Below are 144,179 nucleotides of genomic sequence, written 5' to 3'. Positions count from 1 at the left end.
GAGACTGTCAGCCCATTAAACTGAGCACACACCCTTTTGCCATCCCAAGGTCTGGGTTCATCCATCCCCCAGGGGGCTCTGAGTCCCCCTAACAAATAAAGGTGTGAATTGAGCGTATGTGGGGTTAGACCCATAAATACGGGTGTGTAATTTTTGGCAATAACCACTCAGAGCTTAGTCTAACCAGGCTCCAGGCAGGGGTCAGGACTGGTGAGACTGAGGAAACGCTGTCCCTGGACAGCTAGGGCCAGACCCTTTGGCCTCCACGAGGGCCTGTCCTTGGATACTAAACTGGACGAGCACAGCTCTTCCGGAGTGTCTGCAGCAGGACTGAGGTGTTCAGCTGAGTGTGGTCTCCTACAGGCTTGTTGGAGCTTGAAAGGGCCGGGGACTTGTCCTTTCCCTCAGCTGGACCTCACTGCAGGCCCTGGAGGGCTTGATGCTGTGCTGTTTTCATTCCTGGCCATTATTCCAAGACAATGGATTTCTTGTCAGCCACAGAAATTCTTGATTATTGAAAGACATGCTGCTGACAAGAATGTTTCCGTGAGAGCCTTCCTTTCTACCTCTGACCTCCCGAACAAAGGACACAGCCCACCCCTCTCATTGCACCCTCAGGGTGTATCCAGGCCTCTGTCACCATGCTGACCATATCCAAGTCCTGCTTCTGCTATTATAACCTTACCATTTTGCTTTACATGTGCTCCCTCTTTTCTTAGGTAAATTAATTTTTCCAGGAACTTTATATCAGAAATATCTGTGAGACTTAGAGAACGAACTTCTGGTTACCGGGGGTGAGGGTGTGAGGAGGGACGGCTGGGGAGTTTGGGGTTGACACGGGCACACGGCTATATTTTCAGTGGATCACCAACAGAGACCTACTGTGTAGCACAGGGAACTCTGCTCCATATTCTGTGACAACCTAATTGGGAAAAAGATTCGGAAAAGAATAGATAACATGTATACGTATAACTGAATCACTTTTGTTGTACACCTGAAACTAACACAACACGGTTAATCAACTGTACTCCAATATAAAGTAAAAAATTAAAAAAAAAGAAATATCTGTGAAATTGCAAACTTAATGAAGTGCGTTTTTCTTAATATACATTAAAATAAATACATATGTATTAAACATTTAAAAATTTTCCTGTGGAACACCTAAAACCAACCCTCTCAAATCTGCCCCAGGAAACCCCGGCAAGGTCTGTGAACTCTTCAGGAGTTCACAGGTCACCTGTGTTGTCACAGTCGACTTCCCTCCCTAAGACCTCTCGGGGACAGGTGCGGCAGGAAGGAATGGGTCTGTTCCACTTGGAGACCCCACCCTGGGAGGGGTGACTTCCATGGCTAGGTGCCCTTGTCCACTCAAACTTGGATTTCCTTCCTGTCTGGTAAAGAGAGACCCATTCTTTTCGTGATCAATGATGAAAACAGGGCGAGGATTCGAATCGGCTCTCCTCTCTGGGGAAGGATGAAGCTAGACCAGGCCCCGGGAAAGGGGGCATCAAAGGTAGGTGGAAGTTGGTGGCAGCTGTGGACGGAGGATGGCAACTATGGAGGACCGACCAACTGGAGACATTTGCCTCTTTTCACAAAGGATTTGAGGCAGAGGATGGATGTGGAAACGCAAGGTCTCTCTGGGTCCTGGCTCCATCGATTACCAGCTGTATAACCTTGGGCAAATCCCTGTACCTTCCTGCACCTCAGTTATTCCCAGTAGAATGGACTGATGATATTTAGTTATACTTGTCTTATCTGCTGTCTAGGCTGTGGTAAGAATTGAATGGAAAGTAAAGTACCGCTGCTCTGAAAACTCTAAGGCTAGATCCTCAGCTCTGGATGCACTTTGGAATAACCTGGGGGAGCTTTAAAAAACAAGAGTAAAAACCAGTGCTCTAAGACCTAGACCCAGAGATTCTGACTTAATTTGTCTGGAGTAGGTCCTGGGCATCTGTATTTTTAAGTGTGCTTCTGGTGATTCTAATGTGTAGCCAAGACTGAGAATCACTTCCTTAGGGTTGTGCTGTCCCAATACCTGTACCATTTAAACTTAAATTAATTAGAATTAAGTAAAGTTTTTAATTAAGTGAAATTCCTCAGTGACACCAGCCACGTTTCAAGTTTCAATAGCCACATGTGGCTAGTAGCTGCCATATTGGACAGTGCAGATATAGAATATTTCCATCATCACAGAGAATTCTGTTGCTCTTAAAGCATGGTCTGTGGACCAGCAGCTTCAGCATCACAGGGAGCTTGTTAGAAATGCACAATCTGGAACTCGGCTGGTGGCTCAATGGTTAAGAATCCACCTACCAATGCAGGGGACATGGATTCTTTCCCTGGTCCAGGAAGATCCCACATGCCAGGGAGCAGCTAAGCCTGTGCGTCACGACTACCGAGCCTGCCCTCTAGAGCCCGTGAGCCACAGCTATTGAGCCTGTGTGCTGCAGCTACTGAAGCCCACACACCTAGAGCCTGTGCTCTGCAACAAGAGAGGCCACTGCGATGGGAAGCCCACATACCGCAAGAAGAGTAGTCCCTGCTTGCCACAGCTAGAGAAAGCCCGCGCACAGAGACAAAGACCCAGCACAGCCAATAAATAAATAAATAAATAAATAAATAAATAAATAAATAAATAAATTTATTAAAAAAAGAAAGAAAGAAAGACATGCACAATCTCAGGCCCATGACCAACCTATAGAATCAGAATCTGGATTTTAACAAAATTGAACAAAATCTCTAGGGTTTTCATTAAAGTGTGTGAAGCACTTCTCTAAAGCATACATTATACTCATTCATTTATTCAACCAATATTTATTAAATGCCTGGCATGTGCCTGAATGTTGGAGAGTGATTAGGGATAAAAACAATGTCTGTCATTCTAGCTGGAGGAAACAGACTTTAAGCAAGAAAACAAAGAAGCAGACTCATTTCAGAGTGAGGTAATACAGGGGGATATGCTTGAAAGGCACTGTGGGGGGAGGCAGCTACTTTATATTAAAGGGGAGGGTCAGAGAGTGTCACTCTAAGGAGGGGACATTTGAGTGGAACTTGAATGACATGGAGCTGGCCAAGGGAGGATGTGCAGGTGTTATGTTCTGGACAGAAATAAAAACAAATAAAAAATGCCTTGATAGGAGGTCGCCAGAGTTAAGCATATAAAAATACAGAATGCCCACTTAAATTTAAATTTCAGTGAAACTGTGAATAATTTTTAGCGTGAGTATATCCCAAATATTCCATGGGACATACTTACTTTAAAAAAAAAATGGTGGTTTAGCTGAAATTTGAATGTAACTTGCATCCTGTATTTTATGGAGACTATCTGAAGGAGGACCAAGAGGGCAGCAGAGCCGGAGGGACACGAGGAGGTGCAGAGGAGGTGCAGTGTGACTGGGGTAGGCAGGGAGCACGGTGCCATGAGGAGGGGTAGGACGGAGAGCAGCGCCCAAGGACTGGGCTACACAAAGGCAAGTTTTAAAAAACAGAATGGTCATTAAAGGACTGTACTGACCACTGCTGTTTCTTCCCCTTGATTACGTCATTGGTTTTACCTTCCTGCAACCCTGTGGTTTCTGGGAAGGGCTTCTTGGAAGATGAACAATTGTCTGGGCTGTTACGCTTGGGTGGTGCTTGGGGAGACCTCAGATCACTGGTTGACCTGCCTGAGCATAGCGTGCGGTATATATTGTTTGGTCTGAGCTTTTAAGTGCTCTTTCCCTGTTTGTTTGTTTAATTCCTGTGCTTTTGTATGTGATCTCCTATAAATCTCCCTCTCCTTAAGGACTATGTTTGACAACTTCATTTCCGCCCAACTGGAGACATTTCCCCTGCTAAGGGTCAAAAAAGACTAATTACCCTAAACTGAGTATTGGAGACACCCTCAGGCTCACACACGACCCAGAAGTGCATGATCTCGGCCATATTAACAGAAGAATGTGATGAGAGCAGAGCTGTGCACAGAAGCAGTGACGTCCTCCAAGGCTGACTGTATTCCTGTCTGAAAATAAACTCCTGACCCCTTTAGCCACAAATGTGTGGAACCTCATGGTAAAAGAGGCCATGAGAGATTTCCTATTCAGACAGAAACCTAGGCCCTGGGAAGATCATGATTTGCCAAAGGACCCAAAATTGATGATGGACCTTGGACCAGAACTCACAGCTCCTAACTCCCTGTTCGGTGCTCCTCATACCCAAGTTGGGCTTGATGTCAGAGGATGGAGAGTGGGAGTGGGAAAATTATGGGGAGAGATGAGAAGGGCAGCAAAACATCAGCTGAGTCTCATAAAGTTCTTTAACAGTTACAAAGCACTTCCCTACATTATCCCATGTGAGGTAGGTATAATTTCCATCTTGCAAGTGAGGAAACTGGAGTTCAGAGAGATTAAGTGACTTGTCCAAGATCACACAGCTGTTATGTGGCAGAATCAGGATTCAAACCCAGATCTTCAGGCTCCTTGGTCTGTTTCCACCATAACCTGGAAAAAATAGACGAGGAGAGCGCAGCACGCTGGCCACCAGTGTTATCAGAGATGAAGGGCAAGCAGATGGGAGGGAAAAGTGGCCTGAGAAGACAGGAAGAAGGCTGCTTTCCTGGAGCCAGGTTGGGCACTTTCCATGCATAAGCTCCTTCCATCATCACATCAAATTCCTGAAAATGTATCATCACCTGCACTTTACAGATGCAAAACTGAGGTTCACAGAGGTTAGTTAAGTGCCCATCCAGCTGGTTAGTGACAGGGTTGGGACTTGAATCCAGACCTGTGTGACGTGAGAGCCTCAGCAGGTCACCCCTGGGGTTTTCTGGGTCAGTGGAAGTCTGCAGGATGAAACTGGACATGAGGGAGACGCGGGGAACATGCAAGGGAAAAGCACCAAGAAGGCTTATGGGTACAGTGAATGACCCTGGGGGTGGGAGTGTTCCCTGTGGCTCTCCCCTCTGCTCTGTAGCAAATATTTTCCCAGAAGCATTAGCCTCATCTTTTTATGGTCTGTAGGTTTGCTTGGGGGCTAAACTGGGGCTCTACTTGTATTGCTCTGCCCTTAAAATTGCAGTATTCTGGCCCCCTTGCTTCTCTGCCCACCTCTCACAGGGCCTGCTTTCCTCTGAGCTGCCCCCAGCACCCACCCCAGGACCACCAGCATTAGGCAGGAAACAGAGCTGGATTGCCTTGTTTTCATGCAGGAACTTGTCGCATCTTCTCTTGCCCCCCTCCCCCACCCCCAGCCTCCTGATTTTGTTTCCAAAATAATTTGAGGTTTTTCCCTAACTGAGGGTCCCTAATTGAATACCAGTGGGGAATTCCTACCAAGGCGCCCCTATCTTTTCTAGTCAACCATCTCATTTTTTCTGACGCAGCATCGCTGACAATGTTGTCATTTTCCCCAGTACTTAATTCAGTGCCTGACTCACAGTAGGTTCACAGTAAGTCTCTCTGCCCTGAACTGACAGTACAAGGGAGGAAGAGGTGGAATTATTCTGAGGGGCTGTCATTGCTAATGTTTCCCTTGTTTAGACATCTTTTGTAGCTAATGAATCTCTCAAGCCTGGCGTCTGGGACATTCCTCAGAAGCCTTCCCATTAGACGAGTCACTGGATGACCCTCTTGTCCTCTAGGGGAATGCTGGGAGCTGGCACATCTGTTCCAGGGGATCAGCGTTCCCATGTGGTCAATGCAGCCCGCTGCCCACCAGCCAGCTGCCATAGCGCTTCTCTCGCCTTCAGCCAGGGTCTGCAATCCCCAAGAAACTGATGAAAATTTAAGTCCAACAAGACATAGAAATATAGTCAGAAAATGTAAGCAATATTTACTCCTGGCAATAAAAGACCAACATTTGGGGTGTGTGGATGGAGGGTATATGGGGATTATTTGTACTGTTTTTGCAAATTTTCTGTTCATCTGAAGATATCTCAAAATAAAAAGTTAGATATGTAAACAAAATGTTTTGCAACCAGGTTGAGTAAGTGAGTTAGAACATGGAGCCAATAGAGGCAGGGAGAGGAGTAGTTAAGATGAGGGCTTTGTGGTCAGGGAGAGTTGGGTTTATATCTTGCTTTCTCACTTAAGAGCTTTCATTCCTTGAAGAGGTTACTTAACCTCTTTCAGTTCCAGTTTCTTCATCCGCAAAATGGGGATTGTTAGTCAACCTCCCCGGAATATCAGGAGATTAAATGAGATAATGCGTGTACCACATTTAGGATGACACCTGAGACCTAGTAAGGGGTCAGTAAGTGGTAGGAAGAAGGCAAAGAGAGACAGAAAGGACAAAGTCCTCCCCTTATCCAATCTCAGAGATTTCTCAGTCACTGCCATTTAAGATCCTGGACCCCACACCAGAGACCCACCGTGTTGTTGAAAACAGCCCCTGGCTTCAGCCTGCAGTTGCCATTTGATGAAATAGGCCAGGACTGCCTCCCATGGAGTGTTTCCTGACATCCCCAACTGGCCACTCTAAAGGGCCAGCAGGAAGATGCTTATAGATCCTTCTTAGCCTGTGACCTCAGTGCCAGTCTTTCATTCATTCATTTAACAAAATTTCATTGGGTAAGGGTAGAGGAAACCATGGCCTAGACAGTGTACTTGGTGTAGGTATATAGCAAGGAATAAAACTGACCTGGTCCTTGCCTTCCAGCTGCTCACATTCTAGGAACTAGCCTTTCCCTATGATTTTCTGTGGCTCCCCTCCCTTGGCAACACCCAGCCTTGGTCATTCCTTTGGAATGCAACCCCTCCTTTACTGCAGCCTGCAGACAACTCAGGCTTACACAGTCACAGAAGACAGGGCACAGTGAAAAAGTGCTGTGGTAGTTACTGGGCCTGACCATTCTTTAGCTGCAGTCCTTGAGTTTAATTTGGTCTTGGGAGCTTGGGAGGAACTAAGGGTAGCCAGTGGTGTAAAGCTAAACCTGCCTATCTGCAAGTATTTAAACTCCAGTTGGCCTCCCCAACCCCATTCCATGTCCATGGTATTTTTTACATTAGTCTCTGCCCTATACTCTCTCTTCCTTCTCTGTCTGCAGTCCCTATCAGTCTGAAGATCTTTTCTGAAACAGCTTTCCTTCTGTAATCAAATATGCCTTCTGCCCCCTACCACCCTATCTCACCCCCACCCTGCCTCATTCCAAATGGGGCTGTGATACCCATCCAACTCCACCAAGAGTTCACACTTCCTAGCATCTTAGATACCGGTCAGTCACAAAATTAGCATTAGCAAACTTGCCCACCCTCCCTATGTGGCAGTTTTTCCACTCATTTGTTTTATGGGAAAACCAGAGTGACAATTCCAAACACAATACAAATTAAAGGAGGGAGGATTTCACCTTTCTTGCCCTCTTTCACATTCACAACTGTCTCAGTAGACCTCTCACTTGTGAAAAGCATTTACCTTGAATGTTCTCAAAAATTAATTGCTGTTTTTCCATTTAGAATATTATTTCAATATTATTTATTGAGAACCCTGATTTTTATTTTTTTTTGTTATTATTTATTTATTTAATTTATTTATTGGCTGTGTTGGATCCTCGTTGCTGCACATGGGCTTTCTCTAGTTGCTGCGAGCGGGGGCTACTCGTCATTGTGGTGCGCAGGCTCCTCATTGTAGTGGCTTCTCTTGCTGCGGAGCATGGGCTCTAGGTGCGTGGGTTTCAATAGTTGTGGCACACAGGCTCAATAGTTCTGGTGCATGGGCTTAGTTGCTCTGTGGCATGTGGAATTTTCCCAAAGCAGGGCTCAAACCCGTGTCCCCTGCATTGGCAGGCGGATTCTTAACCACTGTACCACCTAGCAAGTCCGAGAACCCTGATTTTTATCTGGGCGTATAGATTCCCTTATAGCTAGGTGCAGCTATGTGACTAGGCCAGTGAGTTCTGAGCAGAAGCATTGCCTGTGACTTCCAGAAACTCTCCCTAAACAGAGACCCTCTTTGTTGTCCTTATGCCTGTTATTGGTCTAGACTCTAGATGTGATGGCTGGTGCCCCAACTACTATATTGGAGCATGAGGAGGAGGGCCACACTGTGGGGATGGCATTACAGAGAGCTAAAGAGTCCTTGATGAGCAGGGAGCAGCCATTCCAGCACTGGACTTCCTGAGGATTTCTTTGCATAAAATACAAATTAATTTTTCTCATATTTAAATCACTGTTTTTCAAAGTGAAGCTAATGCTAACTATACTATAATTATTACTGTCATCATTATCTTATTAGCCCTAGTCCACAGATCCCCTCTTTAGGCCATTTGAAACAGCCTAAATGTCATCAATAACACAAAGAATTTTGCCTTGGTTCTGGTCTTTGTTGCTAACCCATTCATGGCTTTAATGAGGGGGTGCCTGTGTCCTCCTGGTCCCTGATGGTGTGCATGGCATCACCACTGTTTTCTCTCCTTTAATTCCCCCTCTTTCTGCACTCCTGATGCTAGGTTTTTCCCCACTTTCCATGGCTCTTCTTGCAGAATTCTCAGCTGATTGAGTGGGACTGAACCACCCTGAAAGTGGAGAAGGATTTGGACTAGGTCAAAAGGCTGGGGAAGCATTCCAGGTGGGAGAAAACACAAGCAAAAGGGGAAAGCAGATGGAGCATAATTTGGGGATTAGAAGGGGAATGGCTGAAGATTTCTGCTGAGGGAGATCAGATTGAATTGGGAAGGGTGGTGGGACCTATGGAGGGTCTTCAAGGCCCAGTAGAGGAGTTTGGACTTGATCCTGGAGGAAACAGAGAGTTACTACAAGTTACTGAGTGGGACAGTGACACAAGGCAAGTGATGTTTCCAAAGGAATTAATCTGGCTGCAGTGTGCAAAACAGATTGAAGGCAGGAAGAGCCTGGAGACAGGGAGACCAGTATAAATCTTCCACCCAATAATCAGTTGGTCAAACATTGTCAACAGACTTTGAAATGCATCGTATGAAACAGCAAAATTAAAGTGTAGTGATTTCAGTTAAGCAGAATAAGAAGGCTTAAACAAAGTCTTTCCCCAGAACTTCCCACACAGAGAAAGTAGCCAGCTTCCAAATAGCAAAAATGGGTTCAGTCCTTCTGGAAAACAATTAGGCACTATGGATCAAGAGCCTTGAGAATGTTCACACCCTTTGACCCAGTAATTCTACTTCTGGGAATGCTAGGGAAATAATCCAAACTAGAGAAAGAGGAAAAAAATGCCTGGAGATCTTAATCACAGCACACTTGTTAATAGCAAATAATTAGAAACAATCTAAATGTTCAGCAATGGGAGGATGGTTAAGCAAACTATGGCTTTCAATTAAATGTTACCCAGCCACGAACTCCGAAGGATAAGAAGACCAGGCAGGTGATATGGAGAATGCCCGTGACATAATTTGAGGAAAGCAGGGTATAAAATACAAGTGTATATTACAAACCAGATACCCCAAGTGTAGAAAAAAATCAGACTGAAAAGTAATTTTCAAATCACTCCCAGTTGTTTCATTAAAGTGGAGGGACTATAGATTTTGTTTCTTTTCTCTTCAAAAATCTTTTTCTCCAGTATTATTTTGTGTTTACAGCTATACCTTTAATTATAGGGAATGTCAGGAGAAGTCTTACTTTTCTATTCATTCTGAATTATTTGGCTTTTATAAGAATGTGTTATATTTGTATGACTTGTATTTTTTTATTTTTTATTTTGTTTTTTTTTTAAGATTTAAAAAAATTTTTTATTGGGGTATAGTTGTTTTACAATGTTGTGTTAGTTTCTACTGTACAGTGAAGTGGAGTTCCCTGTGCTGTACAGCAGGTTCTTATTGGTTATCTATTTTATACCTATTAGTGTGTATATGTCAGTCCCAATCTCCCATTTCATCCCACCCCCACCCCACCCCAACTTGGTGTGCATATGTTTCTTCTCTACCTCTGTGTCTCTATTTCTGCCTTGCAAAGCAGTTCATCTGTACCATTTTTCTAGATTCTACATATATGCATTAATATGCGATATTTGTTTTTCTCTTTGACTCACTTCACTCTGTATGACAGTCTCTGGGTCCATCCATGTCTCTACAAATGACCCAGTTCCGTTCCTTTTTATGGCTGAGTAATATTCCATTGTATATATGTACCACATCTTCTTTATCCATTCCTCTGTCGATGGGTATTTAGGTTGCTTCCGTGACCTGGATATTGTAAATAGTGCTGCAATGAACATTGGAGTGCATGTGTCGTTTTGAATTATGGTTTTCTCTGGGTATATGCCCAGTAGTGGACTTGCTGGGTCATATGGTAATTCTGTTTTTAGCTTTTTAAGGAACCTCCATATTGTTCTCCATAGTGGCTGTATCACTTTACATTCCCACTAACAGTGCAAGAGGGTTTCCTTTTCTCCACACCCTCTCCAGCATTTATTGTTTGTAGATTTTCTGGTGATACCCATTCTAACCGGTGTGAGGTGATACCTCATTGTAGTTTTGATTTGCATTTCTCTAATAATTAGTGATGTTGAGCAGCTTTTCATGTGCCTCTTGGCCATCTGTATGTCCTCTTTGGAGAAATGTCTGTTTAGGTCTTCTGCCCATTTTTTGATTGGGTTGTTTGTTTTTTTGGTATTGAGCTGCATGAACTGTTTATATATTTTGGAGATTAATCCTTTGTCTCTTGATTCATTTGCAAATATTTTCTCCCATTCTTTTCATCTTATTTATAGTTTCCTTTGCTGTGAAAAAGCTTTTAAGTTACATTAGGTCCCATTTGTTTATTTTTGTTTTTATTTCCATTACTCTAGGAGGTGGGTCAAAAAAAGATCTTGCTGTGATTTATGTCAAAGAGTGTTCTTCCTATGTTTGCCTCTAAGAGTTTTATAGTATCCAGTCTTACATTTAGGTCTTTAATCCATTTTGAGTTTATTTTTTGTGTATGGTGTTAGGAAGTGTTCTAATTTCATTCTTTTACACATAGCTGTCCAGTTTTCCCAGCACCACTTATTGAAGAGACTGTCTTTTCTCCATTGTATATGCTTGCCTCCTTTGTCATAGATTAGTTGACCATAGGTGCATGGGTTTATCTCTGGGCTTTCTATCCTGTTCCATTGATCTATATTTCTGTTTTTGTGCCAGTACCATATTGTCTTGATTACTGTAGCTTTGTAATATAGTCTGAAGTCAGGAAGTCTGAGTCCTCTAGCTCTTTGTTTTTGTTTTTGTTTTTTTTCCCTCAGGATTGCTTTGGCTATGAGTTGTATTTTTTAAATAAGTGGTTTTTCAAATGTATATATATATATATATATATTAGTAAATGCAGGGAAACCATAAGAAATGCTCATGTCATCACAGGCAGATATTTCTAGTCATCTTTTCTATGATGTGGTTTTTAAAAAAACAGTATAGGCTTTAGAGTGTGGGGGATGGCTGAGTGTAAATCCCCCTTTAGCTGGATGACCATGGCTAGGTTATGTGTGAAGTAGGGGATAACACCTTCCTTGCAAAATTATTGGAGAAATCAAGTGAGAAAATGTACAGAAACCTCTGAACACAGTGCTCTGCATTTAGGAGACACAGAGCAACAATGGCTGTAATATCGGAAGCTGTTATTTTCTCCATTCTGTTCTGTTTTATGCCTCTTGCAGGCAGATAGCTGTGAGTTTAAGGGGTGTCCTCTGAAAAGGGAGAGAGGAACCCTGAGCAGTTCCCTCAGCCACTTCCTGCCCCTGTGCTGCAGCCACCCGGGCTCTTCCCCACTCTGAACTCACTGGGCAGTTTCTGCTCCTTTCTCTGCCTTTGCAATGCTTTTCCCTCTGCTGGACCACATTTTTGTGATGGTGTGTAATGAACTGATTGTAGAAGACAAAGTTTATTTTCAAAAGGAAGTTTTATTCTCCATACACTCAGCTAGCATGTATTTAAGAATGGTTTTATGTTTTCAACATTTAAGTTGGAACATAAAGTGGCCTTTGTCTGCTTAAATCATTCTTTTATAGCTCCCTTGACCCCTTTTTTACACAAGTCCCAGTTTACAACCCTGTTCAAAGCTGTACAAGTCCCTTTGAAGAGTCACTGGGATTAGGAGAGAGACAGAGGGGGAAGAAGACAAGGATGGCTTGGAGACCACGTAGGGCAAAGCAAATTAATGCCAAAAATGATTTGAGGGGATGCTAAATGACACCACTAATTTTCCCAACATCCTGCTTAATAAAACTTTCACACCAAGCCATGTTTTCCAAGTTTCTCAAGGACTTCTTAAGTGGGAACCCATTCAAAACCTTAATAAAGTTCGAGGAGATGATGTTTATTGGCTCTGCATGGACTGCTAAGCCTGCTGGTCTGTCACGGGAAGCCTTGCACTGACTTTGGTATTGCCAGCACACTGGTAGTGCTGTGGGAGGGAAGAAGAGCCTCCTTCCTTCCCCACCCTGGATTCTGTTCTTGAACCCAGGATGTGGCCAGTCTGGGACTGGAAACACTGTATGTGACTCTTGGACCACAGATTCTGCCCCTCCAAAAGAGGGAAGCCAAGGGGGATGGTCACAGGAGAGAACAAAGCTGGGCTGGAACAGTGTTCTTTTTCCCTTGGGGCTGCCGCTGGCCCCTTTTGCCCCAACACTTGCTCCTAAGTCATCCCGTTTCATTTTTCAATCTGAGTGATGCTGTGATGTGAACTGACTTAGAACAAAGGCAGGGGCCTGTCTTAGGTGCTATTGTAGGCCCAGCACCAGTCACCTACTGGATGGTCAGTGACGGTTTGAGGAATAAAGGAAGGCATGCGTGTGTGAACAAATGAATAAGACTGCTTCTCATTCACTCCCACTCTGCCCGAGTCTTAGCCTCCTTGGCAGATGAAAAATTATGACTGCTCATTGCTGTGTGTCAAACCATCTTTCCTTATTACTGATTTTAATAGGAATTATGACTTTAAAAGAAAAAAAAGACCCTAGAACAGTGTTTAAGCACACAAGAAATCTGAATTCTGTAACCACGTGGAACAGAGCTGCCCAGTGAACTGGAACCTTTCTGCTGACCTGTCTGTGGTGAGAGAGAAAAGGTCTGTGTTCTCGAAATAAAGAGAGAAAGTAAAGAAGGGAGGGAGTGAGGGAAGGAAAAAAGGAGAAAGAAGCAGAGAGAGGTTGAGAAAGAAATTTGAGCTCTGGTCCTATGGATAAGCCTCAGTTTTCCCGCCTATAAAATGAGAGGTTGGACTGGATGAGTTCTCAGACTTTGTGAGGACATCAGAATCACTTGGGGCATGGGGAGAGAGGCAGTGAATGCTGTTAAACATGCAGATTCCTGAGCCCCACCACCAAAGACTTTGACTGTGGCCCTGGGAACCTGCATGTTTAACAAGTCCAGCTGCAGTTGTTTCAAGAACTCACTTGGAGAAAACAAAACCCAGTGGCCTCAGAGAGGATATGGTGCTGACCTCTCAAGGTGGACTCTGGAACTGGGAGGTGTACCAGTATTCCTCATCCCTTGCAGCAACAGTCAACCACTTTGGGGCATGCTTTAGCTCTGGGTCAGATGGGAATGACTCACGAGTAAGTGCTGGAGGCACAGAGAATTGTACATTAGCATCTTAGAAACCAGCAGACTCTCTTAAGATGGCCTTTGCCTTGGTTGTTAGGACTTGTTAAATGGGACTGGAATTAATGCAGGTGTACTGTCTCCTTGACTTTATCTACCGTGTGGAGATGGATCAGTACCTCCCATCTGGGGGTGCTTTGTACTTTTTCTAAACACTTTCCTATACGTGATCTCATCTGACGCTCAAGGCATAGACAATCACCTTCACTTCACAGATGGGGAAACTGAGTCACAAGGGCTTCTTGCGAAAGTATACACTGCTCTTTATTGGCAGACACAGGGAAAGAGCTCAGATCTCCTGATTCCTAGTGTAATGGTTCTCCCAATGTACCATGCTGTAGGTAACTGCATATTTATTAAACTAAAGGACTGAGGAATTATTAACAGTAAGTTTCTAAAACTTCTTACTTAGCCAGAACAATGATTAAGTTCCAGAATAGACTGAGATTCCTACTCTAATGAAGTTAATGATAAAAATTCTAAGAGAGATGGAGAGACATACCATGTTCTTGGATTGGAAGAATCAACATTGTGAAAATGACTATGCTACCCAAAGAAATTTACAGAAGCAATGCAATCCCTATCAAATTACAATGGCATTTTTCACAGAACTAGAACAAGAAATCTTACGATTTGTATGGAAATGCAAAAGGCCCCAAATAGCCAAAGCAATCTTGAGAAGGAAAGATGGAGCTGGTGGAATTAGGCTTCTTGACTTCAAACTATACTACAAGGCCACAGTGATCAAGTATGGTACTGGCACAAAAATAGAAAGGAAGATCAATGGAACAGAATAGAGAACCCACAGGTAAACCCAAGCACATATGGGCACCTTATCTTTGACAAAGGAGGCAAGAATATACAATGGAAAAAAGACAGCCTCTTCAATAAGTGGTGCTGGGAAAATTGGACAGCTACATGTAAAAGAATGAAATTAGAACACTTCCTAACACCATACACAAAAATAAACTCCAGATGGATTAAAGACCTACATGTAAGGCCAGACACTATAAAACTCCTAGAGGAAAACATAGGCAGAACACTCTATGACATCCATCAAAACAAGATCCTTTTTGACCCACCTCCTAGAATAATAGAAATAAAATCAAGAATAAACAAATGGGAAAAAAAAAGAATAAACAAATGGGACCTAATGAAACTTAAAAGCTTTTGCACAGTGAAAGAAACCATAAACAAGACAAGAAGACAACCCTCAGAATGGGAGAAAATACTTGCCATCGAAGCAACAGACAAAGGATTAATCTCCAAGTTATACAAGCAACTCATGCAGCTTAATACCAAAAAAGCAAACAACCCAATCCACAAATGGGCGGAAGACCTCAATAGACATTTCTCCAAAGAAGACATACAGATGGCCAACAAACGCATGAAAAGATGCTCAACATCACTAATCATTAGAGAAATGCAAGTCAAAGCCACAATGAGGTATCACCTCACACTGGTCAGAATGGCTATCATCAAAAAATCTAGAAACAGTAAATGTTGGAGAGGGTGTGGAGAAAAGGGAACTCTCCTGTACTGTTGGTGGGAATGTAAGTTGGTACAGCCACTATGGAAAACAGTTTAGAGATTCCTTAAAAAACTAAAAATAGAACTACCATATGATCCAGTAATCCCACTATTGGGTATATACGCAGAGAAAACCATAATCTAAAAAGAAACATGTACCATAACGTTCATTGCAGCACTATTTATAATAACCAGGACGTGGAAGCAACCTAAATGCCCATGAACAAATGAATGGATAAAGAAGATGTGGCACATATATACAATGGAATATTACTCAGCCATAAAAAGGAATGAAGTGGAGCTATATGTAATGAGGTGGATAGACCTCGAGTCTGTCATACAGAGTGAAGTAAGCCAGAAAGAGAAAAACAAATACTGTATACTAACTCATACATACGGAATCTGAAAAAAAAAAAGTGGTACTGATGAACCCAGTGACAGGGCAAGATTAAGGATGCAGATGCAGAGAATGAACTGGAGGACACAGGGTTGGGGGGGTGGGGGGTGAAGGGGAAGCTGGGACGAAGTGAGAGAGTAGCATAGACATATATATACTACCAACTGTAAAATAGATAGCTAGTGGGAAGTTGCTGTGTAACAAAGGGAGATCAACTCGATGATGGGTGATGCCTTAGAGGGCCAGGACAGGGAAGGTGGGAAGGAGTTGCAGGAGGGAAGGGATATGGGGATATATGTATAAATACAGCTGGTTCACTTTGGTGTACCTCAAAAGCTGGTACGAGTGTAAAGCAATTATATTCCAATATAGAGCTTAAAAAAAAAAGTGTGGGGGAAAGTAGCATTGACATATATACACTACCACGTGTAAAATAGATAGCTAGTGGGAAGCTGCTGTATAGCACAGGGAGATCAGCTCGGTGCTTTGTGATGACCTAGAGGGGTGGGATGGGGAGGGTGGGAGGTCCAAGAGGGAGGGGATATATGTATACATATAGCTGATTCACTTTGTTGTACAGCAGAAACTGACACAACATTGTAAAGCAATTATGATCCAATAAAAATGTAAAAAAAATTAAAAAAAAAATTCTAAGAGTCCTGGCAGTGAAGTTCGTGTAATCCAGTCTTGTGGTGAGTGGGCATAGGCACATATAAAATATATTTGCATATGTGGGCTTTGGGTAAAAGATTGAAAGAGATATACAAACTGGCAACAGTGATTATGACTAGTAGAATTATAGGTGATTTTTATTTTCTTCTTTATGTATATTGATTATATTCATTATATTTTCCCTAATGAGTCATTTTTCCTTTTTTAAACAGAAAAAAAAAATACGTGCAATGCATCTCTGTGTTTATGGATACTTTAGAGTTTCTAAGATGCTTTCACATATTTGTTATTGAATTTTATTCTTTCTCTGTGGGAAGTACTCCGAGCAGATATTATTTTACTATCCCTATATGTCAAAGGAAGTAATTTCCCTAATGTCACACCACACAGTTTGTAAGAGATGGACTGTGACACAAACCCAGATCTCTCAGCTGCTTTTAACATTTCTTCCCATTCTGAGACCCTGTGTGTGTTCGTTTGTTTGTGTGAGTGACTTAGCTCTGGGGCACTGCCGCCCCATCATATACACACTTGCAGTCCTGCCCTCACGTCCCTTCCTTCTGGGTGGCCTCTGCCAGGAACCCAAAGGTCGTCTTTACCTGGGTTTCCGCCCTTACAGGGCTGGGAGCAGCCTGCTGCCCACAGCGGGGTGGACGTCCGCGTGTTGGTGGTATGGACTCTCACTGAACATGCGGCCTGTTGTGAGCAGGTGCCTGGCTGCAGGGCTCCTCGTGAAAGACCAGGGTGGAGAGAGGCAGGTGTTTCTTGCATCACCAGTGAGGCCGAGCAGCTCTTGCTGTCTGGAGGATGATCTGGGTGCAGCCCCCTGCATGGCAGCTGGATGCTCGTTGGCAATGGGAAGGGAGGTGGTAACGCTGACTCTGTGCTGTGCTTCTTGGAGGACGCCACTCTGCCCTGCGCAGGGACTGTAAATGCCTCTCCTGGGTGTTGTTGGGTTTCTTTCCTTTCTACAGTCAACCAACAGTCCCTGGACCACAGAACTGTGGACTGAGTCGAGGGAGGAGAGGAGGATAATGTTGGGCCAAGAGGGTGGCATGGGAATGAGAGGGGCCCGGACACACATCCAGACTGACGGGGTGCCCTGCGTGACTTGACTTGCCATATGACTTCTCTACACCTGTCCCATATTTTTAAAATGATGAAGAGGTTCGTGCTGTACCTTCCTTGCAAGATTGTTGTAAGATTTAAATTGATTTACTTGCTCAACAAATTATTTATTACTGATTGTGTTCCAGATCCTGTTCTAGATATTGGGGCCCATCTTCATTTGGGGAGACACAATATGCAGATAAGTGTATAATGAAACTTCAGACCGTGATGAGTGTGATAAGAGAAATAAAGCAGGTGCAAGGCACAAAGGAGTGGGGTAGACTACTTAGGTGAGGAATTCGAAGAAGACCTCTCTGGGGAGGTGAGACCAGAGCAGAGACCAGGAAGAAGTGAGAGAGTGAGCCATGTGGCACCTGGGGACGTGCATTCCCACAGAGGGAGCAACAAGTGCAGCAGGATGGGCCTATGCAAGACAACGGGTGACAGTCCTGGCTGTCAAATGTGAACAGAAGGACCCTCCAAGGTGGCCATTCCTCACTGGCCTCTGGACCCTCTAACAACTAGCAAAGATGTGGGCAGCCATGGAAAGATAGTGTCCAACTTGCCGTTTCCAAAGATCTGGGTCCCACCTCTGAGCATCACTGCAGGAAGAGGCAGAAGGAGGAAGAGAACACTTTCTTCTTGCCTCTATTAGAGCCAGGAAAACCTTACAGTTCATGATCTGCTTGCCAGGCTGTCTCTTCTCTGGGATGTGGCTTCCGTAGGCAGGACTGCCTCTCACTTCTCAGGAGCCCCGTGGGCCAGTGGTGAGCCACACAGTCATTGGAATCCTGATTCTGTCATGTACTTGCTGTGTGAATTCAGGCATGCTTCTTACCTTTCTGAGCCTTAGTTTCCTCATCTGTGAAATGGGGCTAACCCACACGGCTGTTGTGAGAATGAACAGGTCCCATATAATAAGTGCAAAATTATACATTGCTCATTGTCAGTGCTGGTGTATAGTAAACGCTCCATACATGGAATGGAAGCTCTAGAGTAAGAAAATGCTGCGTGAAGAACTTCATGTTAAGAAGTATGCATTGGGGACTTCCCTGGCAGTCCAGTGGTTAAGACTCCGTGCTTCCACTGCAGGGGACACCAGTTCAATCCCTGGTTGGGGAATTAAGATCCCACATGCCCATGCAGTGTGGCAAAAAAAAAAGAAAAAGAAAAAAAAAGGGGGGGAATTGTGCATTGCTCCCAGGAGGGACACAGCCATCATCTTGGAACACCTGTGAGACAGGCAAGCGAGCTAAACCCTAAATTAGCTCCTTGCTTCCCAGCCTGTTTTAATGTCTTGTTCTCAGATGACAAACATGTCAAGCCATTAACTTGATAACAGATATAGCACCTGATCTTGGCCTGAAGCTAAAAAGAGGCCCATGTGCTTCCTGTCTAAGGCATTGACTGTTCTGGCTCCTGCACATGGGGTCTCCTCCATCCCCCTCTGGAGCCATGTGTGGGCCCTGTGCTCCCCCACTCCCACCCCTGGCTCTTGGTTGTAGTCGTTGCTGCAATTTGTGGAAAGTGGTCTGAGAATCAGGTGAGCCAGGCAGAAGATAAAGCAGAGATCTGAGGACTTAGCCAGATGCAAAATGCACCTTAAGTTCACATGTTGCAAAGGTGAAATCAGCAAGAACCATCTTGGTTCACAATTATCCACATAATTGTATAGGTTAGACACAAGCAGCTGGTTGTCCTGGAAGAGAGAGGATTTGAGGGGATGAGGGGAGAACACTTCAAATGGAAGAACTTGTTGCTTGTGTGGGCTGCAGGCGGCTGGGGGGTGGGAGTGGATTTTGAGGGGCTGGCAGGAGTCTCTGCTGGCCGAGGCCTAGAAAAGTGCCTCCCAGGGATCTCCTCCTTGTCTTTTCTAATTCCAAGCAAGCATCAGCATTTTATTTGCTTTCCTAAGACTCAACCCTGGCATGAAGAAATAATGGTGACCTTGAGACCCTGGCCCTCACTCTGTCTGCTTTTATCTTGTTGTGCAAGCTAATGTGATACAAGATCAAATGTGTTTTCCACCTGCTGGCAACCCAGGCCCTCTCTGAGTTGGGGGTGGGGGCAACAGAGAGTGTTTAATGTCTTCTAAAAGATGGGGAGGAGACGGGAGGGCTGGTCCCCTTGCCTTCCCCTCTACTTCTGCTCCTTGGGCACCTTGTCTGGGCAGTCCAGACTCAACTGAGTGACACTGAATAAGTGGAATTACTAATAAGTCAATGCCAGGAACTGGTGTGTTTAGCTGAAGTGGGCAGCAGATCCAGGCCAAAGTGGTGTTTTACACTGGAGGTCTCTGTGTCACTGCGTCTGTGAAATCAGAGTGAAAGTTAAGGTGTCAGGATCCAAAGAACTGACTGACAGTCCTCAGCTGTGTGGCTGTGAGCAAGGGCCTTAACCTTTCTCAGCATCCATTTTCTCATCCACAAAATGGGGATAATAATTCCCGCCACACCTAACACACAGGGTTCTTACGAGACTCACATTTGGGTGGATCTACAACACACGTTATCAAGAGGTAGAAAGCACATGGCTTCTCCTTTATTTCCCTCAGACAGTTGGTTGTGAGGTTCACCTGAGCAGTTTATGCAATGACCAGCACATAATAGACCCTCAAGAGATGATTATAAATAATTCTCTTTGTTGTTTGGAAGAATTCTGTGTGTGCAAATGTGATCTTAGACCACAGAGCCATATAAAACGGTAATGGTAAATTATTATTTAAGCCATATAAAATGGTAAATTATTATTTTCATATTTTATTGATCTGCTAGGAAGTAGGATGAACAGATGGTCACACTGCCATCTGTCCCAGCCCAGGCAAATATCTCCCATCCAGGTGACTTTAGAAATCTCCCTGCCATCCTCCTTGCATTTGGCAGGTCCCCAATTCAGAACTACACACAGTCTCTTCCTTAAGCATCATTTTCATCTCATTGTCCCTCTTGAAGCACAATGTCTTTTATGGGCATATGACCTCAGTACCCTCCAATTTGCTCTTCGAAGCAACCTCCCTTCTTTGCCCTCAGGATCAGCCTCCTCTTCTCCATACTTCTGCTTATTCCTTGAGCCATCACTGCTGGGTGGAACACCCTTATCTATTCTCTTTTCTTCAGACTCAACCCTTCTTCAAAATCTGTATCAACTCCTTCTTTTAAGGAAAATTCCTCTAACTTCCGCACCCCACAGATCACTCAGTTTGTATGGGCTCAGTTTGTGTTCTATGACTTTACTTTTGCCTAAACATACATAACTTTCTAGACATTCTTTGAACCACGTGGCAGGGGCCAGGTTTTCTTTTCCTTCTGGATTCCTAGCTAGCACTTAGTGGGATGTGCCATGCAGCGGAGGCCCTCGCTTCATTATCTACCGTCTTACGTTTCTCCTTAGCAGCAGAAGCTCCCTGAGGAGCAGTGCTGTCCTTCAATGAAACATCCTGTGTCAGATGCCAGAGTAGGTTTCTACCTTCCACCACACCCAGGGAAAGCTTTCAGCTGGTGCCTGAAAGGGGCAAACCCTGCATGACACACAGCTTCCCTACTCAGGTATAACAGCTCTGCTTCTCCAATTTGGCAGAGACCTTGCAGCCAAAAGAAACCCATGCAAGGAGTATGTCAGAGTCTTGGGTCAGTGTCTCTGCAGCAAACTAAAATTTTTCTCCTAGTTTATCTTTCTGTGTTTACCTGTAGACAAATGCCCAGGCTGTGTCTCCCGTGCACACACATCTCAAACTCTGGTTTGTTTCTAGGCATCCCTGGGAATCCCAGAATCTAAGACATCTGACCTGATGCTGTGTTGTCACTGGTGAGCAGGCCCTTAGGAAGACAGAAATTTGGAGCTGTCTTCAATGTGCAGATTTGCTCCCAAATTTCCCTTCTCTCCTTTGGTCTGTTCACTCAGCATTTCTGTGTGTGCTTGGCAATCAGGGATATAGTATAAATAAGATCCTATCAGCCCTGGAGAGTCTCACAATCTAGTAGAACTTCCTATCCCACTGGTAGGTGGTTTCTAAGAGACCCCCAGGATTCCTGTTCTCTCTTGCTCCCCTAAATGTTTGGGGTTAAGAACCATTTTGAGATTTTTTTTTGGCCGCGCCGTGCTGCAAGCAGGGTCTTAGTTCCCCGGCCAGGGATCAGACCTGTGCCCCCTGCAGTGGACACTTGGAGTCCTAACCACTGGACCACCAGGGAAGTCCCAAGAATATTTTTAAAGCTATAGATTCTGCCCCTAGAAAAGATGCACACGTCCAATAATTTGTGTAAAACCCCGTTGGCTTTATAGACCCCATTGTGCCCATCCACAAACCCTACAGGCCCTAGGTGATGAATACTTCTGCTAGTATTCCTAGTGAGGAATCTTAGTGAGGAATAATTCTGCTCTTTAAAAAAAAAAAGCAACAAGGATGAGAAGAGGAGAAACAACCTAAAAATTGAATACGGATAGAAACAGATGAACCTAACTCTATTTCAAAGAAATAGTATTACCACACTGAAAGGAGAGTAAATACACAGAAACTAACAAATATTGAATTCTAGTTAGAAGGAATTTTTCTTGTAGTGGTATGGGTTAGCAATCCTGAAATACTTTCTGTGTGCTGTAGAATTGAGCAAGTGAGTAATATACTGGGGATAGTGGAAGCCAGTTCTTGCTGTTAGAGAAGAGAGTTGCAAACACGGAGAAGAGGAAGATTTAAATGAGTCTTGTGGTACTGAATCGGAATGGAGGTATCTGTATGAGTTCATGATTGTGTGTGTGAGTGTGCATGTGTGTGTAAAGGTAGATAAATAAATGGGTATGAATTTATTATTTACATTTATTTGTTCTGTGTACTAAAGGGCTTAGAAGAATAGCCAGTAGCATCGAGCACACCTGGCACCCAGATCTTGATTTCTAAATACCATTCTCCACTAAAGGGAACCAGGGCTCCTTGGAAAAATGGCTGGTTTCAGGGCTGAAAGAGGGAAGGTGCAAGATGAGCCTAGAATATATTGACCAGAAAACAAGGAAGTGCTGAAAAGGTAATGGTGATATGTCAGAAAGAACAGAGGAATCAGAAGGGGCCCCCATTGATCAAATCTGGGACGATTTGAACATCAACATAAATAAGAATGGTACTGGGAATTCCTTGGTCGCCCAGTGGTTAAGACTCCACGCTTCCCCTGCAGGGGGCACGGGTTTGATCCCTGGTTGAGAACTAAGATCCCTCAAGCTGTGTGATGCAGCCAAAAGGAAAAAAAAATTTTTTTAAATAAGAATGGTACTATTACCATAGAATATTCATAGAATAAAATAAAAACCTATGAGCTCATACTAATGTAAATAAGTAGGGAAGAAGGGATAGCTCTCCCTTATAGCAGAATAGCAACTAATAAATATAGAGAGAACGGTGGAGTTAGAATATTATCATTGTGCAACCATTAGTCATAAGAATTGATTCAAACAAGAATTATCAACGGATCCTAAAACTTGGAAATTTGATGAAGAATAGGATACTTACATAAACTAAAAGCACCTCTGTGCAAATTACTTATTAACTACAAAGGGAAAATTAGTAATTCTGCAGTTGTTTAGCCTGGTGAACACACCATAAACATTTAATTAAAGTTAATAATACCAGTCAAGACACAAACTGACCTCACATGCCTCCTGCTGTATTGCCCTGAGGACTCAGCGTCATTTCTATGGTACACCTGCCAAAACTGTACAACCTGAATCTAATTATGAGGAACCATCAAGAAAACCAAACTGAAGGGTGTTTTATAAAATAACTAGCCTGTAATAGCCACACACACAAAATCAGGTTCATAAAAGATAAAGGAGGGCTGAGGACCTAATCTAGATTAATGAAGACTAAAGAGATAAGGACAGTAAATGCAATGTGTGATCCTGGTGATGCTGGATCAGGAAAAGAAATAGCTATAAAATAGGACATTGTTGGAGCAATTGGTGAAATTGAACATGAACTGTGGATCAGATAATAATTTTGTGTCAATGTTACATTACATTACCTGATTTGGATAAATGTGCTGTGGTTATACAAGAGAAATTTCTTGTTCTTATGAAATATACACTGAAGTATTTACTTATAAAGGGGGCATAAATAGTTCAGAAAATATGTATGTGTGTGAATAGATTAAATAGATACATCTAGATAGGTCATATATATATATATATATATATATATATATATAAATAGATAAAATGATAAACCCCATGGGACAAAACGTTAGTAGCTAGAGCATCTGGGTAAAGAATATATGGGAGTTCTTTATACTTTTTTGGACAACTTTTATAAAATTGTGAAATTATATACAAATTAAAAGTAGAAAAATATTTTCACTAAACTGGAACTCTCATACATTGCTGGTGGGAGCATAAATTGATACAACTTTGGAACTAAGACTAAATATATATATTCCTAGAATCCCAGCAAGTCCACTTTTATGTTCTACAGAAAAGAGTGCTTATGTACACTAAAGGACAGGTACCAGAATGTTTATAGTAGTAAAAATTGGCAATTAAAAAAAAATTAGTAGCAACCTAAACATTCGTCAACAAGAGAATGGATAAATGCCTTGTGGTGTATTCAAACTACACAGCGATGGAAGAACAAACAGCTGACTGCAACAACATGGATGAGTCTTAAAGACATCATGTTAAGTCAAAGAAACCAGACCCAAGAGAGTATATACCATATGAGTCTATTTTCATGAAGTTCAGGCACAGGCAAAACTAATCTAAAGTAACAGAAGTAAGAATAGTAGTTACCGGAAGATGCCTTAGAGGACTGGGGCGGGGAGGGTGGGGGGGACTCGAGCGGGGGGGAGTCAAGGAAGGGAGGGAATACGGGGATATGTGTATAAAAACAGATGATTGAACTTGGTGTACCCCCCAAAAAATAAAAAAAAATTAAAAAAAAAGAATAGTAGTTACCTTTGGGGGATGGTGCTGTAAGAGGACACGATGAAACCTGCTGGAGTTTTGGAAACGTTCTCTGTGTAGTAGTTACACAGGTGCATACATATGTAAAAATTCATCGATATGCACTTTATGTGTGTTATTTAAGCATTTTGCATATGCTATTTTGAAAGGGTTTAAAAAAAGAAAGAACTAAGCTCAGTAAGTCAGAAAGAGAAAGACAGATACCATATGACATCACTTATATGTGGAATCTAAAATACGACACACATGAACATATCTACGAAACAAAAACAGACTTACAGACATAGAGAACAGACTTGTGGTTGCCAAGGGGGAAGGGAGTGTGGGAGGGAAGGACTGAGAGTTTAGGATTAGAAAAGAAAAAAAAAAAAAAGAGTACTTATTCTAACTGTCACTTTCTCCACCCACTCTATGATTTTAGCTATAACCTCTGTGCAGTTAACTAATTAATCCATACTGCAGAGCCTCAAATACGTTCATAACTATATTACTCCTCCCCAGAAAATCTGCTTTCCTTTCCAGAAATATGCAGGCTGTTCAAGACGACTCCTGTCTGTGACCCTGAGCACTGCTGATCTCCAGGTTCAGTTGATTCAGCCTCCTATATGTCCCTCCAGTTTGCCTCTTCCTCTCCTCACCATCAGTGCCTTTGCTCAGGCGCCCATAATTTCCACATGGGCCCCCTCATCAGCTTCCTCATTGGTCTCCTTGCCTCCATTCCTTACACTCTCTGTATTAATTTCCCAAGGCTGCTGTCACAAAGTACCACAAATAGGGTGGCTTCAGAAATTTTCTCTCTCACAGTTCTGGAAGACAGAAGCCTGAAAACCAAGGTGTCTGCAAGGCTATGCTCCCTCTGAAAGCTCTAGGGAAGGATCTTCCAGCCACTGCTGGCTCATGGCAATCCTTGGCTTCCTTGGCTTGTAGCTGCACTGCTCCACTCTCTGCCTCCTTCTTCTCTCCGTGTTTCTGTTTCCTTTTCTCTTCTTATAAGGACACGAGCCATTGAGTTTAGGGCCCTCCCTAATCCGGTGGGATCTCATCTCTATCCTCACTAATTACATCTGCAAAGACCCTATTTCCAAATAAGGTCACTTTCTGAGGTTTTAGGTAGACATGAATTTTAGGGAGGACACCATTCAACCCACTACACTCCCCCTTCACAAAACTATCCTCTGGCTTCCAGAATAACCTTTTAAAAACCCAAATCTGACCATGGCCCTTCCTGCATTTAATCTCTTGGTGACTTACCATTAGGCCAGATGACAAAATAAAACCCAGATTCCTTAGTATTAGGGAATGAGCTCAAAAAGACTTTGGCTTCTGTCCTCAAGGAGTTTATAACCTAATTGGTACACAATCATTAACATAATGTGGAGTGAATAGTGAGCCTCACATCTAGTTATACGGGACACTAGTAATAATAGCACATGCTTACACAGTGCCTGCTATGTGCCAGGCCTGGTTTTGAACACTCACTACATACATTTTAGCCCAGTTAATCTTCAAAAACAGCCTTATAAGATAGCTGCTGTTGTTATTTCCAGTTCACAGATGAGGAAATGGAGGCAAGAGGGGCCAAGACTTGTCCAAAGTTACACACTCATGAGTAAAAGGTAGTGCTGGGCTTTGAACCCAGTAAGACCAGCACCAGAGAATGTGCTCTTAACCACAATACTACACGGCCCCAAGGGCATCATGCCTGGTTCAAAGTGAGCATTCTGACCACTGTGAGCATTGTGACTTGTATCAGGCCTCAATTTCCCACTGCACAATTTCCATGCTGGCTGTTTTATTTATCTCTGTTATCCAGTGGACTTTGAGTTCTTTGGCAGCAGGAGTTGGGTCCAGTTAAGTAATTAAATCATTTATTTAAAAGTTTTTCAGTGCTAGCCTACTAAGTGTGCAGCACTCTTTCAGGCCCCACTGAAGTCATGACGAATAAGACCAGTAAAGAAAGCACCTGCGCTCGTGAAATTGACATCCTGGTTGTGAAGGAGATTGGTGCTGAAACAAGGAACAGTTAGAATGACCATCATATAGTCAAATACCCTGTTATTTTATTTTTCATGCATGTTATCAAATAGTAATAACGTGTATGAAAAAGAAAATAAAGCAGGGTGAAGTGAGAGTGACTGAGGGCATTACTCTAGATTGGGTGGCGAGGGAAAACTGTCTGAGAAGGTGACATCTGAGCCCAGACTCAAACACTCAGAAGCACCCCACCATCCAAAGGTCCATTGCGAAAATGCTGTAAATAGAGGAAACTGTGTGTGGGAAGAACACGGGATGGGCAAATTACTAAACTCCTCCAAGTTTCAGTTTTCTCAGCTGAAAAATGGGAACAATAGTGCTCGCCTCTCAGAATTGTTAGGAGGATTGTGTGATGACTGAGCCTGAGGAAGTGAGGGGTCTGGCCAGCAGTAAGTGATGATTCAGTAAGTGATGGTTTCTTCTTGTGTGTGTGCACCAGTCAGGGCTCTCCCAGAGAAACAGAACCAGTAGGAAATGTGTGTGTGTGTGTGTGTGTGTGTGTGTGTGTGTGTGTGTGTGTGTGTGTGTACTCTTGAGCACAAGCTGAAGCTACAGTCCACAGGTAGAATACCTTCTTCAGGAAAACTTCAGTTCTGCTCTAAGGCCTTTCAACTAATTAAAGCAGCCCCCTCTCCCAGATTATCTTTCTATGATAATCTTTCTTACTTCAAGTAAACTGATTATAAACTTTAATCATATCCTTATATCCACAAAATACCTTCACAGCAATGTCTAGATTAGAGTTTGATTGAAAAACTGGGGAAACTGTAGCTTTACCACATTGACACCAAAAGCTGACCATCACATTGGCCCAACATCTGTCCCAGTGCCCCCACCTGCTCAGTACATGTTTGTGAAGTGAAGTGGCTCATTCCTAACCCCGATACCATCATTTTCCCAGACAGACCTCAGTGTGTGACCACAACCATTGCATTGTCAGCAGGTAGTTAGCAAGCACCTGTTATGAGTACCGGGGTGCAGGGGGCGACACCAAAAAGGCACGATTCTGGGCCCCAGTTAACGAAGGAGATGAAACACAGCCAGATGAGTGCAAACAACCTGTAGGTAAGTTCCCACATGAATGTCTAAACCATCATCAAGTCCCTTTCATCTTCCGGTAATGATATTTCACAGGGTCCTCTTTTTCTTTTTTTGAAATTATTATTATTACTACTACTATTGTTTTTTGGCCCCACCACGCAGCATGCAGGATCTTAGGTCCCTGACCAGGGACTGAACCCATGCCCCCTGTAGTGGAAGCACAGAGTCTTAACCATTGGACCACCAGGGAAGTCCCGAGGGTCCTCTTTTTCTAAATGGTGTCAAGAGCCCCTCAGCTAGAGTCCCTGTCTCCAGTGTCATCCTATATCTGGGCTGTTGCTAGAATCATCCTCAGACATTGCTTTAGTCCTGTCCCTCCCTGCTTAAGAACCAGGAGAGCTCCTCAGCAGCTGCCAAGTCAAGTCTAAACTCCTCTGCCTGCTTTCAGGCTCTCCAGAATATGACCCTCCCTGGGTGACTTGACAGCTGTCTTAATATTTTTGAAGGGCTGTCAGAGAGAATAAGGATTAGTGTGATTCTGTGCTGCTCCAGCAGGCAGAAGGAGATCACAGGTGGAAATTACAGGGAGACTTAAGTGCCTCAATAGAAAGAATTTTTCTCCTTTCTTTTTGGTGTGTGAGTGTGGGCGGCTGGGGTGGTGTTGGTGGAAAAAGTTTGCGTTTACAGAGCCCTGACGATGCAGGGAGCGCTGTGTGCGGCGCTCATAGAATTGTTTGTCCTCTGCTCATCAATCTAAGGTAGCAGGAGGTAACAAGCACTGCTCATCCAGCCTGAACAGCGATCGTGTGAGGTTTCTGATAGTTTAGACAGAATATTGTTTATCAAGCCTCCTATATCAGTGACCGAAGACAACAGAAGGAATATTTTAGATTTTCAAGAAAATATGTGTTTTTTTTTAATGCTTCATTTTTCATGTTGTAGGTTCAGGTTGGAAAGATAGGCAGGGGCCAAATTATGTAAAGCCCTGTTGGCCATGGTGAGGAATTTAGAAGCAGAGGAGTGAGATGATTCTAGAATGGAAGCAGAAGACTTAAGGAATGAACTTTCTAACCAGTGAACTTTGCAGTGATGACATGGATGGTCTCAGGCCGCAGTGACCTCCCAGACCCAGGAGGGTGTCTGTCAGGGATGCTGTAGAGTGAAGTGGGGCTCAAGGAGGGATGACTTCTAAGAACCCTCTTACCTCTGAATTCTCACTGGCCAACCTCACCCCTTCCATCCCCTCACCTGCAGTCAGGATCTCTTCAGCTTCTGCTGGGAGGTGGTACCAAACTGTCTCCCCACGCTGAACCTTCTCTCTACAGCTACCCTGCTGTCCTTTTTGTCATTCACATTCTACCTTCCAATGCTCTGGAGAATAAATTATTATAAAGGTGCACCAAGGGACTGACTGAATAACCTGTTATACGTTTGTACAATGGAATGCTGTGTGGCCATTTACATTGAGGTGATGGAAGAAAATTTAATAATGTGGAAAAATGGACACCATATACTGTGACGTGAAAGAAGCTGTTTACCCTGTGGTCTGATTTTTGAAAATTAACAAAAAATAACGCATCGAAAAAATACTAGATGATGTTTACCTCAAAATGTTGTCATATTCTCTGGGTAATCAGATTGGAGGTATTTTCTTTTTATCTATGTTTTCTAAATTTTATAAGATTAGCGTGGCCTGACTTTTATTGGTTTTTACAAAAGGTTTTTTTTCATTTTACTATTCATCAAAGCCACCTCTTCCTCATTAACTCTGACCTACACTAATCTCATCTTCTGTCTCTCAGTCTCGTTGGTTCCATGTGGAACCAACCATGTACATGACTATATACTGTTTTGTGTTAATACAGGTTGTTTCATTCACAGTGGTCTTGTATGTCAGATTAAGAAAAGTTTTCTCTGGCCAAATTATGACTTATTTTCTCACTTTCCTCATTGGATAGCACTGTGCAGGAATTGACCCCTTGATGGTGGCTTGGTGCTGGGTCCTCACGGTGCTACATAACCTACCTGGCTTTCCAGGAAGACTCCGGGCTTGGGGATACTCCCAAAGCCCACAGTTCCCATGGATGTGATGAGCCCACGAAAGTGAGGCTTGGTTCTGACCCAGGTACCCAGTCACTGGCATCCAGACTCTCGACCCCATCACACTGTTCTACCTCTGTTTTCTCTAGTGATTGGGCCCAGAGACCTGCAGAATCTAATGCCCTGTCCAAATTCCAAGCCAACTGTCCCCCCTAGCTAGAACACAATTAGAGACCGGGAGGTCACTTTGCATTCTTTTCCCATTATTTGTGAGTGGCATTAGAGCTGAGGGTGTCTTTAGTGACTTTCATTCTTTCTGAAATTACCCCATGTCCTTTTCTTGAAAAGTGGGCCTTATTGCCACAATGTCTGCTGTGGTCCTGGTACCACTCCAGGCAGTAGCCCTGGAAAGGTGTCTACAGGGCCAGGGTTTGGGGAGGCATCCCTTTGTTCTCGTGCTTAATCCATGCTGGGAGGCAGCTATTCTCTTACACTTTTACAAGCACTTTTACTTCCTCTAAAATGACCTCTGCCATGCCTTCATCATGCTCTTTCTACTCCCCAGGCGATTCAGACTCCGGAGATCACCGTTTGGCACTGCTAACATCTCTCTTCCATCGTTAAATCAGAGGGGCAGCAGAGCTTACTTAAGGTTTAGAACAGGAGATCCTGCTGTTTTCTTGACAGTTTGTTTCAAGTGCATTCAGATTCTCCATAGATACTTGAAGGGCTGTCAGGTGGAAGGAGAACAAGATTTATTCTGTAACCGAATCCTGCTGATCTGCAACCCTAACCTCGCTCCAGTCTGGTGCTTTTCTTGTCTCCCTCACCATAGTCCCTGCACAGACCACCATGCAGCCTTACCTGGATGACTGTGGCAGCCTCCTCCCCGGTCTGCCTGCCTGTCCAGTCTTGCTCCTCTAAACCTTTCTTGGAGAGCCTAAGTGATCTGTTTCAGTCGTAAATCTCATCATACCACACCTCTGCTTAAAACCAGGTAATGTCTCTGCACTGCCTTCAGGATAAAGTCTAAACTCCTTAGCATTGCTTTTAAGACCCAGGCCCTGCTTGGCTCTCCAGCTGCGTGCGCTGCCCAGGCTGTCAGCCCCATCAAACCCCTTGCACACTGAACCCCAAGCACTTCTTATTCTCTTATCTCCAGGCCTTCGCCTAGAACATCCCCGCCCCCCACCCCCACCCCCAGTTAGCTCATTTGCCTCCAGGTGTCACCTCAGATGTCACTTCCTCCAAAAGCCTACCCCAACACCCAAGGCCAGGCTGGGTATTCTTCTGTCCTCCAAGGCTATCTAGTTTTACCCTATCGCATTTCTTGTCATTTTATCTTGTAATTGCCTGTTTACATGTATCTTCCTCTCCAGACAACAGTCTCCTTGAGGGCTGGGATGTTGTTGTTTTTGTAATTTAATTTTTTAAAATCTTTTTTTTGGGGGGGGGGGGTAGTTTTATTTATCATTGTGTCCCCAACACCAGTGCCTGATGGATGGACATAGCAAAGGTGATAGATAGAAGTTTCAGGGGGGTAATTTCCACTGTATGTACTGAAAAACTTGCTAATAACTGGTTCAGTTGCACAAAAAGGAACAGACTGACCCACAGAGCACAGTGAAAGCCCTATCCCTGTAAGTCTCCCTGTAAGTTTCCTCTCCTCTCTGAACCCAAGTGGCCGTCAGCAGGGAGCTCCTTCAGAAGGCAGGTGGAGTACAAGCCCTCTGCTCACTTCCTATCTGCAGCAGGGCACGATTAGATTCACTTCTGGGGACAAAAGATCTGCATTGAGGTTCCAGTTCTGCACTTACTCTGTGACCTTGAACAAGTCACAGCCTCCCTCAGCTTTCCTTACCTGGAAAATAGAGGTGATCTCTGCACTGCCTGCTTCAGATTTTGCGATAACCAAATGAGATCACGTACATTAAAGTACTTTGTAAAAGCCTTAAAATCAAATGAAAGGTATTATTATTTACCACATAATCTTCAGGACTTGCATCTTCACGGACTAATTTTAGCTTTGCAACTACATTAGAAAACCAAGTGCCATAGGAAAGTTTTACTGCTGCAGGCAGAGCTGAGAATTAGAGCAGAGAGATCCACACCTTCTGCACCACACCACTGCCCTCGGGAAAAGGCAACAGTGGGGATCAAGAGCACCTGTTTAGCTAGGATCTGTCAAAGCCCACTGTTCCTGCCATCAGAGAGATTCCTTGGAGCCTGTTACTAAAACAGGGGGAGTTGGGCCCCAAAGTCTTAGATCACCACAAAAACAGCAGAAACAAAAACTACAGACATACGCAGTAAACCTTCCCCGTGGGCCCCTTGATTTATGCTTAAAGTCAATAACGGTTGACAGCATTTCACTTCCCCTTTGGCAAGACAAACCCAATGAAACCATTTAGTTTAAAGGCTTTTTATTAGGAACCAGGGGAATGAGCTGCTTATCCCTCTATAACAGTCTAGAGCAGGTCACCAGGCCCAGGAAGGAGAGAGTGTCAAAGATGCTGTGGTGTGACTCGCTGCACTTGCTTAGGGCCGGAAGGAAAGGCGGCGGCGACGGAGGGCGGCAGGAACTGGTGTCAGCCAAAACACCAAGAGCCTGGGGGGAGCGAGCCCTCTGCCTTCCCTCCCACTGCACTCAGGCTGGAGCGCGCCAGGAGACAGAGAAGGTGGCTGGAGTGGGCAGGGCAGCAGTGTTGGCGGAACCCTGGCTCCGCTCGGTGCTGCTTCACTTGCCTGCCCTCCACTCTTCTTGCCGTTTAGTGATTAGGTATTTGAAGAACTCATACACAGACCATGCGATGGCTGTGGAGGGGATCTGGTAAATGACTCTAGCCTGCACCCCTCGGAAGTAGGCGGTCACCCCGCCTACTTGATACACCGTCCTGAAGGCACTAGCCATGCCTGTGATATGTCCTGTAATGTTTGAGTTCAAAGCCAGGGATTCCTGGGTGTTGAGCAGTGTTTTGCAAACGTCCAGTGGGGTTGTGGCAGCGGCAGCTACAGCTCCTGCACAGGCTCCGGAGAGGACGTGGGAGCTGGGGTTGTACCGTCTCTGGGGGTTAAAGTGCTCCTGCAGGAATTCATAGGTCATGAAGTGAATGGCTTGGAACGGAACGTTCATGGTTAGCTGGGTGGTATAGCTGCGGTAAAAGGCTCCGGCCCCTTCGTTTTGCCACACTGCCCGTACACAGTCTGTCACCCGGTGGTATGGTGAGTTGTACATCTGCATCCTCTGCTTGACCACTGGTGGTGCCATCAACGAGAAGAAGGAAACAGCCACAGCAATCAACCGGTGAACAGGAGTGTCCAGATTCAGAGTCCCAAGTCAGCAGATCGGCCAATGGATTGGAGAGAGAAAAAGGTATGAGTGACTTGTCAGCCTGATTAGTAAAGGTTTCCCCTTTTTGAGATGAGAGGAGAAAGGAAAGGAGAGGAGAAGAGAGGAGAGGAGAGGAGAGGGTGATAAAAGGCTAAAAAATAATGGACCCAATTCCAGTAGGATTTCTTTAAAACCAGCCAATTAATATACAGGATAGGGACTTCCCTGGTGGCACAGTGGATAAGACTCCAAGCTCCCAATGCAGGGGGCCCAGGTTCGTTCCCTGTTCAGGGAACAAGAGCCTACATGCATGCCACAACTGAGAGTTCGCATGCCACAACTAAGAAGCCCATGTGCCACAACTAAGGAGCCCACCCGCTTCAACTAAGGAGCCTACCTGCTGCAACTAAGACCTGGTGCAACCAAATAAATAAATATTAAAGAAAAATACAGGATATACCTACAGTCTAGAGACTCCGGAGGGTTTCCTTGAAATAAGTACCTACCTATTACTATCACCATCGTACGCTTTCATAACTCTTAGGACAAGAAATGACTCAGTGGCAGTGAACACAATGAACCCATAGCCCTAACAATCCCAGTCCTCAGGTACACAGAACACTGAACTCTTATAGCATGAGGGTGTCGTCCTTCCACAGGGGAAGGGCTACCGAAACCAGAATTCTTAGCCAAGGAGAGCATGGCGCTCGTTCCCAAACATCTCCTGCCCCCTCAAGTAGATACATGGTATGAGCTCAGGATCTTCAGCTTAGCTTTGGCCCTTTCCTTGTCTTGGCCTTGCCCAGGTTAAAGAACTGGAAATTTAAGGAACATGGCAACTGTGCTCTCCTTTCACATCTGTTTGGGTACTCCACTCTCCAACTGAAAAGCCAAGATCCAGGCAGCAGTGCGGGGACTAAGCTCTACCAGTGTACCCTTTCATTCCTATCTCAACCATTCTTCATTCCAACAAGAAAGGCAGTATTTTCAAATGTCAAAATCCATCTTTACCTCTTTGAAGAAAAGTAAAATAATCTAATTTTTTTAGATCAAATCCACTACAAAGGGGACTTCCAGGAAGGCGCAGGAACAGGCCACACAGGACCTTTTTACCAGGGAAGCCACAGATGAATTAAATCTCAATGAATATGCTTCCTGTCTAAGGGAATCCTCCTAAGCACCGACAACGTGGAGGGAGTGCCCTCTAGTGGTAAGACAATGTAACACACCAGGATTTCCCACCAAAACTGATGGGGTGCTCCCTGGCTTTCATCTGCAGACCAAAAATAAAGTAAAAGCCCAGAGATGTAGATGCAGCTGCCCAGAGAGGGAAAGGGTGAGGAATCATTACCTTCTACTGGATTCATGGCTGCATCATGAAGTAATGTTGCCACACACCCGGCTGCACCTGCAAAGGAAAAAACAACTGCCACATGTAAGGCCAGGAGAAGGTGACTGACTCATGGAGGCCCCAGAGTGAAGGGGAGTGGCTGTGATAAACCACAGCAGGGAGAGGGAATGTTAAGAGCAAGTTTAAAAGATGGGAACCCATTGCTTCTAAATGCCTGTTCAGAGAAATGAAGATATTTGTTCCCTCTAACTTAGTAAAGCCATCAATCTACCTTCCACAGCTACTATAGGAAGGCCAGGAAGAGTCGGAGCAAACAGCCCAACAGCCCAGATTTTACCCACAAAGATGGCTCTGAGAATAAATGCAGTTCATGTTCCAGACAGGAAGCAGATACACTGTGGCCAAGGGAGGCCAGTGCCATCAACTGCCTCCAATGGAGGGAGAGCACAAGGACAGGTAGTCAGATTTCCACCACAGAATCTCACCTTCTATCCTGCTGCCCAACCCCAGTCTCCAAATGCTAACATCTGTCCATCTAGACCTTCCCCTCAGGTCCTGAACTACCCTCTCTGTCACCCTCTCCCCTCCACTTTCACTCTGGTTTTCTCTAGGCTGCTGTCCCTTCCCTTACTTCCACACAACCTCCAACCCCCTGGTTTCTTTGTACAGGAGGCCCCTAGCCTGACCCCATTCACTTGGTGAGGCCCTGTCATGTCCTCCATGACACAAACTGCACTTGGGCAGCTGGGATTCTGAAAAGGTGAGGCGAAGAGCTGAGGCTTCATTAATGTCTCCCTTGGGCAGCTGGGTCACGGCCAGTCCTACCCCGAGGAGCAGAATGCTACCCGACTGTCAGGAAATACACAACGGGGGCAGTTCAGTGTGTGTCTCCACATCACCAGGGCATGAGAAGCTGATGCCAGGGAGAAGATGAGAGTAAAGAGTCAAGCTGGTATGTAAAGGAGGATATGGTAACCCTCTGTTGAGATGCCCCAAAGAAGTGGTGGGGTTGAAACAGCCTGCTGTCTGAGAACATCAGGATTGGAAGTCTCTCCCCTATAATCTGGCCTACCCCAGCTCAAAGCTTCAACTTCAAACCATGCTGAGACTGGAAAGCACTGACAGCAGCAAAGCCCAGAGTTGGGAAAGTGGGGGAACCAGCACAGGAAGGCTCAATACCATTGGCAATATGGCTATTGCCCCCAGGGTGGATTACATCACTCAATGTCTTTTTTAACTTTTCATAGCAGGCAAAATAGAGGGCGTGGGCAGGCCCTGCGCCTGTTGCTGTGACGTTCAGGCCTCGCATGGGCCTCCACAGACCCTCCGTTCTTATAATCCTCCAGAGGGCCTCCAACACATTGCGATAGCGGGCAGCTGGATCAGGCTGTAGGCTCTGCATCCGGGTCTGAAAGTACAGAAAAGAGAAGTGCAATGTCAGTGAGCTGACGGCTCACCCAATCTGGACACTCAGGCTTGGGCACTGGGCAGACCTTCCAAGTGAAATCGTGCCAATATGTAGAAGTGATACCTGTCATCTGTTTTACTGCCTTCCAAATATATATCCAATCTTTCCAAGCCTTGATTGGACCTTTCTTTTTTCTGGTCATCTATGACCCTATGAGTGGAACACCATTATTTTCCCTCAGAAGAAATCACCCCTTGGTAAGCATCCTTGAACTCCAAAATAATTCAGAGCACCAGCAACAAATATTAAGCTTGTGTTTCAGGAGAAGTTGCTTTTGTATCTTAATAAATTCAGGCTAAAAGTTCTTTACAAGTGGATTCCAAAGTCAACTATTTACTGTGTACAACATACTTTATTATTTCTGAAGACTGATCCTGGGCCTGCTTCCTGACCACATACTACACTGACTAATGAGATGAGGGCTCATCCTTTGATATAACCTTGATGATAATCTGACTTCTTCAGACTACTTGGCATTGGCAGCTGGACCTGTAAATTAAAATTTTGGCAGAAGTAGCATTCCTAATAGATGCTGCTCCAATTTCCTGGGAAAGAAAGTTTACCCTCAAACTATGAAGGTGGAAACCAATCTAATCTCTAAACTGAAGGAGAGTCCAGATTTCTAATCTAAACTGACTGAATCCCAAAACTGGCATCAATGAATAAATTTAGTCTCACTGAAACATAACCCTTGGAATCTCTAGAGGATCAATGACTAGAATAAATGTATATGGTAGACATTCTGTATGATGTTCTTGGACAAAGTTTTATTCAGGAAATTAATCTTATTTGAAATGCTTCCCAAATCACAGACAATCTCTGAAGGATGAGTCTCCAATGCAGATCTTTTGTCTATTGATCCATTTCAAGGTTAAGGTGGCTACTAGATAGTATAAAATCAATGTTCAGTGCCTGGAACACAGCAGGCATGCAAGATTTGTTGAGTGACTGAATGAAAGAATGAATGAATCTTAGCTTTTTCTGCACCAGTTCATAAAGGCCATTAGTGAGCCAATAGGGGCAACTAACACCCAAGTACAGTTTAAATCCTACTTCATTCCTGTCACTGATTCAATCTGGATTTAAAAGCTTGAACCTTCCTGTTGGCCATCTGGAATCCAAGAGTAATGCCCCTTCTCAAAAGCATGGGAGAAAACTAACCAGATTAACAAGTCCTTGTTAGCTGCAAGCAATCCTCATTCCTCTAGAGTTATTTTCTTCCTGCTACCAACAAAGAACTGGTAGCCTAAAAGGTTAATTACTGGAAGTTCAATCAGAAATACACAGTATCACTTAATCACAATGTGACACATTCTTTTCTACTTCTCAGTTAATAAATAAGACAACCCAAACCATAAATTTCTAATAAAGAATGTTTACTGATCTTTCACATCACTTGGGAGTATAAAATCCATCAGTTATTCAAGGAGACTACAGGTCTTTGCTGGGTATGGCCACTAATACAGATAAACTGGGCCCGTTGACTTAACAAGTGTGTGTTTCCATAGGTTTGTTCAAAACTAATCTTGCATTGGGGTAATGTTTAGAAATTGCACTATTCTGCTGGAGTCAATGGCATATTTGGGTTACCAGTCTTGAAGGTCTGGCCTCAGAGGCCTGGAACCCTTTACCCACAAGAAAAACCTGGACTGTGGGTTAAGTTACACTGAACATTTTACACACACATCTAAATCTAACTCACAATTCTAACTCAATGAAAATACACCCTCATGGAGAGGACCCAGGCATAAGCCACACCAAATATTAAAACAAATATGGCTCCCCAAATTTGTGGACCAATAAATCAATCTTTCAGAGAAAGATGAAATCTCTAAGTAAGAATTAATGAATAGTCTTCAATATAAAAAAGCCATTGCCTGGCTTTGAAGAAAAGCCAGACAGACTAATTGGAAGGTAAGTAGTTTGGTAAGACAAGCCACATCTGAGTCAGAAAGGCTGAGTGGGAGCCCCAGCTTTGCTAGCTGTGTGGTGTTAGGTATGTCACTTAACCTCTGAGCTTCAGCGTTGGCATCTATAACGAGACTAAGAATGGCTGGCTCATAGGGCTGTTGTGGGGACTCAGAGTTAAGGCATGTAAAAGCCATTGCTAATTTATGAGATGCTAGAAATATAAGGCTTTTTATTGTATTCAAATGATTCTCAGAAATATTAGTTCATACCTTAGAATTTACAGATCATGGCAGCATTGTCTTATGTATAAGTCACTTTGCAAATAAGCATGGGCCACTAACTGGTCTTTAACCACTAATAAACCAGGCTTGATTTTGTATTTTTTGTTTTCATTTTAAAGTTCCCCTGTCGCGACAATGATTTATATGTCCCGCTATTCATCTAAAGGTCATGTTTAGGAAGGAGCACATTGGTGAAATTCTGTGTCTTGCTTGGTTCTGGAAATCTGCTTTTGGGAGGCTGTATGGAAGGCTTGGGAGTCAGACTGAGTTTAAATCATGACTCTGCTACTAACTGTGTGACCCTGGGCAAGTTACCTAACTTGCCTTCTTTTCTTCACCTATAAAATAGTGAAAATGGTGTCTACTTCATAAAGTTGTTCCAAGGATTAAATCAATAAAGGTAAGGCAAATCAGATAGTGCTTGACAAACTTGAGCAAATGCCATCTACTGAATACTTATTATTGGATACAAGAAAATCAAATAAGCCAATGTTTTCATTTCCTAGCCTTCCATTGGTGAATGTGTATAGATAACCATTTACCTCCGGAGTTTGGAAAAGATTTCCCTTTGTTCTTTCCCTCCTTAACTTACTATATAAGTAGATTATTTGCTTCACCTCTACAAAGCCAAAAAGCAGCACCTCAGTGACAGATGCTTAGTCAGATGATTTTGAGAAGAGTTTCAACTGCTTTAGGCTGCAGAACCAATCCCTTTAGATAAAGTCTGGTGCTTGCCTCTGAAGCCCAGAAAAGGAAAACTGGGATTCACGTGGGCTCCCAAACCTCCCTATTATGACCATGGAAATAGCTGGTTGAATAACTATAGCCTAGCAAGGCTATGCTGACTTCCCATGGTCCCTCCCAAGGATATTTTAAGTCAACTTGACCCTGATAAGTGGCTTGGGGGTGCACAGCTTGCATGCCAAGAGGCACTGTCAGCTTTCGTTTGCAAACACTATGGTTGCCCTCTAGGCTCCAACACAGATACCTGCCCATGGTCTTAGGGTATGTTGGGTTGCTCTTCCTCTCTACCACCTATTTATGGTAAAAGAGGAAGAATAGTGCCTGGGGACAAGTGAACTGGGAAGCCCTTTCTGAAGGAAGAGATTTGAATTTTACTTTAATGTATGCACAATAATGTCTACTGTAAACACTGTTTACTGACACTAAATCCTGATGGTCTCATCTAGTTTTTCCCTTTAGCCATTTAAATCCCTGCCATTAATGGCAAATGAAAACAATTATTCCAAAATACACTTTTGCATTTTTGAAGACTCCTGAGCATTTTTTTCTTCCAGGTGAAATAATTCTTTTTTTTTTTTTTAATTATTTCTTTAATGTAGTGCTTTGAGGCATGACTGTAATGTTGTATTACTAACTTTTAAAATACAAAAATTCCAAAGCTTATGTAAATGAATAAGAACTGTTCTTCAAAATAGTTACCTTGGAAGTGACTTATTCTAGCAATGCTGCTGTGGTTATGCAAAACATTTCTGGAACTCCTCTTTCCAAAGTGTTCCCTCAGTGGGTTTATCAGCCTCAGGAATAAATCAGTCTCCTTGCTTTCCAGTCCTACTTTATCTTTGACCCCAATCAGCAGTACCCATTTTGATCTCCCATCTGAACTGCCATATTTGATTCTGAATGGTCTCAATTACTAAAATATCAACTCCATCTTGTCACAGGAAAAAGACTTGCCCCATTTAAGGATATGCAGCCAAATATTCTGGAGGCATTTTTAACAAAGGAAGTTATAAAATGTTTACAACAACAATAACATTATATAAATATATGCAGTAAGGAGATAGCCACCCAGGGTAGTGAGACAACACTTAAAATTGATAAAGCTGCGGTGATATTTCTAAGTCAATCACATTATTACACTGTATTTTTCAAGCCATTCAATAATTTTCATTACTCTCCTTGATCTAGTTTTCAGCTGATACCCATCCTGAAAGACAGCACCCTAGACTATCTTGGACTCTACTCACAGTCCAAGTATAGTGAGGTTATTTTGCAGTTAGATCATGTTAACTTTTGGATATATAGCATTAACAACTCAACAGTCATTCAACCTAGACTCTATTACATAATGATTTTTTTATTTGTACTTCTCCGTTTCACATTTCAATATTGTTAGAGCATTAGCCATCCTCTTACTTCTCTGTCCTGGATTTTACTATTTATTTCTATTCCTCACAAGTGACATGGGTATTTAAAATTCTAATATCCATTTTAGCCAAGTGCATTTACCACAGTTTCAATGGGTATGGCCCTTGGTAGGAGTTACCTTGCAATGTGCTACAATACTCCTATCAACTCAGTGTCACTCACAAAGCTTAACAAGCACTTTCTCCATTTCCTCATCCCCCTTACTAATAAAAACATGAAACGGTACTGGAACTAGGGAGAAGCAGAAGAGAGAGACTTTGCCTCTCCCAAATTGATACTCTCCTCCTGAATATGTAACTTCTTCCTAATTTGGGAAGAAAACATACATCCAAGAGCTGTGAGAAAATCAACTATTATCCTTAACATGTAAAGGAGGAACCAGTCTCTGTCATTATATTTATTTCAACTGTCCCCCTGAGTGTGGTTTTATTTATTTACTGGTGGTTCCTTTGCTAATGCATAAGAATAAGAACTGTAGAGAACAATGTGTCACCCAGCTTTCTTCAGATGCATCTGACTTCTTGTACCCACTCATCAGCCTGCTTGGTGTGGATGAAATTAGTTTTACTTTCACACAAATCATGCCCTCTTGTTGATCCCATTTCATTTTCTTCACACTAACATCTACTTTCCAATATTGTCAGGCTTCCCTTCTAGGCAACTTTTCCCTTTTTGTCAACTTCAAGTGGCTAAAGAAATACACTATGAGGTCCATCTCTCATTGGAGGGCTGATGTGCTGCCTGTACATACACAATCCCAACCCCAGCTCAATTTTCACGTTCAGGAAATAGGTGGGGTATCATGCTTGCTGCACAGAAACCGAAACTTTTCCCTGAACAAGGGCTTTCGCATATTATTTCCAGTCAGGAACTCTGAATTCTGACTGCACAATGATTTCCAACCATTCATGGGCTAAGATTTAATAAGTAAATCCTTCATCTAGCTGAGAGATCCCAGATTCTGGTTCCTGCCCTGTCACTTTTAAGGGAAAACACAGCAAGGAACTTGTAAATGCACTGGCCAGAGAACATCTCCAGCCATTAAGATCCTATTTAGGGTCTTGAGTAAGCTCTATCTTAATCAAGTTAGTAGCACTTACCTGCTCCCATCCCATCCCACCCTATTCCTGTTTAGTCCCAGCTGGGATCCAGGGTTTTGTCTGACAGATTTTCTTTCCAGAGTGCCGATTCAGATCTCACTGACGCTTAGAAATGGGTCCTGGTTCCTGACTGGGATCAATTCCTTGCTTGCTTAGGTGTGTGGTTCGAACCGTGTGGTGGTGGCAGGAGCCAGAAAAGAACCTATGTCAGCTCCGGCTCTCGGCTGGGATCCTGGCTCCGGGCACCCTGGCTCCGGGCATGACCCAGGGGTCAGGTCAGCCCCAGGTCGGGTTCGGAGCTGGTCCAGGTCTCACCTTGACGCAATCGATGGGGTACATCACGCAGTGCTCCAGGATCCCTGCCACGGCGCCCGCCACCATGTGCGTGGTGACAGTGGCTCCAGCCGGCAGCGCTTCGTAGTCCGGGCCGGAGTCCGGATCCTGCCGTACCGGGGGCCTGCAGGCCCCGGCCTCCCCGCCGCTGGCCCCCCGGCCCACGCCCCGCTGCAGCCACCCGTCCAGCAGCGCAGACTCCCCGGGGCTCCGCCCCGGCCCAGCCGCCGGCCCCCCCGCCACACCGCCAGCACCCCGCCCCTCCAACTCCATCCACCCGGGCCAGCTGCGGTGCCCACCCCCGCCGCCGCCGCCGCCGCCACCGCCGCCGCCCCCCAGCCCCGTCGCGTCTGCCTCAGGCGCGGCCCAGAGAGCCCGGGGCCTCGGGCTCCCGCTTGGCCCCGAGGACACGCCTCTCAGTCAGCCATTGGTGCAGCCGCCAAGATAGCCCCGCCCCTTTGCTTACGTAGGAAAAATATGTCTGTGGTATTAGTGAAGTTGCCTGTCATTCCTCCACCCAGCGGCGTTGCTACCCCTTAAATCCCACCCCTTCCCCTTTGATCTTGGAAGCTTCTTGTTTATTGGCCATTTGATTGGCCAACATATAAGAACAACCCGCCCTCCGACTTTTCTGGGGGGGGCGGGAGAAACTTAAGGCTGAACTTTGATAGGCTCAACCACTCTTGATACTTTGACCGCGGCTATTGGCCAGCATCATGTCGGGATCCGATTGGCTGCAGGAAGAGGGCGAAGCGCCCAGGCTGTAGAGGCGGAATTTGGGCCGCTGACTGGCGCTGGTGGAGCTGTGGGCGCTGCAGGCTGCATCGCCTCGGGGGAAGGGGGAGGGCGGTGCCTGGCCTTCAAGGTCAAACCGCTGACGGATGCCGTTAGGACCCGCGTTCTAGCGCCCGCCCCGAATCCCGAGGCTCGCGAGTCGCGTGCGGGCGGGCGGCCCTGGCCCGAGAGCTCTGTTCCCGCGGGATCTCGGGCTGGCGTGGGGCGGAGCGGGCCCGGGCCGGGCATCTCCTGGCATGGCCTGCCGGCATATCGGGAAAGCTGTTGCGACATGCAGGCGGCGGCCCGTTAAACTCCGGTCAGGTCGGGAGAGTTGGCCCCTCCGTGCCGCGAGCGGGCAGATTCCTTAGGGCATGGTGCTCCTCGTGCCCCAGCGCCCGGCAGTGGGCTTGCCACGGAGTCGCCCAGTAAACGCCGCGGTTGTTGAGTGAATGAGTTCTCCGGGGGCCTGCCGTCGTTCGGCCCTACGCCAGGCCGAGAGCTGGAGGCGGGGAAGGGAGATGTCGAAATAGGGCGGGATGATTCGGAGACGACGACAGGTGGGTAGGCTGGGCAGGAGGCAGCTGCTGAAACACGGGGAAAGTACGGCACATTGGGGGGAGCTTGTCGGACGCACAGCTTGTCCCCGAGCTGACTCACTGAGGAGCCCCCCTGGCCGGTGATGATTCTTTTTGTGATAAGACCCGTCTCAGAAGGGCGCTTACTGGTTGAAGAACAATGCCAGCAGTTCCCAGCCTTGAGCACCACCTCCTGGGCGGTGATGTTACCCTGGTGGTGCTTTGCTAGGGCTGCGGGCTCGCTTGAGGAACAGGCTTTCCCCGGTGCGTCTTCCCGGCTTCTTCAGTCTCCCCTCACTGGAGTGTGTTTGCGCAAGTCTCCCTAGTGTTTCCAGATCTGTCTTTACTCCCTGTTTTACTGAGATGATGATGTAATTGTGAACTTTAAATCTCTGTTTCTAGCTTTTCCTTAGATAAGAAAGGTTTTTCTTTTTCTCTCTAAAGCTTAACCCTTTTCTGGATCTCTGGGGGATTTTTAGCCTTGTTTTGCTTAATTTTAAACGTATTCTCTTCCTGTTCAGCACTGGCTTTTTTTTTTTTTTTTTTTACTTTTTACAATAAACTGCATATGTTTAGAGTGTACAATTTGGTATCCCAGTCTCCCAGTTTGTTTCCGCCCCCCAACCCTCCCCTCTTGGTGTCCATGTTTGTTCTCTACATCTGTGTCTCTATTTCTGCCTTGCAAACCGGTTGATTTGCACCATTTTTCTATAGTCCACATATATGTGTTAATATACAATATTTGTTTTTCTCTTTCTGACTCACTTCACTCTGTATGACAGTCTCTGGGTCCATCCATGTCTCTACAAATGTCCCAGTTTCATTGCTTTTTACAGCTGAGTAATATTCCATTGTATGTATGTACCACATCTTTTTTATCCATTCATCTGTTGATGGACATTTAGGTTGCTTCCATGTCCTGGCTATTGTAAATAGTGCTGCAATGAACATTGGAGTGCATGTGTCTTTTTGAATGATGGTGTTCTCTGGGTATATGCCCAGCAGTGGGATTGCTGGGTCATACGGTAACTCTATTCTTAGTTTTGCAAGGAGCCTCCATACTGTTCTCCATAGTGGCTGTATCAATTTACATTCCCACCAGCAATGCAAGAGCATTCCTTTTTCTCCACACCCTCGCCAGCATTTAGTGTTTGTAGATTTTCTGATGATGCCCATTCTGACCGGTGTGAGGTGATACCTCATTGTAGTTTTGATTTGCATTTCTCTAATAATTAGTGATGTTGAGCAGCTTTTCATGTGTCTCTTGGCCGTCCGTATGTCTTCTTTGGAGAAATGCCTATTTAGGTCTGCCCATTTTTTGATTGGGTTGTTTATTTTTTTGATATTGAGCTGGATGAACTGTTTATATATTTTGGAGATTAATCCTTTGTCTGTTGATTCATTTGCAAATATTTTTTCCCATTCTGAGGGTTGTCTTTTCGTCTTGCTTATAGTTTCCTTTGCTGTGCAGAAGCTTTGAAGTTTCATTAGGTCCCACTTATTTATTTTTGTTTTTATTTCCATTACTCTAGGGGGTGGATCAAAAAAGATCTTGCTGTTATTTACATCGAAGAGTGTTCTTCCTATGTTTTCCTCTAGGAGTTTTATAGTCTCTGGCCTTACCTTTAGGTCTTTTGTCCATTTTGAGTTTATTTTTGTGTATGGTGTTAGGAAGTGTTCTAATTTCATTCTTTTACATGTAGCAGTCCAGTTTTCCCAGCACCACTTATTGAAGAGGCTGCCTTTTCTCCATTGTATATGCTTGCCTCCTTTGTCATAGATTAGTTGACCGTAGTTTATCTCTGGGCTTTCTATCCTGTTCCATTGATCTATATTTCTGTTTTTGTGCCAGTACCATACTGTCTTGATCACTGTAGCCTTGTAGTATAGCCTGAAGTCAGGAAGCCTGATTCCACCAACTCCGTCGTCTTTCCTTCTCAAGATTGCTTTGACTGTTCGGGATCTTTTGTGTTTGCATACAAATCGTAAAATTTCTTGTTCTGTTCTGTGAAAAATGCCATTGGTAATTTGATAGCAATTGCATTGAATCTGTAAATTGCTTTCGTTAATATAGTCATTTTCACAATGTTGATTCTTCCAATCCAAGAACATGGTATGTCCCTCCATCTGTTTGTGTCGTCTTTGATTTCTTTCATTAGTGTCTTATAGTTTTCTGAGTACAGGTCTTTTACCTCCTTGGTTAGGTTTATTCCTAGGTATTTTATTCTTTTTGTTGCAATGGTGAATGGGATTGTTTCCTTAATTTCTCTTTCTGATCTTTCATTGTTAGTGTATAGAAATGCAAGAGATTTCTGTGTGTTAATTTTGTATCCTGCAACTTTACTGAATTCATTGATTAGCTCAAGTAGTTTTCTGGTGGCATCTTTAGGATTTTCTATGTATAGTATCATGTCATCTGCAAACAGTGACAGTTTTACTTCTTTTCCAGTTTGGATTCCTTTTATTTCTTTTTCTTCTCTGATTGCTGTGGCAAGGACTTCCAAAACTATGTTGAATAGTAGTGGTGAGAGTGGACATCCTTGTCTTGTTCCTGATCTTAGAGGGAATGCTTGCAGTTTTTCACCATTGAGAATGATGTTTGCTGTGGGTTTGTCATATATGGCCTTTATTATGTTGAGGTAAGTTCCCTCTATGCCCACCTTCTGGAGAGTTTTTATCATAAATTGGTGTTGAATTTTGTCAAAAGCTTTTTCTGCATCTATTGAGATGATCATGTGGTTTTTATCCTTCAGTTTGTTAATGTGGTGTATCACATTGATTGATTTGCGTATATTGAAGAATCCTTGCATTCCAGGGATAAACCCCACTTGATCATGGTGTATGATCCTTTTAATGTGTTGTTGGATTCTGTTGGCTAGCATTTTGTTGAGGATTTTTGCATCTAAATTCATCAGTGATATTGGTCTGTAGTTTTCTTTTTTTTGTAGTATCTTTGTCTGGTTTTGGTATCAGGGTGATGGTGGCTTCATAAAATTAGTTTGGGAGTGTTCCTTCCTCTGCAATGTTTTGGAAGAGTTTGAGAAGGATGGGTGTTAGCTCTTCTCTAAACGTTTGATAAAATTCACCTGTGAAGCCATCTGGTCCTGGACTTTTGTTTGTTGGGAGATTTTTAATCACAGTTTCAATTTCATTACTTGTGATTGATCTGTTTATATTTTCTATGTCTTCCTGATTCAGTCTTGGAAGGTTATACTTTTCTAAGAATCTGTCCATTTCATCCAGGTTGTCCATTTTATTGGCATATAGTTGCTTGTAGTAATCTCTTATGGTGCTTTTTATTTCTGCAGTGTCTGTTGTAACTTCTCCTGTTTCATTTCTAATTTTATTGATTTGAGTCCTCTCCCTCTTTTTCTTGATGAGTCTTGCTAGAGGTTTATCGATTTTATTTATCTTCTCAAAGAACCAGCTTTTAATTGTGCTGATTTTTGCTATTGTTTTCTTTGTCTCTATTTCATTTGTTTCTGCTCTGATCTTTATGATTTCTCTCTGTCTACTCACTTTGGGTTTTGTTTGCTTTTCTTTCTCTAGTTTCTTTAGGTGTAAGGTTAGATTGTTTATTTGGGATTTTTCTTGTTTCTTGAGGTAGGATTGTATTGCTATAAACTTCCCTCTTAGAACTGCCTTTGCTGCATCCCATAGGTTTTGGATCGTTGTATTTTCATTGTCATTTGTCTCTAGGTATTTTTTGATTTCCTCTTTGATTTCTTCACTGATCTGTTGGTTATTTAGTAGCGTATTGTTTAGCCTCCATGTGTTTGTGTTTTTTACAGTTTTTTTCCTGTAATTGATTTCTAATCTCATAGCATTGTGGTCAGAAAAGATGCTTGATACAATTTCAATTTTCTTGAATTTACCAAGGCTTGATTTATGACCCAAAATGTGATCTATCCTGGAGAATGTTCCATGCAGCACTGGCTTTTTAACCTTTGGGTCTTGACCTTTTGGAAAATAATTTAACTACAAATCCTCTTCCCCCCACCTCCTACCTCCATGTGCACACAAAATTTTGCCTATAATTTCTGAGTGTGTAGAGTCCCTGACAGTGACTCGTGGACCTCCTAGGGATCCATTAACTTCAAGTTAAGAACCATAGGTTTCACAAAAAGAAACGCACTCAATAGTGCTGGAGTACTAATCCCTTTACTGCCAAACTACTCCAATAATGAGCTATACCTGCCAAGTCCTTTCTCTCCTTAAGCCCTACATTTTTAGTCCTTTATTCAGTGGTCACAAATGACCTTTCCAAATCCAATGATCTTTTTCTTATCCCCATTTTTCTTGACTAAGATAACACTTGCCCCCTATTGATGCATCCCTACTGAAAGTTTTTCCTTGCTTCAGGAGACACTCTATTCTACCCTTTAGATTTTTGAGTCTCCTATACTTCTCTACCCACTGAGGGGGAACATTCCTAAAGGTTTAATGCTTCTTGTTCATCCTTAATACTTTAGAGAACTTAACTATTCCAAATCTGTTTTCCTCATTGGAGCCCTATCTATATTTCCCTTACTGCATACCTTTTAACTGAAATTGCCATGTGAACATTCCACAAATATTTATTGAATACCAACTCTGCCTGACACTGTACTTGAAGCTGGTGATAAAAGATAGACAGAGTCCATGCCCTCATGAGCTTACTTTTTAATGGGGGGAGAGGGATAGACCAATAAAAATATCGGTTAGCTCTAGGTACTATGCTGATAACTGAAGTAGGGAGCTGTGATAATGTGTGACTGGGTGGCTACATTTGTATGATCAGGAAAGGCCTTTTTGAAGAGGTGACACTATGGCAAGTTCTGAATGACAGTCAGGAGCTCATGATGGGCTCAGAGAAGAGCATTCCAGAAGAAACTGTAGGCACAACAACCCTAAGGTGAGAATAAGGTTGGCGTATAAAGGAACAGAAAGGTCAGTGTGGCTGGAGCGTGGTGGGGGGTTGGAAAGATAGGTGGAGGGTGAATATCCACCTTAATTTCTGGTCTTAGCATGTCCATTCCAAACAGCCTTTCCACTCCCCACAGCAACCAGTTCCTCCACAATTTTTCACTTCTACCCAATCAATCAGACTGTAAAGCTGGGAGTCTTCCTTGACTACCTCTTCAGAATAATTATTCTGAAATGTTTTTGTTGTAGTTGTTCATGCTCTCCTTTTCCTTCCTATTGATATGCTTTCCCAGTGCCTTATCATTTTACATCTATGTTGTGATAACCTTTGAAAGGCCTCCCAACCTCTGGGATCTCCTGGCTTGAGCAGTATTTTGATTCCACTCCTTCCAGGGACATGGTAGAATTGTTCTTCCCACCTCTTTGAAGATAGGCATGGCCATGGGATTTGTTTGACCAACGAAGTGTGAGAGAAGCATGAGAGCCACAGGTTACCTTCCCTTGCCACCTGACTGGTGATGTTCAGATGGTGGAAGCACCATCAGGCTGGGGGCCAGGTGAGGATGATGAAGCAGAGTCATCTACTTGCCACCCTCTTCCTTCCAGATGGACTTTCAGCATGCTTAAGTAATAAATCTGTGTGGTTTTAATTATTCCATACCATAACATAATCTAGCACAGCGCTTCTCTGACTTTAATGTGATATTAGTCACCTAAAGAATTTGTAAAACTGCCACATTATAATTCTGCAGGTCTGGGTGGGGACTAAGATTGTGCATTTCTGACAAGCTCCCAGGTGATTCTGATGCTGTGAGACCCTGGACCACACTTCAAATAACAAGGACCTTACCCATCCTATCTGATATACCCTCTCAACACATCTATGCACACTCTATCCTACATCTCACCAGCACTTAAACCTTCCTAGAAAACACATTAGCAAGCAAAGAAACAGCTTTCTTGGTGATATTCTTTTTCTCTTTTTTTAAAATATATTTACTTATTTGGCTGCGCTGGGGCTTAGTTGCAGCACTCGGGATCTTCATTACTGCGTGGGGGATCCTAGTTCCCTGACCAGGGATTGAACATGGGTCCCCTTCATTACAAGCATGGAGTCTTAACCACTGGACTACCAGGGAAGTCCCTCTTGGTGATATTCTTTATAAACTCTCAGCAGCTTCCCACACCTGCAGCTCCTCAGTCGGGCACTACAGAATCTTAATTTCTTATATTCTTAGGACAATTGTTTTCCCTATTCTCCTTTCTATCCCATGTCATTTTCTTTTCTGTATTAATCTATGAGACTATTAGTTGTCTCAATATTGTCTCATTTATTTTCTTTAGTAATAGAAATTCCAAGTTTTAGCTTGGGCACATGGCTTCCCAGCAGAAGTCTAAACTTTCCCAACCTTCTCTTGCAGCTACCATTGTCTGTATGACTAAGTTCTGGGTTCTGCCTTTAAAAGGAAAGATTATGTACTTTGAGCATTTTCCTCATTTACTCCCTTCTTATCTAGAATACAGACCCAGATTGTCAACCATTTTTGGCCATGAAGACAAGGCCTATACCTTAGCAGATGGCAGAGCAAAAGGTAGAGGAAACTTGCAGCCTAATGGATTACAATAGTACCTCTGGACTATGCATGCTCTGGTACATGAGAGAACTTGTTTAAGCAGTTGCTGTTAGTCTGAATCCTCATTACAACAGCTGATTTATATCCTAACCAACACATGTTCTTCCCTAGAATGCATTTCTCTCATAAAAATCTCATCTTAAAGGTCTAAAAACAGGTCCCACTACTTCTTCTGGCTTACATTACCCTCTTTCCCTGAACTGCCATTGTACATGACCAGACATGAGGTATGAGTATAATATAGAATGAGATTGATTCTGGCAACCACACTTGAAAATAAGACCGATTTCTTTAGTCACTTAAAGAGAAAGTGATTCCTAAATTATCAAGAATAGACCGTAAGAGCTGTAGGAATTCAGAGAGGGGGCAGTCAATAAGGGCCAAAGGGATGAGAAGATAGAAGTATGTATTTTAGCAGTTTCAAACTGGAGAATGTGTACAGGAAGACTTTCCAATGGGTACGTGGGGAACAGTTTACGGAAATCAGTTGGCTCTTCCTCATCTTCCATACCTTTCCTAAAATTCATCTTCCTGAGAAAGCAGATGAGGCAGTTCTCCTTTCCTTCTGCCCATTTCTCAGTCTGTCCTCCCACCTTATGAAAGATAAGTGTGCCTTTGCCTGTCCTTCATCTTGTTATAATTCATTGCCCTGGTGCGTAAAAACCTCCAGGTAGGCAGACGACCAAAAGAGCATCTTCGTTTGGAACTTTAGTTCGTTGCATCATCCTTTAAGCAATAAACTGTTTCCCTTTGCACATTTTTTTTTGAGGGGCAGTAGTTACTGCAATCATACAACCTTTTTTTTTTTAAGTGTTTCTCCTAAAGGATCTTGTTTCTAAAAGAAAAAAAAAAGGCAAAACAAGGAAAATCACTAATTTTGATCAGTCTAAGAAACAAACAATGTCATCTGTGGCTCACAGGCAAAAATCCCCCCCAAATTACTTTAGCTTTACTGGTTCTTGTCTAGTAGGAAGTTTCAGTTCATTTTGTACTCAAGTTGAAACAGACAGAAAAAAAATATTATTTGATATGGTAAATCCATATTATTATTTGGGCATAAATCTTTTCACTGCCACTCATTTTTTTCCCTACATTTATGCATTTCTATTATATCCTTATTACCTTGACAGAAACATGTTGTAAATTATGTAAATAATTCCCCTAAACAATTATTTTTACACCATTTTGTAAACTCTACCTACTAGTCATATACTACCTTCTCTTCTTTTTGCTGTTTATTTTCACAATGTAGATAAAACTGCACTCTTAAAAGCATCTACTGGGAATCTGCCTGCCAATGCAGGGGACACGGGTTCGATCCCTGGTCTGGGAAGATCCCACATGCCTCGGAGCAACTAAGCCCATGTGCCACAACTACTGAAGCCCGTGCACCTAGAGCCCGTGCTCCACAACAAGAGAAGCCACCACAATGAGAAGCCACCACAATGAGAAGCCTGCGCACCACAATGAAAAGTAGCCCCTGCTCTCCGCAACTACAGAAAGCCCACACACAGCAACGAAGACCCAACACAGCCAATAAATAAAAAGTTAAATTAATAAATCTATATTAAAAAAACCACTTATATTTAAAAAAAAAAAAAAAACATCTGCTGGGACTTCCCTGGCAGTCCAGTGGTGAAGACTTTGCCTTCTAATGCAGGGGGTGCAGGTTCGATCACAGGTCAGGGAGCTATCTAGATCCACATGCCTTGTGGCCAAAAAACCAAAACATAAAACAGAAGCAATATTCTAACAAATTCAATAAAGACTTAAAAAATGGTCCACATCAAGAAAAATCTTAAAAAAAAAAAAAATCTACTTATGTACCTGGTAAAACAAAAGTGTTCCCAAAATGTAACCTAAGATATAATGCCCTGAACTTTTGGAAACATTTTCATTTAATTAGAATTAATATCTTCATTTCAGATGAGTAACACATCCTTTTGCAAATGAGATGGTTCCTAATGCTTAAATTTTAAGGATGTGGAAAAATTGTGACAAAGATTTGGCAAAATGCCATTTGTGTAAAAATGTTCTTTGATACCTACCTATAATAACAAAAAATAGAAGTAGGATTGGTAATGAACTCTATTTCACTTTACCAAAAAATAATAGTTATCTGGTGATCCATAATGTAATTTAAAATGTTTTTAAAGCCCCATCCATTAAAGACGTACAGTCCAATAAACTTTTACTTTTTATGTAGGTAGTGATTCATCAAAATCTAATTTACAGTTACATTGTTTTCATAGCCCAATTCAATAATTATTTCCCTGATCTCCCTGACTTGATCAGTTCCCCCATCATATGTCTCGGGTCCTGTATCATACAGAGCTTAAATAGTTGTAATTTTGCATATGTTTATAAAATTATTTCATTACTGTCTGTATCACCAGTAAATGGTAAGCTCCATTAGAAAGGAATAACCTTTTTACTTTCTTTTTCCCCTGTACCATTATATTTTCAGAATAGCTTAGTACCTGGAACTAATTTTGTAGAATTTATTTGAATAAATAAATAGTGAGTGAGACATTCATGGATCTTGGGCCTGTGTTGCTATTTCTCCCCTTGGGTGGTAGCAATGACTCATCCAATAAGTTCCAGTTCCTTCACCCCTCAATCCACCCAGGTGTCCTACAGTTTTAACCAGAGACACCACCCAACAGGATGCTAGCAAAGCTCACCCCCTTCCTAATCATGGCCTTAATTCTGAGAAGCTGCCTTGGAAGCAACAAGCCCAGCAGTGCGTTCAGAAACCAGGATTGGAAAGGGAGTCCTGCCATTACTTTATAAGAGTTTACTAAAAGGTAGTAAGACTACAGATTAGTTTCTTCCTCTCCTTTCCTTTCTTTCCTTCCTTTCCTACCAGTGGTTCTCAAGTCACCCTGAGGACTTGTTAGATATGCAAATTTCTAGACCCTATTCTAGACCTATCAACTCATATCTCTAAGAGTGAGTCGTGGGAATCTGCATTTTCCAAGCAGGTTATTCACACTTTGAGAAACACTGCTTTGTTATCACTGTACTAGTTCTAAACACCCAGGTGGTGCTTGTTTCATAGGCTAAAATTATAGTCTCAGCTGGGGCAATAAAGCTTAATAGTGCTAGCTAATTCACATATTCTTTCAAATGATACATGCCAGGCCCTGAACTAGGTGCTAGGCGTACAAAGAGGAGTAAAACTAGGCATGGTCTCTTTTCTGGTGGAGCTCAGGTCTAGTGAAGAACACAGGCATGAACCACAGACTCAGAAATGTAAAACTGCAGCTGGGATGTATGCTATGAAGGCAAAACACATGATGCACTAAAAGCACATGTTAGAGGGACTTAGCTTAGTCTAGGGAGTTATGTTACACAGGGAAAGTGGCATTTGAAATAAGATCTTAAAGATAAGAGTTGATTAAGCTAAGTCAGATGGGGAGAAGCAGAATGGGTAAGGGAAGCAGAACTTTCTGGACAAAGAGACTGTCATATTGCAAAAGTCCTGTAGTGAGAGGCGTAGGCCAGTGTTTGGGGGCTAGAGGAAGCATACCTTGAGATGCAGCCTGGGAGGTAAATTAGGGGTCAGACCGTGAGAGTCTTTGAAAGTCATGTTAAGGGTATCCGTTTATATCTGAAGAACAATGGGATCTCATTTTGAGTTGAAATTAGATAACATGGTCAATTTTGCATTTTGAAAAGGTCACTTTGGCTGCTGTGGAGAAAGACGGAGGGCAGTGACCCTAGAAGTGCTGTCGTTATTGTTATTTTATGGGTAAGAAAATAAGCTTTAACGAACATAACGTCCTCAAGGTCATGCAGCTACTAAGTGGTGAAACTAGCTTTCAAACAGTTATCTGCCTGACATCAGAGTATAAACAACCACACAGTGCTGCCTCTCCGTATCAAGGTAATAAACCCCAAAATAGTTAGTTACAATTATTAAAAAAAGGAAGAAACAAAGAGACTTATCTCTGACTCATTCTGACATTGTCTTATTCTGTCATGACTGTCAGAGATCAGGGAGGGAAGCTTGGGCAGCTGAAGTTCCATGAATTAATCCAAACTTCAGTTACCTCATCTGTAAAATGGTAATAGTAATAGTGTGTACTTCATTGGATTGTTTCAGGATTCAATCAGAAAAAGGTTAAATTCTCACTACACTATCGGTTAGTTAGAACCCAACAAATGTTTATTATTATTACTATTATTATAATTATTATTACCTGTTTTTCTTTATGAGTGTCCATCAACCCAATGCAGAAATTGATAGCATCATGTTACCTGCCAATCAAGAAACCAAGATGCCTGTGACTACTGTCCTTTGCTTCTCTGTACAATCAACTTGTTTCTAGACTAGAGCACCGAATTTGGGATATCTCACAAATAAGCCTGACAATAATATCCTGACTTCAGGTCCATGTCATGTATGACCTCAATTATTGTATGAACTTTGTATCATAAAGAGTAGATTTAAATATTTTAAATTTCTTAAGTAAAATGGCTAAAATTGCAAAACTTTCCTTGAATATTATCAAAGAATGTAATGGTCTGTTGTCCTTGACATACAAAGAAGATAAGTTATCAGCGGGGAATGACAGTTGGGTTATTTATCTAAGTAGATGTGATGTATATTTAATGCTCTGTGGTACTGAATCCTTTATAAATATGGGCTATCTTCTCAAAGCAACTAGCCAGAGTTACAGAGGCAGCAAACATTATCAACAATAAAAATATCATCATTAGCAAAAAGCAGCAGACATGGGCCTCAAACCCATGAAACTTGAAGCCCTGAATTATACGTGTAATTTTCCTGGCTGTTCTCCAGGTCTCATTCTTTTTACTACAGGTACATCCCTGACCTTACCTGGTCCTCTGCCTTATCCAATGTACATTTCTTCATTGCCTCCTTTTAGACAACCAAATCCTTCCTCTCCACCCCTTGGTTTTTCTTGCCTTTACAGCTTAGTCATTACAAACTAGCATAATAAAAGTCTAGGCATTTACATTAACTGCACCAAAATAGTCAAATATTTTAGGAAGTGGAAAGTTATCCTCACAGTGACAAAGGTAAATTGTTTCACCTTTGGATTTAATTCCCTCTTTGAGAGTTACTTACTTATTGGGCTTCTGTTGTATGTGTACCCAGCACTGTGCTAAAGGACTGAGAGGGCTGAGAAGAGGCAGAGAGTACAAAAAAGGGAATGAGCTGCAGTCTTTTTTTTTTTTTTTTTTTTAGTATTTATTTATTTAGGCTGTGCTGGGTCTTAGTTGCGGCATGCATGTGGGATCTAGTTTTCCAACCAGGGATTGAACCTGGGCCGCCTGCATTGGAAGGGCAGAGTCTTGCCCACTGGACCACCAGGGAAGTCCCAAACTGCAGTCATTTTCAAGGAGCTTGCAATTGTTGGTGAAAAGGTCATGCATGCATTTACACAACAATGATAACAGCTAACTTTTTTTTTTTTAAACAGCTAACTTTCATGAAGGTCTTACTGTGTGCCAGGCAAGGTATATATTATTTCTTTTAATCCTCTTTGGTTGTATATTAGTTATCTACTGCTCAGTGAACAAATTACTATAAAACATTGTAGCTTAAAAGGGCAATAAACATTCACTATCAGTTTCTGCAAGTGAAGAATCTGATAGTGGCTTAGATGTGTGGTTATGGTGTAGGTTATCTCATGAAGTTGCAGTCAAGATGTTGGCTGGGGCTGCAGTTATCTGAAGGCTTGACTGGGGCTGGAGACACCACTTCCACAATGGCTCACTCACACAGCTGTCAAGTTGTTGCTGGCTGTTGGCAGGAGTCCTCCGTTGTTCTCCTTATGGGTCTCTCCAGAGAGCTGCTTAAGGGTCCTCATGACATAGTAGCACATGGTACTCCATTCTTGGCAAATTATTTTCTGCCTTTTTGCTTATACCCATACTAGTGGGTATATAGTAGCATCTCATTGTAGTTTTAATTTGCATTTCCCTAGTGACTAATGATGTTGAACACCTCATTTGCTTATTTGCCATCTGTATATCTTTTTTGATGAGGTGTGTAAATTTTTTGTCCATTTACAACTGGGTTTTTTGTTGTTTTCTTATTATTCAGTTTTGAGGACTGTTTTTATATTCTGGATACAAGTCCTTTAACAGGTAGGTTATTTGCAAATATTTTCTCTGCCAGTGTGTGGCCCATCTTTTCATTTTTTTTCAGTGTCTCTTGAAGAACATTTCTTAGTTTTAATGAAGACCAATTTATTAAGTTTTTCTTCTGTAGATCGTGCTTTCACTGCTGAATCTAAGACATCTTTGCTAAGCTCAAGGTCACTAAGGTTTTCATCTATTTTTTTTCTTTTACAAGTTTTATAGTTTTAGCCCTTACATTTAGGACTATGATCTATTTCAAGTTAATTTTCATGTGTGATATGAGGTTTTTGTTAGTTGTCAGTTTCTTATTTAACAATATTTCTTTGAGATCTCATATCTGTACATAAAGAGCTTCTTTATTCATTTTTAGAGCTAAATTCCTATTCTGATGGAGCTTATATTCTAGTTGCAGGAAGATAGACAATAAAACATATTGTATGTAAAATGGTGATACAGGAAGTATGGGTGGGAAGGACAGTTTTAATTTTAAGTAGGATGTTTAAGTGAGTCTCACTGAGAAGCTGATAAAATATAAGACTGAAGGAGGTAAGGGTCTGGGTAAAGCACTGGTTAGGGAGAACAGATGCATAAAAACTCTGGCAAAGGGAGCCCTAATTACAAAAAACTTAAATCGAGGGAGGGCCTGTCATAATGTAGAAACAGTAAGGAGCCCCCTGTGGCTGGAGTAAAGTGAATGAAGGGAATAACAGTGAGAAGTGAAGTTAGAGATATAAGAGGTATGTGTGTTGTAGGCTGTGTGAGGACTAGGGCTATTCCTCTGAGGTAAGAAGCTACTAGAGAGTTTGAAGGAGTGACATGATCTGGCTTATTCTTGAAAGGATCCCACTGATTGCAGTGTTCAGAATAGACTATAGGGGGCAAGAATTGAGACAGAAAGACCAGGTAGGAAAATACTGCAATAATTCAGTAAGAAATGGTAGTAGTTTAGACCAGTGTGGTAGCAATGAGGTTAGTGAGAAATGGCTGGCTTTTGGATACATTCTTAAGGTAGCACTAATGGGCTTTGCTCATGGGCTGGATGGAGGATAGGGACTGGATATGGGAGCAAGAGAAGGATTAAGGATAACTCCAGGATTTGGGACCTGAGCATTTGGAAGAATGGAGTATTTTTTACTCCTTTACTTGCATAGTGTATCATCAAACATTTTAATCTTTGCCAGACTGGTAGCTGAAAAAATAGTATCTAATGCAGTTTATTCCCTATATTTTAATTGTGAAAATTGTCAAACATACAAAAAATTGAAAGAATAGTACCAATTTCATACTGATTTAAACAATAAAGGATATTTATTAGCTCAAGTAATTGGCTATCCAAAGATAGAATGGAATTCAGGTTTCATCTGACTCAGTTACTGAACCATGTAGCTAATGGGAAGTTGCTGTATAACAAAGGGAGATCAACTCGATGATGGGTGATGCTTTAGAGGGCCAGGACAGGGAGGGTGGGAGGGAGTCGCGGGAGGGAGAGGATACAGGGATATATGTATAAATACAGCTGATTCACTTTGGTGTACCTCAAAAACTGGTTCAAGAGTGTAAAGCAATTATATTCCAATAAAGAGCTTAAGAAAAAAAAAAAGAATTGAGGGAGTGGACTTCCCTGGTGGCACAGTAGTTAAGAATCCTCCTGCCAATGCAGGGGACAAGGGTTCAATCCCTGGTCTGGGAAAATCCCACATGCCTCGGAGCCACTAAAGCCTGTGTGCCACAACTACTGAGCCCACGTGCCGCAACTACTGAAGCCCATGAGCCTAGAGCCCATGCTCCACAACATGAGAAGCCACTGCAATGAGAAGCCCGAGCACCACAATGAAGAGTAGCCCCTTCTCTGTGCAACCAGAGAAAGCCTGTGCGCAGCAGCAAAGACCCAACACAGACAATAAATAAATAAATAAAATTTAAAAAAAAAGAACTGGGGGGGGGGGAGGAAGAAAGAATGGCTCTCTCATACACTCTGTAACAAAAGCAAATAAACTTTTTATTTGCCCCAGCAAATAGGTCTCTTGATCTGGAATTGGGCTATATGCCCACTCCTGAAAACACAGCTATGGCCAAGGGATGGGATTTTGGCCAATATCTTAGACCTGGCTTGCATGTCCACTCCTAGGGCCAGGGTAAAGTCAGAATCCTCAAATACACATGGCCTATGCATGGGGAGGTGCCCACGCTCAAAATCAGAATGGAGACCAAGAGAAGGGGATCAATAGCCTTCTCCCCATGCCATCTTCCCAAGTACTATGGGAATTTTAAACTTTGTCATACTGCACGCCCCCTCCTCAGTTGGAATCTCTGAAGAGTGGCCTTTCATTTCTCTGAATGACCTGTAGCGTTGATTTCCTGCGTTCGTCAAATTTTCAATCATCCTACTTGTTAATTCACTTCTGATGGTTGCTGTCATCTTTTTGCACTGCTGTGCCATCATTTCTCAAGGTACGCCAACACATGGCTAGAGTTATCAGACTTTTACTGAACGTTTAGGGTCATGGAGAGGATTATAACAGCACAGAACTCAAGATTCAACCCTAGATGTCAATGCTATTGTCTGAAATTTCCCTGACCACCTTGTCTTGAGGACTGGTGATTTTAAAATGTCTGCAAATTGTTTGATACTTCTCTCTTCAAAAAGTGGAGCCTAACTGCCCTACCCTTGAATGTGGACTGAGAGTTAGTGACTTGCTTTTAACAAATCATATGTGGCATAAGTGAAGACATGAGGCTAGGTCATAAAAAGAGTAAAGCGTCTACCTGGCACTCACAGTCTCCCTCTCTCTCAGATCACTCTGGGAGAAGCCAGCTGCCATGTCAGGAAGACACTCAAGGATCCCTGGAAAAGTCCCATGGAAGAAGGCATCAACTTGCCAGCCCTGTAAGTATGCCATCTGAGCAGCATATACTTTAGTGCCAGTTAAGATGTCCGGTGACCAGAACCCCAGCTGACATCTTGATTGCAACCCCATGAGAGACCCTGAGCCAAGCTGCTCCTAAATTCCTGACCCACAGAAACTGGGAGAGAGAGAAATTTGTTATGTAACTACAGACAAACAATACAGGGACTCTCTCATGGGCTATTCTCTCCAGTCCCATCTGCCACCACCTTGCACAGGTCCCTCTCTTTATCTCTTTTTTTTCCTTTACCAGAGCTCCCCAAACCCAGTCTCTAAAGGGAATGCTCAAAATTCCTGTATTTTATTTGGAGAGTAATTGAAGTCTTCTTGGTCTAAACCTCTCCCATCTAGACTAAGCCCAGGGGACCCACTTTCCCTGACCAAACATACCCATTATGGTCCAAAACCTAGATATTCTGTCTTCCTACCAGGCCAGCTGGTAAGTCCACTCAAACAGCTGTCAGCTTTTAAAACAATTATTCTTGCCCTAATAGAAGTATGCATGAGCATACTACAAAGTGCTACAAGAGCAGAGAGGAATCACCTAAGCTGACTGGGAGAGCTCATGGAGAGAAGGTGACATTTGAGCTGAGTTTTGAAGGATAAGTAGGAGTTCATTTGGTAGAGAAGTAAAAGTCATTTATTCAGAAGTAATAACAAGCACAAGGGCTCAGAGGTAAGAAAGGCATAATTCTGAGAATTGTAAATATGTTAGGGTTGTGCATGAGAATACCTGTTGAGGAGCTTGGATGATGTTGGGGACTAGATCATATCAGACACTGTAAGCCACATACATCAGTTAGTAGACCACAGCTAACAGAATCCCCTGATTCAACTGACTTACTAAATTCTAGTTCTCATTTTTATCTCAAATAGTAAGTCCATAAGTAGGGCCGCTCTCATGTTGGTTACTGTCACAGCTTAATGATGTTATCAAGGACCCAGGTTTTTTCTACATTTCTGTTCTGTTATTCCCACCCCAACCCTAATCCCATGGTTGTAAGAAGACTAAAGCAGCTCCAGGTATCCTTAAGATTACTTCCGGAGGCCTTTTCTTCTCTCTCTCATTATGTAAATTTTTATTGACATACTCCTTTTAAGAGGGAGAAAACCTTTCCCAGAAATGTCTTTCCTCCTCCTCCCATTCCTCCCAACATCTGACTTCCCTTTAGTATCACTGGCTAGAATTGCATCATATATCCAGACTCAACATTTGGTAAGGGAATAGGTCACCATGATTGATATAGACCAGTCACAGTGTACTCCCTAGGGCTGAGGTGGGAGCTAGCACTCTTGAACCACATGGCCAAGCACAGCAGTGAGGTTACTACAATAAAACTGGGATTCTGTTAACAAGGTGGAAGAGAGATTGTGGACGTTTTGGGTAGGCAGTCAGCAGAATCTGCCACACCATGCCAAGGAATTTGAACTATATCCTACTGGGATGGGAATCCACAGAAGGATTTTAAAACAGGAAAGAGCTTGATTATATTTCACCATGTCAGAATAGAGGGGTACTCAAGAGGGGCATGCATCTTGCAGGTAGGGCCACCAGTTAGAAGATTTCATCAGAATATACTAGAGAGGATTTTAGGCATTTGAATTAAGAACACCTAGTGACTCATTGGATGGGATGGGAAAAGGAAGTAGAAGGAATAGATTCAAGAATGACTTGCAGTTCTGCTTGGGTGAATCACATGGTATTTCATCAAAGTTGGGAATATGCATGAAGGAAGTTTGGGTGGATAGGGTGAGAGGGGAGAGACAATGAATTTGGTCTTGGACAGTGAGGTACCTACAGGACACACAAAGAGAGATCAGTAAACTTGGAGGGGAGAGTGAAGACCACGTTAAACTCCATTACAGGTTAGGGCAGGATGGAGTGTGGAATGAAGGAGAATTGATGAAGGGAAATAAAACTGACACCTAGGGTGGGACTGGTTTGACTGATTTTCCTCAGGGCTAGGTAGAGTCAAGGATGTCTTGAGAGAATTGCAAATGTAATTGTAGACAAGCCTTTAAAAAGCAGTTAAAAACCTGTTTTGAAATATGGATTTCTGTAATTTGTTTCAACATGTTGAATTACAGCAAATGAGATGGAGAAATGATCTCAACCCATTTTTTGGCCTCCTGACTGGAAACCTCAGAACTCAGCCCTGTAAGCTGTTAATCAGATAAGCACTGCAGGCTTTACAAATGCCTGAGGGCATATGGACTTACTGAAGGAAGGACTGTCCAAACCAGATGGACACAGTAAAATGAGAAAGTGTTGGAATTAAAATGTAGGTTTCTTTTCTGTTTTATAACAGTAGTTATGAAATATAAATTAGAAGATGTTTCAATGCACCTTCAGGTTCTAAGCTAATATAGTTCATAAACCGTATGAATCAAGTACTGTTTAAAACATAAATAGGAATTTTATTTCTGCTCAGAAAAACTCATTTAGTAGAACACTGGAGTTTGCAATATACATAGATTAGACTTAGAATGCACAGTTGGCAGGCAACTTCAAGAATTAAAAAAAAAAAAAAAAAAAAGCCAAAACATTTGTTAAGTTTTTCCCATGTCTACCTTGTTCCAGGCACTGAACTGGGCTCTAGAATAATAAAAACACCAGGTATTTGCATATTTTTGTGGTTAATCCTAACTTTATGTGACTATTCTACTCAGTGTGGCTTCTGAGGGCCTGGGTAAAATATAACACTTGAAGTAGAATAGGGATTGAGGGACAAAGGAGAAAGTTAAGAATTGAAGGACAAAAGCAAGCTAGGAAACCCAACCAGGTTGGGACAGTAATGGAGGGAAAAAGAAATAGTCACTAGAGATTGAATATACAAACTGGAGAATGGCCAGACCATATATGACAATTAAAACTCTGACTCACAACCTCTGCAACAATCAGCCCAGAACTCTCATGACTGGTCAATGATTGTCAGCTTCCCTAATTTTTGCCCCTGCCCTTCCAACTCAGGACCAACTGGAGAAGGTCAAATACACTCCCCCAAAACAATCACATAAGATGCCTTGCCTCTAGTTAGCCTGCCTCCAGCTCCCCATGCCAGTACTCTCAAATCAGTGCATACATGAAATCTTCCCTTTTTGTTTCTCCACCTTAAACTTTCCCACTCCCGACAGCCTTTAATTCTCTGCCAGATGCCAAGTGATGGTGATTGACTGCCTTGTTATAGCAGGCATAGAATAGATAGCCTCTTCGTTCTCATTTGGGAGGTCTTCATTTATTTCCACAGTCATTCATTCCCTTATTTATCACATACCAGTTGTATTTTATGTGCCAGGCAGTGCCCAACATTATTGTGGAAGCAGATAGCCCTTGCCCTCTGTCTCCTGAGATAGATAAATACATAAATATAATTGTAATTTAATGTGGTAAGTGAAACAACAGGCATCTATAAAGGAGGTGTAGATCAAGTAAGGCTTTTAGGTGAAGTGACCCTTAAATTGAGCGGTAAGGGATGAGGACGAGTTGACCTGGCAAAGAAGCAGGGAAGGATACTCAAGGCAGGTGGAGGGGAAGGGTGGCGGAGGCCGGCTGAGCAAAGCCCAAGAGGGCAGAAACCACAGAGGTGCGCTGCTGGAGTATAATGAGGCAGGTGAGGAGCAGCAGAACGTGCTGCGTGGGCAGGTCGTGGACGGCCGTCTGTGTGCCACGTCTGCAGGGACTTGGACTTCATCCTGTCCAAGCGGCTCCCTCCTGGAAATGAGAGAAGCGGCTGGTTGTAAGCAAGGTAAAAAAACAACATTCAGGAAACATTACCTTTGTGTGTATCGCTGTAAGGTCCGGGAGGGCAGGGACACAGCCGCTCTTAATGTTTGGCTCACAGTAGACATTCAGTGAACGTTGAAAAATGGATATAAGCGCTTCAGTGTAGTCGTCATGGTCCCCAACTTATGTTTTTTTTTCTCATGGGACAAGACAGTGAATCTGGAGCATCTGTTTGGGAGGCTGCAGGGGAAGGTTTGTGGTGGGAGAGCTGCCATTCTGGAGGGCAGGGTTTGTGGACACAAAACCTCCGACTGGCTGTAGGCAAGGGATGCACTTTCGCCGCGAACACCCTGAGACCCCCTTCCCCCCCCCCCCCCCAACCCGAGCTGCTCGGTCCTAAAAACGGCCGCGGAGAAAACAGTCGGCAGCGAACTCGCGCCACCGAGAAGGCAGCAGCCACACAGTACCTGGGCGCCGCTTGGTACCGCTCGCCTGGAAGCCACCGCCGCCCCTCCAGGCGGAGCCACGCACGACGCCCTTCCGGATTGGACGCGCTCGAAATCCCGGGGCGGGCATTAAGGCCGAACGCTCTAGGGGATTGGTCACCCTGGCGGACCGACGTGAGGCCGGCGGAGCTGGTTCGCCCGTGGCTCCGGCTGGATGGAGGGCGGGCCTCTTCGCGTTCCCCTGTCAGTCATTGGCTCCCTGCGGTTTCCTTGGGGACGTGGCGCCGCCGGCGGCCCAGGCTTCCTTCCGGCTTGGTTAGAGGCCGCTGGGAGCACCTCCGGACCTTGGAGAGCGGTGCTGAGGGAGCCGGCGGGCCGCTCGACCCGTGAGTGTGAGCACGGGAGGGCTGCGGGGCCGCGAGGGGCGGCGAGGGGAAGAGAGAACCTCCATCCCCGCCACCTGGGGACGGCGGGTTCCTCGAGGACGCCGCTGGCCCTCTAGAACATCCCGCACCCGGGGAGCCTGGGTAGGGTCCACTGAGCCCCAGGAACAAGAGCAGACGGATCTGGAGTGGGAGCCAGAGGAGTGGGTGGGCGCCGTGAGTTTCCCGTGGTGGCGGTGGGGGGGGGAGGTTGCGGTCCAGTCTCGTGGGCACTGCTGGAGGTGAGCCTGAAACCTAACCAACTACTTCCAGGCTGCAGACTCAGGAGATGCCTGGGACGAGGAGACCACCTTCTCAAGGCAAAAGGAAAAGGAGGTGACAGGCATTGAGACCACTGAAGGGAACCCATGGCTAGGTAAGTTTGCACACTTTATCCTCAGCTGGGAACTCAGTGGGGGATGACAGGCAGGTTGAGGGACCTTGGGAGGTTATTACAAGTGAGGTTTGCTCTAGGGCTGCACCTGGACTTCGCAGCCTGGTCAGATGGATGAAAACAAGATCAAAGTTGCGTTCTTTTGAAGGCAGATACAACAGTACTTTACAGACGGTAGCCCCCAGGGATGATAGAGTGAGTGCTCGCTCAGCTCTGATAAGCGCTGGATTGTAATGTTCTTTCAAATTTCCATTTGAGTGAGGCTAGGTGCCCCTTGAGGAGGTTAAAAAAAAATTTTTTTTTTATGAATTTTGAAAACTGACTGAGGTCCTTTCGAATCAATATGGAAAGTGAACTTACAGTTGAATACGTTTATCCATACATTATAATACTCTGAAGCTTTCAGAAAAGATTAATGTGGATCTGTGGAGCAACATGTACCAAATGAGACAGTTGTCAAATAGCATAAGTGGAGAAAGATGCAGAACAGTAGGTATGGTGTGAAACCAAAGGAGTGGCGATACACACACACAGACACACACATATATTACCTATATGATATGTATTTATGCTTGTGTATACATAGAATATCTCTGGGTAACAGTGATTGCCTCTGAGAGGGAAATGATGGCGTTAAGCCACAAGATTCACTTTCCACCTTATATCCTTTAAACTGTTTGATTTTTTTTATTGTGTGCATATGTTACCTATTAAAATATTTTTAAAAAATCGGTTGAATAAATTTTCTGACTATCCAATTTTTTTGACAGCATTCTTGGTGTGAATATTGCAAGTACTCTGATTCTTCAGCGTTATAAGATTGCACAGGGAGACTGGCCATCTTTTCATTAACAGGAAGTTAGTTCTTTGACTTGCACCGCAAAGTGCAGACTCTGGAAAAACAGCAAAGAAGGCTTTTTTTATTTATGTAGTAGAAGCTCCATGAACCATATAGGTCCTTTTCTAAAATTTGAGACTAAATGAACATTTAGACTTCTGGTGGCATACATTTTTTGCCTTTATTAGGAAGGTTTCACTCCAGCTTAGAAACCATTTTTTAGCACTCTACTGTAGAGACTTTTCTTACTAATGTTTGTCTCATTTCAGGATCAGTTTTTCCTACCTCTGCCCAGCCTCCTGGTACTTCACTGTGCCCACAGTGAGTCCATTTCCCCGGCAGCGGGTGGCATTCCTAGGACTCTTCTTCATATCCTGTCTCCTTTTACTTATGTTAATCATGGACTTTCGACATTGGGGTGCTTCATTACCACGAGATAGGCAATACGAAAGGTGAGTCAGCTTTGCATTGCTATGATCAGCTTTGGCGTTGAAGTCATAAATATTTTGATAAGCTGTTTAACGCGTTACTACCTTTGACTCTTTTGGGGAATACCACACTTTTATTAGTAAAACTGCTTGCCACTTATAATATATGGAAGATCTTAAGCCCCATTTTGGCAATGTTCGGTTTTGACTCAGGAATGCTGTTGCCGCATTTTAACCATGAAAGGCATCTTTCTGTTTTCTTGTTTTGGTAGGCTGACTTACTGGGTGCATAAATGTTTAGGATTGTTATGTACTCTTGATGAATTGACCCTTTTATCATTATTTAATGACTCTGTTTATCTTTAATTATATTCTTTGCTCTGAAATCTAGTCTGGTATTAATATATTGGGTGGCCAAAAAGTTCTTTAAGCTTTAAGTAAGCATAAAAAGCACATTTTTCATTTTCACCAAGAACTTTATTGAACAATGTCTTCATTAACCGAATGAACTTTTTGGCCAACCCAATAGCAACTTTGCCTTTCTTGTGATTAGTGTTAGCATGATGTTTTTCCCTTCTTTCAGTTTTAGCCTATTTGTGTCTTTATGTTTAAAGCGAGCTTCTTTTAGGCAGAGTTTAGTTGAGTCTTTCTTTTTACCCAATTTGATAGTCTGCCCTTTATTTGGGCTGTTCAGGCTATTTACATTTATCAATATGTGTAGATTTTAATGTCTTGCTATTTGTTTTCTGCTTGTCACATCTGTTCTTTGTCTTTCTTCTTTTTTTCCCTTCTTTTGAATTAAGTACATTTTTTATGATTCCCTTTTATCTCCTTCGTTAGTTTATGAGATATAACTCTGTTTTTGTTTTTTCAGTTGTTGCTTTAAGGTTTAGAGTATACATCTTTAACTTATTACTTCAAGTAATATTATACCTCTTCACACATAGTGTAAGAACCTAACAACAGTGTACTTTCGTCCCTCTCTTTCCCTGTGGCCTTGGTGCTATTGTTGTCACACCTTTTACGACTACATATGTTATAAGCTCCACCATACGTTATTATTTTTGCTTTAAGCATTCAATTATTTTTTAAAGAGGTTTTTAACAATACAAAAAAAAAGACCTGTCTATATACCATTTCTGGGTTCTTCATTCCTTTCTGTAGATTTCATATTTCCATCTTGTATCATTTTCCTTTTGCCTAAAGATCTTCCTTTAACATTTCTAGTAGTGTGAGTCTGTGGTTGGTGAATTCTCCCAACTTTTATATGACTAGAAAAGTTTTTTTTTTTTTTTAAGAACTTTTATTGAGATACAATTGACATACAATAAACTGCATGTATTTAAATTGCACAATTTGACATTTTTTTTTCTTATTAGTAATGTATATATGGCAATCCCAATCTCCCAGTTCCTTCCCCCCAACCCCCTCTGCTTTCCCCACTTGGTGTCCATATGTTTGTTTTCTACATCTGTGTCTCTATTTCTGCCTTGCAAACCTGTTGAGTTGTACCATTTTCCTATATTCCACATACATGTGTTAATATACGATATTTGTTTTTTTCTTTCTGACTCACTTTACTCTGTATGACAGTCTCTATATATGACTAGAAAAGTCTTTATTTTGCTTTCCCTTTAAAAGAAATGTTCACTGAGTATGGAACTCTAGGTTGATCATTTTGTTTTGTTTTCCTTTCATTACTTTACAGATGGTGCTTCACTGTCTTCTGGTTTGTCTTAGGAGAAGTATGCTGTCATTTTTGTCTTTATTCTCTCTGTACATAATATGTCTTCCTCTGGTTGCTTTTAAGGTTTTCTCTTGATCACTGGTTTTAAGCAATCCGATTATGATGTGCCTTGGTGTAGTTTTCTTCATGATTCTTATGTTTGTGATTTGCTGATTCTTGGTTTATGGATTTATAATTTTTAATCAAATTTGGAAAAATTTTAACCACTATTTCTTCAAATATTTTTCTGTCCTCTCCCACTTTTCCTTTGATGTCTCCAGTGACACATTGAGCCATGCGCATTTTCTCACAGCCCACCGATGCTTTATTCTTTTTTTTTTTTTTTTTGTCTTTTTTCTCTGTTTTTTTGCTGGATATTTTATTAATATATTGCTGTGCCTTCCAGTTTATTAGCATTTTCTTCTGTAGAGTCTAATCTACTGTTAATTCAGTGACAGCTGAATACATTTTTTTCACAGAAAATACATTTGAATCATTTGATATAGTTTTAATGCCTTACCAGTTGCATAGAAGATCTATATTTCTTTAAAACAGTGATTCATCTTGCTCATTTTTTAAAGATTAGTTTCTGATTAGGCTACAAAATGAAATGATAACGTATTGTGTTCATCACCTTCAATATGATTTTCTCTTTATTGCTTCCCAGAAAGTATCAGTTACTTTGGGCTGCAAGTAACAGTCAGACTGACTTAAATAATAAGAAAGTTTATTGGCTCACATAATGAGAAGTCCCGGTGTAGAGGGACCACAAGTTCAACATTGGCTGTCAGGATAGGAGTCTTTGTCACAGTTGCCCATTTTGTCAGCTTACTAAATGGTTGCATAATAGCAGCCAGGGCTGCCTGCATCCTCACTCATGAAAACAAGTCTTCCATGCTCTCTTATAAGAATGAAGACCCTTCCTGGAAACCTTCAACAACCCTTTCCTTGAATCTTTTTTGGTCAGAATGGGACACATGCCTCCTCCCCTTAACATTTCTGGGTTGTTCTGTCCCCAGAATTTCTCATTTCCTATTCACTTTGGTCATTCATTCATTAATTCATTCAACAAATGTTTATTGAGCAGCCACTATGTGCTGGGTGATAGGAACCAGAGCATGGGGACTTTGGTACTTTTTCTCAAGAAGTTCATGTTTTCAAACTTTCCTCCCCTAGCAGCACTATTCCTTTGTATTTTTCTTTCTTCCTTTTTGAAGAGGAAACACTTGTTTAGATAGATGACTAGAGTTGTCAACAATTGGTCTTAAGAAGCATGTTAGCTTTGAAAAACTCAGTCCATAATTTGAGTTTTTAAATTGCTTGTTGAGATTTTCTTGGCATACCTGAGCACTGGAACATAACATGGTCTAATTATGGACTTCTATATAGGATAATATGGCTAGAGTAGAGACTACTAGGCAGTGAGTGGTGATCTATATATAGCTGGAGAGGTAGATCAGGCTGGACCTGTTAAGCCATTTTAGAGGGTTTAGATATTATCTTAAGGGCAGAGGGAAGGCTTTGATAGGCTTTGAATAGTGATATGATCGGAACTGCCTTTTTAAAGAAGTGTCACTTTGGTGGCATTGTGGAGAATGAATTGGAATACTCCAATAGAGAGATGATGGTGGCCTAGACTTGGATGACAGCAATGATGATGAAGTAATGAAGTAAATGCATTTGAGGGATACATGGGAGGCAGAGTGATCTGATAGTTCCTATCTGCCACCAAGCTCAGGTGGCCAGATTCAGTAAATACCTATGCTGAATTAATTGAAACAAGTTAGCCACAGAGCTAAGGAACACACAGACTGTGCCTGTGTAGTGAGCTTAACAAAATGCTCACACCGTGTAGTGTTCTGGCTGAGCAGCCAGCAGCCACATCGCTTAGAGCTCCTTGTTCTTTAGTGAAAAGTTATGTGCATATGGCTACATATTACCATGTGTCCTTAAACTTCACTCATGGCTGCCTTCATGAGTCATGTAGGAAGCAGATATCTGCTGAGAGCTTGCTGTGTGCGTGTCACTGTGCTAGGCGCTAGGGTTCAAAGATGAATAAAACGTGGCGCCTGAACTCATGGAGTTTATAATCTAGTTAGGGAGGCAGATGGGAAAGAATAAGTGTTTCCCCATGAGATAATAGTTTAACTATGTAGAATCAGGAACAAAGAATCAGGAAGTGTACATACTTAAGAATTAGGAATAAATTTAAGAATCAGAAATGAATCAGAAGAGGCTCATGAGTAACTAAATTTGATATCACTAAGTTCACGTACTAAAAGCTTATGTACTGTACTGATAAGATAGGCTCTCACATAGAGCATGTTTACTTTGTTTTACATACTGTTTTTTTGCTTTTGTTTTGTTTTTTAAATATTTATTAATCTATTTTTGACTGCGTTAGGTCTTAGTTGCAACATGTGGGGTCTTCGTTGAGGCACGCGAGATCTTTTGTTGTGGTGCGCAGGCTTATCTTTGGTTTTGGCGTGCAGGTTTTCTCTTCTCTAGTTGTGGTGCACAGGCTCCAGAGTGCACGGGCTCTGTAGTTAGCAGCACATGGGCTCTCCAGTTGAAGCACGTAAGCTCTGTAGTTGTGGCGTGCAGGCTTAGTTGCCCTGCGGCATGTGGGATCTTAGTTTCCTGGCCAGGGATTGAACCCACATACCCTGCTTTGGAAGCTGGATTCTTTACCAGTGGACCACTAGGGAAGTCCCTTGTTTTTGTTTTTTCAACTTTCTATTTTAAATTGGAGTATAGTTGATTAACAATGTTGTGTTAGTTTCAGGTGTACAGCAAAGTGATTCAGTTATATGTGTATCTATTTTTCAAATTCTTTTTCCATTTAGCTTGTTACATAACACTGAGCAGAGTTTCCTGTGCTATACAGTAGGTCCTTGTTGGTTATCCATTTTAAATATAGTAGTGTGTACATGTACATGTAATTAGCTTGGTTCTCTTGTCTCAGGACACAGCAGATAATAACAGTTTAGAATGGTGGTAGTGGGAAGGGTGTGTTGATCATTAGATGTGGGCACACTGATGACAGTAATTAATAATGTATTGACATCTTGACAGTGAGGCAGGAGAGAGAAAATTTATTAAAAGTAGACTCAATAACTCAGCATTTCTGCAGACCATTTCTGTAGTGCTAAACAGTTCTACACATTTTGTTGAAACTATTCTATTACACAGTCTAATTATTTATGTCAGTGATGACCTTAAGTCAGTGATTTTCAACTTTATGTATCTGAATCACTTGGGGACCTTTAAAAAATGCAAATAACTGGACCTTTTCTCAAGATGATTCTAATATGCAGCCTAAGTTAGGAACCATTGCTCTACAGTTCAGTTATAGTTATCTGGGAACGAGGTATTGTGGTATAGGGGAAAGAGGATTGATTTTAGAGCTAATCAGCCCGTCATTTTCTAGTTGGGTAATCTTAGGTGCTGTATTCTGGGATCTCATTTCTTTAAGTATAAAGCGGAGCTAAAATGCCTGCATTGTTGTCTTGTCATCTGGATTAAGAAAGAAAAACACCTAGGACTGCCTGGTACATCACAGATGTTAGTCTTATTAGCATTATTTGGAATAATCTTGGTTTTTCTGTTCTCTAATTCTGTTTTCTGCCCTGCAAATGTACAGTGAAGATAAGGGGAAGCAGTATCTCCATTTAAATTTTTCCTTCCAGAATTTCTTTTTTGTGGTAGCTGTTACTACTTAGGCACCAGTGAGCACTAGCTGATGATAAAATAATTAAGCAAATAATTAGGAATTGATGGAAACACCTATCACTCAAGTTCAACAGCTTATAAAATACTAGGACAAGTGTTTGTGGTTGTGATTTTTATATTACATACATTTAATATAGTCATATTTTTTTCCAGCTTAAATTGTTCCTAATTCACATGATGAAATTCTATCAATATTTTATATTGAGAAAAATATTTTAATTTGAATTTTTTCAGCCATTGGTGGAACCTAGCATATCATGAGGTGATATGGCCCAAGATTTTAGAAGCCTGCATGGATATTTTCCCTCAGTAGTTTCAAAACTGAAGAGTTGTTGTTTTATAAACATATACCCACATTGCCTCTGGAAGGAGAAAGCAGAAGGTTTGCATCAGAACTAGAATTTAGGAAAAGGTAAATTTACAGATTGATGGGTGTCAGTAAGGATAGAATCCAGAACTTTTTTTTGATTTATATTTATAAAGTAAACTTTATTTTTTAGAGCAGTTTTAGGTTCATGGCTAAATTGAGCAGAAGTACAGAGAGGTTTCCCATATATCCCTTGCCCTCCCCTCCACATGCACAGCAAAGCTATTTTTAAGAATGATTTTTGTTAGGTGTGTTTTAATTGGCTGTTTATCTAGCGTGTGGCATATGAGATATGCTCATCAGACTTAGTTCATATTTTACACCCATTTATGCATTCATCTATTCACTTACTCAACAAATATTGTCTACACTGTGGTAACCATTAGGGTAGCCACTACCCACAGTGGCTATTTAAATATAAATTAATTAAAGTTAAATAAAATAAAAATTCGGTTCCTTATTTGCTCTGGTTACATTTCAAGTGTTCACTGGCCACACGTGGCTAATAGCTATCCTATGGGACAGTGCAGATCGGGAATATTTTCATCATATCAGAAAGTTCTGCTGGAAAATGCTAGCCCTGGATACTGGGTGAATTGTTAAAATTTATTAATAATTTTTAGTATATTGGGGGTACTTTTAGCATGTATACATACATATTGTATAAGACAGTGAACTGTTCTTACTTAAATGTTCTGTATATTCAATACATTTCTTTTTCACCTTAGTGTTTAATATTGTTCAGTTTTTGCTAGCCCCACTACTGTCTTTATTAGTGGGGAAATTTTTGACTGGTTGACTTATTGTTTTGAAGAATGTCTTTGGTAGCTATTGAGAGGTGGTGCCTTCATGTTCCTTTGCCATCTGGGAATAACTGTGAATGAGAGCTTGTGTGTCAGCAGTCGGCTCAGTACTGGCCTTCCTTAGAAGTTTTAATTCTGTTTAAAGAAAGTGAAAAAGAGCCATTACTTATGGTTAGAATAAAAATGGTAAACAGATATACAGATGAAGTTAAGGGTTCTTATGTACACTGGAACAATTCAGAGATTTTGCTGGTGAAATTGAAGGCATTTATTTGCCTTTATTCATTTATTTGTCTACTTGTCCTTAATGGTGTTTATAGTGTTTATGAGCAGAGCTTTAAATTATAAATGTTCCTGACTGCTTTGATTAATCTTGTTAGGAGATAAGTAGTAACCTTACAAGATGCTTTACTAGGCATGTATTACTATCATCAGTCATGCACAGCTACTTTGGGTATAATGTCATTATATTTGGTTTTGAGCCTTGAACAGAGTTGGGATATGATGACATTCATCAAAGAGGTGGTAGCTCCATGCTGATGGGGGGCCACTTTAATGGACTTTTAGCATATTACTGAGTTCTTTTTGAACTCTAGAAGTGGTATAATTAGTGTTGATTTTGTAAGCTAGGTAATGGTTTGGTCAGTTATGCACTAATGCTGTTAATGTTTTGAGGTTAATGGCAGTGAAAAGCCAATGTCTTCCAATTCTGCCTTGGGTGATGTATATGCGGGTATCTTTCTTTTCACTGACTCAGCAGTGACCAGAGGAAAATCATGTTTCTCAAATAGAGAGGGTATGTATGTGTGAGACAGGGGTAAGTGCATGTGGTGGTGAATCAGACCTCTCCTGGGACAGTGGATGCGAGGAATTCCAAAGCTTTTGGAACTTTTCTCTTGGGATTTAGGTCTTCCTTAGGGATTGACTTAGTGCAGTATCAGCAAAGCAGGAGGATCCAGCAATGCGAGTAATTAACCATGACAGCTAAGGCTAGGACTGCAAATCAGAAATGAAAATATCCAAGAAAGGACCATCTATGTTAGGAGCCAAGAGGGAGGATACATATCAGAGAAGTGTGAGGAATGTTGTAACTGTATCAAGGTATGCAGATGAGGTACTTACTCTTGAGAAACTGAGAGTCTCAATGAAGAGGTGGAGCAAACAGATATGAAAGAAGTCTTAGGGCTCATACTGAAATATAAGCAAACTGCTCAAAGAGAATAATGACATTCCACTTGCTAGAACAGAAGGAGGAGGCCTTTTCAGATCACTGTGGATATTACAAGAGTGAGCATTGTTGAGTGGAGGCTTCTTGAGAACTGGGAAGGCATGTCAAAGAAGGGAAAGGGGAAGGAGTAGGTAGAGAGGCAGAAGGACGTTAGAAGGAAAGAAGGCCACGTTAGAGTAGTGGTTCTCAGGATGTTTACTGAGCCTTGGGAGTCTGTAAGGCCAAAAGTATTTTGATAATAATACTAAGATGTTGTTCGCCCTTTTAAAAAATTGTGTTTAAAAAACACATAACACAATTTACCATCTTAACCATTTTTAAGTGTCTCGTTCAGTATTAAGTATATTCACATTGTTATGTAACCAATCTCTAAAACTTTTTCATCTTGCAAATCTGAAACTCTATACCCATTAGACAACCACCCCTAATTTTTTCCCTATCCCTAGCCCCTGGTAACCACTATTCTATTTTCTGTTTCTATGAATTTGCTTACTTTACATACTTCATATAAGTGGAATTATACAGTGTTTGTCTTTGTGACTGGCGTATTTCGCTTAGCATAATGTCCTCAAGGTTCACCCATGTTGTAGCATATCTTTTTTCAAGGCTAAATCAGGTTCTATTTTATGTATATACCACATTTTGTTCATCCATTCATCTGTCATGGGCATCAGAGTTGCATCTACCTTTTGGCTATGGTGGTATTATTTGCCTTTTTTACTGAGTTGACATTTACACTGATAATGCAAAAGCAATGATGGATGAAACTGCCGGTGCCTTAGCACAAATCAAGATAGAGCACCAAATTGTACTCGTCTTGTCACACAATTGCAGTGGGAAGGAAAGTCTAGTTCCACGTAAGAATATCTTTTTTAATATTCTGTGTGACAAAATGGGAAGTATGCATTAGGCACTTCTGTTTGCATACTCAGGTTGTTCAAGGAAAAGCACTTAGGCAGCTGTTTGAGTTGTGAGCTGAACACAGCTGCTTTTATCACAGGATGCTATTTTTCACTTGAAAGAAAAACTGTCAGAAAAACTATGGACTTCAGATGTGGGTATGTCATAGACATTTTCTTGAAAATGAATGAAGTAAAAACTTGTCACTGAAAGGAAAATAACAGTCAGTATTTATTGCCGATGATAGAACTTGAGCTTTTAAGTGAAAATTAGGAGTTTGGGAAATTTGTATCTGCCACTATGAGTTTGGTAGCTTCCCAATACTTAAAAGACATTTTTGATAAAATTGGTAGTGATATTAATGAATGTGTGTGATTTTTTGTTAGAATGAAATGTGTCACTGTTAAGATTTGCATAGCTCAGCAAACCAGTATTTTACAGTATATGATGTGACGACATCATGCAATTTAAAGTGAAAGAGAGACCAGTGCATTTTAATGTAACAGTAGGAAAAGTTCTTACAGTTTAGATTCCACATTGCAGCCAACCTTTAAGAAACTCCACCTGTCGAGTTTCAGTGTAGTATCAAAGGAGAATACCCACAATGATCTAAAAAGGCTATTAAAGTACTCTTCCCTTTTCCAACAACATGTCTGTGTGAAGCTTGATTTTCTTCATATACTTCAATCAGAACAACTTATTGTAACAGATTGAATACAGAAGCAAATATGAGAATCTAGCTATCATCTATTAATCCAGACACTAGATTTGCAAAACTCTGAAACAACACCACTCTTCTAACTTTTTTGTTTTAGAAAATAGTTATTTTTCATAAAATGTTAATATGTAGTGAGTTTGCCAGTGTGTCTAAATTAATAAATATTTTAAAATGTTCTGTTTTATTTTCTAGCATGGTAAATATAGATAGACGTAACCCATGTACACAAAAGCTCTTTAGGGTCCAACAATTTTTAAGACTGTAAAGGTGCCCTGAACCCCCAAATTTTGAGAACCAATATACTGGGAAAAGTTATTCATTAAGCAGGAGGGGACCGGATCCAGAATCTTGTCAAAGAGAAGTAGAAGTGGTGGTTTTCAGAGAAAGAAAGCAGATAAAGATCTGTGAAGCAGAAAGATTGCTGGTGAGAAATAAAAAGTCACTTTGGGCTGGAGATGGATTATCTTGCCTATTTCTTTTCTTTTCTTTTCTTTTCTTTTTTTTTTGATATTCATGGGCAGTGTATTTTTTTTTCTTTTAAGAACTTTTATTGATATACAATTGACATACAATAAACTGCATATATCCAAAGTGTACAATTTGGTATTTTTTTTCTTATTAGTAATGTATATATGGTAATCCCAATCTCCCAATTCATCCCTCCCCCCCGCCCCATTGCCTATTTCTTTTCTATCTGTGGCACCCAGAGGTCTGCCCAGCTTTCCTGTGATAGGAGTGAGCTGTTATGAATTGATTGGTGGATTGTGAGCCCATTTTAGCCCAGTGATTTGATTAGAATGGGAAAGTTTGTGGTGGAACGGAATCTTTAGGGCTGTAACCTTTAGCGTGTAACAGATTTTCACCATCTGCTTCACTTCCCGCAACTCACTCATATCAGATCCAGAGAAATGTTCTACCTGACCCTATCCTATGCAGTAATTTACAGCATTATGTGGAAGCTCCAATGTATGTTCTCTCTTTTTTAAAAAAATGCATTGTGTGTTATAGAATAGGAAAGGTACTCAGCTCTACTTTTTTGATTTCAGAACTGTTTCTACATGGCCTTCTTTTCATCAAGTTTGCTTTTCTGTCCAAAATAAGGAACTTTGTCATCAGTGTAGCAATGTGAAATCACTAGTAAACACAGGCTAGATTGTTCTGAGGGATGTGATACATGGCTTACTTTTCTGGATTTACTGTGAAGCTAATGTTACCTACCGTTCAAGGCCCCTTACTTGCATGGGCCCCTTTTGTATTTGTAATGTTGAATATTTTGTTTAAAAGAACCTTCCTCCCCAGTTATATTAGTTTCACGATAAACAAAAGCTAGTTCTAAAGGGTTCTATGTAAGGGTCTTGGGGAATCTGGGGGTTAGCTCAAAAGAGGGTGTTGGATGGTAGGGCAGAAAGGAGTTCAGCTGTATTACTTGAAAAAATTCACAGCACTACTTTCAGGATATTCATTCAATTATTAGCTCAACCTATAGTAATATTTATTCAAATTTAAAAGACTCTAGAAGACAAAATTTTAGTCTGCCTACCATGCATTATATATTAGCACCAAGAAAGAGCTCTCCTTTTTTGAGTAGTAAGCTTAAAGCCATTCTCATTCTCACTGGGCTTCTCTTCAGGTGAAGCCTTTGAAGGGAGTCATCAGTGACATTTGTACTTTTCAGACCCTCACACTCTGAGGAAACTTTGATATTTGTTAAAGCCTCATCACTCAGAAGAAGGATTTTACCAGATGTTAGCCTTCTCTTTCTAGACATTTCAGCCCTTTTCTCCAGAGAGTCTTCTACTATTTGTTCTCTCGATAGTTATCGTGTAACAAGAAGAGAAGAGGTAGCAGCACAGCACTATGCTAACTGCTCAACATAATTGCCTCTCTGAGGGTAGAGACTCCTAACTACCCTTATGTCACAGATAAGGAAACAGCCTGAGAGAAGTTACATAATTTCCTGAAGGTCACAAAGTGTAGAAAGTGCTAGAGCTGAGACTCAAACCTTGGGGTTTGTTTGTTTTTTTATAAATTTATTTATTTATTTATTTTATTTATTTATTGGCTGCGTTGGGTCCTTGTTGCTGTACACAGGCTTTCTCTGGTTGCTGCGAGCGGGGGCTACTCTTCATTGTGGTGCGCAGGCTCCTCATTGTAGTGGTTTCTCTTGTTGTGGAACACACGGGCTCTAGGCGCATGGGCTTCAATAGTTGCGGCACATGGGCTCAGTAGTTGTGGCTCACGGGCTCTAGAGCACAGACTCAATAGTTGTGGCACACGGGCTTAGTTGCTCCGCAGCATGTGGGATCTTCTTTCTTTTATTTTTTATTTTTTTAATTAATTTATTATTTTTTTGGGGGGTACACCAAGTTCAATCATCTGTTTTTATACACATATCCCCATGTTCCCTCCCTCCCTCAACTCCCCCCACCACCCTCCCTCGAGTTCCCCCCACCCTCCCCGGCCCAGTCCTCTAAGGCATCTTCCATCCTCGAGTTGGACTCCCTTTGTTATACAACAACTTCCCACTGGCTATCTGTTTAACAGTTGGTACTATATATATGTCTGTGCTACTCTCTCGCTTCGTCTCAGCTTCCCCTTCACCCCCCCCCCCCCAAACCTTGAGTTCTCCAGTCCATTCTCTGCATCTGCGTCCTTGTTCTTGTCGGCATGTGGGATCTTCCTGGAGCAGGGATTGAACTCGTGTCCCCTGCATTGGCAGGCGGATTCTTTACCACTGCGCCACCTAGGAAGTCCAAACCTTGGGGTTTTGATGGTAACATCCTTGTTCCATCTTCCTGCTGTCAGTCAGATATCATTCCACCATAGTCTTCATGTTTATATACAGAAAGGATAGATAAGTATAAAAGAAATTACTAGGATTGCTTTAGTTATCTAGTGTGCATAGCAAACTGCCCTCTAAAAAAAATTTAGCGGCTCAGTATTTACTCAGGCCTAGAAGCCCTTTGATGCTTAGTGAAAGATTTGCTACCCTGGCCAGTTTCAGAACTGCCCCCAAACTTGGAAGAGTCTTTTAGTTACCTAATTTCAGTGTAAACCAGTGTTGCCTCATATACATCAGTAAATATGGTCAGTATTGTTTCATTCCTTTGTTAGGATGTGTAGTCCCATGTGCCTGGCACTTAATGAAGACTCATGAACAGATGAATTAACTGGTGGTGCTATTCGCTTAACACTAGTTTCTCTTTTTGCCCGGCTTAGGTATTTGGCTCGAGTAGGAGATCTTGAAGCTACTGACACGGAAGACCTAAATCTAAATTATGGACTTGTCGTGGACTGTGGCAGCAGTGGCTCTCGGATCTTTGTTTATTTCTGGCCAAGACATAATGGGAATCCTCATGACTTGTTGGACATCAAACAGATGAGAGACCGTAACAGCCAACCAGTGGTTAAAAAAATCAAGCCAGGTACTAAACGGGATATATTTAATTGTCGATCTCTTTTATCTGCTTTCAGAAATGAGAAAAGAGAAGAGGGAGAAAGAAAGCTACACTTTTCTTCTCAAGATTCTAGATAATGGGAGGGATTCATTGCTGCCCTTCTCTTATGAAATACATGAATGTTTAGGACTTTAAACAGAACCTTATGGGGTATCAGTCTTCTGAGTCTATGTGATCTGCTCCTTAAAGAACATGTTTTATCTTACTGAAGGAATCTCTGCAATGGCAGACACTCCAGAACATGCCAGCGATTACCTTCGTCCTCTGCTGAGCTTCGCTGCTGCTCATGTGCCTGTGAGGAAGCACAAGGAGACCCCCCTTTACATCCTATGCACAGCAGGCATGAGGCTTCTCCCTGAGAGGTGAGATGCAGGAGAGTGGGTGGCACAAGAGTTGAAAGTGCAGTTTCATGTATTATTCTCTGTGGTTCCCCGGTCTGATGGGATGTGGGTACGTCACACAGAGTTGACAGCTGGCACTAAAAGACTTCTTGCTCAAAATAGAGCAGAGCCACTCCTACACCCCGTTACTTTGCAATCAGTTGATCACACCTCCATGTCATTTGCTTCTTTGGGATCAATATCTATTTGAGATGGCTGTAATGATTCTTAGTTTTGGTTGAGAGTTGAGAGCAGTGGTGATGGTGATAAATTTGGATCATGAGGCACCTAGAGGGGGAGCATAATTTGAGAAGGGTAGTAGGAGGGTCACCTGAGGGACTGGGAACCTGGGGGCTAGTAGGCGGGCTCTGGAGGAATGGGGTTTTCTCTATAACTTTGCCTGGCTCCCTGGTGATAGTTGGTGCTACTTGCAAAGCTCAGTCTCCATTGCTTTAGTCCGTTTTTTTCAGCCCCTGCCAGTTAAGTCTTTTCCATTTGACCTTGGCAGTTTAGCCTGGCTTCTTGCTACCCGATCCTTCTTCCTTCACTGAAAGGGGAGGAGGAGGACGAGGAAAAGGCAACAACTGTGCTTAGGTCAGACCCCTCCTTGTTTGTGATGTCTCCCCTTTGACACCTCCCTGACCGCTCCACACTTACTATGGTCTTGGGGTAGGAATGAGCTTCCTTAACGTGAGCATCCATCCTTCTGGAATGTTTACAGTCTCATAGTCATCAGGTATTTTTTATTAGCTTAAATATTTTTCCTTGATAAATAGTAGTTCCCTTTTCCACAAAGTTTCATTTTGTGTACTTGGCCCACAGCAATGAAAACCTCTGCCATGTGTGTAGGGCTCCATTCTGCTTGTGCCACACGTGCCACACAGTGCACTGTCAGCACTTCTTTCAGTGGACTGCTTTCCTTCTGCTCAGACACACAGTTACTGGTTTACTCTCTGGTTTACTGTTGAGAAACAGATTATTTTACGTAGCCATTTGTCAACCTGAAAGGCCTTCTAGCTCCATATTTTCCCATCCATCTTGGTCTTTAATTTTTTGTTTGTTTGTTCTTACTTACTTTTAAAACTAAAGCTTAAAATGTTGTTGCTAGAACCTTACATCATTAAAAGAAATCTTAAAAGCAAAACAAAGAAAAAAGTTATAATTCTACTATCTTATCAAAACTATTTCATTTTATCCTATTCCTTTCTTTCTGTACATCTATGTATAATTTCTACAAAATTGTAATCATACTACATATGCAATTTAGAATTTTTGTTTTTGACATAAGTAATACATAATTCAAAATTTTAGAAACATGGGACTTCCCTGGTTGTCCAATGGTTAAGACTCCGTGTTCCCAGTGCAGGGGGCCCAGGTTTGATCCCTGGTCAGGAAACGAGATCCCGCATGCTGCAACTAAGAGCCTGCATGCCACAAGTAAAAAAATAAACCATGTGCCGCAACTAAAGATCCCACATGCCTACAACAAAGAGTACCGCGTGCTGCAACTAAGACCTGGCTCAGCCAAATAAATAAATATTTTAAAAAAATTTTAGAAACCATGGGAAGAGTATGCATGACACAGGTGGTGTCACATCACAGGGCCATGAATGGACTGAGGTCTCACAAACAAGGAAGCGGGGTGGAGGGCCAGAGAAAAAGCTGACTCGGAAGTCAGAGAGGCAGAGCCACCGAGCAGGGCGATGATCTGGCTGCATTTTGTGTGTCTAGAGCAAAGGAGAGGATTGCCTCATCTCCTGGCACTGCTCGGCCTTTCCTCTGTTTGTCAAAGAAGTTTCTATTTAAACAAAACCAACTATGTAGCTCCACTCCATTTGTCTAACACATTCCCTGTCATCGTGGAAGCTCTGAATATTAATATTTATTTTATCTTAAGAATTTTTAAAGAACTTGCCTTTTAACTTATTTTTTGATCACCTCTTTTAATAATGCCCAGATCTGTCCTGGGCTTATGAAATCATTGCTGCCTCTAAGATGCTATAGTTGTTGACGTAAGTGTAGCAATCACTGCAAGAATCTGCTTTGTATAATTAACGCTTTGTTAATTTATTAGCATTTGTGCGCAATATTCAAAATGGGTTTGAGTCACCTGGACTGTATTTTGGATTTATTAGCACTAGGTTTTATTTCTTTGCCAAAGGCCTAGACTAGCAGAATTTGTTCCACTGCCTTTTTATTTTGTAATGGAAATACCTTTAAAGGAATTACAAAGCGATATTTAAGAAAAAAACTTTATTATGGGAAATTTCAAATGTATCTAGAAGTAGAACGATGCAATGAATCCCCATTTGCTTACCACCCAGCTTCAACGGTTGTCAAAATTTTGTCATAAAAAGGTTTTTTTTAAATAAACAATATTGAATTTTAGAACACAAAAGTTCTGTCCTATCCTGTGTAATACATGAAGGGTGTTTTGTTTATTAACACAAATTGGGATTGTGTTATATGTGCTGTTTTATAAACTTTTTGGAACTCAAAATATGTTGGCTATCTTTTCATGTCAATACATGTAGATATACATTTCTTTTAACATCTATATACTATTACATTGTATGAACATACCATAAATTGTTTAGCCAGTCGCTACTGGGTATGTATGTTTAGGTTATCTCCAGTTTTTCATTGTTATAAATAATGCTGCAGTATTTTTCCTCTTAGAAGTGTAGTTGCTGGGTCAAAGGTTAAGCACATTAAAAATTTTGATACATAGTCCTAGATTACCCTTTAGAAAGGTTGTACCAGTAATTTACATTCCAAACAGCAATGTGTGTTGGTGCCCATTCTCCATGTCATCACCAAAACCAGCAAGCCCTCTTTGGGTAGTTTAGAAGCATATCCAAAAAGGAGGGCAAAATGCACTTCTTGTTCCCCATATGAAATTTTTATCATAAAAATTTATTGTGTATAACAGTGAGCTTTTTTAGAAACTATACTTGACATGAAATTGGAAGATTATTACTTTAAATGTAATTTTCACTTTCAAGTGCTAAAAACATTCTTCACCAAATCATACTGACAACCTGAATAGCCAGCAGAATATTTTTGTAATTGGTAATTTAAAAAACGCAAGATAATTACTCTTATTGTAAACTGTTTTTTCTAGATTCATATAATTACTTCTAGCTTTGTTTCTTTGCTTATCTTTATCTGATAATACTAATAGCATAAAACTTTAGAGGATTTTGATCTTGATCTGGGTTTTCCAAATGATAAGATTTGTATAAAGAAAAAAAAATCAACCCTTGATATATGGAAAAGGAGATTTAAAACTTCATTGTTAATGTAGAGGATCATGTAAAAACTTGTGGACCAAACAGTGGTTCCTTAGTGGTGATATGAGACACTGTTTCTGTATTGTGTAAGATCTGAGGATGAGACTGTGTTCCTCAGTTTAACAGCCTCCTTTCATAGTGGTTAGAAATAACGTAATTACATCTATTTTATAGATTACGAAACTGTGCTTCAGTTTCCTGCAGCTTACCCATTACTTAGCCTGTGAGAGGCATAGAACCATAGTCTCTTCTTTTAATACTATTTGAATTGTAACATTATATAAAGGATAAGTATTACTGTTACCATATTGCCTTTTAAGAAGGAGGCTATATTTTTGAGTAATTTAAACCTTTGAAATTGAAGGGGGTACCAGACAGAAGCAGGGATCAAGTGGCTTGGGTAGGTGAATAGTGATGTCTAACAAGGCTAAGTAGAAGGTCAAGTTGAGGCTGTTTGTGAGAAGAGAGTTTAATCATTAACTCCTAGGTTTTTTTTGTTCTTTCTTGCAGGAAACAGTTGGCTATCTTGGCTGATTTAGTGAAAGATTTACCTCTGGAGTTTGACTTCCTTTTTTCTCAGTCTCAGGCAGAAGTGATCTCTGGGAAGCAGGAAGGTACTGGTCCTTGAGGGGTAAAAGCTTGCACTTGGGGTTTGTAGTTTTGGGGTGGAGTTGAATGCATGTTTTCATGTAGCCCAAATGTGGCCTGTATGATGAATTATGTTTCCATTTCTTGAAAAACAGAAAATCTTTTTTCTTCTAGTTGCAGTTCACATAAAGGAAAAGATTCACATTTTTTGATCTCACTATTGCATTTTCTATCCTAAAATTCCCATTTGGTTTTACTCCATTTCTCTGCTGAGACTTTCTATCTTTCCATTCATTGGAAGACTGCTTTTATTTCCTGGTTGTATAGCTGCTTTATTTCATAATTCCATCACCTGTGTCATCTCAGGGTTGGCATCTTTTCCCTTATGGGTTGAGATTTTCCTAGTTCTTTGTATGCCAAATCATTTTATATTGTATCCTGGATATTTTGAATATTACATTGTTAGAGCCTGGGTCTTGTTTCGGTCATAAAGAGAAAGTCTTCTTTTTTTTTTTTTTTTTTTTTTGTCTTAGCAGACTGTTCAGATTCAACCCTTAATTTCTGACCTGCCTTCTGTGGACTGTGATTCTATTGATTCATTTTTCAAAGCTTTGGCACTTCTGTTTGGATTTGTCCCATGTGTGTGCCAGCCAGTGGCCAGTCTGAACCTGGACACAGCCTATACAAATGGGTTGACTAGCCAATAGGTCAGTTCTCAAACCTTTGAGATGTTGTTTAGAGTCAGATCACGCATGTGAGCCCAGGAGTTCCTACACCACTTTATTCCCCACTCTCCACAATTTCCCCCATACTTTCTGGTTCCCTGAGGCTCGCGTTCATGGTCCTTTGGTCAGAAAGCCAGGGATTTAACTTGCCCACTCTGGCATGCATTTCCCATGACAGCATCTGTATCCAGGGCTAAGTGGTAGAGGTCAGAGGGAGAAAAATAGCAATAGGGATTTGTCCAAACTCTTGAGGCTGTAGCTTCTCTGGTCAGAAAGAAGGATTCCCATCCCTCAGAGGTCTGCGTGTCTACCCAGTCTCTACCTCTGCTGTTGCAGTGTTGCCTGGGGTAGGAGAGCCACACAATTTTTGAAAAAAGCAAGGAATTTCCCCTCATTCTTTCTGAACCTTTGGAGTCCCCTTTTCTGATCCTTGCACCACAAAGCAAGGTCCTGAAGTTCTTCCTGTCCGCATCTGTTTTGTACTTTTGTATTTCAAGCTGATTTTGAGTTCAGACTAGACAGTATCTGAGAAGGAAAAATGGCAAACTCACCCCAGTTTTTTGGGTGGTGCTTTAAAGTGCGATCTCTGTTGCAGTGTGCCCACTGTCATTTACTTTCAGAGTTCTCAGATGGCTGCTCCATACATTCTATCCAGAGTTTATGCTTGTATTCAGCGGGGAGATAGGGCGAGTGTGCTTAACTCCATCTAGCCCAGAACTAGAACTCCAAGATTTACATCTTTTAATATTTATTTTTATATATTAATTCCTAGTCATTGTAGGAAATTTAGAAAATGCAAATAATTAAGAAGGAAAAACATCACAAGATAAAAGATTTTAAATTCATACACTGAGAGGGTGGAATAAAATACTATTATCACTTTTTTCCAAGAAAAGGAGGGAAAAAACAGCCCTGGGAGAGGTGTATACATGATATAGCAGCAGAGAATTAAGCAAGGGCTTTTATATTTCTTACCTAGGGGTTTATGCATGGATTGGAATCAACTTTGTTTTGGGACGATTCGACCATGAGGATGGTGAGTAATATTGTCTTCTTATGACAGTTCTAAGGGCTGAAGGTTTATGTCATAACCTATCAGTAGCACATAAGTACTAATTTTGAGTTGTTTTTCTCTCTTTTTTCAAAAGTTAAGATGCTTCATTTCCCAGTCCTAATTTGCTTTCTTTTTATTTCCTTTTAACTTTTTAATATGGAAAGTTTCAAACATTCACAAAAGTAAATTAATTAATAAAATGAATCTTCATGAACCCATTACCTAGTCTCAACAGTTATTAATAGTCTGCCATTGTTTTTTTCCCACACTCCTTCTATACAACACAGTTTTTTTTTCCCCTGCCAGGCTTTTAAAAGCAAACCCCCGACGTATCACTTTATCTTCATGTACTTCAGTAATACCTCTAACATATGAGTTTCAAAACAAACAAAAATATCCACAGTTCCATTTTTAAACTTAACAAAGTTAACAATTCCTAATATCATGCAACATCCATCTAATACACAGGTAGAGAGTTCCCTGATTGTGTTAAGAATATTTATTTGTAGTTGTCTTGCTCAAATCAGAACCTGAACATAGATCACAAGTTACATGTGATTGATAGGTCTCTTTTAATCTATAACAGTTAACCTCCCCCACCCAACCTCTTTTTTTCAAATCATTCATTTAACAATAACAACAACAACGAACCCAACAACCAAAAAGCAACCAAAACCAGGTCACTTGATGGAATGAATTTGCCACATTCTAGATTTGGTTGACTGCATCTTTGTGGTATCTTTAACGTGTCTCTCATCCCCCACTTAGGTTCTGTAAACTGGAGATTAGATGTAAAATCTTGATTAGACTCAGATTCAGTTCTTTTGGCAAGAAGAAATCATTTTGTACTGTCTGGTTGTCTTACTTTTAGTCATATTAAGACTGATTTGGTGTTCAGGGTTCAGGTATTGTCAGTCTGATCTGATCTATTAACAAAATTTTCCATCCACTTTTCACCTAATGGTTATAGCAGCCAGTTGTGATTATTGCTTATATTTGTTTTTTCGTTAGAGGTTGCAGAAGGGTGATTTTTCTAATTCTGTCATTCTTTCTGCGTTTAGCAGTTAGGATTTTTGTATAATGAAATTTTCTTCATTAGCCGTTTGGTTATCCTGAAATATAGTTCTTATGGGAAAGACAGAATGAATCCTTGATTCTTTCCTTTTATTTATCAAGTTTTTGAATAATGGGTTTGGTGTCCTAGCAACTTCCAAATGTAACCGGTGCATTTTTTTTTTCAGTATCATTATGAACTTGTGGATTTTAATTTATTTGATGCAGTGCAGTCCATCATATCATTATTCTTTTTGGTGCTCAAATTATACCATCATTGGCCAGTAGGAGCACCTAGATTATCATTGCTTATAGGCTTTTTCAGCGGACAGAGCTAGGAAATATGTATTTTTAGAAAAAGAAAAAGAAATCATTATAGCGATAGTTCCAATTCATAGTTAAGATTATAAGATTATTGTTTAATTTCTTTAATTTTATATTAAAATCAAATCCTTTTTCTCTTATGCTGAATACTTGTTCCTAAAGCTATTTACATAAACATTTATTTACTTCATTCCATAATATATGTTCAATGGTTTAAAAATAATAATACCAATAATGTATTACCAATAAGATTACTGGACTGCAGTTTAAGATATTTGTTTCTTTTGTCATTAAGATATATTCTCTACGTAAGAGATACATAGTCAAAATACCATGTTTTAAGTCACTTAAAATAATTCTTCTCTGTATAATATGCAATTGGTACAGATTAATTTATTTCAATTTGCTTTCAATTTCTTAAGGGATTTCTGATTTGTTTTTTTTTTCCCTTTTTAACTTAATTTTGGCTTTTAATTACTAGACCCCTTCTCTTCCCTTATTTATTTCAGAATCAGATGCTGAGGCTCCCCAGGAATTGGCAATAGGACGCAGAAGGACAGTAGGGATACTGGATATGGGAGGAGCCTCTCTCCAAATTGCTTACGAAGTTCCTAGCTCAACTTCTCTCCTTTCTCCACAACAGGTATTTTCCCTTTGGGGGGAATTCAGTTGCTAGGAATGCCAGTCTTTGAGAAGGAAGAGCAGTATGTTTGGACTTAAAACTGGCCTGGGTCCAAATATTGGTTCAGATCATTGCTAGCTTGTATTATCTTGGGTCAGTTTCCTTTCTGAGCCCCAGTTTCCTCATGTGTAAAAAAAAAGAATAATAATAGTATCTACTTCATAAAGTTGTGAGGATGAAATAATATCACTGTGTAAGGCACAAGCTGTCAAGCATGTAATAAATGTTTAATACTTTTTAGCAATTATAATTATACTACTTATCTGGAAGAGTTGCCTGAGGATTAAACATGATAATATAAATCCCGGAGTACAGTATTTGATACGTACTTGTTCATTAAATGTTATTCCCTTTCCTTTACTGATGATTCCATTCTTGTGCTTCTGTTATTCCTTACCTGACTAGAATGTAAAGAATGTATTTTGAGGGAGAAGTTTCATCATACAGCAGAAAAAGAAATAAAACATTTTTTAGTGCCTAGTATGTGCAAGAAATAAGACATGTTACACTGCCCCCAAAAGCCTGTAATCTATCAGTGGAGACAGCCTGTGATAACAGGCAGACCATGACAGTGTTGTAATTTGATCTAAACCAGGGTTTCTCATCATTGGCACTATTGGCATTTCAGGCTAAATGAGTCTTTTTTGTGCAGGGTTGTCCCATGCATTGTATGATGTTTAAGAGCATCCCTGGCCTCTATCAGATGCAGTAATGCCCCTATTTCCCCCAAATTCCCAGTTTTGACAATTAAAAGTGTCTTCAGACATTGCCAGATGCCTCTGGGGATGCAAAATCACCTCTGGTTGAGAACCTTGGGTCTAAACAGAGAGCCACAGCAGTGTGGGAACTGGCAGGGTGAACCCCATTTGCAAAAGCTTGAATAGGAGCCTTCCATGCTACCTTCATGGAAAGTAAGGTATTTACCTGGGCCTTGGATGATAGTAGGCTTTTGCATAGTAGAGGCTGAGGGAAGGCCATCTGCATGGAGGTGACAGTATGCACAAAGGCACAGAAAAAGCAGCAAAGAGCCCAGAATGTCCAGGGAATGATGAATAGCCTGTTGTGTATGGGATTTTCAAGTGTGGTGATAGGGAAGGCTGGGAAGATTAGATGAAGTTAGATCATGAGGAGTCTGGGGTGCCATGCTAGGGGATTTGGCTTTTTTATCTGTAGATAATGGGGAACCAGCAAAGGTTTTTGAGTAGGGCAGTCATATGGGCCTAAGTTTCATCATCTGTGAAATAATTAAACTCTGAAGGTCTTCCCCAGCTCTGAATTTTTTGACTTTGTTAATTGTGTGACTGGGTTCCAATCTGTTTTTTAAGAAAAAAATTTTGGTGTCAGTAGGAGAAAAAACTGTAGGTCAGGGAACCTTGGGTGAGAAGTGCTAAAGAGCTAAACTAGACAGTGTAAGTGGAAATGGAAGGAAGGGGACAGATTTCAAAGGATTTTTTGGAGTAAAAAACCAGTGTAATGAGGTGATATGGGTAGGGCAGGGAGGGATGGCCAGATGCTGAGGGTCCAGCCTAGGTAACTGCAAGGGTGAAGAACCCAGGCACTGAGAGAGACCACAGGGCAAAGGGCAGGGTTGATGCTAATAAGCACACTGGGACGGTTTGGGTGAGAGTCTTTCTGGTCTTTAGCTCTGAAGTCCTATAACCAATGAGTTCAATTTGGGGTATGTTGAGTTTGAGGTATCTGAGGAATGTATGTATCCAAATATCCAGCAGGACTGTTGGAAATATGGGTTTGGAAAGCAGAAGAGATTTTCTGTGGTGGGGTTGGAGATTTGGGGAACTGAGTTGTGAGACTTCTTAGTCTATATTTGTTAGTATGTATTCAGCAGGTAAAATGAAGGCATGGTTCTGATACAAAGGAGTAGGTGACAGGTGACTTTGAGCCTTAAAGTCTTAAACAAATGGCTTTGTGTGTGCAGATTTAGAAAGAAACACTGGTATAGAAAGTATATTTGCAAGCAACAAATTAGATGTGTACATAGCAATATAATAAATCTTTGTGCTTAGCAAAAAAAGGAAAGAAATAATGAGACATGACACAATAGCACTTTAAACGTTTTAAATAACCCTAAATGCCTAATTTTTTGTATAGTTCACAAAGTTGTGCAGTCACCACTATCAAATTCCAGAACATTTCATCACCTCAAAAAGAAACCTCATATTTGTTAGCAGTTACTCACCATTCCCCTTTCTTCAGTCCTGACAACCATTAATCTACTGTACTTTCCATCTGCTATGGATTTGCCTGTTCTGGGTATTTCATATACGTGGCTCCATATATATGGAACCAACCATAGACATTGAAATATGTGACCTTTTATGTCAGGCTTCTTTCACTTAGCAAAAGTTTTCAAGGTTCATCCATGTTGTAGCAGACATCAGTACTTTATTCCCTTTTTGGCTGAATAACATTCCATTGTATGCCCATGACACATTTTGCTTATGCACTCATCAGCTGATGGACATTTTAGGTTGTTTCCTTATGGATAACACTGCTATGAACATTCACGTATACATTTTTGTGTAGACATGTTTTCAGTTTTCTTGAGTGTATACCTAGGAGTGGAATTGCTGGGCACAATAGCATTTTCATAAATTAAAAATACATTCAAAACAATCCCATTTCGCAACAATACATGCAAACAAATATTACACATTAAGCACATTTGAATGGTTGCCTGTGGCAGGAGCCAGAATGGCAGTGGGTAGGAGGATAAAAGGAAGTAAATAAATAAAACAAAGGTGGGGCTTTGCCATGATAATGTGCCATGAACTGAGAAGTATGACTAACTCAACCTCTGTACCTGAAGTCGAAAAAAAAAGAATTACAATAAAATTGAACTTTTCTAATCCTCAAATCTGTCACAAGGAATATTAGGGCATCTTGAATAGTTTTAGAAAAAACCATAGAATAGATCTTAAGATGATCTCTCAAATTCCTTAAATTTATTTTTATCAAAAGATTTTTTTTCTTATTATAAAAATAGTACATTCCCATTTTGGAGAATCGGAAAAGCAAAAAAGTACATGCAAGAAAATGACATTAAAAAAAAAAGAAAGAAAATGACATTATCTGTAATGATTCTACCTTCTATCTGACTACAGAAAGTATTTTAGTTTCTAATTTATTTAGTCTCTGATTTGTTCCTTTTTGTGTAGTCTTGTCATTTTATGTCTTTGTTTAAAATAATGCTGTGAGGATGAAAGAATGCCATGTTTTAAAGAGCAGTCATAGCAAATGAAATCTGGTATATTAGCAATGTCATACCTTTCCAGAAATCAACCAAAAGTAAAATTCCCTTTACATTGTATTACAGGAAGAAGCTGCAAAGATCTTGCTGGCCGAGTTCAACCTGGGCTGTGATGTGCAGCACACTGAACATGTGTATAGGGTTTATGTCACGACCTTTCTGGGATTTGGGGGCAACTTTGCCCGGCAGCGCTATGAAGACCTTGTGATGAATGAAACTCTTAACAAAAACAGGTATGTTTTACATGGGATCTGTAATTCTGAAATAGAATGTTGTCAGGCTGAGGATATTGGGAAGAAATGGTTACATCCTATTAATATAGATATGTCCTTGCTTCCTTCTTTCTGACCACCCCTGCCAATGGGGTAGCATCTCTTAGAGACCTTCTTATTAGTAGTCCCACTTGATCTGCGTGAGAGTGCCTTCTAATCTTTTTTATTAGGACTCAAAAAAGTACAGTGGCTTATCATGGTGACCTCTTGCTGTGCCCATCTGCAGACATGACATCACAGGATAAGTGAGATCAATTAAGTCTCCAATTTAAATTGTGCAGTGTAATGTAGCTCCTAGAAGTCCATTCTACATGGAAATGCTCAGGACATGTTTGCTGAATTACAATGGCATTGCATTTTATGTGGGACTTAAGGTTCCATAGTGTGCATACAAGATTAAAAACATATGTAGTCAAAGTTAACCTTTAAAATGTTCTCTTTAAGTCTAGAATAGACATTTTTTCCTCCAGCTTTGGACAGATCCCTGATTCTTCATTTGTATGCCAGTACAAACATGAAGTATTTAGACCGTAAGGTACAAATAGTTGTGGGTTTTTAGTATTCAAGGTTATTGTTATTATCATGCACAGTAAAGGAAAGCATAATAGCAGAGTTCTTTTCCACCATGAAACTATTTACTCACCCCCATTTGTGTAGCTGGAAACAATAGCTTGAAGAGGTACTGGTGTATTCCATTTGTAATAATTTCTCAACAGCAGTCAATTTTCTTATATTGGGAGCATGCTAATGAAAATATTGCCTCATAAGTCTTTTTTGTTTTTCTGAGTCTCAGCTCCTAAGAGTTCAAGGTGCTTTGGGAGAGTCCTGTTATCTGGATGATTGATGAATACATTATAACCAAGCAATGTGTTTGTATTCTGAAAACACTCTTAAATCCATACAAATGTTGCTTGGGTTGTGGAGCTCAGATAGCTCCCACTGGCACTATGGCATCTGAAGAACAATTTCCATGAAGGTTTCACACCAATTCTGCTTCCTTTTCCATTTTCTTCCTTTGTTGTTTTGCTGCTCTTTTATCTCTGTCTGCTGTCTTCTGCTGCCTTGGAACAAACTGCATCATCTTCTCATACACTGGTATTTTTTTTTACCATGTGTCCTAAGTTATGCAGTTCAGAAGACTGATTACTGATCTTGTGTATCTGCTAATCTGTAGAGAAACCTGTGCTTCCTGGGATTTTAAAAGTTAACATTTTTCTCTTTTTAATGATAATTTTCTGAGTTTTCCTTATAGGTGGTGTCACATCTTTAAAATAGGTTCCACTTGTTCCAAAGCATTTTGTTGTGTTGCCAGATTCCCATTCCCTCCTTCAGTCTTTACCCTTGTGGATGCATCTTCATTCCAGGAAGTCCACTGTTCAACATCTCTTAGGAACTGATGACTAATTCACTGCAATTAGCAAAGTTATTTGGTCTCCACTTAATTTCCATCTTTGGCCAGATCTGCATACATATTAATCTCTTTAGGAATAAGAATACTGTTGCTAGACAAGTACAGACTTTAATTAACCAGAGCTGGTGTGATGGCCATGGTGGGAATCAACACCTGCCCCCCCAGAGCTGAGTATGTACTTAGTCACTGTTGCCACTCTTGCCGCTGTGCTACTGCCATAGTCCCCTCCTCAGGACACTCCTCAGCCCTTCTCACTTCACCTCCTCCCAGTCATTCTTTTGTTTATATTTATTTTTATTTTTTAAAGTTATGTATGTATGTATGGATATATTTTTGGCTGTGTTGGGTCTTCATTGCTGTGAGTAGGCTTTCTCTAGTTGTGGAGAGCAGGGGCTACTCTTTGTTGTGGTACACGGGCTTCTCAGTGCCGTGGCTTCTCTTGTTGCGGGGCATGGTCTCTAGGCACATGGGCTTCAGTAGTTGCAGTGCGAGGGCTCAGTAGTTGTGGCTTACAGGCCCTAGAGCACAAACTCAGTAATTGTGGCTCATGGGCTTAGTTGCTCCGCAGCAAGTGGGACCTTCCCAGACCAGGGATTGAACCCGTGTCCCCTGCATTGGCAGGCAGACTCTTAACCACTGCACCACTAGGGAAGTCCCCAGTCAGTTTTTTATACTTTAGAACTGTGCTCAGCATGGTGAAATCTTTTCACTTTTAAGAGGCAAGTGGGAACGAAGACCAGATGGAGAATAGCAGATTCACATCTCCAATTTCACTATACATTGGGAAATATATGTATTGACTGTAAGGCTGAATAAAATTAATCACTGCCGTGTTTCTGTTTTTCTTGCTTGCTTGCTTGCTTTTTCTAAATTGAATTTGCATAATTTAAATGTTCATGTGACACAACCACGTGGTAATACTCCATCCTTGTTTTTAGGGGTGTCATGTAAAAGAAGAACAAGATGTCTGAGAAGCATCTTAGAGGAGGCTGAGTACAGTGGTGATGCGTTTTGTTTGTTTTTGTCATTGTGACAGGTTGCTGGGCCAGAAGACAGGTCTGAGTCCCGACAATCCATTTCTGGATCCCTGCCTGCCTGTGGGACTCACAGATGTGGTGGAAAGGAACAGCCAGGTCTTGCATGTCCGAGGAAGAGGGGACTGGGTGGCTTGTGGGGCCATGCTGAGCCCCCTGCTGGCTCGCTCCAACACCAGCCAGGCCTCGCTGAACGGCATCTACCAGTCACCCATTGACTTCAACAACAGCGAGTTCTACGGTTTCTCCGAGTTCTTTTACTGTACAGAGGATGTGTTGCGCATTGGTGGCCGCTACCACGGGCCAACATTTGCCAAGGCTGCTCAGGTAAATTATTAATAATAAAGATGACTCATCCTGGCAGCACCTAACTTTGTACCAGACACCATGCAAAGGGCTTTGCATGCATGATCTCACTGGATTCTTGGCAGGAGCCCTATGAGACCTCATTTTACAGATGAGGAGGTGGACTTAGAGAAATTAAGGAACCTGCTATGGTATACTGGCTTCTAATTAATTAAGCTTAGGTTTCCATGGGTGTCCTATTACCCAAATTATCACCCAGGTCTAATAGTGTCATGGTGGCTAATGGTTTTTCCTCCAACTTTCCAATAGTCTTATTTAATGTTTGTGGCCAAAAGTGTCATCTCCAGATATTCTTCCCTTACTGGGTGTTCCCAGGGGTAATGTGCTTTTGGAGGTGATGTCACACAGGTGGGCAAGTCCACTTTCATTTTCTTACCTTGAGCTTTTAAGAGACCAGAATGGTATAGGGTCACTTGGAATATTAAAAAGATGTTGTAAAGAGCAATGATAGTGGACATAAAATGCAGAAGAAGTAGATGTTCACTTAGAGCAGGGGTCCCCAACCCCCTGGGCTGCCGTGGACCGGTAGCGGTCGGTGGCCCGCACAGCAGGAGGTGAGTGGTGGGCAAGCAAGTGACGCTCCATCTGCTGCTCCCCACTGTTCGCATGATCGCGCAAACTGTTCCCCACCCCCCACCCCCACCCCCAGTCCGTGGAAAAATTGTCTTCCACGAAACCAGACCCTGGTGCCCAGATGGTTGGGAACTGCTGACTTAGAGCACATTTAGGACTTAAGCATCTTACAGGTTTAAAGTGTTAGTTACTTGGACAGGTAAAAGTTGAGCTAGCTTTGTACAGTTCCTGCTTCAATTTGGATTCATCTCTTTTGAATTTTTGTATATCTGTCTCTTTTACCAGAAACATTTATGAGGAGATCTGTCCTCTCATATTTTTTATTCTTTCCCTTCTGCTTTCTTAGAATTCTCTAAGGTTCTCTTGGTATAAGGCTTCCAATAGAAACAATATCTGCAGTATTTGTACTATTCTGTTCCCTAAAGGCAGTCCCTAAGAAATATTGAGGAAAACTTGGTTGGTATTTGCCCTTTCGTCTCCAGCCTCCAGGAATACCCTCACATTCCCTTTCCTTTCCAGCGTCCCCTAACTGTCCATGGCCTGAATCTTTCTCTCGTTTTAAAACTTCTTCAAATCCTATTCCCTTGAACACCAAAGGGCTCAAGTTATTACCTGACCAAACTGCTAGTGGCTTCATAGGTTTTCTTTCCTAGGTAAAAGATGATCCCCCCTCCCCCCCCACTTTTTTTTTGAACTTTGACTCGGCTCTTATCGTCCCAGTGACACCTTCCTTGGCCATCCTATACAAAATTGCAGCCCTCCCCAATATTACCTATTTCCCCTTCCTGCTATATTTTTCCCATGAGCACTTATGTCATCTGACACATTCCATGTGTGTATGTATGTGCACATGTATATTTGGGTATTGTCTGTCCCCCCACCACTAAAATGTAAGCTTCATAAGGACAGAAGTTTTCACCTGTTTTATACACTGCTGGATCCCCATGGCACATAGAATAGCACCTGGCACATAGTAGACATTCAGGAAATGTTAGTTTACTGAACAGACCGAAAGGAATGATTCCTTTGGTGAGAATTACAACACAGAGCCAGGCTAGTGATAGATCTTGACCATTCTGTTCCATCTGTTTGATCTGCTCATGTCAGTCCTATGTAGGGTAGAATGAAGCTCTCTTTGTTTTTTGATGTTGCTACTCTTGGTCCTAACCTTACCCATCTTTGAAGCCTAAGAGGCTCAGGAGCCATGTCAGGCTGGCTTTGTACTGGACCTCGAGGCAATAGGAATAAAGAGGAGTATTCCCAGGCCACTGAAGTCACCCAGTGGCCTGAGTTCAGGGACTTGCCTTGCCCAGGACCCGACACAGGGTTTGGTGAATGAATATGTCATTTCTGTTTTCCTTTGTCAGCTAGTAGCCCACAGTAACTTTATTTTATTTAACTAATTTATTTTTTTGGCCATGCCACATGGCACGCATGTGGGATCTTAGTTCTCCAACTAGGGATCGAACCTGCACCCCCTGCATTGGAAGCTCAGAGTCTTAACCACTGGACCACCAGGAGGTCCCCACAAGTAACTTTAGAAATGGAAGAGCTGTGACTGTCAGGGAGTTACAGCGTTTGCTTCCCATTTCATGTTGCACCATTTCTCTGTGGTGGTTCCAGGATTACTGTGGCATGGCTTGGTCAGTACTCACTCAGAGATTCAAGAATGGCCTCTTTTCATCGCATGCAGATGAGCATCGACTCAAGTAAGTAACTTCCTTTTCTCCCTCAGACGTGGCCTTAAAAATGTATGAACAATGAATGAGAGATAATGAGTGATAGTACAGATTGGATTTTATGTTGAAGGAGAATTGGTTATTTCAGATTTTGATTTTCTGAAGGGTAGAGGCCAAAATAGTGAGCTTATTTTAGCGAGGCCAAGGGAGACTGGTGGTTGCCAAAAAGTGTTCTCTCCAAGTGGTTTTCAATCAAAAGTGGTGGTCTTTTTATTTTTAACTTTTAATAAAATATGAAACATTCAGAAAAGTAGAAAGAACAGTAATAGAAACCTGTATGTAACTGTCACCCATCTTCAACAAATATCAATATTTTGCCAGTTTGGTTCATCAGTCCTCCCATTTTGTAATCATTTTAGTTAAAAAAAAATTTAAACATAAACGAAAATAGAACAGTATAATGAACTCCTGAGTGTCTGTCACCCAGCTTCCCTCCTAATAGCTGTCAACTTCTGGCCCTCTTGTTTCATCTCTTTTCCCACCCCACAATTCCGTTATTTTGAAGCAAATCCCAAACATCATATTTGTAGATATTTCAGCATGCTCCCTGAAGATAAGCGATATTAGAAAAAAAGAAAAAAGAAAGAAGAAGAAAAGTAAAACATAGCCACAATAGTGTTGTTGCGTTGCATAGAGGTACCACTTTTGTGGTAAATGTTAAGATAAAGGAGGCTCCGATTTGGCTCCACCTAGAGGTGAGGAAGGTGAAATGAGGAGAGAGGGGTCTTTTGACATCTAGTGGGACTATGCAGAAAGCATTAGAATTCTTTTTTTTTTCTTTAAAAAAATTATTTTTTGTCACACAGATATCAGTGTTTTAAGTCAGCTTGGATGTACCAAGTTCTTCACAAAGGATTCCACTTTCCATATGACTACCCAAATCTGCAGACAGCCCAGCTGGTCTATGACCGAGAAGTTCAGTGGACACTGGGAGCCATTCTGTATAAAACACGCTTCTTACCACTCAGGTAAAGTGGACTGACCAAGCTGGCATCCTGAGCTCAGAGGATGTTAGTTGGTGCCTCAGAATAGGTTTCTTAAGTGACCTCCCCCTCAAAAAAACAAAAATAAAAACAAAAAATATACCCAAACTACCCTTATTACTGTTACATGAAACTGCTATTATTTACCAGGCATGTTGAAACAGAAAGAAGTCTGAGTATTATTGGCCTGGAGTCTGTTCTTCTTTGCAATTTCAGGAATCCAGTGCGTTGGTTTTGTTTTGTTTTGTTTTGTTTTGTTTTGTTTTGTTTTGTTTTTTGGCCATGCTGCACAGCTTGTAATATCTTAGTTCCTCAACCAGGGATTGAACCCAAGCCCTTGGCAGTGAAAGAGTCCTAACCACTGGACCACCAGGGAATTCCCAGGAATTCAGTTTTGTTTATCTACCACAAATCAATCTTTAGCAACAACTTCTAAGATACTGACTAATGAACTAAAGTTACTCTGGAACTATTTCTGTCTGAGTAGAGAACCAGGATATGTTGTTCCTATATAGCAATCTTTCCTAATGGGTAGAGTCACTCTAGAGATCATTGACTTGGAAGGTTTTTGGTGGGCCAGAATTAGAACAAAGGACATGATGCTTTTAGGGGATGTCTTGCTCTTATGTACCATAAGATATTTGGGATAATTTTTAGATGTTCTCTCCTCTGGACTATTTCAGATAAACTAAGGTGAGTTCTTAATCTTTGGTGCCTGTTTCTTTAAACTCATTACTGTCAGAAGCCAGTCAGGTGAGAGATATGGGGAACTGGAGAGTATGTGCCCCAAACAAAAGGCTGATTACTGTTGTGCAAAAGTGCTGTCCCAGCATCTGCCAACTCTCCTTTGTCAAGAGAAGACAGAAATCCATGTTCTATATGTGGTCTTCTGTTTGGAGATTAACATTTTTAAAAAACACTGAAGGACTTCCCTGGTGGCATAGTGGTTAAGAGTCCACCTGCCAATGCAGGGGACACAGGTTCGGGCCCTGGTCGGGGAAGATCCCACATGCCACGGAGCAGCTAAGCCCGTGTGCCACAGCTACTGAGCCCACGAGCACAACTACTGAAGCCTGAGTGCCTAGAGCCCATGCTCCACAATGAGAGAAGCCACTGCAATAAGAAGCCCACACCTCAGCTAGGAGTAGCGCCCGTTCGCCACAACTGGAGAAACCCCATGCGCACCAACGAAGACCCAACACAGCCAATAATAAATAAATTAATTAATTAATTAATAAAACAAAAACACTGCCAGTCAAACAGAATGAAAATGGATCTGGTATCTGGACCACAAGAGAAGGGCTTCTGTTCTAGACAGACAGCTACACTTAGGTTTACATGGCTCTATTTTTACTTCAGATCGCAATACAGTTGATTAAGTGACAGCTTTCTCTAGATATATCCTAAATCCTCAGGAAGCACAGCAACTTTTTTTTTTAAGATTTAGATATACTTTGATTTCTTGATTAGATTCAGGGGCCACCCTATTCTCAGTACCATATTTACAAACTGTGTAGGCAAGGGTGGTATGGGGTCACTGTTAAGACTTATTTTACAGATGACCAGTCTTGTCTTACTGTTCATGTTTTTGGCTTCTGTCCTCAGATTCTAGAGGGGGTAGGCCTGTGAGGCACCCTCTAGGCTGGGGAAAGGAAGGTACAGGAGGAATCACACATACCAGTCTGGGCTTGGGGCATGCTTCAGCTTTGCTTGCCCTGTGGAGCTGGTACTGTAGCATGTTTGCATGGATGGGATACATGGGTTAAAACCACTGGACCTTTTAAATCAGCATAAATATTTCTCTCCGAAACTAATGTTTCTTTCTACCTTCAACTTCTTCCTTAGGGATCTACGGCAGGAAGGCGCCCGACAGGCCCATGGTAGCTGGTTCCGTCTCTCCTTTGTCTACAACCACTATCTCTTCTTTGCCTGTATCCTGGTGGTGCTCCTGGCCATCATCCTGTACCTTCTGCGGCTGCGCCGAATTCACCAGCGACAAAGTCGAGCCTCAGCCCCATTGGACTTGCTGTGGATTGAGGAGGTGGTGCCCATGATTGGGGTACAGGTTGGGCCATGAGGCTGGACAGGTTCCAGGGAAACTCAAGTATCCAGGATTGCTGCCCATTGAATTCCACCACTTTCTCGTACTGGCCTCAGATGCTGTTTTGCCTGACTTTGTGGATGTTTGGCCTTGGAATTTCTACTTCAATATCTACTTTAATTCCTTCTCAATATCCAGGTCCTCTTCTCTGAGAGAAGCTGTAATTTAGTCTATGAAGAACTAAATGAGAGATTGGTGCTAACAAAGGGGCCCAACTTTAGTCCAATTGAAGCATGCTTCTACTCCTTTATCTGAGTGATCTGGTGTGCTCCTAGGATCTAGACTTTTCTCCCCTTGCTTAAAGCTTGAAGTTTGGCATTGGGCACACTGGAAGCCTGGTTGAAACCAAACTTGGAGCATCTGATTCAAAGCCGAAGACATTCTAGCAAGTGCAGCAACTCCTTCTTTCTCTGTAACAGAGATATCACTTATGTGGAGATCCACAGCCTTTAATAGGGATCCAAGATCAGCGGAACAGATAAGAATTTCCAGGCAACCAAAATAACATAACTTCTTTGCTTACTCGACAAAGAAGCCATTGTGAGTGTGGTCCAAGATCCCTGACATACTGTTGCTGATGTTAGTTTGTGATTTTAAAAGGTTAGAACCCTTTCTAAATGAATGGTCCATTGAAGATTTTAACCGTATGTTATCTGACGCCTGGTATGACCAGGATAGAAAATTTTTCCATGTCTATGTGCCTCACATGCTGTTTGGGCATTAATTTTTCTTTTTTGAGCCTTGTGTGCTTGTAGGGATGGAGAAACTGTGAGGGGGATTGGATTTGTCTGGTTTCAGGTCACTGTCCTCTAGGCCTATTTTTATGAGTCCTTATGTGGGAAGGTTTAAAAGAGTTCCTTTATTTCACTGCTGAGATCAATATGGAGTTTCAGAAGGGATGCATTTGGGTTGTTTTTAAAGAAGGAAAGAACAATATCAGGAGAGTGGGCAAAGGCAGTAAAATTCCAGCTCTTGTTTATTACTGTTTTTCTGAGAAATAGAAGTTCTCTCAATTTGACTCTTGGAATATTTGAAAAGAAGCAAATCCTAAACTTTGGAATAAAGATAAATCTGTTAATAATCCACATGGCAACTTTCAGAATATCTCTTAAGAGATTTCTCAGTCATAAACAGCATTTCCATTAATGGGGAGAGAGGAAAAACCATAGTAATTACATTTTTATCCGCTAACCTTTAGCAGCTTTGCGTCTTCTCTGCATTTAGCCTTCAAATTGCCCGAGGATTTCTTTTTCATCCCCTGTGGAACCTTCTTTATACTTCAATCTTTCCTCTATGTAGCCTTAAATGTCCTGCCCAAGAATACACTCCCAGAGTTAAAATAGTTTTCTTTTGTGTCAGCTTTGAGTTCTAGGATTACATGAGTAGGGGAAAGGTCCTTAACTTTAAAGGGAAAAAAAAGTGGAATTCTTAAAGAATAAATTCCATACTGGGAGCAGAAAGGAAATACGTGCTTCATAAAACTGAGAAAAATAAATCCAGATCCCCCTAGAAATAAACTGAGATGAAAATAAGTATACTGACTCTTGGTTGGTAGGTGAAAAGATAATGAGTCCTAGATAAAAATGCATCCAGCAAAGAGTCTTACAGGTTCCTTTGGAAGTACTTTTTATTTTTCCTTAGGGCTTATGTCACAGCAATTTCCTTTAATTTTTAAGATTTCTAAATTGCCTTTTCTTTGACTTCTTATCTTTGTGTCTGTACTGTGAGTGACCCCTTGCCTATGAATGCTGCTTATAAATAATGTCATCATCTGTTTCTGCTAGCCACTGCCTACTCAGGTAACTCTTCCCCTCACCTTGGTTTCCAAATACTATTTTTGGTTTTCTTGTGTGGTCTAGTCAAAGATCTTCTGAAAAGCTACCTAGTGGGCTAACAGTGATCAGTGATTTGTGTACTCAGAATGAAACTGAAGCATGGAGGAGGTGGTGATTGGTCCAGCTTGAAAGCTCTTATTAATGAAGTTATTCTTCATCCTGGATATGATAATAATAGCTACTATTTAAGAAGCACTTACTGTGTATCAGACACTCAGTTAAGAATTTTATGTATATTATTTGATCATGACAATCAGATTGGTATTATTGTGTTCTTTTTATAGTTGAGAAACTCAGGATACCTGTTTATCATTTTTTTCCATATAAATGTATTTCTTATTCTTAATTTATTTTAATTAGTCTTTGAATTTTTTTAGTGTTATATCCTGTTTATTATTTTAATATTATAGGATCTAGGCTTGTCTTTATAGAGTAAGGCATCTCAGAGTTCCATGGTATAAAAATAAGAAAGACAAATTTTTGTCATACCCCTCAGAAAAACCAAGTATTTGCCCTTGGTTCTGGGTCCTGTGCTTCTTCCAATGCTCCCAGTTAAAAATTTTAAATGAAATTTCATTAGCTAGAAACAGAAGCCATTTAACCCTTGCTGAGGGCCAATTACTTATATATACTGCTTTCTCAAAAGGAAATGTTCTTACTTATGGAATCAGACAGTCTATCTTCCCTTTAATCCTCTTTTTGCTGTCAGTTGTTAAAGATTTCTATTTGTATTTCTGCATTTTGAGTGGTTCTCATGAGAAAATAATTATGATTTCATAAAATTCACATTCCATTGGTTCCTTTGAATCTTACCAAGCAGTCTTCCTTATAACAGCAACAATGAACCTGAACTGTTTTAGTGCTTTAATTACTGACATAGGTCACAAATGTCAAAATCGAGTCAGTGGCTTATAGGAGTGAGGCTTTAGTATCCTTTGTGCTGGCACAACCCATCACTTTTCTCTGAATTCTTATCATGAGAACATAATGAAAAAATATATAATACCCAGTTATTTGGCATTACATTCACTTCAGTTGCAGTTAATTCTAAGCCAAATTATACCATCTTTCTCTCTGTACCTTAGCTCCTTGAATTGAATTTCCTTGGTCAAGGAAATTTTAATCACTTTCCACCAACCTTGTATTTATTCTTCTAATGTTAGCCGAAGTATTCTGCCTCCGCCCTCCTCAGCCTAAGAGCTCTCTTTAACTTCAGAGGCCTTAGGCAATGATTATTAAAATGTGGTTGAGTCTGCCATGAACTTGCTAAGCTAGTCATTTTAGGCATTAAAATTTATTATCACTTCCATATTTATATTTTTGTGATACAATAACTTCTCACTGGTATTATCTAAATAGATGCCTCCCCCCACCCCTATTCTCATAGTTTTGTGTTTTGCTTTTTATCAGGAGTGAAAGACAAGTGGGTGGTGTGATTTAGGGCAAAGAACAGCAGGCTTTGGAACAGCAGATTTGGATTCTAGCCCTGGCTTTGTCAGTAAGTAGCTCTGGTACCCCAGGCAAGTCACCTGCCCTCTCTGGTTTCTCTCTCACCTATAAAACAAAACGGCTACACAAGGTGATCTGAGGCCAGTTCCAGAGAGAGAACAATTGGCCTAAGGAACTAAAGGTGGAGAAGGTAGAGAAGTGATACAGTAGTTTCAAGAAGAGAACTGTGGCCTTTGGTGTAGAAGACCAGGCTTCCCTGAAGAAGCAGTGGTCATTTCCTACTTTATCCATAGCCCCTGACATGAAGGTTGGTGGGAATGGAGTTTCCAAAAACAATCATCATACATCAATTTCAGAAAATGAGATTTTTAAAGCTGAGACTTTAGAGATTTCTGGTTAACCTGTATTTTATGGATGATGAAACTGACACCCAGAACAGTAGCTACACATGCAAATGAAATGCTCATTGACAGACTCTTCTTGCAAGACTGTGTGTCTCAAAAGAACATATATTGGGTTGGCCAAAAAAGTTCATTCTGGTATTTCTGTGAGATCTTATGGAAAAACCTGAACGAACATTTTGGTCCACCCAATATAATACAGCCAACTGCAACTAATCACGCTCAATCTTTATTATAACTGCTTCTGATATTCATTTGTGATTGCTCACATTTAGGAATAAAATATGAAAGAAATACTTTGTTAGAAATAGTGTCAGAATTTCACTACAGCCATTCTAGCTTCTGTCATTATTTTAGGTATCTTTTTTAAAACAATTTGCTTAATTTTGTGCAATTTTCCTAACCACAGCATCCAAGCAATTCATGTTATGGTTACAGTCTAAATTATTTAAGATATACATGTTTATTAGAGCTACCTCATTAAGGAACTTGGTTGTAATTATTGGGCAGTTCCTAGACTCCCTTACAAAAACAGAATGCTGTTTCTTTTTGCTGTTTTTAAACTTCTTTTCAAACCAATTCAGAACTAGTATCTAATTTCCCTTTTTGCTGTGGTATGTGATGAAACTTCAACTGGAACTAAGAATTAAGGTAGAAGTAGCAGATGTTTCAAATTCTCCCCAACTAGTCTCAGATTATGCTGATTTCCCAGTCCTGCCATTAGGGCCATGTGCTCTGTCAAACTCATGAGGATTTGTTGGTATTACAAAAAATATTTGTTAAAAAATGAGGGCTTTTTAAAAAAATATCTGAATAGACTTCCCTTGTATTATTACAGGTGTTTCCTTTTCTGCCTAATAATTCATTATTTCTCAGTTTGTCAGCACCATTATTAGAGGGACAGAGGAGGAATACATCCGCTGACCATTTTGTTTCTCTGAGAGTCTGAGCAATGATATTGTTTTATCTGTAAAACTGAATCATTACCCATACCACAAGGGCATTCTACTTTTAAAATGTATTCAGTCGTTGCTTGCCATTTTTATAAAGACCAAAGCTGAAAAAAATTTTGGACTCACAGGATTATAGCCATGCATGCATGACTTCAGGCAAGCTGAGCCTCTCCTTTTTAAGTAGTGCAGCCACTCATATGCCCTCTGGCAGCCTACCACTCCTCTCCACTCTCTCCACCTCTCCAGTGTAAGGTAGCCCTGCTACTTTCCTAAGCAGCCCTTCCTACAGGGCACCTGCCAGAGTTTAGCCTGTTAAGATTGCTGATGAAGGCTCTGCCCCTAATTAGCATCATAAAATCTTTCTTTCCAAGCAAGAATCCCAAACGCTGTAATTTCTGGAACTTGTCATTATGTTGTGTTTGAAATTATCCTACAGTTCCCCTTTATTTGAAGCCCTGAAGTATATATGTTTTGTCTCCTCCATTTCTGCCTTGAGCATTGGATCCTGCAGTGTTGAAAGACATCTTTTTATTATGATCCACAACTAAAATATTCCCTTCTTGCTTTAAAAAACCAAAGGCTGCCTGCATGGCATCCCTTTTGGGGGTTGCTAAGCTTGTATGTTTTTCTAATGCTTCACGTTAAATAATAGTTTTGCTGAACATTTCTTGAAATTCTAATACTGTTAAATCAGTGTTGAACAAAATGTGCAATGCATATTAGAGACGGGATGCATTCTCCCTTATGCAGGGACATGGGTGTATATGTTACATACGCCAGTATACAACCCACCATTCACGCCGGGACTGGAAGGATAAACTGGTTATCCTACTATAATGATCATCAGTGTTGTTCTTTGCAGCCAGCATCACATTAGGCAGTGGCTAATTATTACCCCTGCCACAATGGACAGCATTTGTCAGTGTACGTTAAAGACAAAGATATCCTGGGTTGATTAAGAAAACCAGGTGTTTTAATTTCCTTTGATGTTTTAAAAACTGACAATTGATGAGAGACTATTGAAAACATTAAGGGAAATTCATTTCATCTTCCAGGTGTGATGACTTATTTTGAAAGCAGTGTCTGAGACACCAATCTGTAATCATCCATTTTCCATTCATTCATGTAATATTTGGTATGTGTCTGGTGCTGGGAATAATGCAAACAAAAGTAATTCAGATAATATCCATTCACCAGGAGCTCATAGATGGGCATAATACAATTCTATCACTAAATGCAAACAGATCTGTTTTTCCAAACTTACTCATCTTTAATAAAAGAAAAAATGAAAGAACACATCTGCAACCTGAACTTATTTAATTCATTTGGTGCTACTTTTTTGGAGGGAACAGTAGCAGTATCAGCATATGGTTCTTTGGGATGGATCAGACTGCCCTCTGCAGACTCAGTTATTAACTAAGAACAACCTTAATTTGGGCATCAGGAGATGACGGTATGGGAATCTGCCCCAGGGACTGCAGCTCCCTTTCTTTAGAGAATTCCATCTAAAAGAGGCGATACCCCATAAGCACATCAACAGGATCAACACAGCAGATTAAATGAGATCGGGTGGGGTGGAAATTTGGAGGGAATGGTCAAAACTGGTCAAACTTTCTCAGGTAACTAGGCTCCTAGGGCCTAAGCCAGTGGTTCCCAAACCTGTCTGCACATCAGAATCACCTGGGGAACTCGCTTGTTACTACTTTCAGAGACTGTGATTTAATTTGTCTCGCCTGAGGCTGGGGCTAGGCTTTTGAAAAATTCTAACATGAGGGAAGTTGGGAACCAGCTCCTGGGGCCAGGATTTTTTAAGAATCAAAGACAAACTGTCTACTTCTATTTTGCTAAGAACCACTTGAAAATGATACACTATTGGTCACACTGCAACCCAGGGAATACTGGAGTTGAAAGGGAACTGAGATCATTAGACCAGCGACTGTACAGGGGCAAATCTTAGGTCATTTATGGCTTCCAGATCTGTTTACCCTGCATAATGTTCTAAACAACTTGACAGCATTCCCATAACTATCTGGATGTTTGGTTTCTTTGAAAAATCAGATCTGACAACTCTGGACCTGCAGAGTAGCAACAAACCAGCACCCAGCAGTAGTGCAGTCCCTTAGCTGGGCACCTGCTCTCCAGTTTGCCAGTCTGCACCAGCCTGACCCTAGTTGGCAACTGATTTGGTCTGACTCTTGCCTTCTACAAACTAAAAACGAACTTTTTGCAACTTTCACCCACTGCTCCCAGCTCTGCAGCACAAAGGAAGCTCATTCCTTATTCTGCATGACGGGGCTTCAACTTCTCAAGGGCAGGATTCTTGCTTTCTCTCTAAACATTCTCCTCCAGCTGCATACCCTTAGTTCCTTCACGTGTTCCCTGTGTGAGACACATTCTGGACTCATTATCCTGGTCCCTTCCTCTGGATACATACAGGCTGGTCAATATCCTCCTTAAAAACTCTGGTACCCAGAGTGAAATGCAGCACTTGCGTTGAGGTGTTCTGACTATGGCTGTGGCACGTCTATTGATAAAATCTGAAACAGCACTAATTTTTATCAGTGTCATCACACGGATGGTTCACGTCAAGCCTGTGTCCAACTGGAGTCCGTAAGTCTTTTTTATATGAGGTGAAAATGAAGCCAGTTTTCTCTAACCCAAACTTAAACAACCTATATAATTTAAATGAAGATGCTACACTTTTGACCTGTTTAATTTCATCTTGATGGTGTCACTCTGGAACTGTTTTGAGCTGTAACTGTCATCTATTATATCAGCAATGTTGGGTTGCTCCATTCTCAAATCTGATCTTTCTGATCTCTTCATCCAAATCGCTGATTTAAAAAATAAAGTTGAATAAGACAGAGCCCTGTGAAATATCAGTAGAGGCCAAAATCACACTAATCCATTAATCAACAATTTGATTAAATACCTGAATAGATGTCCATGTACTACACTATCAAGGCCATATTTTTCTTATCCATGAGGCTGTTAGGAAACCCTTTTAGGAACTGATTTATACTATATCCCATTCATCTTACCTAGTGATGTAACAGCCTTATCACATGAGGAACTAGGTTAGTGCTTTCCCTGTTTTTGAAAATCAGAACACTAGAAGACAGCAGCTATTTCTTGCTGAGGCTATCTGGCTACTTGAGGGTATGCCAGTCTGTCCCTTAGAATCTTTACCTGATGGAAGTGAAGCTGAGATCATAAAGAATTTCTACTTAGGCAGAATCCAGGACTCAGGAGGTCAAGGAGACAGAGATCATGCAGGTAGAACCAACAGCTTGTCAACATTAAGAAACCTAAGACAGACCCTGTTAAGAAGCAAATGACAGACAATTCTTTCTCTAAATTAATCTGATTTTCAACATAGGATACAAAAGTAATAGATTTAAAAAGGAACCTTAAGCATAACCACACTTAATGACTGTCTTGATCCAGTGACTCCTAAAAACAGGCAAAGAATTTAAACAACTTGATCAATCTGGAAACCACTTGGTAGGCCAAGGTCATCCTCTCAGAAAAGTCGAGGTTCTTGTGCTCTCTGATGATCTCTCAAAAGCACAGTTTCAGTCCTAGGAAGCTGATCCTCTGAGAATTATTTTGGGACTCTTCGGAGTTCATTCATGAGCCAAAGGGCAACACTGAGCAGAGCCAGAGAGCCCGACTGGTGAGTGGCAGCCAAAGGAGTTGGGACGTACATCAGCAGAGTGCTAATGCCCAAGCCCACCTGTTACAAAGGAAAAAAGCAGTAAGCCAAGCAGGAACCACACATTCAAAGCTGAAATGACTGGCATGGAAAACCAGATACACAAATCCTCTATATTTTCCCATCAGAACATTGAAAAATATATTTTAAAATTTCACAAGTAAATATTCTTACAACAAAAGAAATTCAAACAAATTAGATAAACCTAAACGTCTCCTTAATTATTCTTCATCTAGCCCAGTTATCCTCCCCAAAGGTAAGCAGTGTTATCAGTTTCTACACACTTGTACTTTTGTATACATGTTTATAGAAAAACATACAGCTTGGTGCTTTTAAAAAATATATTGTTCTGTCACATGTTTTTTTTCACTTAACAATGTATGTCTTGAGATCTTATTATTTTAAACTGCTGTACAGTATTCCACAGTATGGATATACCATAGATGTTTAACTATTTAGGTTGTTTCCAATTTTTCACTATCACAGTAATCCCACAATTAATTTCCTTGGACATAGCTCTTTGTGCATTAGAATATCTCCAGGGCAGGCAAAAATAAGTCAATTTGCTTGATCAAAGTATTAAACATTTAACACTTCAAAAGATACTGCCAAACGCCCTCTAAAAAAAGCCATAACAAATCACGCTCTCACTAAGAATATACAAAGGTATCCATTCTCCTATACCCATGCCAATACCTGATTACCTTTTTAAAAATTTTTTTCCAATCTGACAAGTACGAAATGGCACACATTGCTTTAATTTGTTCCTCTCTAATCATAAGTGAGGCTAAACAGCTTTTCATATTTATTGGCCATTCATCATTCCTCTTGTGAGAATTGTGTATTAATATCCTTTACTTATTTTATTTTCTGGTTGTTAATCTTTTAGTCTATTATAAATATTGAAAATATTTTCTCCTAGACTGTCACCTTTCTTTTTAAATTTTGTTTTGGGGACACCTTCAGAACAAAAAGAAGTGGTTTATACCTGAGTGTACGCCAAAGCTAGCAGAGTTGCTGCTGCTATCTTGGTCCTTCGAGGAAGGGGAATTCTCCGGGAGAGGAAGTAGAGTGCTGTAATGGCAGTAACTGAAGCGATTCCCTGCAGGGCAGAAAGAGTCTCATCGAGTACCAGGAAGAAATGTCCCACCCTCTTGGTTTCCACTCACCTTACAGGTAAGCCCCCCAGATCCACTGAGTAACCACTAAGCACCTTCCCTCCCAGGCAGAGAACCACCTGCTTACTCCTCCTCAGGCTCTTCCATGCTCCTCTTCTGTTTGCCACTTCAATGCCAACCACGTATGGCTCCACCTAAAGTTTCTGCACGTATCACTTTATACACACTTACTCTCTCAGCAATCTTACCCACCTTCCAATGTGGGTGTCCCCCAGGTGTGGCCAATCAGTTTTTAAATTATTCTTTGCATCCTTATCCCTAATTTTATCTCTACTCTAATCCTATATTTTTAAAACCAGGCCAAGCCCAGCACATGAGGGTTATTGTTTTCCTGGGCTACGAGTGGAGGAGGCGGCGGTGCTGCCAGCTAGTGCTAAAAGAGATCTAAAGTCTCCTTTTCATTTCCACCTCTTCAGAAAGACAGTCTGGGACTGGCAGTAGGGCTTCCATCCCCCTTTCAGGATGTCAAGGAGAATGTTTTTCTATCATTTTCTATACCTATTTCATGTCTTTCCCTTTTCAGAGCTGTCCACGATGACAACTTCAATCAGACTTTACTTATTCCAAAACGCTGTGCAGCAGTGGGGACTAAGCCTGCACAAGGTAACTTGCCCAAGCCCCAGCATTCCCGCTGGATATGAGGCCCCTGGGCCTCTCTCTCTGGGTGACCTACTATCATCTCACACTTAATGTACCTCAGTCTGATGACACTCACACTTAATGTACCTCAGTCTGATGACATCTTCCATCTCTAGCTCAACACTCATTCCAATAGTCCCATTCCTGCTGGTGTGTTTTAAGCATGCCACAGAAAAAACTCTGGGATCTCCTTTGATCTTTCTTCACCTTTATTCCTGAAGCCAGTCTTCTATTCCCTACAACCTCTCTCAGATTCACCATTCTTCTCAAGTCCCAGTCTCACCATGAAGGCCTAAGCCCCATCACTCTCACGGCATTACTACAATAGCACTACTGCTTCTCCCCAGTCTCCTTGCCGCTGACCTTTCCCTGTTCCAATTTATCATGCCCAGGCCACCAAGCTGATCTCAACATGACCCATAGCAGGCCCTTAGTAAATATTAGCTTAAATAAAATGAGGAGTATTTATGATGCTCTTAGCTTCTTGGGGTCTGGGTTCAGCCCTGACAACTATGTGTTCAGCAACCACTGTCTTTGCACTCTCTCCTCTACTCAGCCTCATTCTGCTAAAAGACTCTCCTATACTTGTGCTGGATTGAGGGGAGTTATCATTTGCCAGATGATAAAAGGCATATTTGAAACTTTAAGAAACTGGCAGCATCCTGAAAGTCAGAATTTGGCTAGAGGGGTGTGGGCAATTAAGACAAAAACATCACATCAGAAAACTGATACTAAATTTCTTCTAAAAAGAAAAGGAAATCTAGTTCCCACTCTACCATGTCAATGTTGCTATCAGTGCTTCAGATACCCCAGAGCCTGTGAGAGGCTCCCTGTGCTTAGTAGCCAGTAATCACCAGCCAGACTTACCAGAATCCGGTGATCAAACTGCACCGTGGTGGGATTCTCGAAAACATTTTTCAGGAGTGGGGAGAAAGTAAAGAGATCCTCTGGGATCCAAGATTCTCCCATCTTGGGGAAGGAGTTGTAAACAAGCCCAGCATCCAGCCCTGCCACAAAAGCCCCTGTATTCCAGGGTAAACAGTATTTATTAAAATAAGAGGAAGAAGGGACCAAATACTTGTTCTGACATAGAAAATGTTTATTATCCCAGAGTTAGACAAAAGGAATAGTCAGAGAATAGAAAGATTTATAGCATGGGCTCTCAAACAGGGAATATACATCACAATCACCATGGAAACTTAACAACAACAACCACCTGCATCCTCACCTACTCCCACCCCAAGGTTCTGGCATGCCTCCCCTAGAGGGGTGGATTAGAAGCTCTAGAGAGGCATATTAGTTTGGAAAAGTTCCCTTAGTGATTGTGATATCCTCCTTACCTCCCCAACTGAAAACTACTCGTCTATTCCGGAACTAGCTAATTTATTCCTTCACTTCCTCAAGTCTCCACTCAAATGTCACCCTATCAAAGAGATCTCCCCAATTATCCTGTACTGCATAAGACAGCACTCCCCTACCCCACTTCTATCCCCTTTTATCTTGCTTTATTTTTCTTCATAGCACCAAACATGGTCTCACATGTTATGTTTTATTGTTTATTATGTCTTCCTCAAGTGCTCAAAAAAATCTTATAAACTAAATCCTGGGTAAACACAAAAAGCAGGTATCCATGAATTTAATGGATGACTGATCCATTATTATGATCCAAGATTCAGGTATGTTAAATCACATTCCTTATTTTTATAATTGGCATTTATAAAGTCAAAATTCATGTTCCAAAAAAAGGGGAGGAGGCTTGGGTGGATCACTGGTTTGATGGTTCTGTTTAGAGCTGTGCTATCCAGTCAAACTTTCTGTGATGATGGAAATGCTCTCTATCTGTCATCCACCTAATACAACAGCTGCTGGCCACATGTGGCTCCTGAGCACTTGAAATGTGGCTAATGTGACTGAGAAACTAAACTTTAAATTTTATTTACTTTTAATTAAGTTTAAATAGTCACATGAGGCTACTGATTATTGTATAGGGCAGTACTAGAGTAAGAGAGGTAGAGGTGTGATTTAAAGCATGAGAAAGATCTTGTGTTAGTCTCTTTGCCCCAATAAACTCCCCACCTCAGGCCATATTTGAGAGCAGGCTTTTGTCTGACCCATCTTGGTGTAGTGTAATAATAATAACAGTACTGTTTATATAATAATAGCAACTAACATGTATATAGCCTTTGCTACATGTGAGATGCTAAGTAATTCACAGATATTACTGAAACTATTATCATCTTCCCCATTTTTCTAGATGAGGTCACTGAGGCCCAGAGAGGTTATACAGCTTGTTCAAGGTCATATAGTTCATAGGTGGTGAAGCCAGGATTTGAACCTAGACAGTCTGGATCCAGGTAGATGCTCAGTATTTTTGTTCAACTAACTGGAAAGCAGGATTTTAGGAAGGGAGGAAGGAACAGAAAACGAGAGGGTGAAGATGGCAGGTATGAGAGAAGCAGGTGTGAAAAGGAAATATAAAGATGCAGGAGGAAAGCATTAGGCAAGAGATCCCACCCGAGAGTGGGATGAAGCCAGGCCACCTTTGATGAGGAGAGTCCTACCTGAGAGAGCCGTAAGAAACACCAGGCCTGCAGTTCCATGAGCAAATCGTCTCAACCGCAGAAGCTGATGGGTTTCAGGCAACTAAATAAGAAAAGAAAATCCCATAGATAAACTTTAAATTTTATTTAAAGTTTAAGCAGTTAACAAGTTTGTTTATATAAAGTTAATTTCATTTAATTTTAATTAGAATTTAAATAGCCACATGTGGCTAGTAGCTACTGTGCTGGACAGCACAGTAATATAAGGGTGAGTCAAAAACTATCCACACCCCGGCTGTAGAATTTACAGAAGTTTTAATATAACCAGAGTGCGGATAATTTTTGACTCACCCTAGTATATAGTTGACTGTCATCTCAAATCCTTTCTGTAACTAGTGAAACATAAATAAACAAAAAGAGAAAAGCCATTAATAACTAAAAAGTCATTGGTAACCTTTAAGAGTACCATTCAGAAGAGACTATTTAGGAGAGTGTGGGCACCGTGTGGGGGTGAGTATGTGGGTGGGATGTATAGAGGAAGCCAGATGACAAGAACTGGAAAAAAAGAACGGGTTGTCAGGATGTACAGCTATAGATGCAGGCAATTCATTTTAGAAGTCTGGCTTTGAAAGTAAGAAGAACAGGAATTACTCAGATGTGGATTATCTACTATACCAATGTTTCAGCTCCATCTGGCTGCCCTGTGGGACGACCACCAAGTCAACATCTCCTGTCCTTATTAGGAACCAGATCACTGGCTCCAAGTACCTACTGGACGGTTCTCCTTAAAAGTCCTACTGACATCCTAAGCTTTAATCCATGAACAGGTTATCCAGGCCAACCATGCTTTAATACCTAAAATAATACTCATTTTAAAAATACCTAATATATTCCTTTAATCAGCATACAGAGAAAATACTTTTAGGCAAGATCACTATGGTTTACTGCATTGTTAGATCTGCTGAATGGTAGGGTGCCCATGTAAAGAACAAACAGCTCAACACAGCTACTGTACACCACTAAAGGTCCACAGACAGCTTTCATTCTGGCCTTCCTCACCTCTCCATCCATCATCCCTCTGGGAGTCAGAAGTAAAGTGCTTGGGTATCTCTTGTTGTTGATACTTTTTCCTTCTTTTTCTAAAATTCAGGTTTTGGCTTTCTTGATAGGCAATGCTGACAAAATATTCGGCTCCTATACTAATTCTCCTTTGAATAAGCTGCTTCAGCCCAAAAGAATAACTGCAGTTTTTACTTTGCCGTCCCAAAGCTATCCAGAGTCCCAAAGTTCAATATTTCTCTAAACTTTGGTTATATCTAGCTTCTGGTAAACGGAAAGATGTTACTAAGGGAATGCATGCATTTTGACATACAACTTCCCATTAGTACCATGCCATTTCTCTGACCTTGTCAGCATCTGTGCAGATGTGTTAAACAATACCGACTGACTTTACCGTGTGCTGAGGTAGCAGCAGTGACAGCGAGGTCCACAAGCTGGCACAATAAAGCACAAGGGCTGATCCAAGGTGGGCAGCGAGGCGGTACTGACTGACTCGAGGGATGTCATGGGAATCTGGTTTCTCTTCTAATCCACTTTTCACCATATACCATCCCAACAGGCCCTACACCCAAAAAGAGAAGAGGCAAACAAAACAAGGTTGAAGCTGTCTATTCAACTTTACTCTCTGAAAAAGTGAGTACTCCTACCTGACCCCTCCTTTCCATACCCTCCCATATCCCCAGTATCCCAGGTATCAAGACCTATCCAATTTCCACATATAGCACCATAAATACTTAAGCACTATTTAGATGAACATTTTATTGAAGTAGAAGCCAAATATAGAAAAGTACACAAAAGTGTATTTGGGCAAAACCTTACAAATAGTTGACATGATTTAACATTATGTAAACCAGTGAAATGTGAAAGTAAAAAGACATTTGATTCTATAAAAACTAGACTGAATGTCTTGGAGAAGCCTGACAAAGATAACTGCTTAAAAACAACTACTGTCACAATAGGTGGGAACAGACAATCATAAAAGATGGGGGGTGGGAGTCATAAAAATATGTAAGGCATTTCAGGCAAATTGGTTTACAAGTGTTTAAATTTCTACTCCTCTTTTAAAAAAATGGTAATGAAAATACATGTTTAAGTTTAAAAGTTTAAGGTATATATTTATTCTGTGATTCCGTTTTAACTGACTTTTTCAGTTAACCAAACCGTCAGTTCTAGTCGTATCATATCAGATGCCCTTTCACCGTGACCCTCCCCAGCCAGCAGAATCATGTTAAAGAGGTGGGAGAATCCCACCTCTTCTAAATACATACTCCTCAGGAAGTCTTTTTGGGTATTTCTTTCTGCCTTCATGATTACGCTAGATGTCCTAACTATCTTGACTTCATCTGCACAGGGCGCTGGAAGAGGAGGGAGTACACAGTGTGCTTTGCCACCCCTCACTTTCTTCCTCCTATAACCCCATCTGCCATCTTCAAATTTTTGCCTCCCTGGAAGTCTGTCTTAAGTGGTTTTCAGTTTTTTGTTTTTTAATTCTGAAACAAACTTTCACTTTGTTTCACCAACCCTCCCTAGTTTCTATTAGATTTTTATTAATGTCTAACTATTATCTGTTACTCTTGCCTCTATTTTGTCTCTTTCATCTCCCTCCTTAATTCCTTCTCATTGGTTTGTATTCTTACCACTCTGAGTTGAATCAACCAATTAGCTTCCTCCTGATCAAATTTTGATATTTCTTTGATGCTCTGAGATTCTCCCTTAGGGCCTGTATACCTTGAGCCAAATACTCACATGTGTCTTCTCTAACATCCCTTTCCTTGGCTTTCAGGCTTCCCTAACCCCTTAACGGTGGGAATCACTCAAAGCTCTTTTCCTTAAGAGAAGTTCAACTTATATAATTTTAATCACCCTTTATACTTGAATTATCTCTCAGGCACATCTGTATTCTAAGATTCTTCATTCCACAAAATGTTTCTTTTAGAATTACCCCATTTGCTTCTACAGCCATTCCAGCATAAGGATCCCACTTCCCCATAGAGCAGGCAAGTTAGAAAAAGGGAGGAGACGAGAACCCAGGAGCAGAGCCATGATGGGAAAGAAACTCTAATTCTTGTGACACAAAAACATATTTACAGTGCTTACTGATTCCAGGCATTAAACTAAGTACTTTACATGCATGATCTCACTTTATATTCACACAACCTAAGCGGTAGGTTCTATTATTATCCCCAATTACAGGTAAGGAGACCACAGCCTACAGAGGTTAGACAACATGCCCTACTAAGTGACAGAGCTGGCCTTGAAGCCAGGCCTGTGACACTAAAATCCATGCTCTTACCCACTTTGTTACACTCTGTTAAAAAACAATACCAACTTGGAAGCTCCTGAGAACATCTCTGGTTTCCCAAATCTCACCTGGAAGCAAACTAAACCACAGAGGGCAAGAACACGTCCTTTCAGGCCACGGGTGAGCCAGCCCTTTCTCCAAAAGTAGGCAGCAGGCAGGATGTATGCGAGGCCTACGAGACGACCCCACATTCGGTGTGAGTACTCCATGTACCAGATGAACTTGAATTCTGCCAACGTCATATCATGATTCAAGCTGGGTGAAAAGGGAAGTCAAAAATAAGAAAGAGAAAAAAATCCACCTGGTTTTTATTTCCTGGTAGAATGCAGGAACATTCTCGGTTTTGAAGCTTGATCGGTCTGCCTTCTTCCTCATCAGCGACCTCAGAATCACTTTAGAATTGGAGGTATAGAGTAGGGAGCTCGCTAAATATAACTGAACCAAATAGCAAAAAATAATAGAACCTACCATTCTGAAATGTTTAAATAAACAAAAGATCGAGTGGGCCTAGTGGGATGTTTACCTGATTTTCTACAATACTTACATTTTAAATTCTGGAAACTGCTGATATTTTTGGAATTCTGCTTCCCATTCCTCTTGGCTTGCAGGTGGCTTCATCTCCTTTATTAAATGCCAATCTACCATAGAGAGGCCAGACTCTGTTAACCTTAAGATAGGAAAGAAATCTGAGTGTGTGTGTTAAATTTGAGTGTGTATATGTTTGCACACCACACTGGATTACTCATAAATGGTTTACAGCAGCAAGTGGATCTGAACTTGACCCCTATAAAGGTAAACACATCACTTCATTGTTTCCTCTTTTGACAACTTGCTCTTGCACAGAATTCTGTCACAAACAGCTACTATCATGTACAAATTTCTTTACTCCTTGTTCTATTTCATTAAACTCTCCTTACTTCTTTCACTAGCATTCCTTGACAGATAAAATCAACCCTGAGACCAAAGAAATGTGCCTTAAATGCGTAACCAATATTATTTACACAGCAGAATAGACTGCTACAGATATAAATCAGTTTAGGTTACTGAATGAATTTAAACACAATAAAACTCAAATTTGTTGCAGTTTCCCATAACAGCCTATGTAATACATAAGGTATTTTGAAATAAGGGCACAGGGAATGTGGAGAGAATTTGAGGAACACATACTTTATTAACACTAGAAAGTATTTTCACAAAAAGAGGTTAGGGTTCCAAAAGTAAAAAAGCTGGTATCAGGTCTGAGGCAGGAAATGCACAAGACAAGCCTGGAACATCTTATCTAGAAAGCACGGAATCAAAGGTTACTAGGGTCCTGTCAAAAAAACTCTGGAGTTGGGACTTCCCTGGTGGTCCAGCGGTTAAAACTCCATGCTCCCAATGCAGGAGGCCCAGGTTCGATCCCTGGTCAGGGAACTAGACCCTGCATGCTGCAGTGAAGATCCCTCATACCACAACTAAGACCCAGCACAGCCAAATAAATAAATATTAAAGAAAAAAAGACTCTGGAGCCAATCTGAAGATAGTCCAACTGACTAAAGATCGGACAATCTGTGCAAATCATCATCAGTTATAATGGATTGAAACATATCAAATATATTTTAAAACTATGAGCTCATGATACTTAAAAACTCACTTTATTGGTCACGTTTGGAGAATTCTTGGGAACCAATTTGTTTTGAAAATTCGTAAATAAAGGGAAAGGAATCAAGTGTTTATCTTGCCTTTCCTAACACATTGTACTTTAGGATAAGCAAACTGCTGATGAGAGAAAGTTTCTCGTTACAGTTGAGCTAATAAGATACCTATTACAATTTTGCAACTCTAATGAAATAATGGATTTAAGCAATGATCATCAATGGACGTTGACATCTCTAATAAACACCAGATATTTATGAATGCTCTAATTACCTATGAAGTACAGTATTTTGCCCCCTGCCCCCAACCTGAATCTGATCAAGCAATAAGTGGTTTACAGGAAATGCAGGGGACAATGGAACATGTTAAACACCATATGTATGCAATCAGCAACATCCAGACTGTGAGAAACTCCAAAGGACAAATGACTTGGGTTTCTTCAACAAAAACAAAAACTGCAAAGGGGGTGGGGGAGGTGGAGGGAGTAGAATCCAAATCTATAAAATCTCTTTATAGATTTAAAGAGATCTAAGAGGCATGCATAGGAACCACCTGTGAGGTATGGATCTTACTTGCTCTTAATTCAAACAAATTGTACAAAATTTTCATAACAAATTTTAACTCTGACTGGAGGGGAAATATACACAATCAATACACAGCTAACAGTTAAGACCTGAACCAGTCTTTATGAAGGGTTTCTACTAGTAAAACCATAAACTGTTCTATGGCTAAGACAAGCCATCAGACATGTTCCCTCTCTTAAGCCTCAGTTTCTGCATACATAAAATGAGGGAGCTAGATTAGATGATTTCTAAGGTCCCTTCCCCCTCATCATCCTGCACTTCTACTGATGACCCAAATAGCTGACTCACTATGAACAAATTACTCACCTCGTTACTCCACCAAGAATAACTGCTCCAGCCACTGTTCCACTGCAGACCAGGAGCCATCGGCCCACCACCCGCTCAGCAGCCTTTGAAGGAAGGGATACTGTACCCTTTCCAGGTTGCAAAGCTACTTCAGAGATGGTGCTGTATCGCCCTGGCCTCAAGGGGCGCCTGATCCCACAGCGGCAACCACACTAAGGATCCAGACAGACAAATTACAACTGGAGAAAGAGGGAAAGGCTTCACTCCACTGCTGCTCACACTCGCTCTCACTCTGTCTGGTGTGGAGTACCCTGAATGGCCACATTTCCACTGCTACTGCCTTGGTAAATCATCATCTCTTATCTGGACTGCATCCACCCTCAATTGGTTTGCCTGCCTCCAATCCATCCCCACACATGAACCTTCTGGTCTCTGCATACTGTCCCCAGACTTAACTCTACACCTAAATACGGAGTATTTTCTTTCTCCTATGGGTCTTTAAATGATTCTTCTTTGACTGGGGCACTACTTGTCCCCTGACTGATAATACCTACTGCAGATCTCAGCTTAGATGTCACCTCCTCTAGGAAGTATTCCCAGACTCCCCCACATCTGCAACAGGTCACTCTCCCTGCACACCATACCTCTCCATCACACACTGCAATGTACCATTCAGTACACAGAGGTTTGTCTCTATCTCCCACTAAGCTATGAGCTGTGGGACAGCACTGTTTCATCTGTCTGGCTCTTTCCCGCTTGCAAACTTCCTTTGAAACACAGTTCCCTTACATAATAAGACCTTACTAAAGATTTGACAAATGAGTTACAAATGAATGAACTGTGACTTCCTCTCGGGCAGGAAGCTTTTGGTATTTTATCTTTTGCTTCCCAGTTCCTAACACATAATAACCACGCAATACTTATTAGTTCAGCGAATAGACGCCCTCTCCTGACTCTATTCCTAAGAGTCCAAAGATTCATGTTCCCTTTCCTGCTTCTAATTAACTAAGTAACTTTAGACAAATTAAGCCTCAACTTACTTCTCTGTAGAATGGGGTTATAGTCCCTAACCTGACTACCCGGGAGCTTTGAGCAAAAATCAAATATATGCGTAAAAATCACTGAGCTTTTACTATGTGCTAAGCCCCTATGTATATTAAATTATCTAATACTTACAACAACCCTTATGAAGTAGGTGCTCTGACCCCCATTTTGCAGATGAGTAAAATGAGGCACAAAAAGGTTACCCAACTTGGCTAATAGCACACAGCTAGTAAGTGGTAGGTCCAGATCCGAACTCAGGTGCCCTGGACACAAGGAAATGCGCTGTGAACTCCAAAGAGCTACGGAAACGTGCTGTGTGAGGATTCTCTCTCTCCTGGCCCTTTCACTCCATGCCCTCTTCCGTGACTCAGTCCGCTGCGGTGCCGTACCTGTGTTGCAGGCGCGGCCCTAGGAACCAGGAGCCGGAGACATGGGCTCCCCATCAAGGCCTTCAAGGGCGGTAAGAATAACCGCTGCATACTATGAACAGTGCACAACTGCCAGCTTCACACTCCTGCGCTCTGCGGTCTCCTTCCTCCGCCACCGATGGGAGGAGTACTTCCGGGTCACGCAGCACAAGCCCCTCCTTTTCAGAGGGCCGCGGCGAGCAGTGACTGCGCCTGCGCTAGCTACTGGGCTTTCGCGGGGGCTGCTGGGGCGTGGACGTCGGGGACGCGCAGGGCTGCGCGCATCCATGAGGACGCGCCTTTCTGGTCGCGCGCGCTGGAACCCGGACTCTTCAGTGGAAACCGAAGACGCACGAGGGAGGAAAGCGTGAAGCATGAAGAGGCAGGGGCCCTCCTCCGAGCGGAAGCGGGCGCGGATACCATCCGGGAAGGCGGGTGCGGAAGGGGGCGGGGAGGGGGCGCTTGGCCGACTTAGCTCCCGGGTGTGGCCCGGGCCGGGGTTCTGGCCAGTGGATTAACCGTGATTTCCTCGGAAGTACTTTCCCCTGCTGCTCACAGCATCCCGCGTGCGGAATATTCTGTCATTCCGCCTTTAAACGTGTGGAAACCGAGGGGTTGGTTGGGAGAGTGGCCCGGCTCTGGAGCCAGATATGTGGGTTCGAATCCCCGCGCCGCCACGTCTCGTCGTGCGACTGTGTTCAAGTTGTTTTAACTTCTCTCCGCCTCGCTTTGCCCATCTCCACATGAGGATACCTGTAGCCTGCTTACGGCATCGCTGTGGTGGTTCAGTGTCGAGCGCTGAGCTCAGTGCCTAACCTGTGGCGACCGCTTAATCATAACCTGTAGCTGCTGCGGTGGGGGCGGGGAATGTTCCAAAGCCACACCGCTCCCAAGTGGCAGAGCTTAGCTGCCCCAAGTCCGGAGTTCCTGCCGCGCCAGCGTGGGCTGGCGTGGTGGGTGCTAGGAAATGTGGCAGATCCCTCCTCCGTGAACACTTGGTTCCTCCAAACCAGCCGTTCTCAAACTTTTTCATCTCAGGACCCCTTGAACCTCTTAAAATTATTGAGAACCTCAAAGACCTTTTATTTATATAGGTTAAATCTATTGATATTGGCCACGTTAGAAATTAAAACAGGAATTTAAAAATATTTATTAACTAGAAAAGACCGTAATAAACCTATTACATGTTAACGCAACATTATTTATTAAAATCACTATTTTCCTAAGCAAACAAAAAATAGAATAGTGCCAATGTTTTGTATTTTTGCAGATCACTTTAATATCTGGCTTAATGGAATTCTCATACCTCCATTCAGTCTGACCAGTCAGGTAGCCTCCTAAACTACACTCTGCTTGTGAGAGAATGAGAGTGAAAAAGGCAAAGTCTTAGTATTATTATGAAAATAATTTTCACTGTACAGACTCTGAAAGTGTCTTAGAGGCCTCTAGTCCAGAGTTAACTGCTGCTCCAAACAAATGTCCTCTTCTTTGCTCCCTACAAATAACTTCTTTTTTTTTTTTTAGGACAATTGCCTTATTCTTTTTTTTTTTTTTTTTTCAGTTTTTATTTTATATTGGAGTAGAGTTAATTAACAATGTTGTGTTAGTTTCAGGTGTACAGCAGAGTGATTAGGTTATACATATATACATGTATATATTCTTTTTCAAATTCTTTTCCCATTTATGTTATTACAGATTATTGAGCAGAGTTCCCTGTGCTATATACAGTAGGTCCTTGTTGGTTATCTATTTTAAATATAGCAGTGTGTACGTGTCAATCCCAACTCCCAATCTGTCCCCACTGTCTCCTGGGCAAGGTTGTGGCACGTGATTGTGGAATCTTAGTTCTGCCACCAGGGATCAAACCTGGGCCCTGGCAGTGAAAGCACCAAGTCCTAACCACTGGACTGCCAGGGAATTATACCAAGGTCTTTTCTTGTGTGAGGCAAATGGTACCCCTGCAGCATTGTTCAGTTAGATTGATTTGACAGCTGGTGTGGTTGGCTATCAGGAAACCATGGAATTAATGCAGTGTTCTTGGTTAAGAGCATAGAATGTCACTTAGCTCCTTCTGAGAGTCTTCTTTTATTTTTTATTTTTTTGGTTTTAATTTTTTTATTTTACTTTAATTGGGTATAGTTGTTTCACAATGTTGTGTTAGTTTCTACTATACAGCTAAGTGGCGTAGAATTACCTGTGCTATACAGCAGGTTCTCATTAGTTATCTATTTTATACATATTAGTGTATATATGTCAGTGCCCATACCTATATCCCTTCCCTCTTGGACCTCCTTCCCACCCACCCATCCCCATCCCACCCATCTAGGTCATCACAGAGCACCAAGCTGAGCTTCCTGTGCTTTATAGTGTGTTCCCGCTAGCTATCTTTTTTACACATGGTAGTGTATATATGTCAATCCTAATCTCCCAATTCATCTCACCCCCCTTCCCCCACTTGGTGTCCATGCGTTTGTTCTCTACATCTGTGTCTCTGTTTCTGCCTTGCAAACCGGTTCATCTGTTCCATTTTTCTAGATTCCACATATATGTGTTAATATACGATATTTGTTTTTCTCTCTGATTTACTTCATCCTGTATGGCAGTCTCTAGGTCCATCCACATCTCTACAAATGACCCAATTTCGTTCCTTTTTATGGCTGAGTAATATTCCATTGTATATATGTACTACATCTTCTTTATCCATTTGTCTGTTGATGGGCATTTGGGTTGCTTCCATGACCTGGCTATTGTAAATAGTGCTGCAATGAACATTGGGGTGCACGTCTTTTTGAATTATGGCTTTCTCTGGGTATATGCCCAGTAGTGGGATTGCTGGGTCATATGGTAATTCTATTTTTAGTTTTTTAAGGAACCTCCATGCTGTTCTCCATAGTGACTGTGTCAATTTGCATTCCCACCAACAGTGCAAGAGGGTTCCCTTTTCTCCACACCCTCTCCAGCATTTAATGTTTGTAGATTTTTTAATGATGGCCGTTCTGACCAGTGTGAGGTGATAGTTTTGATTTGCATTTCTCTAATAATTAGTGATGTTGAGCATCTTTTCATGTGCCTCTTGGCCATTTCTTTGGAGAAATGTCTATTTAAGTCTTCCACCCATTTTGTTTTTTATTTTTTTTATTTTTTGGGGGGTACACCAGGTTCAATCATCTGTTGTTTTTTTTTTTTTCATTGAGTTTTTTTTTTAATTTTTTTTAATTTTTTTTTGGGGTACACCAGGTTCAATCATCTGTTTTTATACACATATCCCCATATTCCCTCCCTTCCTTGACTCCCCCCCCTCGAGTCCCCCCCACCCTCCCTGCCCCAGTCCTCTAAGGCATCTTCCATCCTCGAGTTGGACTCCCTTTGTTATACAACAACTTCCTACTGACTATTTTACAGTTGGTAGTATATATATGTCTGTGCTACTCTCTCGCTTCGTCTCAGTTTCCCCTTCACCCCCCGCCCCCTCCCCTACCTCGAGTTCTCCAGTCCATTCTCTGTATCTGCATCCTTGTTCTTGTCACTGAGTTCATCAGTACCATTTTTAGATTCCGTATATGTGAGTTAGCATACAATATTTGTCCTTCTCTTTCTGACTTACTTCACTATGTATGACAGATTGTAGTTCTATCCACCTCATTACATATAGCTCCATCTCATCCCTTTTTATAGCTGAGTAATATTCCATTGTATATATATGCCACATCTTCTGTATCCATTCATTTGTTGATGGGCATTTCGGTTGCTTCCATGTCCTGGCTATTGTAAATAGTGCTGCAATAAACATTATGGTACAAGTTTCTTTTGGGATTATGGTTTTCTTTGGGTATATGCCCAGGAGCTTCCACCCATTTTTTGATTGGGTTGTTTGTTTTTTGATGTTGAGCTGCATGAGCTGTTTGTATATTTTGGAGATTAATCCTTTGTTGATTAGTTTGCAAATATTTTCTTCCAATCTGAGGGTTGTCTGTTCATCTTGTTTATGGTTTCTTTTGCTGTGCAAAAGCTTTTAAGTTTCATTAGGTCCCATTTGTTTATTTTTGTTTTTATTTCTATTACTCTAGGAGATGGGTCAAAAAAGATCTTGCAGTGATTTATGTCAAAGAGTATTATACCTATGTTTTCCTCTAAGAGTTTATAGTGTCCACTCTTAAGTTTAGATCTTTAATCCATTTTGAGTTTGTGTATGGTGTTAGGGAGTGTTCTAATTTCATTCTTTTACATGTAGCTGTCCAGTTTTCCCAGCACCACTTATTGAAGAGACTGTCTTTTCTCCATTGTATATCCTTGCCTCCTTTGTCATAGATTAATTGACCATAGGTGCATGGGTTTATCTCTGGGCCTTCTATCGTGTTCCATAGATCTATATTTCTGTTTTTGTGCCAATACCATACTGTCTTCATTACTGTAGCTTTGTAGATAGTCTGAAGTCAGGGAGTCTGATTTCTCCAGCTCTGGTTTCTTTTTTTTCCCCTCAAGATTGCTTTGGCTATTCGGGGTCTTTTGTGTCTCCATACAAATTTAAGATTTTTGTTCTAGTTCAGTGAAAAATGCCATTGGTAATTTGATAGGGATTGCGTTGAGTCTGTAGATTGCTTTGGGTAGTATAGTCATTTTCAAAATATTGGTTCTTCCAATCCAAGAACATGGTATATCTCTGTCTATTTGTGTCATCTTTGATTTCTTTCACCAGTGTTTTATAGTTTTCTGAGTACAGGTCTTTTACCTCCTTAGGTAGGTTTATTCCTAGATATTTTATTCTTTTTGTTGCAGTGGTGAATAGGATTGTTTCCTTAATTTCTCTTTCTGATCTTTCATTGTTAGTGTGTAGGAATGCAAGAGATTTCTGTGTGTTAATTTTGTATCCTGCAACTTTACCAAATTCATTGATTATCTCTAGAGGTTTTTTCTGGTGGCATCTTTAGAATTTTCTATGTATAGTATCATATCCGATAGTCTTCTTTTAAATAAATGAGGCAGTTGCAGTTTGATGTTAGCAGATGATAGATTTTTGTTTTTCAAACTAAAAATTGGTTTAAAAAAACTATAAAAGCAAAATTGGGTAGAAAAAAATCAAGCAATATAGAAAAGTAAAAAGAAGAAAGTTAAAGTAACTTTAAATCTCACCACCTAGTAGTAACAATTATCAGTATATGGTGAACATTCTTTTAGGTATTTTTAAATATGCATTCAGCAGTCTTAATTTTTTAAAAAAATGTGCTTAACTTACAGAAAAAAAAATCAAAATTCTGTTTTCATCACACTCTAGTGTAAATACATGACTTTTTTTGAATTTATAATTATTCAGCCTTTAGTAAATCTTTGTGTATCTATTGTGTACTGTGGTAGACAATGTTCTTACTATGGGTAATAAAGATTTCTCACATAAAAACCTTACTTAGGAAGTTTAGGTCAAGTAAGAGTGATCAGACACCTATCTACATAAATAATAATAAGAGAAAATAATGTTTTAAAGAGAGAGTTAGTGTTTTAAAGAGGAACATATAGTTTATGAAGAGTTATATGAGTTCAAAAAAGGGAGATAGAGTCTCCTACTTTGGGAGAGAGGAAGTATCATGGAAATGTGATTTGACGTGAACCTTGAAAAATTTTAGCATTCAAAGATAGAGCTGGGGGGCTTCCTAGGTGGCACAGTGGTTAAGAATCCGCCTGCCAATGCAGAGGTCACGGGTTCGATCCCAGCTCCAGGAAGATCCCACATGCCGCGGAGCAACTAAGCCCGTGTGCCCAAAAAAAAAAAAAAAAAAAAAGATAGAGCTGGAAGCACTGTGGACTGAGGACATGAAATAAGCAAGAGCAGGGATGGGGATCGGGGGAACCGGAGGCATATAGAAGAAATAATATATAGTTAATTAATGACAACTAGGACTTTTTGTATACTTAGTGGGTACTATACACTTGACATGAATTATCTCATTTTATCCTCACTACTCTGAGGTAAATAGTAAAACCCACTCTGTTTTATAGAAAACTTAGGCTAAGTAACTTGTGTAGAATCACACAGATCAGTTGTTGGGTCAGGATTTGAAGTCCATCCTGCTCTTAAACATATGTACCTTATAAAGAAGTTTAAACATATTCTGCAGATATTGAGAAGCATCGAAAGAATCTTGACCTGGAATGTGACGATAAGGGCTGTGTTTTAGGAAGATTAACTTGGCATTCAGTGTATATTTTTCTCAGTATAATTTCTTATACATATGTCTGCGTTTTTATTTCGCAGTCCAGAGATATCAATTTATACATTAATATAGCATTTTATTGCATGCATGGACCCTAGTGTACTTACCTACTTGCCTATTATTAGACATTTGGATTTTGGCAGCAAAATGTAAAATATTTGTGGTCACTTGGTCTGGATGGATAGTACCATCATGAAATTTCATTGTTCTCTGTGTGTTTTAGGAGCAGCAAATGGGTTTCTTATGGAAGTGTGTGTTGATTCAGTGGAGTCAGCTGTGAACGCAGAAAGAGGAGGTAAGAGAAATTAGAGAATGAATGGTAATTGGAAGTGCTTTTAAGAGTCTGAAAATGAATCCTGTGAACTGACCTTGGGAACCTTTGTGATCTCTAAGGATCCCAGTAATCCTCTTGAAAACAATCAACCATCTAGGAAATCTACTGATCGTCTAGTCTTACTTCCCCAATAGGTTACATTTTGAGTAAAGTGTCGATAATAGTGCTTAATAACCAACTTTTTAAAAATTGAATTTAGCAAAGATTTAATTTTTTTCAAGCCGTTGATTTTAGAGATTTGATGCTTTTTTCATTGTTAGAACTTTATCATCTTTTTTTTTTTTGAGCATCATATATTTTACCTCAAGGTTTCTTTTGTACCCTGAACTTGCTTTAACAGGAAGCACAGGAATCCCCACCTTCTCAGGATCAGAAAATTTTTTAAACTTTATTATGGAAAATTTCAAACATATACAAAAGTAGAGAGAGTAGTATAATGAATCACTGTGTACCTATCAGCTTCAATCATTTTCAGTACGTGGCCATTCTTTCATTTATGTCGGGGGTAAGCAAACTTTTTTGTAAAGAGCAAGACAGTATGTATTTCTGACTTTGATGGCCACATTTGGTCTCTGTCATATATTCTTTGTTTTTTAAAATAATCCTTTGAAAATGTAAAAACCATTCTTAATTTGGCAATAAAAAAGGATGAAGTACTGATCAGCTACAACATAGATGAATCTTGAAACATTATTCTAAGTGGAAGAAAGCAGTCAAAAAATACCACATATTGTATGATTTAACTTACATGAAATGTCCAGAATAGGCAGTTTTTTATAGACTTAAAGTAGATTAGTGGTTGCCGAGGACTGAGGAGCATGAGGAGAGGGAAAGTGGCTGCTAAAGGCTGCGAGGTTTCTTTTTGGGTGATGAAAATATTCTAAAATTGACTGGTGACAATGGTTGCAAAATTCTGAGAGCTTACTAAAAACCATTGAATTGTACACTTTATTTTTTTATTTTAAATTTTTTTTATAAATTTATTTATTTATTTATTTATTGACTGCATTGGGTCTTTGTTGCTGCATGCAGGCATTTTCTAGTTGTGAAGAGCAGGGGCTACTCTTTGTTACAGTGCATGGACTTCTCATTGCAATGACTTCTCTTGTTGTGAAGCACGGGCTCTAGGCAGGCGGGCTTCAGTAGATGTGGCACGTGGGCTCAACAGTTGTGGCTCGCAGGCTCTAGAGCACAGTCTTTATAGTTGTGGCTCACAGGCTTAGTAGCTCTGAGGCATGTGGGATCTTCCCGGACCAGGGCTCGAACCCGTGTCCCCTGCATTGGCAGGTGGATTATCAACCACTGCACCACCCAGGGAAGCCCCGAATTGTACACTTTAAATGGGTGAATTGTATGATATGTGTCAATTGTATGATATGTGTGTTTCTTAAAATACACAAAAACATTTTAAACTAGTATGCCATAACAAAAGCAAGCTTGTGAGCCTTTGGCCTGCAGACCATCATTTGCTGACCCCTGATCTATATTCCTACCTTCCCTCCTCCATCTCCAAATTATTTTGAAGCAAATCCTGTTTTCATTTCATCCTCAAATATTTCAGTATCTCTCAAAGGTTTAAAAAATAAAAATAATAATAACCTTTAAAAATAATAATAACCACAATATCGGTAACATATCTTTTAAAAATAATAATATTTCTTAATATCATTAAAAATACCCAGTTAGTTTTCAGGTTTCCCCAATTGGTTCACACAGTTTTGTTCTGTTTTGTTCTACTGTTCTTTGAACCAAGGTGTAAACATTTCATTAGTTTGATGTGTCTGTTTCAATCTTTGTTTCCCTTTCTTTTTTCTCTCTTTAATGCTTTCTTTTCTTTCCTTATAGTTTGTTAAACTGTGATTTCATCTTTTAAAGTATTCTGCATTCTTGATTTTGCTGATTGTATATGTAGTGTTATTTAATATGTTACTCTGACCCCTGTATTTTCTGTAAAGTTTTAGTTAACCCAAAGGCTCAGTTAGATTCAGACTTGAATTTTTTATAACATTACTTTATAGATAATGTCATATTCTCTGTTGAATCCCATCAGGAGGATATAACATCTTTGTTTTTTCTGCTTTTGTGATACTAAGGTTGATCAGTGGATTCAGATATTGTCAGCCTGATCCACCCTTTATAAGTTTTCCTACAGCTTTCACCTAATAATTTTAGCAATGCATATTTTAGTAGGGTTTACAAAATGGTGCTATCTTAAGTCTAACATTTATTTGTCATTTATTAGCAATATTCTTCTATGAAGAACTTTCCCTCATCAACTGTTTGGTTCCACTGAGGTTCAGTTTGTATGAATATAAGAAAGACAGGATTAATGCTTGCTTCTTTTCCCTTGTTTACTGATCTTTGGGACAATGAGTTTGTTCTCCATCCTCCAGTGTATTGTTGTTTTATCATTATGAACCTAGAATTAGATATATTTGATGTATTTTAATCCACTGTAGTTATTCTTCTTATTGATGCTTATTTGCCAGTAGGAGCCTTTTCAAACTGCCTTCTGTGACCTTTTTATGACCCTGTAGTCTGATAACTCTTGTTTTCAGCATTTTCTAATTCTTAAAATTATCATGATTTAAGCTACTTAAAAGTAACTTGTGCTTTTTTAAAGCTTAGAATGATAAAGACTCTCTTGGAAAAGATTGCTATTTCTTTTAATCAATGAAGAGTCAGTGTTCCACTGTGGTCAATCCAGAAGCTTCTTTATTCTAAATCACTTCCTTGTACATAGAAAAGTAACCCTATAATACAAAATTTTAAGAGACCTGGCTTAACTTGAATTAACTCTTAAATTTGACTATCAGTAACATAATGTGTGTTGCAGAATATAGTTGGGTTTAAAAATAGAGTTCTACTCTAGTTTTATAATTTGATTTCTCTCAGTTTCTAAGACTCTTTGTTCTATATTTAGAAAACAATGTTAAGTTTGCTGTTTAATAAGTTTAGTTTGGACAACAACTTTTGAGCAATGCTTTGCAAATTTTTTCTTAATCTTTAAAAAAAATTATTGTGCTTAGCAGTGCTTTTTTATTACAGGTGCTGATCGCATTGAATTATGTTCTTGCTTATTGGAAGGAGGAACCACACCCAGCATGGGTAAGTGTCCATTTTTCAGATTTTCTCATGGGAGTTTATAGAGCCTGTAGACAATTGAAAATTTGTTTCATTGGGATCTTTTACTAAAGTTACTAACTAACACGTTAACTATGCCATGGATATTGTATCAGTTAGAAATGTTTATGGTTGCAAATAAACTTGTCTATCACAGATGTGATCAAATAGATTTTTTTTCCCCTTATGTATCATAAAGTTGAGACTAAGTTACTGTTAATATTGGTTCATATGCTCTGCAGTAATGTCAAGGACCATGGGTTTTTTTATCTTTCCATTTTGGCATCCTTGGTATACTGACTTTTGTCTTCATTTCTCCCCTCTTAGTCTTTGCGCTGTTGTCATACATTTTTCTTTTACGTATGTTAAAAACTCCACACTGCATTGTTATTATTTTTGTTTAAAGAGTCAGTTATCTTTTAAAGAGACTGAAATAATAAGAAGACAATCATATTTACCCATGTGTAGTTACCATTTCTGGTGCTCTTCTTTTGTATAGATCTGTATTTCCATCTGGTTTCATTTTCCTTCTGCCTGAAGTAATTCTCTTAACATTTTTTATAGTGCAAGTGATGAATTCTTTCAGCTTTTGTATATCTGAAAACATCTTTCCCCATTTTTTGAAAGATATTTTTGCTGAGTATAAAATTTTAGGTTGATAGTTTTATTCTTTCAGGACTTTAAAGATGCTTCTCCACTGTTTCTTGCCTGTATTGTTTCTGACAGGCAATCTGCTGTCATCCAAACCTTTGTTCTTTTCTGTGCAATTTGTCTTTCTCTGGTTGCTTTTAAGATTTTTTTCTTTATTCTTGGTTTTGAACAATTTGATTATGATATACCTGAGTGTAGTTTTCTTCATGTTTCTTGTACATGTGCATTTATACTTTTCATCACATTTGGGAATTTTTCAGCATTTAGTGTCCTCCACTCCCTCCTTCAAAGATTTCAACTAACTTACATAAGGCTGCTAAGAGTTGTTCTACAACTCACTGATGAACTACTCTTAAAAAAATTTTTCTCTGTTTCATTTTCTGTAGATCCTATTCCTTTGTTTTCAAGTTTACTAATCTTTTCTCTGCAATGTCTAATTGCTGTTAATCCCACCTAGTGTATTTTTCATCTCACGTTTTCATCCCTAGATATTTGAGATTTTTGTTATATCTCTCATGTCACTTTTTAACTTTTTTGAGCATATAGAATAAAGTTAAAAGCTATTTTAATGACTTGGCTACTAATTCTAACATCTGTATCAGTTTGACATTGGTTTTGTTTGATTTTTGCCTCATGATGCATCTTGTTTTCCTGCCTAATAATTTTTCATTGTGTGAATTTTACTTTGTTGGCTACTGGATATTTTTGTATTCCTATAAATATTATTGAACAGTTAGGTTACTTTGGGTCGTGTTTTTAAAATTTGTTAAGTGGGTCTGAAACAGTGTTCAGTCTAGAGCTCATTATTCCCCACTACTGAGGCAAGACTGTCTGTGTACTGTACCCAGTGCTCCATGAATCTTGAAATTTTCCTGTGTGGCTGGTGGGAACAGGCATTATTCCTGGCCTGATGCGAATCACAGGCACTATTTCTTCTAATTCTTTTCAGTGGATCTTTCCCTGGTGGCTTTGTGTAGTTTCCTTGGATTCATACACTGATTGGTACTCAGCTGATTATTAGCAGGAAAGGGGGTATGGTTCTCTGCATATCTCCAGGGTTCTCTTTCCCTCCTCCCTGCTATTCTCTCCTGTGAACTCTAGCCACTTGGTCTTCCTGGACTCTCAGCTTTGTCTCCTTAACTCAGAGAATTCTCTGGGCTCTGCCTGGGTTCCCCCTCCCTATGCTGTGGCCTAGAAAATTCTCAAGTAGTAATCTGGGTCATTTAGAGAGCTCATCTCATTTGTTTCCCAGCTTTCAGGCATTACTATCCTTTGTTGCAAAGCATTGTTTCATGTATTTTGTCTGTTTTTTGGTTTTATGGGTAGAAGGGTAAATCCAGTTCCTGTTATTTTCTCAGTCAAAAGCGGATGTCCCTATATGAAATTTTGACTCCTATATTTTACTTTGAGATGGATGATAGGATTATTTAGTATTAAAGGTTTATATATGCAATAGCCTTTTGGACTCTTCTCACTAAAATAAAGGAGGCATTCATTCCTGGCCATTCTATGAAATACGTAGAACATACCTGTTATTTGAGTATAATCTGTTTTTTGCAACAGCAGTCATGCATGTTTCATTGCTTGGTGATGGGCATATTGCTATCCCATGCAGAACTGGGGTTCTTGTAGCAAGGAAAAAGAAATAAATTTATATTGGGTAAACACTAATGATGCTTGCCACAGATCTTATACCATTGAGGATTTCTGAACTAGCCATAAATTGTATCAAATTTGGGTACTTTTTCTCATAAATCTCCTCATAAAATCACAAATAAGTACAGCTTTGCCCCCTTTTGCTTATCTCTTATAAAAAAGGCTTTGCTAAATATCTTTGTCCATTAAGGAATCAGAAACTTTAGACCTATGTAACCATCTCTATAGTAGGTTTTAAATAGAGCTGTAATCATGAATAAGAAGAAACCAGATCCTAGGGAATACATTGGCAGAACACAGAGCCTGGTAGTTATTACACTTTCAAATGTCACATTCCACTAAAAGAATTTCGTTGAGTCAACTGACAAGTGCTTTTAAAATGCAATAACTTCCTTCTGTTTTCTAAATTGCTTTTTATTTACCCTTGATTTTTTTATTATGTAACTTTTACTGTATGTACATTTTTCTTCTGTGTCTCCTTTTTCCTTTAGACCCATTTTTCTGTGGTTTATACCATCAATTCTTCCATTCCTTGTAGAAGTGATACACCAGAGCAAATGTAAAAGACTAGTACAGTAATATTTTATTGACTTCCTTGAGCTTTTAGCTCACATTTGAATTTTGATTAGTCTGCTCCCTCTTCTTGTAGGTATCCTTCAAGTAGTGAAGCAATATGTCCAGATCCCAGTTTTTGTGATGATCCGGCCACGTGGAGGTGATTTTTTATATTCAGATCGTGAAGTTGAGGTGATGAAGGCTGACATTCGTCTTGCCAAGCTTTATGGTGCTGATGGTTTGGTATTTGGGGCACTGACTGAAGATGGACACATTGACAAAGAACTGTGCATGTCCCTTGTGGGTAAGAATTTGTATCTGAAACCAAAAAGCCTCTAATGATGATTGCGTTGAATACTACCAATGCAGAAAAATGTAATCACAAAACTGACTTTTCATTCACACCTGCAGGCACTTATACTAACCTATTTTAAACACTATTTAGATGTTCTGGGTAGCAAGTATGTGTGACATAGCCCTCCTGGCTCTCTCAGTTGCTATAGATTGGGTTCTGCTACTATTCCTATAGGGTTTGAGGGAAATTTACCTTGATTCCTTTAATCACAGCACCAAAAAGTTCAAAAGCTATTACAGTTGGTGAGGATGGGGAGATGTAGAGAGGCCAGAAGCAAATTACCTATATTACTAGGCCAGAGTATTTCTCAAAGATTCTCAGAAGGGTAAGTATTAGATGTAATGCTACCCTTATAGTTGCCAGATCATATAATTTTTATTTGGTGCCTCTAAGGAGTGGGTGACTATTTTTTTTTTTAATGAAAATCAGAGATTAATGGAAACATAGGACTTTTGGGTTTGGAGGGCTGCCATTTTTTTATTATTTTAGGTCACTGTCTTCACTTAGAAGAAAGTATAAAAAAGTTCCACCTGACATGGAGAATTCTATAAATAGTAATCAGAGATGATCTTTTCATTCATGTTGTTATGTGATTTTCTTTATATAGCTATTTGCCGTCCTCTGCCAGTCACTTTCCACCGAGGTGAGTCATTTCCACTTTAGAAGTTGTGTTGAATGGTGTCAGTTTTCTCATTTCACCAAATGCCGCAACCTTTTTATGGAACAGAGTTCTATAGTGTCATTACAGTGTTACCAACTGGTTTTTTTATACTGATCATGGGACTAACAGTTGTAAATTTAGAGATGCACAATTTCTAGAAAATATGAAGCCTTAGTAATGAAAAGTTGTTAAAAGCAGAAGGTGGTGGTGATGGCATATAATGAGGGAGAAAGTAAGCATTGCCTACAAGTGCATGTACTTGTCACAGCATTCCAAGCAAGAATCCTGAGATTCATTTTTATTAGCTTGCCTCAGGTCATGTGCAGTCTCAAGAATGATAAATCACTATGGCCAATGAAATGAAATGTATGACTTGGCTTAAGCCAGATAAGAGCATTCTGGAGCTAAGAGTGAGTCCAGATGAATGTAAGATTCATGGGCAGAGAAGGGGTGGGTATCTGATGAAGAATTGGATACTATTAGGAAGATGAGAGAAAAAATAGGTGCTGAATAGTCAGTAAACAGATGTTCACTATAGTGCCTCAAATTATTTTACATTATTGATAGCTTATCTACATCAGAATGATTTCTAAAAAGTATCTGATAATTTTATATAAAATTACTTATCTCTAAATCAGGCAGTTACAATTTCCATACATTTTTGCCTAACATTGGTAAAATGGAGAAACAAGTGTGAATTTTGCCTTCAGAGGCACTGCTATCACACATGAAAAGAAAAGTCTTCAGTCAGTTTTTCTTTGATTTGATGATATGCATGAGAAATTTGAATGTTTTTCTATCCTTTTGAGTAAGCATCCAAAGATTAGGATGAGAGTGGACACCAGCATTTGCATCCATTTATAGAAATTAGGTATAAAGCATTTGTCATCCTTGTTTCTTTATGAAATGAATGATAACATCAGAAAACTGTTTTCCCAACTCTGTTCAGCAATGCTTCTCATTAACTAGCAATAACTAAAAGATATTAGATGGCTTAGAAGTCAGAACTTTGAAGCTAGCCAAAAAAAAAAAAGTTTTAAAATATGAAGTAATTTAAATTAGTAAACATTTATCTGAAAAATATAGTTTAAAATTTGATATGCTAAATAATTCAAAATAAACCCACCATATAGAATATCTTTTTCTGTTCTTAAACTGAGAAAATCATTTCAAAGTTCTGTTCTTTTCCTTCAGTAAGCTTAACAAAAATATTTCCATGTTTTTAAATTGTTTTATCATCCTGAATTCCACTTTTTTTTCACTCTTGTATTTAATATGATAGTGTAATCACTGGTGAGAAGGTACTGCCACCAAAAAAAGGAAAATCCTCAGTGGTAGATTTAGCTGCCTACATACACGTAAGGGTGAAAGGAAGGGGTCTACCACTTAATCCACCATAGATTAGCATTTGCATATCATGTAAAAGCGCTGAGAACCAAAGCAGAAGTAGTTTTGTTTGGGGTTGCTGGTGCCAGTTTCCTCAGTGAGGAGGAGAGAAGTCTCTTAGAAAGTAGGATGGAATTGAAACCTCATATAGTCTTGTAAACAACTACCCTTATACTATGAGTCTTGAGTACATGTGATAAATGGGTTAGGATAAAATATTAGTCAATAATGGAAATGTGAACCAAGGATTTTTCTAGAACTGGTGAGTGTAATGTTTTCATTTCATTTGTCCTGTTTGTTTGGACCCTTAGAGCAGACTTTCCCAAATTTGAGTCACTTGCCTGTCACATTTACAACTTTACCATATCCAAGGGCTACTTGTGCAAATTTATTTAACAGTTTTCTTAAAATCTTAAGTAAATTTATTTTAAAGAGAAACTTTATAACTAATGAAAAATGGAAACTTTTCACTTCTAATCTGCATTTAAGTAAATGCATCTGTTCAAATGTGTACCATCTAAAATGATACCACTGATGGCATGCTGACTGTGGTGTGCTCATAAACTGGTTCTCAGGAAAAAAGAGTCCTGATTTGTAGCATTTGTTGATTTCTGTGGTTTAAATACTTCCACCTTGACTAATTTCAGGCTGCCAATGGATTGACAGTCATGCTTGCAAAATTCCTGAATATTTAACAGTTGACCCTTGCAAGCCAGGACAAGCTAGGTGCAGTATATTACCGTGTGCTGTATTAGAGATATCTATTCTAAATTCAAGTCAACTTTATTTATTTCAGCCTTTGACATGGTTCATGATCCAATGGCAGCTCTAGAGACCCTCTTAACTTTGGGATTTGAACGTGTATTAACCAGTGGATGTGACAGTTCGGCACTAGAAGGACTACCCCTAATAAAGCGACTCATAGATCAGGTACACACAATTACTTTTCTTCCTAAGACTCTGTTGTGGTTACCTCTGATATTCTGTTGTTGAGTGAGGTTGTGAAACTACATATTACTGACTTTGTGGTTACTCTGTAGCAAGCAGGAAGTAACATATTTATATAATTTTTATTTCTTTCACATGAACATTTTTAGTAACCAAGGCTCGTAAGGTCAAATTATAAACAATGCCTAAATAGCTTATCTAATTTGGATAACCACAGCAAAGTTTACCTTTTTTCTGCCATTAGCATTGCATAGTTTAAGCCATATATTTTCACTTTTAGCCTATGTATACTCAGGAATTCCCATATAAAATTTGAGAAAATTATCATTTGGAGGTGAATTCTAAAACTAAAACTGGGACTTCCCTGGTGGTCCAGTGGTTAAGACTGTGTGCTTCTGCTGCAGGGGGCACGGGTTCAATCCCTGATTGGGGAACTAAGATCCTGCAAGCCACACAGCACAGCCAAAAAAACCAAAACATCTCTCTCCAACTATCAAGATAGGAGGAAATACATTTTTCTCTTATATGATTTCCTCTTGTGAGTTTGCATCATTTGTAGGACAGTCAGAAGATGGCTTTGTAATTGTAGTATGTCTGTGTTTTTCTGACACCAGTCCAGAGGCATTCTAAGTTAGTGAGTATGTACTTTGAGATGAGAATGTTCTGGATTTGAGACAGGTTTGACACTTGCTGTATAATGTTGAGTAGACTAGTAGTGTTTAAGCCTCTGTTTTTTCCTCATGTGTGAAATTGAGATAAGTTCAATATCTCTTTTATAGGGTTGCTCTGAGGATTGGTAGAGATAAGGTAGGATTGGTAGAGAGAAGGTAGGATTGATAGAGATAAGTGATAACATAGAGATAAGAAAGGCTCTTGGTAAAAGCCTCAGCAGAGTGATTGACATATAATAGATTTTAATACATATTAGTGTCTGTAATTATTATTACTGCTATTATTAATAATATTATTTAGTGTTTTTGAGTAGACATCTGCTTATGTTTACTTTTCTATAGCCATGAAAATAATTTTCCGAAATTTCATGTGAGGATCTGATAAACTTTTCTAGACTGGAACTTACTGGTTTTATAAATACTTATTAAGTATATATTAAGGTGCAGGGCATTTGCACTATGGTGGAGACCAGGGGGGCGTGTGTGTGTGTGTGTGTGTGTGTGTGTGTGTGTGTGTAGAGTACTATAAAAAAAAAAAAAAAGTGCTGTGGGAACACATTGGAGAGGATTTAATCCCAGATTTGAGGGATTGGGATTGCCAGTAGTTAGCTTCCCAGAAGAAAAGACATCCACACTGCAATGTCTTACTCATTTGAAGGATGATTAGGAGCCATCAGTGTAAAAGGGAATGGGGAGAGGGAGGGTTGGGGGGATGCTCCATGTAGGCAAAAGAGTATATTCAAAGGCCTAGAAACAAAACGAAGCATAATTTATTAAGATATTGAAAAATGACTATAATGTTGAATATGAAGAGAAGCGCCTCGAAAACTATTTAAGAGTTTGTATTTTATCCTTGGTGCATTGGGGAAGCCTGAAGGGTTTTAAAATAGAAGAATTGATGAACCAGGTTTCCATTTTTAAATTACGGAGTAGAGAATAATTGTCATAGTAATATATTGCATTTCAAAATATGTGTGTGTGTGTGTGTGAGAGAGAGAGATTTGTAATTTAATCATTGGTTGGCAGGAAGAGCTCAGTTAAATACTCTTATGTACTAACTTTAAGTAAAAATTTATGTATTTAAGGTGTATAACATGATATTTTGATATACATATACAGAATGAAATGGTTACAGTCAAGCTCATATCTGCTTATATAGTTAACTTGTGTGTCTGTGTGTGTGGGTGTATGTGTATGTTGAAATCTACTCTCTTAGCAAATTCAATACAGTTTTATTGACTATAATCATCATGCTATACATTTGATCTCTAGATTTACTCATCCTACATAGCAACTTTGTACACTGTTACCGACATCTTCCCATTTCCTTCACCTCCTCACCCCCGGTAACCACCATTCTGTTCTCTGTTTCTCTGTATTTTCCTTTTTTAGATTCCACATATAAGCGACATCATGCTAATTTTACTTCTTGAAGCAGTTATATAGCAGTATAATACACTGGTTAAAGCATAGGATTGGGGATTAGAAAGGTCTGTGTTTAAATCCTGGTTTTGCCACTTATTAACAGTGACGTTGGGCAGTTTACTTAACTATCTTAAGCTTCAGTTTCCTTACCTACAAAGTTAGCGTAATAATAGTGCCTACCTCCTAGAATAGTTGTGGATTACTTCAGCACAAGGTCTGACACTTAGTAAGTATTCTCTGTTGGTAAATCACTTTGATAGTCTAAGGTAAGCATACAGTTCTAAACTTTTATGGAAGGCCAAAAAAAAAAAAAGATAGAATTCATCTCTTTAAACATTTGTTCATGTTTTGGAAAGCTTTCAGTTGAAAGAAACAGTTACTGTAAATATGACTTTTTTTGCTCCTAAACTCATTTCAATATTCTAGATAGTAAATATTTAGTTTTGTGGGTATTTTGCTTTAGTACATTTGAGGATACTAAACAGCCTTGTTGCACTTATTTCTCTAACAATTTTTACATTTTATGAAATAGCCCCCTCTCCCTTTTATTCTCTATTTCATTTCCTTGCTTTATTTTTTCACTGTATGTTTAAATATTTATATTTGATAAATATACCTATCTGTTCTCTGTTTCCATTGAACATGGAAGCCCCATCAGTAGGAACTTTCTCTTGTTCATCATGTCAGGGAGGAAAAACTTTTTCTTCACCCTCTTTTTTTTTTTTTTTAAATAAGGCAGCCTTACTTTGTTTTTTTAATAAATTTATTTATTTTATTGGCTGTGTTGGGTCTTCATTGCTACACACGGGCTTTCTCTAGTTGCAGCGAGCGGGGGCTACTCTTCGACGTGGTGCACGACCCTCTCATTGCGGTGGCCTCTCTTGCTGCAGAGCACGGGCTCTAGGCGCATGGGCTTCAGTAGTTGCGGCACATGGGCTCAATAGTTGTGGCGCACAGGCTTAGTTGCTCCGCAGCATGTGGTATCTTCCTGGGGCAAGGATCGAACCCATGTCCCCTGCATTGGCAGGTGGATTCTTACCCACTGTGCCACCTAGGAAGTCGCTCTTTACCCTCTTTCTTAAAAAAAAGTGAACCCACTTAGGTTCAGTATTTGAGGTCCTGCTAATTAAACTCACAAAAAATAAATTAGCAAGAAAAAAAGATTGTAATCACATATGTATATATGTTTGGGAGTTCACAAAGAAATGTGACTCAGAGTGCTTAGAATTTGGAGCTTAGGACTTCCTAGGTGGCGCAGTGGTGAGGAGTCCGCCTGCCAATGCAGGGGACACGGGTTCGCGCCCTGCCCTGGGAGGATTCCACATGCCACGGAGCGGCTGAGTCCCTGTGCCACAGCTATTGGGCCTGTGCTCTGGAGCCTGTGAGCCACAACTACTGAGCCCATGTGCCGCAACTATTGAAGCCCACGCGCCTGGGGCCTGTGCTCCACAACAAGAGAAGCTGCTACAGTGAGGACCCTGTGCACCACAGTGAAGAGTGGCTCCCACTCGCAGCAACTAGAGAGAGCCCGTGTGCAGCGGCGAAGACTGAACACAGCCAATAAATAAATAAAATAAATAAATTAATTAATTAAAAATAAATAAATAAAATGACAATGCTAAAAAAAAAAAAGAATTTGGAGCTTATATACCATCTTAGTAGGTGAAGAGGAGGAGGGAAGAGGGCACTTAGGGACTTAGAAGTGGAAGGAGAAAGGGCATTTATGGGAAAACAAATGACTTTTTGGAAAGATTATTGGATCCTTATAAGAACAGATGGGAGATGGGATAGTTTTATGATAATGTCTGTTTGGGTGTGGTGCTGATGAGTTGCTCCTAGGGAGGGGATTTATGACAGTTGAGTTCTTTTCCGTTCTTTTGGGAGGCTCTGCTTTTAGGCAGATAAGGAATTTCAGCCTTCAGCTCAGAATAATTTTTATGCCATATTTTGGACCCCTTCAATCACAGTATTCCCCATACTTACAACAGTGTCTGGTACATGGTAGCCACTTAATAAATATTTGTTGGATGGATGGAGGAGTGAGTAAAGTGACATTTGATAAACACTTCTATGATAGAGCAATTTGATCAGGGTCTTATTCGGCAAATTGTGAACTTGTTATAACATAATATGTTATTTTTATTCTGTCATTGTTACCTGCCTGCTACTAGTGTTTCCACTGAGTATGCATTTGTAAAAGAGTGATTTCCTTTTGACTTTCAGTGATACTGAGTATATCACCAAAATTTCTTTAGGAAATGTGATAAAAATTAGAATAAAAGTAAGAAAATTTCAATACCTGTCTTCTAGAATTATCAGAAATTAAATCAATTCATATAGTTCAGTTTTATTACTTAATATCCAGTAAAATGGACTTATGGTTTTTTTTAACTGGTAATAAGCTAGGGAATTTAGTTGAGGATACAAGATTTGAACGGATTTTTTTCCAGCAATTTACAATTATGCTATTCTGTTTCTTTTCTGCTGAAATCTTATTTAAATTCAACTACTTCCATTTCATCGCATACCAAGAACTCACAATTAGTGTTATTTTTCAATAATGGCTTTTCTTAAGGTGGTGTTATTTAGTATTTATATTTTATTCTCCTATTCTTTGTGTTCATAACAGTACAGGTCTTTAAAGCAGTACAATAAAATAACCTTTCTGGATAGAAAGAGTTACTATGCTAAACATTTTACTTACCCAAGATCCCTAAGAAATAGAAAAGATCTCTTGAAAATCAGATACTAGTAGTAATTTAATAAATTTAGCATAATTATGTTTCTGTTTCTCTGCCTTACTATCCCATGTAAGAGAAGGATATTAAAATTTACTTGTTTATTTTTTTTTCTTTTTTCAGGCAAAAGGCAGGATTGTGGTAATGCCAGGTATTTATTTATCTATCCATTTACTAGTGTAACACTGAAGTAGAGTGAGGAAGAGCAAAAGAGGCAGGACAATATGGGGGGAAGTATTAGTACATGGTGTTTGGAAAGTATATAATTTGATTAAAATGTTTAAGACTGTGCTGCAATTTAAAACTTTATATAAGGAACATTCTAGTAGGGTTTAGCTCAAAGAAGAACAAATAAGGATTGGGGTTTCTCCATGTTTGCTTTCCCGTAGTATACAATTTTGTGAATGTAGATGTTCATTTCTGGTGAGGCGCACCACGTTTGATGCTGCTGCACTGGATTAGGGCCAAATGTCCTAGTTGTTGACAAGGTGTAAGCAAACATTTAGGTAATATCCCTGGATAATGTAATACTCAGTTTCTGAAAATCTCTCCAGATTCCTCCTTGCAGTCAGAACAGTTGGATCACATACTCCTAGTGATAACTGTAAGATCAATTAAGTACATAATGGCTTATTTGAAATCAACAGTTTTTAAAGAATTAGATAAGATGACCTAGATCCAGAATGAGACGAGTATAAAAACAATCTTAATTTTTTCTTATTAAATTTCTCAATCATATAAAAAAAATTTAAAAAGTAGAAAATAGCATTATGAATACTCATGTACTTAATTTCTAGATTTAACATTTTGTCACATTTGTCTCATCTTTTTTTATCCTGAGGTATTTTAAAATTAAATTAAAGGCATTGTGACATTTTATCTTTATAATTCACTAATAACGGGGGGGGGGCATTTTACTCTAACCACAATACCATTATCACATCTATCAAAATAAACACTAATTCCCTAATACCAGTTAATACTCAGCCAATATTCTCCTTTCTCTAATTGTACCCAGAATGCTTTTTATAGCTGATATGTTCAAACCAGGATCCAGTCAAGGAATAAGTATTGCACTTGGTTGTTATCTTTCTTAATATCTTTTAATATGGAAGTTTTCCTTTTCTTCTTCTGCTTTAAAAAAAATGACATTGAAAAAGTTTGAACCACTTACCTGTAAAATGTCTTAATTTCTGGATTTATCAGATTGTTTCCTTTTGCTATTGTTTAGCATGTATTTCCTAGCCTCTGTATTTCCTATAAACTGGTCGTTAGATCATAAGGCATGTTTAGATTCTGGTTAAATATCTTTGGTAGGAATACTTCATGGATAATTCTGTATACTTCATATTTCATCACATCAGAAGGCTTACAATGCCTAGTTGTTTTAATACCAATGATGCTAAGACTGACCAGAGGTCAAAGTGGTGATAGTTAAATATAGGCCAACTTTTAAAAAGATTCCAAATAGAGGGATAGTGTCAGAAATTTAGGAAAGCTTTGACTTATATCAAGTTCCTGAAACATGAGCAGACAGATAATTCTGTTAACAGATAACAGAATTATCTGTTAAATTGAGACCCTTAATAGATTAATGAGGGAATGTTAAAGAGACTTAATTGAGTCTGACGCATTTCCATTTAAGACTAAATGTATTTAGTCTTGACAACTAATATCCAGATTTGGACAGTTGTTAATTTAAGAGTGCCTTTGCTTTATATGTAATTATTAAGTTATGTGCTATGTGCAAAGCACTGCTTGGTACACAGAATTACAAAAGAAACTACTTCCTCAAGAGGCTTACAGTCTTAGGTGAGAAGACGTTGTATCCAAAAATATTTGTGATTATTTAACAAACTTTACCAAGAAAATGCTAATTATATGCCAGGTTCTGCGGTAGATGTAAAAACATAGAAATGTATATGAAGTAATCCTTCTACCTGAGGAGCTCACCGAATAGATCTGTAAACAGATTAAAAAAATTCATGTAAATAAGTACCAGCAATTGAAAATTCCTGGGTAAGTCAACCAGAATGCCTAATGAGTATCCATCGTTGAGAAATATAAAGATAAATAGAGCATAGTAGTTTCCTTCTAGGGACTTTCATAATGAAGCTTACAATATACAAGCAATTTAGGCTCCAGTTTCCTTATCTTTATAAAGAGAGGATATTGAATTAGTTGTTCTTTCAAGTCCCAACTGTTCAAGTAGTCTGTGTTTGGAAAATGTATTACTTATGTTCCAGTAACTGAGCAACATGTGTTTCAGTGGCCAGATATTTTGTTATTTGTTAGAAGGAAATAATGCATTTGTCTTTTAATCCTTACAACAAGTTTGTGAAGTAGGCAATACTATCCCTCTTTGACTGGTGAAAAATATTGAGACCCAGTGGATTTAAGTAATTTATCTAAGATCACAAAGCTGTGAAGGGCCGCAGGGTAAAGCCAGGATTCCAATCTTAATCTGACTTCCCAGTCTGTGTTCTTTCTGCTTCTTAGGGCTCAGTGATACTACTGTACTGGTAAGAAAAAAAAAGTTAATGAATCTGAAAGAGTGTGTAAGTCATTTCAGCAACTTGAATAGCTTGAGATAAAAAGTACATATTTTAACAGTCATTTAAAAATATTTATTGAATACATCCTATATATTGGGAGAGAAGGATACAAAGATGAATAAACTAATTTTATATTTATAATCTATCAGTTCAGAATATTATCCTTTATATACAGACATTTAAGAGATTGTTCATCAAAACAAATGTTATAGAATACTTGATTGTGCAGTTTTAATAAAGTAGAATCAAATTCTTCTGTGAAATGAAACAAAAAGTTGATATTATAATAATTAAACTGTGTAACACCTTGCATTATTCCCATTTCCAGTGGAATCCATGTGTTCATCAAATCCTGAGCCAGAGAAAGAACCTTGGAGGTTTTCTCTTTGAGATACATTTCTGAAGCTTTGCTTTTGTGACTTCTTTCTCAAGTCTATCTTACATTTCATTTTAATTTCATTTTGCTTCAATTGAGGGGAGGCAGGGCTAGAGCACTCAATGATTTTCCTTGCCCTAGAGTAATCTTTTTAGATTTAAAATCAGTAACGTTTAGCATTGTTATATAAACCAGTAGGCATGTCAAGTTCTGTCATAAAAATTCTTTGACCTTATCTTTTTCTCTCCATAGTCTATAGTCTTGTCTTTCATAATATTTTTCTAAATTCATTCTAGCTGAGTAAGGAGAGAATAATTCTTGAATCAATGAGAAATTTCAGTATGGAGATTACAGGTAGAGCTAGCAGTCATATTATTCTTTAAATTTTATGTGAAAATGTATTCTATTTAATATATTACTTATTCTTTCCAACAGGGGGTGGCATAACAGACAGAAACCTGCAAAGGATCCTTGAGGGTTCAGGTGCTACAGAATTCCACTGTTCTGCTCGGTCAGCTAGAGATTCAGGAATGAAGTTTCGGTAAAAATGTATTCTTTGACTCCTACAAAAAGAAATGAGATTAATCATTATTTTTCCATATAGGAAAACCTTAGTTAATGGCATGATTAATGAATGGAATGTTGTGATTAGTATGTAAGTATCGCTGTCATTTTTGAAGTTTTTTAACTGCAGAGTAGTTCTTATCCTGCCTTAAATAAGCAGGCTCCTCTGAACATAGGCTAACCTTCAAATCATTAAGGCATTGCTGAACTTAGACCAGTTAATAGTAAATGCTAATTCAGCAGCTAAGCTTCAAATGAATCAGATATGCATGTGTGCCCATTCACCTGTGATTTCCTTTAGCAAAGTTAATAACTATGATATAAGGATGGAAGAGCTGTAGTCATTTTTATCTTTCCTACCATTAATACTTAAGTATATCCTCACCTTTGCTCTCTATTTTCAGTTTTATTTTTGTTTTTTGTTTTTTAATTTTATTGTTTTTGGCCACACCACACGGCTTGCAGGATCTTAGTTCTCCACATTTATAAGTTGGGGGAAATGAGATGTAAAAGAAGCAAGAGCTTTAGAATTTACAATTCCAGATATAAAATCAAGTATATTATCTGGTAGATTTAGATACTAGATGTTTCAAGTAATTAATAAAAATTATGAAATTTGGTAGTTCAGGGTCCTTAACTTAACCTTGATCTTGAGCCATGAAATTGCCTATAAAATGAAGTGCCAGTAGGAAGGCTCATTTAACAACTTCTATAATTATCCGTTCCTTTATCATTTCTATTGCAGAAATTCCTCTGTTGCTATGGGAGCCTCCCTTTCTAGCTCAGAATATTCTCTGAAGGTAACAGATGTGACCCAAGTAAGGACTTTGAATGCTATTGCAAAGAATATTCTGGTTTAGACAGACCCCTCTGAGAGACATGGATATCACCGGACAAAGGTAGAAGAATAGTCTACAATTCTCTATAACACAGCTTTAACCTTCTCCAGCCAGGACAGTCACAGTCTTTAAGTCTTACATTACCATGGAGAATGTTTCCAAGAAGAAGAAGAACTTGAAACAGAGTACAGTCACTTTCTTTGCTTAATCTTGTCAGCCATCTCCATCATCATGGTTAAATCTGGCCTACACTTCTTCCACAGACAGAGTCTTAGTTTGTTTTCAGTGGAATTAATTGATGAACTGGGAAAATTCACCTACAAGGTACAAACTTAGGTATGACTTCATGGTCAACTCAATAGCAATATTTTGCCTTTTCATTTGTAAAATAAAAATTGCCATTCTATGATGGTAGTCTCTTATTTATACCCTCGATACAATCTGTAGCCAAATATTAAAGGGAAGATTTTTTTGTTGGTTTTTTTTTTCCCCTCTTTTTATTATGTACTTTTTGGATGTGTTACCCTGGGCAAGATGCTAAGGATAATAGAGTAAATGGTATAGCATAAAAATTCCCAGACTTGGGAAGTAGGATGTAAAAGTTCCCAAACTTATAAAGGCAGAAGTGATCTCTGTTGCTCATCAGGTTACTTCTACCTCTGTTCCCAGATAGAGAAATGGCTTAACTATAAGGTTCATCTGGAAATTTACAATGACCTATAGTGAGAATTGGGGGAGGTTAGGGAGGTGATCAGAAAAGCTGTTACTTTCAGCTGAGGCCAGATAGGGAGAATGGATTCTAGTGATGAAGGTTGCTTTTCCTATGAGCAGGTCCCATAGTGGTGAAGTTCTTCACTAGCTTTTTCTGTCACTTTCATATTTATACTCTCATTTTACACAAACACCGCTCTGGTAATAGAACTGATGTTTCTGTATTAAGAGAGTAACTAAATCATAATATAAACAGCTTGCCCTTGGTCATAAAGCTAGTTAATGGAGCCTCTATAAATAGTGTGTACAGATTTGGGTACTAATGAATGTATATACCAAAAGCCTTGCCTTTTTTTTTTTAATGTATCCCTTTCCTCTCTTTTATTTTTATTTATTTATTTATTTTAAATAAATTGATTGATTGATCGGCTGTGTTGGGTCTTTGTTGCTGCACACAGGCTTTCTCTAGTTGTGGTGAGTGGGGGCTACTCTTCATTGTGGTGCAAAGGCTTCTCATTGTAGTGGCTTCTCTTGTTGCGGAGCATGGGCTCTAGGCACACGGGCTTCAGTAGTTGCAGCACACAGGCTCAGTAGTTGCAGCACACAGGCTTAGTTGCTCCTCGGCATGTGGAATCTTCCTGGACCAGGGATCAAACCATGCATTGGCAGGTAGATTGTTAACAACTGCACCACCTAGGAAGTCCCCTTCTCTCACTTTTAAATATTAACTTTTTTCCTCACTTTTTCAGGTAAGATTTCAACATAGAGTATTTGCCAAGGAATTTACAAGAAATGAGAGGCAAACTATTTAAAAACTAAAAATAACCTCAGTGATTTCTGTTAATAGTGGTTTCTATGAATAGTTTTAATATTGGCTCTAGAATATAGATATAGGTATGTAAGTATCACATACACATGCACCACAATCATGTTTAGTATTTTGGCCTAACCCTCTGTCATACTTGGACTTCACTGTATGATCCTCCAGAGATAAGAGCAGGCTATGTTACCTCTATTTCATTTAAACAGATTAGCTAGGGATCTGAGAGGTGCTAGGAATTGCTCAAAATTTAATAATAAATTAATGTTGTTTACAAGACTGGAATGCTAGGCTACTAACCTCCAAGTCTTCTGCTTAGGGTGTTTCTGGTATGTGGATGTAGTACAGAGAGCAACTCTTGGGCAAATCGGACACACCTGGAATCATTATCCTGGCTTCTAGT

The 144,179-nt window shown here is 40.5% G+C and overlaps 4 protein-coding genes across 12 annotated transcripts; 2 read left to right on the top strand and 2 right to left on the bottom strand.

Moving 5' to 3' along the window:
* Positions 1-31,697: 31,697 nt before the first annotated feature.
* SLC25A28 (solute carrier family 25 member 28) lies at positions 31,698-41,599 on the bottom strand. The gene is made up of 4 exons (XM_057735124.1): positions 41,215-41,599; positions 35,147-35,375; positions 33,968-34,024; positions 31,698-32,540 (listed from the first exon to the last, which is right to left on the bottom strand). The coding sequence occupies exons 1-4, from the start codon at positions 41,503-41,505 to the stop codon at positions 32,023-32,025; spliced, it is 1,095 nt and encodes a 364-aa protein (XP_057591107.1). The 5' UTR covers positions 41,506-41,599; the 3' UTR covers positions 31,698-32,022.
* Positions 41,600-42,265: 666 nt separating this feature from the next.
* ENTPD7 (ectonucleoside triphosphate diphosphohydrolase 7) lies at positions 42,266-106,605 on the top strand. Of its 6 annotated transcripts, XR_009053733.1 has the most exons (16): positions 42,266-42,566; positions 58,036-58,127; positions 60,235-60,304; positions 63,012-63,114; positions 64,240-64,422; positions 77,092-77,297; positions 77,542-77,692; positions 81,514-81,617; positions 83,296-83,352; positions 85,257-85,390; positions 88,764-88,930; positions 91,417-91,741; positions 93,977-94,062; positions 94,899-95,060; positions 96,921-97,776; positions 106,496-106,605. XR_009053733.1 is itself a non-coding variant. In XM_057735117.1 (15 exons), the coding sequence occupies exons 4-15, from the start codon at positions 63,107-63,109 to the stop codon at positions 97,150-97,152; spliced, it is 1,815 nt and encodes a 604-aa protein (XP_057591100.1). In that variant the 5' UTR covers positions 42,266-42,566; positions 58,036-58,127; positions 60,235-60,304; positions 63,012-63,106; the 3' UTR covers positions 97,153-103,104. The 6 variants fall into 6 exon arrangements, 5 of the variants coding, with proteins under 5 accessions (XP_057591100.1, XP_057591103.1, XP_057591102.1 ...); XM_057735117.1 differs by lacking the exon at positions 106,496-106,605 and having other exon boundaries at positions 96,921-103,104; XM_057735120.1 differs by lacking the exons at positions 60,235-60,304; positions 106,496-106,605 and having other exon boundaries at positions 96,921-103,104.
* LOC130853378 (cytochrome c oxidase assembly protein COX15 homolog) lies at positions 105,138-117,362 on the bottom strand. Its single transcript, XM_057735123.1, has 9 exons — positions 117,185-117,362; positions 115,773-115,963; positions 113,792-113,914; positions 113,316-113,502; positions 111,340-111,507; positions 109,908-109,989; positions 108,214-108,368; positions 106,518-106,631; positions 105,138-105,550 (listed from the first exon to the last, which is right to left on the bottom strand). Exons 1-9 carry the CDS (start codon positions 117,272-117,274, stop codon positions 105,419-105,421), a joined length of 1,242 nt encoding a protein of 413 aa, XP_057591106.1. The 5' UTR covers positions 117,275-117,362; the 3' UTR covers positions 105,138-105,418.
* A 79-nt stretch (positions 117,363-117,441) lies between these two features.
* Positions 117,442-142,656, top strand: CUTC (cutC copper transporter). 4 transcript variants are annotated; one of them, XM_057735126.1, is made up of 9 exons: positions 117,442-117,637; positions 123,632-123,703; positions 126,791-126,850; positions 129,822-130,031; positions 130,690-130,725; positions 132,926-133,059; positions 138,035-138,062; positions 141,278-141,383; positions 142,152-142,656. In XM_057735126.1, exons 1-9 carry the CDS (start codon positions 117,577-117,579, stop codon positions 142,264-142,266), a joined length of 822 nt encoding a protein of 273 aa, XP_057591109.1. In that variant the 5' UTR covers positions 117,442-117,576; the 3' UTR covers positions 142,267-142,656. The 4 variants fall into 4 exon arrangements, 3 of the variants coding, with proteins under 3 accessions (XP_057591109.1, XP_057591111.1, XP_057591108.1); XM_057735128.1 differs by lacking the exon at positions 138,035-138,062 and adding an exon at positions 141,139-141,196 and having other exon boundaries at positions 117,461-117,584; XM_057735125.1 differs by lacking the exon at positions 138,035-138,062 and adding an exon at positions 141,139-141,196 and having other exon boundaries at positions 117,462-117,637.
* Positions 142,657-144,179: the final 1,523 nt, after the last annotated feature.

Source organism: Hippopotamus amphibius, chromosome 5 (genome assembly GCF_030028045.1).
Source record: "Hippopotamus amphibius kiboko isolate mHipAmp2 chromosome 5, mHipAmp2.hap2, whole genome shotgun sequence".
Classification (NCBI taxonomy): Eukaryota; Metazoa; Chordata; class Mammalia; order Artiodactyla; family Hippopotamidae; genus Hippopotamus; species Hippopotamus amphibius.
Note: the sequence above shows the minus strand (reverse complement) of the source record. Positions and strands in the feature narration are given on the sequence as shown.

Bases quoted from the DNA above. Each gene is read 5' to 3' on its own strand.
- SLC25A28 (XM_057735124.1), bottom strand. From the start codon at position 41,505: ATGGAGTTGGAGGGGCGGGGTGCTGGCGGTGTGGCGGGGGGGCCGGCG. The intron at 35,376-41,214 runs GTGAGACCTGGA...CTGTACTTTCAG, and splicing joins ACCCCATCGATTGCGTCAAG to ACCCGGATGCAGAGCCTACA. The intron at 32,541-33,967 runs GTAATGATTCCT...TGGCACCACCAG, and splicing joins AGCCATGAATCCAGTAGAAG to TGGTCAAGCAGAGGATGCAG.
- ENTPD7 (XM_057735120.1), top strand. The intron at 64,423-77,091 runs GTGAGTCAGCTT...TGCCCGGCTTAG, and splicing joins CGAGATAGGCAATACGAAAG to GTATTTGGCTCGAGTAGGAG. The intron at 81,618-83,295 runs GTACTGGTCCTT...TTTCTTACCTAG, and splicing joins GATCTCTGGGAAGCAGGAAG to GGGTTTATGCATGGATTGGA.
- LOC130853378 (XM_057735123.1), bottom strand. From the start codon at position 117,274: ATGCAGCGGTTATTCTTACCGCCCTTGAAGGCCTTGATGGGGAGCCCA. The intron at 111,508-113,315 runs GTGAGATTTGGG...TTTTGGGTGTAG, and splicing joins GTGGTTTAGTTTGCTTCCAG to GGCCTGTTGGGATGGTATAT. The intron at 105,551-106,517 runs GTATAAACCACT...CCTTTGTAACAG, and splicing joins TAGCTTTGGCGTACACTCAG to GTGGGCTTGGGCATTAGCAC.
- CUTC (XM_057735125.1), top strand. From the start codon at position 117,577: ATGAAGAGGCAGGGGCCCTCCTCCGAGCGGAAGCGGGCGCGGATACCA. The intron at 117,638-123,631 runs GTGCGGAAGGGG...TGTGTGTTTTAG, and splicing joins GATACCATCCGGGAAGGCGG to GAGCAGCAAATGGGTTTCTT. The intron at 141,384-142,151 runs GTAAAAATGTAT...TTTCTATTGCAG, and splicing joins GATTCAGGAATGAAGTTTCG to AAATTCCTCTGTTGCTATGG.